The sequence below is a fragment of the Oncorhynchus keta genome, chromosome 28 (assembly GCF_023373465.1).
Source record: "Oncorhynchus keta strain PuntledgeMale-10-30-2019 chromosome 28, Oket_V2, whole genome shotgun sequence".
In the NCBI taxonomy this organism is placed as follows: Eukaryota; Metazoa; Chordata; class Actinopteri; order Salmoniformes; family Salmonidae; genus Oncorhynchus; species Oncorhynchus keta.
In genome coordinates, this window is record NC_068448.1 from 76,721,900 (window position 1) to 76,866,078 (window position 144,179).

At 44.4% G+C, this 144,179-nt stretch overlaps 4 protein-coding genes and 3 long non-coding RNA genes across 57 annotated transcripts in view; 5 read left to right on the forward strand and 2 right to left on the reverse strand.

Annotated features, from left to right (window-relative positions):
- Positions 1 to 8,283: 8,283 nt before the first annotated feature.
- Positions 8,284 to 10,299, forward strand: LOC127912911 (zinc finger CCHC domain-containing protein 2-like). The gene has a single exon (XM_052484004.1). It carries the CDS (start codon positions 9,396 to 9,398, stop codon positions 10,185 to 10,187), a length of 792 nt encoding a protein of 263 aa, XP_052339964.1. The 5' UTR covers positions 8,284 to 9,395; the 3' UTR covers positions 10,188 to 10,299.
- Positions 10,300 to 13,713: 3,414 nt separating this feature from the next.
- LOC127912912 (uncharacterized) lies at positions 13,714 to 17,058 on the forward strand. 50 transcript variants are annotated; one of them, XR_008084036.1, is made up of 8 exons: positions 13,714 to 14,217; positions 14,383 to 14,437; positions 14,603 to 14,822; positions 14,933 to 15,207; positions 15,318 to 15,482; positions 15,648 to 15,757; positions 15,813 to 16,032; positions 16,143 to 17,058. It is a non-coding gene; the product is annotated as an uncharacterized LOC127912912 (long non-coding RNA). The 50 variants fall into 50 exon arrangements; XR_008084006.1 differs by lacking the exon at positions 14,383 to 14,437 and having other exon boundaries at positions 14,548 to 14,822; positions 14,933 to 15,042; positions 15,098 to 15,207; XR_008084024.1 differs by lacking the exon at positions 14,383 to 14,437 and having other exon boundaries at positions 14,548 to 14,822; positions 14,933 to 14,987; positions 15,098 to 15,207.
- Positions 17,059 to 17,169: 111 nt separating this feature from the next.
- LOC127912914 (uncharacterized) lies at positions 17,170 to 19,062 on the reverse strand. The gene is made up of 3 exons (XR_008084045.1): positions 18,683 to 19,062; positions 18,560 to 18,628; positions 17,170 to 18,051 (listed from the first exon to the last, which is right to left on the reverse strand). It is a non-coding gene; the product is annotated as an uncharacterized LOC127912914 (long non-coding RNA).
- Positions 19,063 to 23,108: 4,046 nt separating this feature from the next.
- Positions 23,109 to 24,232, forward strand: LOC127912913 (uncharacterized). The gene is made up of 3 exons (XR_008084044.1): positions 23,109 to 23,449; positions 23,516 to 23,909; positions 23,943 to 24,232. It is a non-coding gene; the product is annotated as an uncharacterized LOC127912913 (long non-coding RNA).
- Positions 24,233 to 26,806: 2,574 nt separating this feature from the next.
- Positions 26,807 to 94,259, forward strand: LOC118361801 (zinc finger CCHC domain-containing protein 2-like). Its single transcript, XM_052484252.1, has 15 exons — positions 26,807 to 26,815; positions 26,988 to 27,117; positions 29,757 to 29,827; positions 58,448 to 58,519; positions 58,916 to 59,016; positions 67,752 to 67,855; positions 73,139 to 73,204; positions 76,298 to 76,358; positions 85,557 to 85,680; positions 86,546 to 86,610; positions 88,548 to 88,633; positions 90,762 to 90,878; positions 91,253 to 92,653; positions 93,088 to 93,807; positions 93,862 to 94,259. Exons 1-14 carry the CDS (start codon positions 26,807 to 26,809, stop codon positions 93,147 to 93,149), a joined length of 2,469 nt encoding a protein of 822 aa, XP_052340212.1. The 3' UTR covers positions 93,150 to 93,807; positions 93,862 to 94,259.
- Positions 94,260 to 97,728: 3,469 nt separating this feature from the next.
- LOC118361802 (leukocyte elastase inhibitor-like) lies at positions 97,729 to 104,772 on the forward strand. The gene is made up of 7 exons (XM_035742040.2): positions 97,729 to 97,883; positions 98,301 to 98,499; positions 102,032 to 102,172; positions 102,435 to 102,552; positions 102,841 to 102,983; positions 103,267 to 103,434; positions 103,614 to 104,772. Exons 2-7 carry the CDS (start codon positions 98,332 to 98,334, stop codon positions 104,013 to 104,015), a joined length of 1,140 nt encoding a protein of 379 aa, XP_035597933.1. The 5' UTR covers positions 97,729 to 97,883; positions 98,301 to 98,331; the 3' UTR covers positions 104,016 to 104,772.
- Positions 104,773 to 129,452: 24,680 nt separating this feature from the next.
- The window catches only part of LOC118383507 (uncharacterized), a 23,767-nt gene continuing 9,040 nt past the window's right edge, over positions 129,453 to 144,179 (reverse strand). The window contains exons 1-5 of one of the 2 annotated variants that reach the window (XM_052484009.1): positions 141,352 to 143,265; positions 141,142 to 141,259; positions 140,605 to 140,738; positions 138,448 to 138,653; positions 129,453 to 130,776 (exon numbers count right to left, since the gene is read on the reverse strand). In XM_052484009.1, the coding sequence (XP_052339969.1) occupies positions 129,633 to 130,776; positions 138,448 to 138,653; positions 140,605 to 140,738; positions 141,142 to 141,250 (1,593 nt within the window). In that variant the 5' untranslated portion in view covers positions 141,251 to 141,259; positions 141,352 to 143,265 and the 3' untranslated portion in view covers positions 129,453 to 129,632. Of the gene's footprint in view, positions 130,777 to 138,447; positions 138,654 to 140,604; positions 140,739 to 141,141; positions 141,260 to 141,351; positions 143,266 to 144,179 lie in introns of those variants that run through there. The other variant, XM_052484008.1, reaches the window with a different exon arrangement.

A 144,179-nucleotide genomic window follows, 5' to 3' on the forward strand; every position in this document is an offset into this window, starting at 1 on the left:
TTGCAAAGACAGTGAACAATGTTTGTTTCTCCCCTCGGTCATTGCCTATCAGCTCTTAATTCAATGGACTAGTACACATGACATACACTCTTCGAATAAAAGGTGCTATGTAGAACAAAACAGGTTATTCGGCTGTCCCCAAAGGAGAACCATTTAAAGAACCCTATTGGGGCCAAGTAGAATACTTTTGGTTCCACCTATTTCTCCACAACCTCGTGCGTCTCTTTGCTTTGCTTGTATTGCTGAACATGTGGTTTCCATGTGTTTGATGTGTTTGATACTGTTCCATTTATGCCATTCCATATAGCTCCTCCCACCAGTGTAGCATTGGAGTATTGGAGTACTGGAGTATTGGACTATTTTAGTATCGGAGTATTGCATTATTGCTGTAATGTAGTATTGGAGTATTGGAGTACTGGAGTATTGGAGTATTGGAGTATTGGAGTACTGCAGTATTGTAGTATTGTAGTATTGGAGTATTGGAGTATTGTAATATTGTAGTATTGGGGTACTGGAGTATTGTAGTATTGTAGTATTGGTGTACTGGAGTATTGGAGTACTGGAGTATTGGAGTACTGGAATATTGTAATATTGTAGTATTGGGGTACTGGAGTATTGTATTATTGCAGTATTGTAGTGTTGTAGTATTGGTGTACTGGAGTATTGGAGTACTGGAGTATTGGAGTACTGGGGTATTGTAGTATTGTAGTATTGGAGTGTTGTAGTATTGGAGTACTGGAGTATTGGAGTACTGGAATATTGGGGTATTGTAGTATTGTAGTATTGGAGTATTGGAGTATTGCAGTATTGTAGTGTTGTGGTATTGTGGTATTGTATAATGAGGCTCTGCAGCTGTTTGCCATCTGTGTGGTTTCCAATGCACCCACACGCTCCCTACCATGGCTTGTGGAAGTTCCTCATCACACATGGAAATGTAAGAATGTGTCCATTGACTTCCTGTTTTCTCTGAGCTTACACATCTTGTGCCGAAGGCCATCAGTAAAAGGAATCTAGATGGGTCAATGAAACGTTCACATCTCAGCCTGCATCTGTTGTAAAACAATATGCATTTTGTTCAGGCTCCATAACATTAGTGGAAAGTGGCAATATGGCCTCAAGATGGTCACAGTTATACATTGGTCCATATTATGGTCTAAGAAATAATATTGTGTTTTAGTAATGTTGTAACCGTATTATACTCAAACAATGGCTAATATAATAATAATAATAATAATAATAATAATATAATAATAATAATAATAATAATAATAATAATAATAATAATAATAATAATAAATGCCATTTAGCAAACACTTTTATCCAAAGCAACATAAAGTCATACATTTTAGTTATGGATTACACTACGGGTTACGAACTAGAGGACCGTGTTCTTCTAACTACAGAGGACCGTGTTCTACTAACTACAGAGGACCGTGTTCTACTAACTACAGAGGACCGTGTTCTACTAACAACAGAGGACCGTGTTCTACTAACTACAGAGGACCGTGTTCTACTAACTACAGAGGACCGTGTTCTACTAACTACAGAGGACCGTGTTCTACTAACTACAGAGGACCGTGTTCTACTAACTACAGAGGACCGTGTTCTACTAACTACAGAGGACCGTGTTCTACTAACTACAGAGGACCGTGTTCTACTAACTACAGAGGACCGTGTTCTACTAACTACAGAGGACCGTGTTCTACTAACTACAGAGGACCGTGTTCTACTAACTACAGAGGACCGTGTTCTACTAACTACAGAGGACCGTGTTCTACTAACTACAGAGGACCGTGTTCTACTAACTACAGAGGACCGTGTTCTACTAACTACAGAGGACCGTGTTCTACTAACTGAACTACAGAGGACCGTGTTCTACTAACTACAGAGGACCGTGTTCTACTAACTACAGAGGACCGTGTTCGACTAACTGAACTACAGAGGACCGTGTTCTACTAACTGAACTACAGAGGACCGTGTTCTACTAACTGAACTACAGAGGACCGTGTTCTACTAACTGAACTACAGAGGACCGTGTTCTACTAACTGAACTACAGAGGACCATGTTCTACTAACTGAACTACAGAGGACCGTGTTCTACTAACTGAACTACAGAGGACCGTGTTCTACTAACTGAACTACAGAGGACCGTGTTCTACTAACTGAACTACAGAGGACCGTGTTCTACTAACTGAACTACAGAGGACCGTGTTCTACTAACTGAACTAAAGAGGACCTTGTCCTAATAACTGAGCTACAGAGGACCGTGTTCTACTAACTGAACTAAAGAGGACCATGTCCTACTAACTGAGCTACAGAGGAATATGTTCTACTAACTGAACTACAGAGGACCATGTTCTACTAACTGAACTACAGAGAACCGTGTTCTACTAACTGAACTACAGAGGACCATGTTCTCCTTGTCTTTCCCTTAATCTTCACTGATCTACTCTCTAAAGGAGATGAAATTCGGAGTAGAAGTCACTTTAGACTGTTGAGATAGTCCCAGATGCTCACTGTTGAACGAACAGAAACCTGTATTATAGATACCTTCTTCGTAATGCATTTTAAGCTCATAAATAATACCTTCTTATGAGCTGTGCATAAGCAACGTCCCTCTGAGACAGGCCTAAGCCCCCTCTCCTTGCTGTGTCCATCCAGGCGGGCTAGACGACATCATAGAGTCCCCCAGGGCCTCTCCTTGTGAAACAGATCAGTTATTACACAGATCATTAACACATGCGTGGCATAGCGGCAGGCCTCGAACCTGAGTTCCTTTGAGTCTTACGGGGACATTTGGGAATCACTGGTGCGGTCAGTGTAACCACTTCCATTACAATCAATCACATCATATTACACATTTAGATATCTTTATTCAGCACGCTAATTTCGCTCCTCTCAATGTGGATGGGTAAACACCATGAAGGTAACTAAACTGCACTGGGCCACGGTTGTGAATAAGTGAATGCTAATTGAGTCTATCAAGGATTTTTTTTTTAAAATGAGCTACGTTAATGATGTGTGTGTGTATGTTGCGTAAAGAGATCTCAGGGAATTGATGCAGAAAAAAACCACACAGTCAATTGAATGGAGACGTTCTAGGGGAGAGCTGGCTTGGAGAGCTGGCTTTTTGTCCTACTAAAATGATTGCAAATTGCTGCAATTCCTCTGGGACTTAGCATGGGACAATGGGAAACATGATGGACCTACTTTAAAAACAGAGACAAACAGAGAATGCAGTGTTTAATTCAAACCATTTCCCCCCAGTAATTTAAATACATATTCTCCTGAGCCACTCTTCATTATTGTAGAGTGAAGTCAATTGGAATTACAATAAACTTGATAAAATCAAGCAGATTCAAATCCAATCAAATCAAATTGTATTTGTCACATGAGCTGAGTACAACAGGTATTTCACCTTACAGTGAAATGCTTACTTACATAACAAACAGTGCAGTTCAAGAAAGAGTTTCAGAAAATATTTATTAAATAAACTAAAGTTTAAAAAATGTATCCAAAAGTAACACAATAAAATTACATAACATTATAAAAAATATAAAAAATGAATAAAGTAACAAATAGTTAAAGAGCAGCAGTAAAATAACAATAGTGAGGCTCCAGTTGAAGTCGGAAGTTTACATATACCTTAGTCAAATACATGTTTTTACAGTTTTCCTGACTTTCTCAGTTTTTGACAATTCCTGAGATTTACTCCTAGTAAAAATTCCCTGTCTTAGGTCAGTTAGGATCACCACTTTATTTTATGAATGTGAAATGTTAGAATAATAGTAGAGAGAATGATTTATTTCAGCTTTTATTTCTTTCATCATCAAAGTTTACACTCACTCAATTAGTATTTGGTAGCATTGCCTTTAAATTGTTTAACTTGGGTCAAATGTTTCGGGTAGCCTTCCACAAGCTTCCCACAATAAGTTGGGTGAATGTTGGCCCATGCCTCCTGACAGAGCTGGTGTAACTGAGTCAGGTTTGTAGGCCTCCTTGCTCACACACGCCTTTTCAGTTCTGCCGACAAAATTTTTATGGGAGTGAGGTCAGGGCTTTGTGATGGCCACTCCAATACCTTGACTTTGTTGACCTTAAGCCATTTTGCCACAACTTTGGAAGTATGCTTGGGGTCATTGTCCATTTGGAAGACCCATTTGCGACCAAGCTTTAACTTCCTGACTGATGTCTTGAGATGTTGCTTCAATATATCCACATGATTTTCCTCCCTCATGATGCCATCTATTTTGTGAAGTGCACCAGTCCCTCCTGCAGCAAAGCACCTCCACAACATGATACTGCCACCCCCGTGCTTCACGTATGGGATGGTGTTCTTCGGCTTGCAAGCCTCCCCCTTTTTCGTCCAAACATAACGATGGTCATCATGGCCAAACAGTTCTATTTTTGTTTCATCGGACCAGAGGACATTTCTCCAAAAAGTACGATCTTTGTCCCCATGTGCAGTTGCAAACCGTAGTCTGGATTTTTATGGTGGTTTTGGTGCAGTGGCTTCTTCCTTGCTGAGCGGCCTTTCAGGTTATGTCGATATAGGACTCGTTTTACTGTGGATATAAATATTTTTCTACCTGTTTCCTCCAGCATCATCACAAGGTTCTTTGCTGTTGTTCTGGGATTGAGTTGCACTTTTCGCACCAAAGTACGTTCATCTCTAGGAGACAGAAGGTGTCTCCTTCCTGAGCGGTATGATGGCTGCATGGTCCCATGGTGTTTATACTTGCGGACTATTGTTTGTACAGATGAACGTGGTACCTTCAGGCGTTTGGAAATTGCTCCCAAACCAGACTTGTGGAGGTCTACAATTTTCTAATTGAGGTCTTGGCTGATTTATTTGTATTTTCCCATGATATCAAGCAAAGAGGCACTGAGTTTGAAGGAAGGCCTTGAAATACATCCCCAGGTACACCTCCAATTGATTCAAGTCAAATCTAAATCAAATCAAATGTATTTATATAGCCCTTCGTACATCAGCTGATATCTCAAAGTGCTGTACAGAAACCCAGCCTAAAACCCCAAACAGCAAGCAATGCAGGTGTAGAAGCACGGTGGCTAGGAAAAACTCCCTAGAAAGACCAAAACCTACCTGTCCTAAAGTGATGTCAATAGCCTATCAGAAGCTTCTAAAGCCATGATTTTCTGGAATTTTCCAAGCTGTTCAAGGCACAGTCAACTTAGTGTATGCAAACTTCTGACCCACTGGAATTGTGATACAGTGAATTATAAGTTAAATCATCTGTCTGTAAACAATTGTTGGAAAAATGACTTGTGTCATGCACAGAGGGGGGTGGAGCTGTTGGCCGAGGTTGGAGTAGCCAGGCGGAAGGCATGGCCAGCCGTTGAGAAATGCTTGTTGAAGTTTTCGATAATCATGGATTTATCGGTGGTGACCGTGTTACCTAGCCTCAGTGCAGTGGGCAGCTGGGAGGAGGTGCTCTTGTTCTCCATGGACTTCACAGTGTCCCAGAACTTTTTGGAGTTGGAGCTACAGGATGCAAACTTCTGCCTGAAGAAGCTGGCCTTAGCTTTCCTGACTGACTGCGTGTATTGGTTCCTGACTTCCCTGAACAGTTGCATATCGCGGGGACTGTTCGATGCTATTGCAGTCCGCCACAGGATGTTTTTGTGCTGGTCGAGGGCAGTCAGGTCTGGAGTGAACCAAGGGCTGTATCTGTTCTTCGTTCTACATTTTTTGAACGGAGCATGCTTATCTAAAATGGTGAGGAAGTTACTTTTAAAGAATGACCAGGCATCTTCAACTGACGGGATGAGGTCAATGTCCTTCCAGGATACCCGGGCCAGGTCGATTAGAAAGGCCTGCTCACAGAAGTGTGTTAGGGAGCGTTTGACAGTGATGAGGGTTGGTCGTTTGACTGCGGCTCCATAGCGGATACAGGCAATGAGGCAGTGATCACTGAGATCCTGGTTGAAGACAGCGGAGGTGTATTTGGAGGGCCAGTTGGTCAGGATGACGTCTATGAGGGTGCCCTTGTTTACAGAGTTAGGGTTGTACCTGGTGAGTTCCTAGTATGATAGGTGCAGTGAAATGTGTTTTACAGGGTCAGTCATAGTAGTATGATAGGTGCAGTGAAATGTATTGTTTTACAGGGTCAGCCATAGTAGTATGATAGGTGTTGTTTTACAGGGTCAGTCATAGTAGTATGATAGGTGTTGTTTTACAGGGTCGGTCATAGTAGTATGATAGGTGCAGTGAAATGTATTGTTTTACAGGGTCAGCCATAGTAGTACGGGGCCCTGGAGCAAATTAGAATTAAGTGTCTTGCTCAAGGGACATCGACAGATTTTTAACCTCTCGGCTATTCAAAACAGTGACCTTTTTGGTTACTGGCCCAACACTCCAACCGTTAGGCCACCTTTAAGTGTCAACCTGATTGCCTAATCCATTTTAGAATAAAAATGTAACGTAACAAAATGTGGAAAAAGTCAAGGGTTGTGAAAACTTTCCGAACGCGCTGTATATCACAGGCAGACGGTGGCACCTTCATTGGGGAGAATGGGCTCATAGTAATGGCTGGAATGGATTGAATGGAATGGCTGGAATGGAATCAATTGAATGTATGGAAGACATGATTTCCATGTGTTTGATACCGTTACATCCAATCCATTCCATTCAATCCATTCCATTCAATCCATTCCATTCAATCCATTCCATCCAATCCATTCCATTCAATCCATTCCATCCAATCCATTCCATCCAATCCATTCCATCCAATCCATTCCATTCAATCCATTCCATTCAATCCATTCCATCCAATCCATTCCATTCAATCCATTCCATCCAATCCAATCCATTCCATTCAATCCATTCCATCCAATCCATTCCATTCAATCCATTCCATTCAATCCATTCCATTCAATCCATTCCATTCAATCCATTCCATCCAATCCATTCCATCCAATCCATTCCATCCATTCAATCCATTCCATCCAATCCATTCCATCCAATCCATTCCATCCATTCCATCCAATCCATTCCATCCAATCCATTCCATTCAATCCATTCCATCCAATCCATTCCATCCAATCCATTCCATTCACTCCATTCCATCCAATCCATTCCATCCAATCCATTCCATTCAATCCATTCCATCCAATCCGTTCCATCCAATCCATTCCATCCAATCCATTCCATCCAATCCATTCCATCCAATCCATTCCATTCAATCCGTTCCATCCAATCCATTCCATCCAATCCATTCCATTCAATCCATTCCATCCAATCCATTCAATCCATTCCATCCAATCCATTCCATCCAATCCATTCCATTCAATCCATTCCATCCAATCCATTCAATCCATTCCATCCAATCCATTCCATCCAATCCATTCCATCCAATCCATTCCATCCAATCCATTCCATCCAATCCATTCCATTCAGTCCGTTCCATCCAATCCATTCCATCTAATCCATTCCATCCAATCCATTCCATTCAATCCATTCCATCCAATCCATTCCATCCAATCCATTCCATTCAATCCATTCCATCCAATCCATTCAATCCATTCCATCCAATCCATTCCATCCAATCCATTCCATCCAATCCATTCCATTCAATCCATTCCATCCAATCCATTCAATCCATTCCATCCAATCCATTCCATCCAATCCATTCCATCCAATCCATTCCATTCAATCCATTCCATCCAATCCATTCAATCCATTCCATCCAATCCATTCCATCCAATCCATTCCATCCAATCCATTCCATCCAATCCATTCCATCCAATCTATTCCATTCAATCCATTCCGGCCATTATTATTAGCCTTCCAGCAGCCTCCTTCAATGTATTTAAAGCAATTAAGCTAGAGGGGCTCTGGTATATTGGCCATATACCACAAACCACAGAGGTGCCTTATTGCTATTATAAACTGGTTACCAACTAAATTAGAGTAGTAAAAATAAATGTTTTGTCATACCCGTGGTATACGGTCTGATGATCAGTGCTCGAAACACCCAGTTAATTTATTTATTTATATATCAAAATACACCGAGTATGAAAAGCCTTTTTGAGTTTTAATGTAATACTGAACAAAAATATAAACACAACATGCAACAATTTGAAAGATTTTACTGAGTTACAGTTGATATAAGGAAATGTGTCAATTGTGATGAATTCATTAGGCATTCATCTATGGATTTCACATGACTGGGAATACAGATATGCATCTGTTGGTCACAGATACCTTAAAAATAATGGGCCTCAGAATGAGCCTCAAGATCTTTTCATGGCATCTCTGTGCATTCAAATTGCCATCGATTAAAATGCAATTGTGTTCTTTGTTCGTAGCTTATGCCTGCCCATACCATAACCTAACCCTACAGCCACCATGGGGCACCCTGTTCACAACGTTGACATCAGCAGAGCGCTCGCCCACATAACGCCGTACACCTGTTCTTCGGTTGTGAGTCTATGACTAGGCTGGCTGGAGTGTTTGACCATTTTTAGGTCCTTCCTCTGACACTGCCTCCAAATGCCATGTTAAATTACCATCAATAGGTTGACAGGGATTAAATCTGACATATTTCACGTACAGTAGGGTACTGTAGTCTTTAGCCAACAGGAGTGAAAATATATCATGGCCTTGGTATTATGCACGTACTACTTATGCAATGTTGTTTGTGAGCCACTAGGGGTCGGTGTTGTCTAAAGGAATCCTCATCTCTCGCTCGGCCCATAGGAACAATAATTAAAACACAGTAATAAGACCAGTATCATATAAAGTGTTAAACAAACACAGTATTTTACACGCATAGATGTCTAAATCAAGAGATCACATATTTTAATAAACACATCATTTTGACTTCTGCATTAAGGCCTAAGCGTTTTGAAGGGATACATGAAACTGAATTACTACTACCGCAATAAACTGAGCAATGAATACTATGAAATCACATAATATAGGCTTGTCATTTTATACATCACATAATATAGGCTTTCCATTTCATACATCACATAATATAGGCTTTCCATTTCAGAAGATCCTACAGATTCGACATTAAACGCATGTTAAAATGTACCACTCTACAAATTGTACTTATACCTACATTGTAGATAAATAAAAGATAAGCTCAAATTGTTATGAAACTTTTATTAATGGACAAACTACCACTCAGCTGAAATTCAGGACCCAGTACGCTTCTACGGAAAGGGGAGGGGTTTATGAATGATTGACAGGTCATCAGAGTGCCGTCTACAGTGAAGGAGAAATGAAAACTAAAGCTTGTCGCCGAGACTATTACTGAAAAATTGATTTGCTTCTGTTGATTCTGCATTACACAGCAGTTAGGCGATCAAAGGATGTAGCTATATTTAACAGTCATTTACGCCTTGAAGCCTTTCCAGTCGAGCCGATAATGCTTAAAACGAAGCTGCCCATGAGAACCGCGGAGGCAGGAGATGATACGGCCGAGGAACAGCCGGATCTCCATATTCCCAGATCGGTCTCTCCCACGATCTCCGATAGGCTCGAAGATTCATCCAGACACCCAGGATATCCATCTCAATTGGACAAAGAGGCCGTTTTCGAGTGGTTTGGTTTGCATCTAAATCCTGCCAAGCGGATCGAGTTCATGTGCGGACTGCTGCATATGTGCCAGCCGCTCGAACTCCGGTTTTTGGGCTCCTGTCTGGAAGACTTGGCACGGAAAGATTACCCAATTCTACGGGATGTCGAGATCAGGGCGAACTGTCCGAATGATTTGGGCATTTTATCTGATGTTATCGACCCGGTGGTGCGCTCCAAACTGCTGGTCTGCTTATCTCTTCTGCGATCTGACAGCAGGGAGTGTGCGGGAATACTATTTCAGATATTGAACCATATGGATCCCTCCTTGTTCTACAAAAACTATCCCGGTTATTCTGTTTCTCCCTTCAGGGACCCGTTCCATCCTTCGCGTGTGGACGGGAAAACGTTCAGGAGAACAGAGCATATTTGCGGGCGTCCAATAGAGGAAGCAGTCGGACCCTTGGAGCAGTTTGCGTTGCTTTTTACTATGGCTTCGTTGCATCCGGCGTTTCCTTTTCATCAAAGAGAAACCCTTCTAGTGCATCTGGACAAAATCAAATTTGCCACAGAGGATAGACAGCAGAATCGGTACAGAATAAACGCCCAGGTAACATTGATTAATAGTTGGTTAGTTTGTTAGCTGACTTAACTTTCAAGAGTTTTGGACCTGTGGTCTGATGCCGATAGCGAGCTATTTATTGAAGTTTGAATATTATATCTAGTTGGCAAAGAGTACTATGAATTAGTCAAGACAGTTAGCTAAATATATATCATTATTTATTAGCTCGCTAACGTTAGGTAGCTAGTTTGGCCATTTAGCCAAAGAATGGTACTGTAGTTAGCCAACATGGGCACAACAGGTTAGCTACACCGAACAAAAATATAAACGCAGCCATTTCAAAAATGTTACAGGTGATAGAAGGAAATCAGTCAATTGAAAATAAATGAATCTGGTCCTAATCTGTGGCTCCCCAGTGGGTGGATCTATGCAGGATTTATTACAGACATAAATACTCCTCACCCCCCCCCACCTCAGAAGATCCTGCAGGTGAAGAAGCCAGATGTGGAGGTCCTGGGCTGGCGTGGTTACAACATGTGGTTGTGAGGCGGTTTGGGTTTATTGCAAAATTTCTCGTAAACGCAGTTGGCAACAGCTCTGTTGGACATTCCTGCAGTCAGCATGCCAATTGTACGCCCCCTCAAAACATGAGACAACTATGGCAATTGTGTTGTGTGACAAAACGGCACCTTTTATTATTCCCAGCACAAGGTGCACCTGTGTAATAATAATAACGCTGTTTAATCAGCTTCTCGGTAATCCATTCACCTGACAGGTGTGGCATATCCTGGCACGGAAGACATTTCTGGGATTTTTTTTATTTCAGTTAAATGAAAAATGGGACCAATACTTTACATGTTGCGTTTTTATTTTTGTTCAGTATAATATATAGCCAACGTAGCTTGGATAATAATAATAATATATGCCATTTAGCTGACGCTTTTATCCAAAGCGACTTACAGTCACGTGTGCATACATTCTACGTATGGGTGGTCCCGGGAATCGAACCCACTACCCTGGCGTTACAAGCGCCATGCTCTACCAACTGAGCCACAGACCTAGTTAACTTGGTGATGAACGCTCGGCGTGAAGCTAGGTACATTTAGCTAGCTAGCGTAGGCAAATTGTGAATCTCTTCGTGCTATGCTAAGTACAGTTTTGTCCATATATTCATCCATCTCTTAATGTTCCTGATGTTTTAAAACCAAAAGTCTCTGCTAGGTTTGCGAGACCAACGTGTATGTAAGAAGTCATGTCATCCTCTGGCGTCTGACAGCCGGGAGAGGCGAGTTAGGGATGGGTTTCGCCCTTTGCCAACACAGCTACAAAAACATATTGACCTTTTCTCAGATTATCTTGCGTTTTGTTACCGCGTATGCTTTAGTAAAAGTTTGCAAACGAGATAAATTGGCATATATTAAATAAGACTGCGGCTCAAATCTAGGCTAAATAAGTGCATCGTGTTTTTCATTCATGAGAGAGTATGAGAGAAATTGTAGTAGGCCTATAATAACAAGCAAACACACGCCGTGTTTATGCTTTCCTCTCAAAGTAGCAGTGTTGCTTTTACAATGTTGGATGAGTTTCAGTTGCTCTATTGCCCTGAATATAAATCCATCTGCCACATAACCTCAGGGAAAGAAAGTTGTTGTAATAAGCAACAACAACAAAAAATAGGTTTTGCATGAGAACTCTGCCCGTGTTTGGCTAAATGGCCAAACTAGCTAGCTAACGTTAGCGAGCTAATAAATAATGATATATATTTAGCTAACTGTCTTGTCTAATTCATAGTACTCTTTGCCAACTATATATAATATACAAACTGGGAAAGTTATTCCCTTGAATCTGTTCACCGATTTTTTTCCCCCCCGAATTGTGAGACTTTCAAAATACCATTGGCTCATTTTGACAATGTAGATTAGGTTATCCCAATCTTTTACAAAAGGCTTTAATAGTAGGACTAGTTCTCAACGGTTGACATTTGACAGATGGGGGAAGATGCAGTATTTGTGCAGATTTAATCTTCTTTTGCACCAAGGATTAACAACAAACACCAAGGATTAACATTCTCCTCTGGCTCATATAGCCTAGTTTATTCAAAACAGTAAGAACATATTTTTTTATTTGTCCTTTATTTAACTAGGCAAATCAGTTAAGAACATATTCTTATTTTCAATGACGGACTAGGAACAGTGGGTTAACTGCCTGTTCAGGGGCAGGACGACAGATTTGTACCTTGTCAGCTTGGGTGTATGAACTTGCAACCGTCCGGTTACTAGTCCAACGCTCTAACCACTAGGCTACCCTGTGCTCATGTGGCAATTAAAAAATGAAATCACTACATGTGAGGACAGAGTCCAGGCTTTATTTACAGCCTACTGTGAGTTTATTAGACAGGCCATTCACTGTGTTGAAATGGACAAACAGCTGGATCCCTCCCCATACCACTGTTTGAAGGAACACCACCTCACATACAGTATTTTTTTGTGATTTTAAAAATGCAATATGTACATTTTTGCAATATGTACCAAATTCACATAGAAATGTGATCTATAGATCTGTCATTCTCCATGAAAGCAAGTCTAAGAAGCGGTAGTTATATACTATGTGTGTTATTTCTATGCTTCCCATTCTTAAATTGCATTTTTTTATTTCTTTGTATTTTTACTTTCTCTCTAGATATGGCAAAACTCCACTAAAGAGGTCTCTAGCTTAGCCATATCAGCCTCTATTAGGGATGTGATTAGCCTCGTTGCAAAACAGGCTTCCCTAAAACGGCCTGGGGAAGTTTATGGCAGAAGAATAGCTAAATAGGGGTGGGAACCTGGTGTAAATCAGTGATGCCTCACAGCACAGTAAATCAATCCAATGCCTTTCTTGGGTGGAGCACCAATAGTGCTCAGTAGATTTAGTTCCGTAGGTGCAACAGTGCATGAGGATTGGCCGGGGCAATCGCATATTTAAACAACAAGAGTTTCTAAACCCGGAGGCACAACATCCCGAGACTTCCGGGAACGCTTGCGAAACAGACCAGGCAGGGGTTTGGGGTTCGAGAAGTCAACATGCACACTAATCATTTGATTATTAAACTGATTATGACAGAAGGTCGAATATGGCATTAGTCATGTAAACACCTCACTCTGTTTATCTTAATCGGCGTAAGGTCCTAATCGAAGTAAGCATATGCCAATTAAAACAGCAGGTTTTCTGAGGAATCTTTTTTAATTATTATGGCCTGTAAATCCTCAGTTAAAGCAGTGTATTAGATCTGCGCAGGTTTCGGGCTTCCTTGTTTTGTGCGAGTTCTGAAAAATGAAAATAAAATATTTTTTTCCCATTTTAAACGCTATATGTCCGAACTCAGAATTAAATAGACATCGCAAAAATAACATGGTTGCTGTGGTAGAATGTTTATTTTGATTGGCAATTTCCTGCATCTATCAAAGTACCATCAGGTAGCCTGATTTCAGATGTGTCCATGTAAACATGATTATTAGATCAATCTTTCTTCTTCTCACATAGCATGTAAACGTTTAAATCAAATTATTACATTATTCACAATAATCGGATTATTGTGTGCATGTAACCGTACTCAATGGGATGTGAACAAAAAGGATTCCTTAGTTGTTCATTTTTTTGAAAATCTAATGGCACAATTTCGATTTGAGCCAATGTCTTAAGTAGCTGAACAGGTTATTACTCCAACCTTGTAAATGTGACAAACTGACACGTTTTTAATTATAAACAAAAAACTTTGTATCGACGAGTGGGTGCCTTTGATTCGATGGCCTGCACATGGGCAGTTCATGACCCCATGACGTGTTTGTAGGCATGAGTTTAGCTAGCCATGACATCGCCTACAAGTGTGATAGGGGATTTCTATTGGATAAGCAGTTTTAGCCTTATCTTCATACCAGTGACAGTCAATGCCGTTTAAGATTAGGGAGGACAATTGTTTTTTATTTTTTTATTATGAACATGGCCTTATTTCTGTTACAGCATATTGGATGACTGTCATTCATATTCCATTCACCCAGCTCAATGTAACAGTGATAGGTTTAGGTTACTGTCATTCATATTCCAGTCACCCAGCTCAATGTAACAGTGACAGGTTTAGGTTACTGTCATTCATATTCCATTCACCCAGTTCAATGTAACAGTGATAGGTTTAGGATACTGTCATTCATATTCCATTCACCCAGTTCAATGTAACAGTGATAGGTTTAGGATACTGTCATTCATATTTCATTCACCCAGTTCAATGTAACAGTGACAGGTTTAGGTTACTGTCATTCATATTCCATTCACCCAGCTCAATGTAACAGTGACAGGTTTAGGTTACTGTCATTCATATTCCATTCACCCAGCTCAATGGAACAGTGATAGGTTTAGGTTACTGTCATTCATATTCCATTCACCCAGTTCAATGTAACAGTGATAGGTTTAGGTTACTGTCATTCATATTCCAGTCACCCAGCTCAATGTAACAGTGACAGGTTTAGGTTACTGCCATTCATATTCCATTCACCCAGCTCAATGTAACAGTGACAGGTTTAGGTTACTGTCATTCATATTCCATTCACCCAGCTCAATGTAACAGTGATAGGTTTAGGTTACTGTCATTCATATTCCAGTCACCCAGCTCAATGTAACAGTGACAGGTTTAGGTTACTGTCATTCATATTCCATTCACCCAGCTCAATGTAACAGTGATAGGTTTAGGTTACTGTCATTCATATTCCATTCACCCAGCTCAATGTAACAGTGACAGGTTTAGGTTACTGTCATTCATATTCCATTCACCCAGCTCAATGTAACAGTGACAGGTTTAGGTTACTGTCATTCATATTCCATTCACCCAGCTCAATGTAACAGTGATAGGTTTAGGTTACTGTCATTCATATTCCATTCACCCAGCTCAATGTAACAGTGACAGGTTTAGGTTACTGTCATTCATATTCCATTCACCCAGTTCAATGTAACAGTGATAGGTTTAGGTTACTGTCATTCATATTCCATTCACCCAGCTCAATGTAACAGTGATAGGTTTAGGTTACTGTCATTCATATTCCATTCACCCAGCTCAATGTAACAGTGATAGGTTTAGGATACTGTCATTCATATTCCATTCACCCAGCTCAATGTAACAGTGACAGGTTTAGGTTACTGTCATTCATATTCCATTCACCCAGTTCAATGTAACAGTGATAGGTTTAGGTTACTGTCATTCATATTCCATTCACCCAGCTCAATGTAACAGTGATAGGTTTAGGATACTGTCATTCATATTCCATTCACCCAGCTCAATGTAACAGTGATAGGTTTAGGATACTGTCATTCATATTCCAGTCACCCAGCTCAATGTAACAGTGATAGGTTTAGGTTACTGTCATTCATATTCCATTCACCCAGCTCAATGTAACAGTGATAGGTTTAGGTTACTGTCATTCATATTCCATTCACCCAGCTCAATGTAACAGTGATAGGTTTAGGATACTGTCATTCATATTCCATTCACCCAGCTCAATGTAACAGTGATAGGTTTAGGATACTGTCATTCATATTCCATTCACCCAGCTCAATGTAACAGTGATAGGTTTAGGATACTGTCATTCATATTCCAGTCACCCAGCTCAATGTAACAGTGATAGGTTTAGGTTACTGTCATTCATATTCCATTCACCCAGCTCAATGTAACAGTGATAGGTTTAGGATACTGTCATTCATATTCCATTCACCCAGCTCAATGTAACAGTGACAGGTTTAGGTTACTGTCATTCATATTCCAGTCACCCAGCTCAATGTAACAGTGATAGGTTTAGGTTACTGTCATTCATATTCCATTCACCCAGCTCAATGTAACAGTGATAGGTTTAGGTTACTGTCATTCATATTCCATTCACCCAGCTCAATGTAACAGTGATAGGTTTAGGATACTGTCATTCATATTCCATTCACCCAGCTCAATGTAACAGTGATAGGTTTAGGATACTGTCATTCATATTCCATTCACCCAGCTCAATGTAACAGTGATAGGTTTAGGTTACTGTCATTCATATTCCATTCACCCAGCTCAATGTAACAGTGACAGGTTTAGGTTACTGTCATTCATATTCCATTCACCCAGTTCAATGTAACAGTGACAGGTTTAGGTTACTGTCATTCATATTCACCCAGTTCAATGTAACAGTGATAGGTTTAGGTTACTGTCATTCATATTCACCCAGTTCAATGTAACAGTGACAGGTTTAGGTTACTGTCATTCATATTCACCCAGTTCAATGTAACAGTGATAGGTTTAGGTTACTGTCATTCATATTCATATTCACCCAGTTCAATGTAACAGTGACAGGTTTAGGTTACTGTCATTCATATTCCAGTCACCCAGCTCAATGTAACAGTGATAGTTTTAGGTTACTGCCATTCATTTCCATTCACCCAGTTCAATGTAACAGTGATAGGTTTAGGATACTACATGATACTCTAATGTTCCCTATACCAATCCAGCATCTATGTAATGACATGATAAATAAATAACAATAAGATCGCATCCAAGTCAACTCGCGCTGGTAGACTATCTCTGTCCCTGCTCCCCCTCGTCACTCACATGACTGCTGCTCTGCGTTGACCCTCTCGCTCTCCCTCATGCCTTAAAGCTCCCTCATGCATTAAAGCTCCCTCATTCATTAAAGCTCCCTCTTGCATTAAAGCTCCCTTATTCCTTAAAGCTCCCTCTTGCATTAAAGCTCCCTCATTCCTTAAAGCTCCCTCATGCATTAAAGCTCCCTCATGCATTAAAGCTCCCTCATGCATTAAAGCTCCCTCATGCATTAAAGCTCCCTCATGCATTAAAGCTCCCTCATTCCTTAAAGCTCCCTCATGCATTAAAGCTCCCTCATGCATTAAAGCTCCCTCATGCATTAAAGCTCCCTCATTCATTAAAGCTCCCTCATGCATTAAAGCTCCCTCATTCATTAAAGCTCCCTCATTCATTAAAGCTCCCTCATGCATTGAAGCTTTCTCCTACTAACATTACTGCATTGTTGAGTTAGGTATTTGTAAAAAAAAAAAAAAATAAAAAAAAAAAATTCCCGGGACCTGTTTGTGGTAGTTTTGTGATGATGATCGGGACCTGTTTGTGGTAGTTTTGTGACAACAGCACTGTGATTTGAAGTTTCATTTTGTGAAGACGAAAAAATAATTGTTTTTCGGTTAGGGATTTCTTATTAACGTTAAGGATCCCAATTTCGTTTACACGTTCACACCCCTATACTCTATTCTAGTCGAGGCATTTAATAATGTCACAGGGGACTGACTGGCTGTGCTATTTCTGACTGTACAAAAGGCCACTGCCAACCCCCCCCTCCTCCCCCAATACACTTTCTAGTTTTTATGGCGCATTTCACAAAGAGTTATGTGCTGTGCTGCGTGTGAGGCATTCGGGTCCTGTGGCCTACTGTAGTGCAAGCCTGGCAATTCTACAGGGAGGAGGAGGTTATGCCAGTGTGAGGGGCCTCAACCATGCTGTGAGCCAATGGCTTGAAACCAACTGAGCACTAAGGTGACTGGACAAGTGGATGCCAGCCAGGATCTTTCAGTTTGTTGATAGGGATGCATTTCTTTATTGGGGAGCTGCATGTTAAAGTAGGAGTTTCTGTTTTTCTACTTACCCAGAGTCAGATTTGTATGTCTCTGTGTGCAGTTAGCAATACCCCACGAAATGACCTTCAACTTCCTTCACACTGCACGCAAATAAGGATCCCAATTGTCAGAATCAAACACTATCCCTTTAACAGGGTGTCATCTCCTCATTTAACAGGGTGTCATCTCCTCATTTAACAGGGTGTCATCTCCTCATTTAACAGGGTGTCATCACCTCATTTAACAGGGTGTCATCTCCTCATTTAACAGGGTGTCATCTCCTCATTTAACAGGGTGTCATCTCCTCATTTAACAGGGTGTCATCACCTCATCTCCTCATTTAACAGGGTGTCATCTCCTCATTTAACAGGGTGTCATCTCCTCATTTAACAGGGTGTCATCACCTCATCTCCTCATTTAACAGGGTGTCATCTCCTCATTTAACAGGGTGTCATCTCCTCATTTAACAGGGTGTCATCACCTCATCTCCTCATTTAACAGGGTGTCATCTCCTCATTTAACAGGGTGTCATCTCCTCATTTAACAGGGTGTCATCTCCTCATTTAACAGGGTGTCATCTCCTCATTTAACAGGGTGTCATCACCTCATCTCCTCATTTAACAGGGTGTCATCTCCTCATTTAACAGGGTGTCATCTCCTCATTTAACAGGGTGTCATCTCCTCATTTAACAGGGTGTCATCTCCTCATTTAACAGGGTGTCATCTCCTCATTTAACAGGGTGTCATCACCTCATCTCCTCATTTAACAGGGTGTCATCTCCTCATTTAACAGGGTGTCATCACCTCATCACCTCATTTAACAGGGTGTCATCTCCTCATTTAACAGGGTGTCATCACCTCATTTAACAGGGTGTCATCACCTCATCTCCTCATTTAACAGGGTGTCATCTCCTCATTTAACAGGGTGTCATCACCTCATCTCCTCATTTAACAGGGTGTCATCACCTCATCTCCTCATTTAACAGGGTGTCATCTACACATTTAACAGGGTGTCATCTCCTCATTTAACAGGGTGTCATCTCCTCATTTAACAGGGTGTCATCTCCTCATGTAACAGGGTGTCATCTCCTCATTTAACAGGGTGTCATCTACACATTTAACAGGGTGTCATCTCCTCATTTAACAGGGTGTCATCTCCTCATTTAACAGGGTGTCATCTTGGCAGGTAGCCTAGTGGTTAGAGTGTTGGGCCAGTAACCAAAAGGTTACTAGATTACTAGATTGAATCCCCGAGCTGACAAGGTAAAAATCTGTCGTTCTGCCCCCTGAACAAGACAGTTAACCCACTGTTCCTAGGCCGTTATTGTAAATAAGAATTTGTTCTTAACTGACTTGCCTAGTTAAATAAAAAAATCTATTCACCTTTACGGATTCCTTTTGGCTTTGTACTTGTAATGCAGGCCTGTCTTTATATTGGAGTGGTGCTTGTCAAAGATGACCACTGTGTAGACGATTGGAAAAGAACAAATAACAGACATCCGTGGTTTTATTTGCTCAATACTTTTAACTTGTCGTCATGGTCACATCCTATATCCACTTTTTTTTTCTTTATTTAGAAAACCAAAAATTACACTTTGTTTTTCTAGTACAGTTTAAATTAGTGATGGGGGAAAAAATTATACATTTACATATCGCAATATTATTTTGGACGATATTATATCGATACTTTGACTCCAAGCATCTATATTAAAAAAAAAACATGTGTTGCTAGATAGCGTTAGCTAGCGCTAGTTGGCAGTACCTGCTCCAAAACACTATTTTTCATCCTATAGATTGTTTTAACTAAATGTTTGGCCTCTCTACAGGGAGATTCCCAGCCCTAGTTTTAATAGAGTACTGTTGTTGTACAGTCATCCATGTTGACTATAGTGTTGACGCTCAACTGAACCACTTAACCCACGTGACCTGTAAAATAGCTGCATCATTGTGTGTCTGCCTAATGTCGTTTAGCCACTTGAAGAGAGTTTGAAGCCAGCAGCACACAACCTGACAACTCACATTAGCTTACGCTCTCATAGCCAGCAATTATGATCAGAAGGTACCGCTGAAGTGACATGGCGTTAGGTTTTAGTGTGTTATATATAATTGTATTATTTAATTTTTATTTATTTATTATTATTTAAAAATATATATATTTTATGAACACAACGAATACAAAAACAGAAATATACAAAATAGAGTACATAAACCTAACAGACAGGGGGGTATTACATATCGAGAAACATTTTCAATTTGTCAACTTTTATGGCGCGTATTCCTTTATCATTTTTACATTTACGGATAATGTCTAAATAATATTTAAATTATATCTTAAATAATGTGAAGAGGGGTTTGTTCTCGGGCCCACACCATTTTATGGATAAGGAATCTTCCATGAAAAATAAAAAAAGTAACAATGAAAGTTAAATCAGGGTCCATATCCATTTGGATCAATTATCAAACATAAATTTCCGAGTCTCTCTGATTAACATTAATAGTTGTTTCTTTTTCTTTTAGTGCGTTGTCATATCGAACACAGTCCCCATCCACCCCACCCCCACCCCCACAGTTTAGCAGCTAAGAAGGGTTCAGTCACCCAGGCTAACTACACAAGGGTCACTTAACCACGCAGTCCATGGTTCACCAAGGACATCTGATCTGAACACAATTGAACCTTCCACTGCATAAAAGTTTACTAATGGCTCAAGTACTGGACACTGTTTAGCCAAGGTTACACAGGTGGTAATTGCTTGGGTTAGATCAGTGATTTTTGACCTGGCACTACACAGCTGTTTGATCAAGTCTTGATGATTAGTATATTATTTTTAATTAGCTGTGTAGTGCAAGGGCAAAAACCAAAACATGCCCCCCCCCCCCTTGGGGTCCAGAGGACTGAGTTTGGGAAACTCTGAGTTAGATGGTCTGGATCTCTAGCCTTTGCTGCTGTGTCCAATCAATGTACAGGATATAGAGGACAGTGTAAACAGAAAAGTTGCAAATTTGATGTCGAATAGATAAAGATCTTGCTTTACATATTCAGACTATTTTGTAAGTGTAAACAGGCTCATAGTGTGAAAAATACCAGCAACAGTGTGTGAAAACCTTGTGAAGACGTACAGAAAACGTTTGACCTCTGTCATTGCCAACAAAGGGTTTATAACAAAGTATTGAGATAAACCTTTGTTATTAAACAAATACTTATTTTCCAACACAATTTGCAAATGAATTCATAAAAAATCCTACAATGTGATTTTCTGAAATTTTTTTCTCCATCATTTTGTCTGTCATAGTTGAAGTGTACCTATGATGAAAATTACAGGCCTCTCTCATCTTTTTAAGTGGGAGAACTTGCACAGTTGGTGGCTGACTAAATACTTTTTTGCCCCACTGTATTTAGACTATGTTGTAAGTGTAAACAGGCTCATAGAGGGACTCCCTCTCCAGTTCAACATGTAGTTCATTTTCCAGTCTGTTGGATGAAAAAGAGTGATGACGTCCACTGACTGACTGACTCGTTCCGGAAATATCCCTTGATGACCTCGTGGTGAATCACCTCTCCACTCAGGAGCAGATGTCGAGTTAATGCGAAATTAAACCAGAGGCCCCAATTTTAGACCAGTTGTTCCTGGACCTTTAAAAAAAAAAAAAAAAAATCTTTACCTTTATTTAACCAGGCAAGTCAGTTAAGAACTAATTCTTATTTTCAATGACGGCCTAGGAACAGTGGGTTAACTGCCTGTTCAGGGGCAGAACAACAGGTTTGTACCTTGTCAGCTCGGGGATTTGAACTTGCAGCCTTCCGGTTACTAGCCCAACACTCTAACCACTAGGCTACCTTGCCGCAACATGTCAAATGAAAAGAGGGCGGAGATGCTGCAGGAAAGCAAAGCCCTTCAAACCACAAGCAGCCGATGTGGTCCCAGTGTCGTTCGGCATCAATCAATATGCCACTGCCACTTAAATCGGACCAAGTCCAGGCCTATATCGTTCTGCATTTGAATGCCAGCAATGATTGTTTTTTTCCCTTGGTATATTTTATTTGAAGTATATAGAACTAGTGCTTTGGGCTGTTGCGGTGACCGTATTACCGCCACATCGGCGGTCACGAGTCATGAAAGTAGTAAAGTTCCACGTGACTGTTTAGTCATGGTAATTAGGCTTCTCCCAGCTCTGATGCTGCTGCTGATCATTAGTAGACTACTGAACTTTCTAACTGCCTGGTACTCAGCACTCTATTGTCCCTCTAATCACTCTGACATCAATGTAAATATGATCTAAAATCTAATCAAACACTTTATGAGAGCTCATGTTGCGCAACATTTACATAGCCTACTAAATCACGCACAGAATGAGCAGTATGGCTGGGGGCATTGTCATGCTGGAGGGTCATGTCAGGATGAGCCTGCAGGAAGGGTACCACATGAGGGAGGAGGATGTCTTCCCTGTAACGCACTGTGTTGAGATTGCCTGCAATGACAACAAGCTCAGTCCGATGATGCTGTGACACAGCGCCCTAGACCATGACGGACCCTCCACCTCCAAGTCGATCCCGCTCCAGAGTACAGGCCTCGGTGTAACGCTCATTCCTTCGACGATAAATGTGAATCCGACCATCACCCCTGGTGAAACAAAACCTTGACTCGTCAGTGAAATGCACGTTGTTGCCGGTAATGTCTGGTTCAGCGACGGTGGGTTTGAGCCCATAGGCGACGTTGTTGCCAGTGATGTCTTACAACAGGCCTACAAGCCCTCAGTCCAGCCTCTCTCAGCCTATTGCGGACAGTCTGAGCACTGATGGAAGGATTGTGCGTTCCTGGTGTAACTCGGGCAGTTGTTGTTGCCATCCTGTACCTGTCCCGCAGGTGTGATGTTCAGATGTACCGATCCTGTGCAGGTGTTGTTACACGTGGTCTGCCACTGCGAGGACAGTCAGCTGTCTGTCCTGTCTCCCTGTAGTGCTGTCATAGGAGTCTCACAGTACGGACATTGCAATTTTTTGCCCTGGCCACATCTGCAGTCCTCATGTCGCCTTGCAGCATGCCTAAGGCTCGTTCACTCAGATGAGCAGGGACCCTGGGCATCTTTCTTTTGGTGTGTTTCAGAGTCAGTAGAAAGGCCTCTTTAGTGTCCTAAGTTTTCATAACTGTGACCTTAATTGCCTACCATCTGTAAGTTGTTAGTGTCTTAACGACCCTTCTACGGGTGCATGTTCATGAATTGTTTATGGTTCATTGAACAATGAAGATCTGTGAAGTGATTTGGATTTTTACGAATTATCTTTGAAAGACAGGGTCCTGAAAAAGGGACGTCTCTTTTTTGCTGAGTTTAGGTGTACCTCTTTCTTTGGTAACTGTTCAACACAGAATAGCTGAATTTGTGCACTCCCTCAAATTGTTTGGAGAAAATATTTATATTATATTCAGCTTTGTTCAATTGTATTCTTCATACTATAAAATTTTGCCACGGAATTCTAAGCAAAATCTTGTCTGCTAATGGAGGGTAGCCCACAGCCAGATCAGGACCGCACATAAAGACAACTCCGAGTATGGTATTATGTTCTTCTGAAATAGAATACATTTTTCTTCATATCATGTTCGTTACACCCGTCTAAAATGAATGATGGATTTATTGTGAAGGTGTAGGCTATATTACATGGATTTATTGTGAAGGTGTAGGCTATATTACATGGATTTATTGTGAAGGTGTAGACTATATTACATGGATTTATTGTGAAGGTGTAGGCTATATTGCATGGATTTATTGTGAAGGTGTAGGCTATATTACATGGATTTATTGTGAAGGTGTAGGCTATATTACATGGATTTATTGTGAAGGTGTAGGCTATATTACATGGATTTATTGTGATGGTGTAGACTATATTACATGGATTTATTGTGATGGTGTAGGCTATATTACATGGATTTATTGTGATGGTGTAGGCTATATTACATGGATTTATTGTGATGGTGTAGACTATATTACATGGATTTATTGTGAAGGTGTAGACTATATTACATGGATTTATTGTGAAGGTGTAGACTATTACATGGATTCATTGTGAAGGTGTAGACTATATTACATGGATTTATTGTGAAGGTGTAGACTATATTACATGGATTTATTGTGATGGTGTAGACTATATTACATGGATTTATTGTGATGGTGTAGACTATATTACATGGATTTATTGTGAAGGTGTAGACTATATTACATGGATTTATTGTGAAGGTGTAGACTATTACATGGATTCATTGTGAAGGTGTAGACTATATTACATGGATTTATTGTGAAGGTGTAGACTATATTACATGGATTTATTGTGAAGGTGTAGACTATATTACATGGATTCATTGTGAAGGTGTAGTAGACTATATTACATGTATTGATTGTGACGGTGTAGACTATATTACATGGATTTATTGTGAAGGTGTAGACTATATTACATGGATTTATTGTGATGGTGTAGACTATATTACATGGATTTATTGTGAAGGTGTAGACTATATTACATGGATTTATTGTGATGGTGTAGGCTATATTACATGGATTTATTGTGAAGGTGTAGACTATATTACATGGATTTATTGTGATGGTGTAGGCTATATTACAGGGATTTATTGTGAAGGTGTAGACTATATTACATGGATTTATTGTGAAGGTGTAGACTATATTACATGGATTTATTGTGAAGGTGTAGACTATATTACATGTATTTATTATACTGTAGATGTTCCAGAGGTCTGCATCAGTGGCTTGTAGGCTGTGTGTGGAAGCCAGGAGATGATAAATGTGTTTATGTTAATTAATGGTCAATTACCATGAGGCCCGACAGGTATTTGTTTGACAATCACCGGCTGACAACGTTTGTCGTGACCGCCACTGCCCTACTAGGACGAGGCTATTGCTATTTTAATACGGGCCTACTGGTACAAGTTGAATCTGAGAGGCTTGTGTTGCACTGATACGCTGGGGGCTGAACAGTGCTCTGTTCTCCTCTGACCTTCAGCGGAGGCTAACTGTCAGTCTGTGTTTGTCAGCTCCTAACTGATAGCAGGGGAGCAAAGCCCTGACTGTGTGGGCGTAAGTGTGTGTGTGTGATGTGCCCGTGCGTCCGCCAGTGTGTGTGTGTGGAGGCTAGCTGCTGTCATCCACCAGACAATTGTTCAAAGACCACCTCATTAACAACACCGTGGGTCCCTGAAGGACGATAGCATCACCACGACGATAGCACATCCATAACGATAGCACCTCCATGATGATAGCACCACCACGACGATAGCACAAGCACGACAATAGCACCTCCATGACGATAGCACCACCATGACGATAGCACCACCACGACGATAGCACCTCCATGACGATAGCACCACCACCACGATAGCACCTCCATTAACGATAGCACCACCATGACGATAGCACCACCACGACGATAGCACCTCCATGACGATAGCACCACCACCACGATAGCACCTCCATTAACGATAGCACCACCACGACGATAGCACCACCACGACGATAGCACCTCCATGACGATAGCACCTCCACCACGATAGCACCTCCATTAACGATAGCACCACCACGACGATAGCACCACCACCACGATAGCACCACCACCACGATAGCACCTCCATTAACGATAGCACCTCCATGACGATAGCACGAATACGACAATAGGACCACCATGACGATAGCACCACCATGACGATAGCACCACCATGACGATAGCACCACCACGACGATAGCACCACCATGACGATAGCACCTCCATGACGATAGCACCTCCATGACGATAGCACCACCATGACGATAGCACCACCATGACGATAGCACCATCATGACGATAGCACATCCATGACGATAGCACCTCCATGACGATAGCACCACCATGACGATAGCACCACCACCACGATAGCACCTCCATTAACGATAGCACCTCCATGACGATAGCACGAATACGACAATAGGACCACCATGACGATAGCACCACCATGACGATAGCACCACCATGACGATAGCACCACCACGACGATAGCACCACCATGACGATAGCACCTCCATGACGATAGCACCTCCATGACGATAGCACCACCATGACGATAGCACCACCATGACGATAGCACCATCATGACGATAGCACATCCATGACGATAGCACCTCCATGACGATAGCACCACCATGACGATAGCACCACCATGGCGATAGCACCACCATGACGATAGCACCACCATGACGATAGCACCACCACGACGATAGCACCACCATGACGATAGCACCTCCATGACGATAGCACCTCCATGACGATAGCACCTCCATGACGATAGCACCACCATGACGATAGCACCACCATGACGATAGCACCTCCATGACGATAGCACCACCATGACGATAGCACCACCATGACGATAGCACCACCATGACGATAGCACCACCATGACGATAGCACCTCCATGACGATAGCACCACCATGACGATAGCACCACCATGACGATAGCACCTCAATGACGATAGCACCTCAATGATGATAGCACCACCATGACGATAGCACCTCCATGACGATAGCACCACCATGACGATAGCACCTCCATGACGATAGCACCACCATGACGATAGCACCTCCATGACGATAGCACCACCATGACGATAGCACCACCATGACGATAGCACCTCCACGACGATAGCACCACCATGACGATAGCACCTCCACGACGATAGCACCACCATGACGATAGCACCTCCATGACGATAGCACCACCATGACGATATCACCTCCACGACGATAGCACCTCCATGACGATAGCACCACCATGACGATAGCACCACCATGACGATAGCACCTCCACGACGATAGCACCACCATGACGATAGCACCTCCACGACGATAGCACCACCATGACGATAGCACCTCCATGACGATAGCACCACCATGACGATATCACCTCCACGACGATAGCACCACCATGACGATAGCACCTCCATGACGATAGCACCACCATGACGATATCACCTCCACGACGATAGCACCTCCATGACGATAGCACCACCATGACGATAGCACCACCATGACGATAGCAACGTTTAATATTAGAACAGATAGCACAACTGACAGATGTTCTGGGAGCTTGATAGTTTGATTCATCTTGGTGTCCTTCCTCTGTGGGATGTCATCGTGTATTTAATTGCCTGAGTGCAGCTGCAGTGTTGAAGGCTTTCTACTCACTAGTTGCTTTGTGTTTTCCCAAGGCCCAGGAAGCAGAGTACCTGGGCCCAGCTGCCGTCACCACTGAAGCCAGTCTGGATGAGAGGACACAGGGGCAGGGGCAGAGACAGTGTGCCAGCCAGACACCCCCCAGCTGCAGGACCCAGAGGGAAGGTACGCCACAGACAGACAGACAGACAGACAGACAGGCAGGCAGGTAGGCAGGCAGGCAGGCAGGCAGGCAGGCAGGCAGGCAGGCAGGCAGACAGACAGGACAGACAGACAGACAGACAGACAGACAGACAGACAGACAGACAGACAGACAGACAGACAGACAGACAGACTTATACAGCACAATCACATCCACGGTCAGCTGGGAAGCGAATGACAACACAGCCACAAACACACTGTAGTCAAACACACACTACTATTACAGTAAACTAGGGTGTAATGGTACATGTATTCGTATGGAATTGTTCCGTACGGGGACCTCGGTTCGGTCCTGAATCCGAGTGAATGCATAAAAAATATATACAAAAAACGTTAAAACCCTCGGCCTATAGGTTATATCTACGCTGCGTTGTATTCCTCGAGTAAATGTGAGCAAAAAAAATGGCAAGGAATGTCAGGCTATTCCATTAATAAACAGCTAATCAAAATTTGAATCTTAACTGTCGCATTTGAAACGGTCCTTTTGTTGAGGCACAGCTGGGAACTAGTTCTCTACGATGGTGTGTAGTGGGATTGACAAAACAGGAGGCTCCATCATCATTTAAATCTCCAGTCTGGGAACATTTTTGCCTTCGGCGAAGGACAGAGAGAGTTTGTTGCCACTGCTCAATAAGAATAGCCAATGGACGGAGAGTTTGGTGGATGCCAGGAAAACGCTACCTGCCCGAATGCATAGTGCCAACTGTAACATTTGGTGGAGGAATAATGGTCTGGGGCTGTTTATCATGGTAAGGGCTACACCCCTTAGCTCCAGTGAAGAGAAATCTTAACGTTACAGCATACAATGACATTCTAGATGATTCCGTGCTTCCAACTTAGTGGCAACAGTTTGGGGAAGGCCCTTTTCTGTTTCAGCATGTCAATGCCCTTGTCCACACAGCAATGTTCCAACATCTAGTGGAAAGCCTTCCCAGAAGAGTGGAGGCTGTTATAGCAGCAATGTTCCAGCATCTAGTGGAAAGCCTTCCCAGAAGTGTGGAGGCTGTTATAGCAGCAATGTTCCAACATCTAGTGGAAAGCCTTCCTAGAAGAGTGGAGGTTGTTATAGCAGCAATGTTCCAACATCTAGTGGAAAGCCTTCCCAGAAGAGTGGAGGCTGTTATAGCAGCAATGTTCCAACATCTAGTGGAAAGCCTTCCTAGAAGAGTGGAGGTTGTTATAGCAGCAATGTTCCAACATCTAGTGGAAAGCCTTCCCAGAAGAGTGGAGGCTGTTATAGCAGCAATGTTCCAACATCTAGTGGAAAGCCTTCCCAGAAGAGTGGAGGCTGTTATAGCAGCAATGTTCCAACATCTAGTGGAAAGCCTTCCCAGAAGAGTGGAGGCTGTTATAGCAGCAATGTTCCAACATCTAGTGGAAAGCCTTCCCAGAAGAGAGGAAGCTGTTATAGCACTGTATTTTTGGCCGCCGATTTAAATAAACAAAATAATAATTATACCTTTTATTTAACGAGGCAAGTCAGTTAAGAACAAATTCTTATTTTCAAAGATGGCCTAGGAACGGTGGGTTAACTGCCTTGTTCAGGGGCAGAATGACAGATTTTCACCTTGTCAGCTCGGGGTATGCAATCTTGCAACCTTACAATTAACTAGTCCAACGCAATAACGACCTGCCTCTCTCTAGTTGTACTCCACAAGGAGACTGCCTGTTACGCGAATGCAGTAAGCCAAGGTAAGTTGCTAGCTAGCATTAAACTTATCTTATAAAAAACAATCAATCATAATCACTAGTTAACTACACATGGTTGATGATATTACTAGATATTATCTAGCGTGTCCTGCGTTGCATATAATCTGACTGAGCATACAAGTATCTAAGTATCTGACTGAGCGGTGGTAGGCAGAAGCAGGCGCGTAAACATTCATTCAAACAGCACTTTTGTGCATTGCGCTGTTTATGACTTCAAGCCTATCAACTCCCGAGATGAGGCTGGTGTAACCTGCTTCGATGGTGGCTGTTGTCGTTGTGTTGCTGGTTCGAGCCCAGGGAGGAGCGAGGAGAGGGACGGAAGCTATACTGTTACACTGGCAATACTGAAGTGCCTATAAGAACATCCAATAGTCAAAGGTTAATGAAATACAAATGGTATAGAGGGAAATAGTCCTATAATTCCTAAAATAACTACAACCTAAAACTTCTTAGCTGGGAATATTGAAGACTCGTGTTTAAACGAACCACAAGCTTTCATATGTTCATGTTTCACCAGCTCATGTTCTGAGCAAGGAACTGAAACGTTAGCTTTCTTACATGGCACATATTGCACTTTTACTTTCTTCTCCAACACTTTGTTTTTGCATTACTTAAACCAAATTGAACAGGTTCCATTATTTATTTGAGGCTAAATTGATTTTATTGATGTATTATATTAAGTTAAAATAAGTGTTCATTCAGTATTGTTGTAATTGTCATTATTACAAATAAATGCCAAAAAAAACAAATTGTCCGATTAATCGGTATCGGCCTTTTTTTTTTTTTGGGGGGGGTCCTCAATAATCGGTATCGGTATCGGCGTTGACAAATCCTAATCGGTCGACCTCTAATAGGAATGTATGTGTTAATCCTCTTCCCTCTACTCCTTACAGCTGTACATATAGAGAAGATTGTACTGAAGGGGATGTCACAGAGCAGGACAGACAGGGAATACAATTTTGAGGTATGTTTTCAGTCTTCACACACTTTCGCTTCTCTTGACATTAAATGAAATGGTGTATAATTGAGCCAGTCATTGCTCGTGGACACACAAGTGATTTTATAAATGAGTCAACAGTTGAAATAAAATAAAATAAAATGTTAAACATGGTAAGTAGATGTTAATGCGAGTGTAGCGAAATGCTTGTGCTTCTAGTTCTGACAGTGCAGTATCATAACCGCTAAAAGACAGTACTGTGCAGCCGTCTTCATCGACCTGGCCAAGGCTTTCGACTCTGTCAATCACCGTATTCTTATCGGTAGACTCAACAGCCTTGGTTTCTCAAATGACTGCCACGCCTGGTTCACCAACTACTTCTCTGATAGAGTTCAGTGTGTCAAATCGGAGGGCCTGTTGTATGGACCTCTGGCAGTCTCTATGGGGGTGGGTTCAATTCTCTTTTGCCGACTCTTTTCTCCGTATATATCAACGATGTCGCTCTTGCTGCGGGTGATTCCCTGATCCACCTCTACGCAGGCACCAACATTCTGTATACAGTGGGGCAAAAAAGTATTTCGTCAGCCACCAATTGTGCAAGTTCTCCCACTTAAAAAGACGAGAGAGGCCTGTAATTTTCATCATAGGTACTTCAACTATGACAGACAAAATGAGCAAAAAAAATCCAGAAAATCACATTGTAGGCTTTTTTATGAATTTATTTGCAAATTATGGTGGAAAATAAGTATTTGGTCAATAACAACAGTTTATCTCAATACTTTGGTATATACATTTTCTTATGTTAAAATGTTATATGCAGCCTCCTATGTAGATACAGTGGTCTTGAACAACCTATTTTCCACCATAAAATAAATTCATTAAAATTCCTATTGGTCCTTCTGTAGCTTGGTAGAGCATGGCGCTTGTAACGCCAGGGTAGTGGGTTCGATTCCGGGACCACCCATACGTAGAATGTATGCACACATGACTGTAAGTCGCTTTGGATAAAAGCGTCTGCTAAATGGCATATATTATTATTATTATTATTATTATATTAATGTGTTGTCATGATCTAAAGTCACACTGTTGCTACTGCCTGTAAACACACAGTCCAGTTCATAGTGAATGATGACAGGTCCTACTGCCTGTAAACACACAGTCCAGTTCATAGTGAATGACGGCAGGCCCTACTGCCTGGAAACACACAGTCCAGTTCATAGTGAATGATGACAGGCCCTACTGCCTGTAAACACACAGTCCAGTTCATAGTGAATGATGACAGGCCCTACTGCCTGTAAACACACAGTCCAGTTCATAGTGAATGATGACAGGCCCTACTGCCTGGAAACACACAGTCCAGTTCATAGTGAATGATGACAGGCCCTACTGCCTGGAAACACACAGTCCAGTTCATAGTGAATGATGACAGGCCCTACTGCCTGTAAACACACAGTCCAGTTCATAGTGAATGATGACAGGCCCTACTGCCTGTAAACACACAGTCCAGTTCATAGTGAATGGTGACAGGCCCTACTGCCTGTAAACACACAGTCCAGTTCATAGTGAATGACGGCAGGCCCTACTGCCTGTAAACACACAGTCCAGTTCATAGTGAATGACGGCAGGCCCTACTGCCTGTAAACACACAGTCCAGTTCAAAGTGAATGATGGCAGGCCCTACTGCCTGTAAACACACAGTCCAGTTCATAGTGAATGGCGGCAGGCCCTACTGCCTGTAAACACACAGTCCAGTTCATAGTGAATGATGACAGGCCCTACTGCCTGTAAACACACAGTCCAGTTCATAGTGAATGATGACAGGCCCTACTGCCTGTAAACACACAGTCCAGTTCATAGTGAATGGTGATAGGCCCTACTGCCTGTAAACACACAGTCCAGTTCATAGTGACTGATGACAGGCCCTACTGCCTGTAAACACACAGTCCAGTTCATAGTGAATGATGACAGGTCCTACTGCCTGTAAACACACAGTCCAGTTCATAGTGAATGATGACAGGCCCTACTGCCTGTAAACACACAGTCCAGTTCATAGTGAATGATGACAGGCCCTACTGCCTGTAAACACACAGTCCAGTTCATAGTGAATGATGACAGGCCCTACTGCCTGTAAACACACAGTCCAGTTCATAGTGAATGATGACAGGCCCTACTGCCTGTAAACACACAGTCCAGTTCATAGTGAATGGTGACAGGCCCTACTGCCTGTAAACACACAGTCCAGTTCATAGTGAATGATGACAGGCCCTACTGCCTGTAAACACACAGTCCAGTTCATAGTGAATGGTGACAGGCCCTACTGCCTGTAAACACACAGTCCAGTTCATAGTGAATGATGACAGGCCCTACTGCCTGTAAACACACAGTCCAGTTCAAAGTGAATGATGACAGGCCCTACTGCCTGTAAACACACAGTCCAGTTCATAGTGAATGATGACAGGTCCTACTGCCTGTTAACACACAGTCCAGTTCAAAGTGAATGATGACAGGCCCTACTGCCTGTAAACACACAGTCCAGTTCATAGTGAATGATGACAGGCCCTACTGCCTGTAAACACACAGTCCAGTTCAAAGTGAATGATGGCAGGCCCTACTGCCTGTAAACACACAGTCCAGTTCATAGTGAATGGTGACAGGCCCTACTGCCTGTAAACACACAGTCCAGTTCATAGTGAATGGTGACAGGCCCTACTGCCTGTAAACACATAGTCCAGTTCACAGTGAATGATGACAGGTCCTACTGCCTGTAAACACACAGTCCAGTTCATAGTGAATGGTGACAGGCCCTACTGCCTGTAAACACACAGTCCAGTTCATAGTGAATGATGACAGGCCCTACTGCCTGTAAACACACAGTCCAGTTCAAAGTGAATGATGACAGGCCCTACTGCCTGTAAACACACAGTCCAGTTCAAAGTGAATGATGACAGGCCCTACTGCCTGTAAACACACAGTCCAGTTCAAAGTGAATGATGGCAGGTCCTACTGCCTGTAAACACACAGTCCAGTTCATAGTGAATGATGACAGGTCCTACTGCCTGTAAACACAGTCCAGTTCATAGTGAATGATGACAGGCCCTACTGCCTGTAAACACACAGTCCAGTTCAAAGAGAATGATGGCAGGCCCTACTGCCTGTAAACACACAGTCCAGTTCATAGTGAATGATGACAGGCCCTACTGTCTGTAAACACACAGTCCAGTTCAAAGTGAATGATGGCAGGCCCTACTGCCTGTAAACACACAGTCCAGTTCATAGTGAATGATGACAGGCCCTACTGCCTGTAAACACACAGTCCAGTTCAAAGAGAATGATGGCAGGCCCGTGTGGCGAATGGCTTATTTGCATATAGGCCTACTGTAGCTCTGATTGGCTATGGCTCACTGGTCTCTATTGGCTCCGTTCCTGGACAAGACAGATGTTGTCACGCCTGCTCCCGCTCCTCCCCCCTGACCCCGTCCCGCTCCTCCCCCCTGACCCCGTCCCGCTCCTCCCCCCCTGACCCCGTCATGTGCATCAGCGATTATTGGACTCACCTCTGTCATTACCTTCCCCATAACTGTCTGGTTCCCCGCTCTGTTCCCTGCTCTGTTCCCTGCTCTGTTCCCCGCTCTGTTCCCTGCTCTGTTCCTGTCCGGTTGCCTGTCTGTTCCTCATTAAATGTACCTGCTTCTCATCTCCAGCATCGGTCCTTACAATATGTTTTTATTAGGATTTAGTTGCTGCAGTGTCTATTAATTGTCCAAACGCACGGCCACTTTCCCTCTCTATATTGCTATAGAATTTATATGTGATTCCCAAACATTCTAAGAATGTATGATCATGTGAAAATAACCATATCTAGTGTTAAGAACAAATTCTTATTTTCAATAACAGCCTACCGGGGAACAGTGTGTTAACTGCCTTGTTCAAGGGCAGAATGACAGATTTTTTTTAACCTTGTCAGCTCGGGGATTCGATCTAGCAACCTTCCGGTTACTGGTCCAACGCTCTAACCACTGCCGCCCCATATCTAAGTGCTCGGTTGTCCGAAAATGAAAAAAATTAAATAAAGTGTCATATTCTTCCTGAACAGATTTTAAAGAGATTGTATGTTGCTAAAACGCTGTGAGTTCCACTTTAAGCTCTCACACCACCACTGGTTTCCCTTTTTAGTCTCTTTACAGCCTGGCTTAGTTAACGCTGGCACGGCCACAACAGTCAGACACTGTAATCCAAAGACCTGTCTGAATGTCACGTCCTGACCGGAGTATTCGTTGTTTTCTTTAAAACTTTTGGTTAGGTCAGGGTGTGACATGGGTGATGTATGTGTTTTTTGTACTGTCTAGGGGTTTTGTAGGTCTATGGGTTTTTTGTCTTCCATCTAGTTGTTTATGTATGTCTATGGTTGCCTGGATTGGTTCTCAATTAGAGGCAGCTGTTTATCGTTGTCTCTGATTGGGAACCATATTTAGGCAGCCATCTTCTTTGGGTATTTCGTGGGTTAATGTCTATGTGATGTTGCATGTTTGCACTCAGTTTTGATTTCTGTCATTCTGTCATTCTGTCGTTCTGTCTGTTTAGTGTACTTTGTGTTTTTTTGTTTTTCATTAAAATATGTATTCACATCACGCTGTGCTTTGGTCTCCTCACGACGACGATCGGGACACAGAAGCTAACACTGTGTAAACCGTACAGCCTAACACATGTAGAGGACACATTTATTGTTTTGTGTGTGGTGTGTGTGTGTGGTGGGTTAAGTTCCATGTCTTAATTTGCCATATGTACGGGATACACGTGGTATACACCGTCCAACGAAATGCTTTTTCGGTGTTTTCCATTAGCGCCTGCCGTCGGCTATTCATTTTCAACAGGCTACGTTTTACACTTCGTCGTAAAGCTGCAATATGTACATTTACGGGCGACCTGACCAAATTCACATAGAAATGTGTGTTATAGATCTGTCATTCGCATTGAAAAAAAGTCTAAGAAGCGGTAGACCTTGTTCTATGTGTGCTATTTCTATGCTTCCCTTTCTAAAGTTCTCTTACTTTCGGTTTTGTACACCATCTTCAAAACAGCTGAAAATACAATATTTTTTGGTTATGAAAGATATATTTCACAGCCGTTTAGATGGTACAATGATTCTCTACACTTTTTGAGTCCTGGGGGGAAACCCGGGGGGGGGGGTACCTGGAGGGCTACTTTTACTATTTGGCTGGCTACTCTATATACATGTGGAAAATACTGCTTTCTTGCAGGTTCCTACTCGACAATGCAACAACAATAAGAAATAATCTAAAATAAGAACGTGATATAATACAGGAAAGTACATTTTATAATCTTCACTCATGTTTAGGGAAGAGGCTATGTTTTTCACAAGCACAATGGCTGGCCAGTCAAAATAGGAAAAAGTTGCCAACCATCTCTATCTATTTTGATGGCTTCCGGTACATTCTAATGCCTTGTTTCTACACCTGCATTGCTTTGCTGTTTGGGGGTTTTAGGTCTGGGTTTCCGTACAGCACTTTGAGATATCAGCTGATGTACGAAGGGCTATATAAATACTTTTGATTTGATTTCCATATCCAAAATACACAGCGAAATTATTTGAATTACCTCCCAGATTAGAAAAATGTTTTGGGGTATTGAAATGACAGAAAATACACTGAATAAATAATAATATAATAATATAATATAATATATGCCATTTAGCTGACGCTTTTATCCAAAGCGACTTACAGTCATGTGTGCATACATTCGACGTATGGGTGGTCCCGGGAATCAAACCCACTACCCTGGTGTTACAAGCGCCATGCTCTACCAACTGAGCCACGCATCATGTAAAGTGTTGGTCCTATGTTTCAAGAGCAGAAATAAAACAGCTGAGAAATTGTTCATACGCACAAAAAAGTATTTCTCTCAGATTTTGTGCACACATTTGTTTACATCCCTTGTTAGTGAGGATTTCTCCTTTGCCAAGATAATCCATCCACCTGACAACTGTGGCATATCAAGAAGCTGATTAAACAGCATGATCATTAAACAGGCACACCTTGTGCTGGGGACAATAAAAGGCCACTCTAAAATGTACACAATGCCACAGATATCTCAGGTTTTGAGGGAGCGTGCAATTGGCATGCTGACTGCAGGAATGTCCACCAGAGCTGTTGCCAGAGAATTCAAGCTACATTTTTTTATAACAAAAGCCGCCTCCAACGTTGTTTTAGAGACTTTGGCAGTACGTCTAACCGGCCTCACAACCACAGACCAGGTGTAACCACACCAGACCAGGACCTCCACATCCGGCTTCTTCACTTGCGGTATCATCTGAGACCTGCCACCTGGACAGCTGATGAAATTGTGGGTTTGCACAACCGAAGAATTTCTGCATAAACTGTCAGAAACCGTCTCAGGGAAGCTCATCTGCGTGCTTGTCGTCCTCACCGGGGTCTTGACCTGACTGGAGTTTGGCATCGTAACCGACTTCAGTGGGCAAATGCCCACGCTCGATGGCCACTGGCACGCTGGAGAAATGTGCTCTTCACAGATGAATCACAGTTTCAACTGTGCCGGGCAGATGGCAGACCGCGTGTAAGGCGTTGTGTGGGCGAGCGGTTTGCTGATGTCAGCGTTGTGAACAGAGTGCCCCATGGTGGGGTTATGATATGGGCAGGCATAAGCTACGGACAACAAACACAATTGCATTATATCGATGACAATTTGAATGCACAGAGAAACCATGACGAGATCCTGAGGCCCATTGTCGTGTCATTCATCCACCGCCATCACCTCATGTTTCAGCATGATAATACAAGGTCCCATGTCGCAAGGATCTGTATACAATTCCCATAAGCTGAAAATTTCCCAGTTCTTCCATGGCCTGCATACTCAACAGATATGTCACCCATTGAGCATGTTTGGGATGCTCTGGATCGACGTGTGCAACAGAGTGTTCCAGTTTCCTCCAATATCCAACAACTTCTCACAGCCGTTGAAGAGGAGTGGGACAACATTCCACAGGCCACAATCAACAGCCTGATCAACTCTATGCATGAGGCAAATGGTGGTCATACCAGATACTGACTGGTTTTCTGATCCAAACTCCTCTACCTTTTGTTTAAGGTATCTGTGACCAACAGATGCATATCTGTATTCCCAGTCATGTGAAATCCATAAATTAGGGCCTAATTAATTTATTTGAATTGACTGATTTCCTTCTATGAAATACAACTCAGTCAAATCTTTGAAATTGTTTCATGTTGTGTTTTATATTTTTGTTCACAGTGTATATAAATTCAGTGTGTTGCTAGTTGTTTTGGGATATCGTTTAGGCCTATGGGATCAGCACTATTTTTCTAAATAAGAGAACATTAACCCTTTTAACATCAGAACTATAAAATAGATACATTTGTGGATTTTTCTTTTGCGGATGCCTTTTTTCCATTGTAGGATAGACACTTGTGGTTTCTAGCTGCACCAATCAAAGCAGTGGAGCATTGGTCAAAACCATTCATCTTGGAGCGACGGGGGGAGCTAGGTTTCAAAATGTATTCATATCACAAGCAATTTACCATTTATAAAATGCTAATATATTTTATAAATACAGACTAGCTAGCTAAAACATAAGTGAAACTTGGCAAATTATCCCATGGATTTATGATCATTTGCTGGTAAAGAAGTGGAGGTGCGTATCTTTGCACCCCCTATTTTGATTTGCACAGACGGCTACAGTAAAAAAGCTGATTGGCTCAGCTCAGTCGCGACTCACGAAGAGGAAGAACTTTGTTTTCTGATGAATCAACATGCTGGTAAGAAGTGACATTCAAATAAAACCCGCGAAAAGAAACGGAGACTGAAAAGTAGAGGAAACCCACGGCATTGACACGGAAAATACTTTGAATAAAAACAAGGATTGATTTATTAAATGTTATTAAAATGTCGTGCAACATCGGGGGTAAACTATGGGAATCGTATTTCAGCAGCAACAAAAAAAGGTCAATTTCCACTCTTGTGGGCGTTGAACGCCAGGTCTTTGTTGCCAGTATTGACTTCATTACCTCAGCAGCTGGTGCCAGGGCAGGCCAGGCCAGGGTTGGTTGCAGTATTGACTTCATTACCTCAGCAGCTGGTGCCAGGGCAGGCCAGGCCAGGCCAGGGTTGGTTGCAGTATTGACTTCACTACCTCAGCAGCTGGTGCCAGCGCAGGCCAGGCCAGGGTTGGTTGCAGTATTGACTTCACTACCTCAGCAGCTGGTGCCAGGCCAGGCCAGGCCAGGGTTGGTTGCAGTAGTGGTCCTTCTGTAGCTCAGTTGGTAGAGCATGGCGCTTGTAACGCCAGGGTAGTGGGTTCGATTCCCGGGACCACCCATACGTAGAATGTATGCACACATGACTGTAAGTCGCTTTGGATAAAAGCGTCTGCTAAATGGCATATATATACACATATATATATATAGTATTGACTTCACTACCTCAGCAGCTGGTGCCAGGGCAGGCCAGGCCAGGCCAGGGTTGGTTGCCAGTATTGACTTCACCACCTCAGCAGCTGGTGCCAGGGCAGGCCAGGCCAGGGTTGGTTGCCAGTATTGACTTCATTACCTCAGCAGCTGGTGCCAGGGCAGGCCAGGCCAGGGTTGGTTGCCAGTATTGACTTCACTACCTCAGCAGCTGGTGCCAGGCCAGGGTTGGTTGCCAGTATTGACTTCATTACCTCAGCAGCTGGTGCCAGGGCAGGCCAGGCCAGGGTTGGTTGCAGTATTGACTTCATTACCTCAGCAGCTGGTGCCAGGGCAGGCCAGGCCAGGGTTGGTTGCAGTATTGACTTCATTACCTCAGCAGCTGGTGCCAGGGCAGGCCAGGCCAGGGTTGGTTGCCAGTATTGACTTCACCACCTCAGCAGCCGGTGCCAGCGCAGGGTTTGCCAGAGGGGGGAGCAGCAGGAAAGAGGTGCTCTGCTGGGAATTTCCTTTGTCTAGCCCGCCTGCCCGAGCCCAGTGTAGAACCCTCCCCCCTTTGCCATGCTCTGATCCTTCATGTGATTCAGCCTCTAATGAGGGATGAGGAAACTGCTGCTGTGCTGTTTCTCGCAGAGCAGGAAGCACACACTCACAGACACGTTATGATTCTGCCCATGGTGTTATAGGGAAATGTTGTTGTTAAAGGGAAATGTTTTTAAAAAAATGTCAGATTCATATTCATCGTCTCCAGCACCACCCCAACATCAACATACAGTATGTGAAAATGGAGAGTTCCTATGTTTTGTGGAGGGAAAAAATAGAGGAAGATACAGTGCCTTAGGAATGTTTTCAGACCTCTTAACTTTTTCCACATTTTGTTAGGTTACAGCCTTATTCTAAAATGTACTAAATTGTTTTTTTCCCTTATAAATCTAGACACAATAACCCATATATATATAAAAAGTAAGATTCTCTTTAGAGGGAGGAACGGATGACGACCCACGTAGACAGAAAAGGCTGACAGTCTATGAGATCCACTCTCCTAAAGAGATATTGACAAAGCAAAAAACATTTTTTTTTACATTTTTGCTAATTTATAAATAACATTAAAAAAATGAAATCACATTTCCATAAGTATTCAGACCCTTTACTCAGTACTTTGTCTGAGGTCCTGAGTGCTCTGGAGCAGGTTTTCATCAAGGATCTCTCTGTACTTTGCTCTTATACAGTCGGAAGTTTACACACACCTTAACCAACTACATTTAAACTCAGTTCTTCACAGCTCCTGACATTTAATCCTAGTAACAATTCCCTGTCTTAGGTCAGTTAGGATCACCACTTGATTTTAAGAATGTGAAATGCCAGAATAATAGTAGAGAGTGATTTATTTCAGCTTTCATTTTTTTCATCATATTCCCAGTGGGTCAGAAGTTTAGATACACTCAATTAGTGTTTGGTAGCATTGCCTTTAAATTGATTAACTTGGGTCAAACGTTTCGGGTAGCCTTCCGCAAGCTTCCCACAATAAGTTAGATGAATTTTGGCCCATTCCTCCTGACAGAGCTGGTGTACCTGAGTCAGGTTTGTAGGCCTCCTTGCTCGCACACACTTTTTCAGTTCTGCCCACAAATGTTCTATAGGATTGAGGTCAGGGCTTTGTGATGGCCACTCCAATACCTTCACTTTGTTGTCCTTAAGCCATTTTGCCACAACTTTGGAAGTACGCTTGGGGTCATTGTCCATTTGGAAGACCCATTTGCGACCAAACTTTAACTTTCTGACTGATGTCTTGAGATGTTGCTTCAATAAATCCACGTAATTTTTCTTCCTCATAATACCATCTATTTTGTGAAGTGCACCAGTCCCTCCTGCAGCAAAGCACCCCCACAACATGATGCTGCCACCCCTGTGCCTCCAAACATAACGATGGTCATTATGGCCAAACAGTTATATATTTTTTCATCAGACCAGAGGACATTTCTCCAAAAAGTACAATCTTTGTCCCCATGTGCAGTTTCAAACCGTAGTCTGGCTTTTATATGGCGGTTTTGGAGCAGTGGCTTCTTCCTTGCTGATCAGCCTTTCAGTTTATGTCGATATAGGACTCGTTTTAATGTGGATATTGATACTTTGTACCTGTTTCCTGTTTGCTGTTGCTGCATGCCTCAACCAAATCAAATCAAATTTATTTATATAGCCCTTCGTACATCAGCTGATATCTCAAAGTGCTGTACAGAAACCCAGCCTAAAACCCCAAACAGCAAGCAATGCAGGTGTAGAAGTACGGTGGCTAGGAAAAACTCCCTAGAAAGGCCAAAACCTAGGAAGAAACCTAGAGAGGAACCAGGCTATGTGGAGTGGCCAGTCCTCTTCTGGCTGTGCCAAGTGGAGATTATAACAGAACATGGTCAAGGTGTTCATTGTATAACCTGTCTCGTATATCCTGTCTCGTATAACCTGTCTCGTATATCCTGTCTCGTATAACCTGTCTCGTATATCCTGTCTCGTATATCCTGTCTCGTATAACCTGTCTCGTATATCCTGTCTCGTATAACCTGTCTCGTATATCCTGTCTCGTATATCCTGTCTCGTATATCCTGTCTCGTATATCCTGTCTCGTATATCCTGTCTCGTATAACCTGTCTCGTATAACCTGTCTCGTATAACCTGTCTCGTATATCCTGTCTCGTATAACCTGTCTCGTATAACCTGTCTCGTATAACCTGTCTCGTATATCCTGTCTCGTATATCCTGCCTCGTATAACCTGTCTCGTATATCCTGTCTCGTATATCCTGTCTCGTATATCCTGCCTCGTATAACCTGTCTCGTATATCCTGTCTCGTATATCCTGTCTCGTATATCCTGTCTCGTATAACCTGTCTCGTATATCCTGTCTCGTATATCCTGTCTCGTATATCCTGTCTCGTATAACCTGCCTCGTATAACCTGCCTCGTATATCCTGTCTCGTATATCCTGTCTCGTATATCCTGCCTCGTATATCCTGTCTCGTATAACCTGCCTCGTATATCCTGTCTCGTATATCCTGTCTCGTATAACCTGTCTCGTATAACCTGTCTCGTATATCCTGTCTCGTATATCCTGTCTCGTATATCCTGCCTCGTATATCCTGTCTCGTATAACCTGCCTCGTATAACCTGCCTCGTATATCCTGTCTCGTATATCCTGTCTCGTATATCCTGTCTCGTATAACCTGTCTCGTATAACCTGTCTCGTATATCCTGTCTCGTATATCCTGTCTCGTATAGCCTGTCTCGTATATCCTGCCTGTATAACCTGCCTCGTATAACCTGCCTCGTATAACCTGTCTCGTATAACCTGCCTCGTATATCCTGTCTCGTATAACCTGTCTCGTATATCCTGTCTCTCGTATATCCTGTCTCGTATAACCTGTCTCGTATAACCTGTCTCGTATAACCTGTCTCGTATATCCTGTCTCGTATATCCTGTCTCGTATATCCTGTCTCGTATAACCTGCCTCGTATATCCTGTCTCGTATAACCTGTCTCGTATAACCTGTCTCGTATATCCTGTCTCGTATAACCTGTCTCGTATATCCTGTCTCGTATAACCTGTCTCGTATAACCTGTCTCGTATATCCTGTCTCGTATGTCCTCTCGTATAACCTGTCTCGTATATCCTGTCTCGTATAACCTGTCCTCGTATAACCTGTCTCGTATAACCTGTCTCGTATATCCTGTCTCGTATAACCTGTCTCGTATATCCTGTCTCGTATATCCTGTCTCGTATAACCTGTCTCGTATAACCTGTCTCGTATAACCTGTCTCGTATATCCTGCCTCGTATATCCTGTCTCGTATATCCTGTCTCGTATAACCTGTCTCGTATATCCTGTCTCGTATAACCTGTCTCGTATATCCTGTCTCGTATAACCTGTCGTATATCCTGTCTCGTATAACCTGTCTCGTATATCCTGTCTCGTATATCCTGTCTCGTATATCCTGTCTCGTATATCCTGTCTCGTATATCCTGTCTCGTATATACCTGTCTCGTATATCCTGTCTCGTATATCCTGTCTCGTATATCCTCCTCGTATATCCTGTCTCGTATATCCTGTCTCGTATATCCTGTCTATATATCCTGTCTCGTATATCCTGTCCTGTATATCCTGTCTCGTATATCCTGTCTCCTGTCTCGTATATCCTGTCTCGTATATCCTGTCTCGTATATCCTGTCTCGTATATCCTGTCTCGTATAACCTGTCTCGTATATCCTGTCTCGTATATCCTGTCTCGTATATCCTGTCTCGTATATCCTGTCTCGTATATCCTGTCTCGTATATCCTGGGGCAGAGAGTTTGCTGGTGCTGACGGCCGGGGGGGCAGAGAGTTTGCTGGTGCTTACGGCTGGGGGGGGGGCAGAGAGTTTGCTGGTGCTGACGGCCGGGGGGGCAGAGAGTTTGCTTGCATCATCAACCCCAGTCGCTCCAATACACACAGTCAGCACCAGGAGTAGAAACAGTTGTGGCATGTCTCATCGTTACGTTGACAATACTTTTATACCACAGCGCTTGGACCGGTCTCGTGTTTTATACGATCTATGGTCCAAGTCCTTTCAGCTGACAAAGGAAGCAAGGAAGCTGTTTGAGACTGTTTGGACGCGACCCGGACATACCGTCTGTTCTGGCCCAGTGGAGAGAGATGGTCATGCCGGTTTTAGTCATCTCCTCATTTTCTAACCCATCCAGCCCCTGGCCAGGCAAGCTCTGCTCTGTCCTGCCCACCCAGCCCCTGGCCAGGCCAGCTCTGATCTATGCTGCCCACCCAAACCCTGGCCAGGCCAGCTCTGATCTATACTGCCCACCCATCCCCTGGCCAGGCCAGCTCTGATCTGTCCTGCTAACCCAGCCCCTGGCCCGGCCAGCTCTTGTCTGTCCTGCTAACCCAGCCCCTGGCCCGGCCAGCTCTTGTTCCTGGACTTGGAGCTGGTCTGGTTCTGGACTTGCTAAGCTTGTCTGGTTCTGGCCAGCTCTTGTCTGAGCTGGTCTGGTTCTGGACGGCCAGCTGGTCTGGTTCTGGCCCCTTGCCCGGCCAGCTCTGGTCTGGTTCTGGATGTGGAGCTCTTGTCTGTCCTGGACTTGGAGCCCTGGCCCGGCCAGCTCTTGTTCTGGTATGCCAAGCTGGTCTGGTCCTGGACTTGGAGCTGGTCTGGTTCTGGACCCAGCCCTGGCCCGGCTGCTCTGGTCCTGGAGCCCTTGGAGGCTGGTCTGGTCCTGCCAACCCAGCACCTGGCCCGGCCAGCTGGTCTGTCCTGGACTTGGAGCTGCTCTTGTCTGTCCTGCCAAGCTGGTCCAGTCCCTGGACTTGGAACCCATCCTCTGCCTGTTCTGGACTTGGCAGCTGGTCTGGTTCTGGACTTGGAGCTGGTCTGGTTCTGGACTTGTAGCTGGTCTGGTTCTGGATGTGTAGCTGGTCTGGTTCTGAACGTGTAGCTGGTCTGGTTCTGGACGTGTAGCTGATCTGGTTCTGGACTTGTAGCTGGTCTGGTTCTGGACTTGGAGCTGGTCTGGTTCTGGACTTGGAGCTTGTCTGGTTCTGGACTTGGAGCTGGTCTGGTTCTGGACTTGTAGCTGGTCTGGTTCTGGACTTGGAGCTGGTCTGGTTCTGGATGTGGAGCTGGTCTGGTTCTGGACTTGGAGCTGGTCTGGTTCTGGATATGTAGCTGGTCTGGTCCTGGACTTGGAGCTGGTCTGGTTCTGGATGTGTAGCTGGTCTGGTCCTGGACTTGGAGCTGGTCTGGTTCTGGACTTGAGCTGGTCTGGTTCTGGACTTGAGCTGGTCTGGTTCTGGACTTGGAGCTGGTCTGGTTCTGGACTTGGAGCTGGTCTGGTTCTGGATTGAGCTGGTCTGGTTCTGGACTTGGAGCTGGTCTGGTTCTGGACTTGGAGCTGGTCTGGTCCTGGACTTGGAGCTGGTCTGGTTCTGGACTTGTAGCTGGTCTGGTTCTGGACTTGGAGCTGGTCTGGTTCTGGACTTGTAGCTGGTCTGGTTCTGGACTTGGAGCTGGTCTGGTTCTGGACTTGTAGCTGGTCTGGTTCTGGACTTGTAGCTGGTCTGGTTCTGGACGTGTAGCTGGTCTGGTTCTGGAAGTGTAGCTGGTCTGGTTCTGGACTTGTAGCTGGTCTGGTTCTGGACTTGGAGCTTGTCTGGTTCTGGACTTGGAGCTGGTCTGGTTCTGGACTTGTAGCTGGTCTGGTTCTGGACTTGGAGCTGGTCTGGTTCTGGATGTGTAGCTGGTCTGGTTCTGGACTTGGAGCTGGTCTGGTTCTGGATGTGTAGCTGGTCTGGTCCTGGACTTGGAGCTGGTCTGGTTCTGGATGTGTAGCTGGTCTTGTCCTGGACTTGGAGCTGGTCTGGTTCTGGACTTGGAGCTGGTCTGGTTCTGGACTTGGAGCTGGTCTGGTTCTGGACTTGGAGCTGGTCTGGTTCTGGACTTGGAGCTGGTCTGGTTCTGGACTTGGAGCTGGTCTGGTTCTGGACTTGGAGCTGGTCTGGTTCTGGACTTGGAGCTGGTCTGGTTCTGGACGTGTAGCTGGTCTGGTTCTGGACGTGTAGCTGGTCTGGTCCTGGACTTGGAGCTGGTCTGGTTCTGGACTTGGAGCTGGTCTGGTTCTGGACTTGGAGCTGGTCTGGTTCTGGACGTGTAGCTGGTCTGGTTCTGGACTTGGAGCTGGTCTGGTTCTGGACTTGGAGCTGGTCTGGTTCTGGACTTGGAGCTGGTCTGGTTCTGGACATGTAGCTGGTCTGGTTCTGGACTTGGAGCTGGTCTGGTTCTGGACTTGGCCCATGGACATGGCTGGTAAACTAAGTCAGAATACCCACTATACAACCTTGTTGAAAGGCAGTTAAACACATGGCTGGCAAGACCTGACACCTTGTAAGCCTGTGTACACACACACTGAGAGAAAGACTAACACTCACACACTGACACACACACACACACACACACACACACACACACACACACACACACACACACACACACACACACACACACACACACACACACACACATGCAGGGAAGGACTCAAACACGCACACACCCTCGCTTTGTACCTCTCCCTCTCACTGTGTCCCTCTCCCTCTGTCCCTCTCACTCTGTCCCTCTCACTGTGTCCCTCTCACTGTGTCCTTCTCACTGTGTCCCTCTCCCTCTGTCCCTCTCCCTCTGTCCCTCTCACTGTGTCCCTCTCCCTCTGTCCCTCTCACTCTGTCCCTCTCACTGTGTCCCTCTCCCTCTGTCCCTCTCACTCTGTCCCTCTCACTGTGTCCCTCTCACTGTGTCCCTCTCACTGTGTCCCTCTCCCTCTGTCCCTCTCACTCTGTCCCTCTCACTGTGTCCCTCTCACTGTGTCCCTCTCACTGTGTCCCTCTCCCTCTGTCCCTCTCACTGTGTCCCTCTCACTGTGTCCCTCTCACTGTGTCCCTCTCACTCTGTCCCTCTCACTGTGTCCCTCTCCCTCTATCCCTCTCACTCTGTCCCTCTCACTCTGTCCCTCTCACTGTGTCCCTCTCACTGTGTCCCTCTCACTCTGTCCCTCTCCCTCTGTCCCTCTCCCTCTGTCCCTCTCACTCTGTCCCTCTCACTGTGTCCCTCTCACTCTGTCCCTCTCACTCTGTCCCTCTCCCTCTGTCCCTCTCCCTCTGTCCCTCTCACTGTGTCCCTCTCCCTCTGTCCCTCTCCCTCTGTCCCTCTCACTCTGTCCCTCTCACTGTGTCCCTCTCACTCTGTCCCTCTCACTCTGTCCCTCTCACTCTGTCCCTCTCACTCTGTCCCTCTCACTCTAACATCCTAGAGGCAGAGTGATGTAACTGTCTATTCCTCTGTGCAAAGAGAGCAGGGCATCCACTCTGCGTTAGCAGCCAGACAGACAAAGAGGGACAACAGGCCTCTGCAAGACTGCACAGCCCAGGGCCCACACAGTGCCACACACACACACACACATATACACGCATTTACATACACACATACATACACAACAGGGATTGAAAGAGAAGGATACAGAGGACTGAAAGCTTCAGTTTGGCCACTCTGTTTTTGAACGAGGCAGTTCTATTCCATGTGTAGTGATTTGCTGCCCTTTCCAGGCATGGCCTCTCAGTGGGGTTTTGGGTAATATATGCCATTGAGCAGATGCTTTTATCCAAAGCGACTTACAGTCATGCGTGCGTACATTTGTACGTTATGGGTGGTCCCAGGAAGGATGTTGGAGCTAGGAACACAAGCATTTAGTTAGATATTACTGCACTGTTGGAGCTAGAAACACAAGCATTTAGTTAGATATTACTGCACTGTTGGAGCTAGGAACACAAGCATTTAGTTAGATATTACTGCACTGTTGGAGCTAGGAAAACAAGCATTTAGTTAGATATTACTGCACTGTTGGAGCTAGAAACACAAGCATTTAGTTAGATATTACTGCACTGTTGGAGCTAGGAAAACAAGCATTTAGTTAGATATTACTGCACTGTTGGAGATAGAAACAGAAGCATTTAGTTAGATATTACTGCACTGTTGGAGCTAGAAACACAAGCATTTAGTTAGATATTACTGCACTGTTGGAGCTAGGAAAACAAGCATTTAGTTAGATATTACTGCACTGTTGGAGCTAGAAACACAAGCATTTAGTTAGATATTACTGCACTGTTGGAGCTAGGAAAACAAGCATTTAGTTAGATATTACTGCACTGTTGGAGCTAGGAAAACAAGCATTTAGTTAGATATTACTGCACTGTTGGAGCTAGGAAAACAAGCATTTAGTTAGATATTACTGCACTGTTGGAGCTAGGAAAACAAGCATTTAGTTAGATATTACTGCACTGTTGGAGCTAGGAAAACAAGCATTTAGTTAGATATTACTGCACTGTTGGAGCTAGAAACACAAGCATTTAGTTAGATATTACTGCACTGTTGGAGCTAGGAAAACAAGCATTTAGTTAGATATTACTGCACTGTTGGAGCTAGGAAAACAAGCATTTAGTTAGATATTACTGCACTGTTGGAGCTAGGAAAACAAACATTTAGTTAGATATTACTGTACTGTTGGAGCTAGGAAAACAAGCATTTAGTTAGATACTACTGCACTGTTGGAGCTAGGACACAAGCATTTAGTTAGATACTACTCCACTGTTGGAGCTAGAAACACAAGCATTTAGTTAGATATTACTGCACTGTTGGAGCTAGAAACACAAGCATTTCGTTAGATATTACTGCACTGTTGGAGCTAGAAACACAAGCATTTAGTTAGATATTACTGCACTGTTGGAGCTAGAAACACAGGCATTTAGTTAGATATTACTGCACTGTTGGAGATAGAAACACAAGCATTTAGTTAGATATTACTGCACTGTTGGAGCTAGGACACAAGCATTTAGTTAGATATTACTGCACTGTTGGAGCTAGGACACAAGCATTTAGTTAGATATTACTGCACTGTTGGAGCTAGAAACACAAGCATTTAGTTAGATATTACTCCACTGTTGGAGCTAGGACACAAGCATTTAGTTAGATATTACTGCACTGTTGGAGCTAGGACACAAGCATTTAGTTAGATATTACTGCACTGTTGGAGCTAGAAACACAAGCATTTAGTTAGATATTACTGCACTGTTGGAGCTAGGAAAACAAGCATTTAGTTAGATATTACTGCACTGTTGGAGCTAGGAAAACAAGCATTTAGTTAGATATTACTGCACTGTTGGAGCTAGGAAAACAAGCATTTAGTTAGATATTACTGCACTGTTGGAGCTAGAAACACAAGCATTTAGTTAGATATTACTGCACTGTTGGAGATAGAAACACAAGCATTTAGTTAGATATTACTGCACTGTTGGAGCTAGAAACACAAGCATTTAGTTAGATATTACTGCACTGTTGGAGCTAGAAACACAAGCATTTAGTTAGATATTACTGCACTGTTGGAGCTAGGAACACAAGCATTTAGTTAGATACTACTGCACTGTTGGAGCTAGGAACACAAGCATTTAGTTAGATACTACTGCACTGTTGGAGCTAGGAACACAAGCATTTAGTTAGATATTACTGCACTGTTGGAGCTAGAAACACAAGCATTTAGTTAGATATTACTGCACTGTTGGAGCTAGAAACACAAGCATTTAGTTAGATATTACTGCACTGTTGGAGCTAGAAACACAAGCATTTAGTTAGATATTACTGCACTGTTGGAGCTAGAAACACAAGCATTTAGTTAGATATTACTGCACTGTTGGAGCTAGGAACACAAGCATTTAGTTAGATATTACTGCACTGTTGGAGCTAGAAACACAAGCATTTAGTTAGATATTACTGCACTGTTGGAGCTAGAAACACAAGCATTTAGTTAGATATTACTGCACTGTTGGAGCTAGAAACACAAGCATTTAGTTAGATATTACTGCACTGTTGGAGCTAGGAACACAAGCATTTAGTTAGATATTACTGCACTGTTGGAGCTAGAAACACAAGCATTTAGTTAGATATTACTGCAATGTTGGAGCTAGAAACACAAGCATTTAGTTAGATATTACTGCACTGTTGGAGCTAGAAACACAAGCATTTAGTTAGATATTACTGCACTGTTAGAGCTAGAAACACACGCATTTAGTTAGATATTACTGCACTGTTGGAGCTAGAAACACAAGCATTTAGTTAGATATTACTGCACTGTTGGAGCTAGAAACACAAGCATTTAGTTAGATATTACTCCACTGTTGGAGCTAGAAACACAAGCATTTAGTTAGATATTACTGCACTGTTGGAGCTAGAAACACAAGCATTTAGTTAGATATTACTGCACTGTTGGAGCTAGAAACACAAGCATTTAGTTAGATATTACTGCACTGTTGGAGCTTGGAACACAAGCATTTAGTTAGATATTACTGCACTGTTGGAGCTAGAAACACAAGCATTTAGTTAGATATTACTGCACTGTTGGAGCTAGAAACACAAGCATTTAGTTAGATATTACTGCACTGTTGGAGCTAGAAACACAAGCATTTAGTTAGATATTACTGTTGGAGCTAGAAACACAAGCATTTAGTTAGATATTACTGCACTGTTGGAACTAGAAACACAAGCATTTAGTTAGATATTACTGCACTGTTGGAGCTATAAACACAAGCATTTAGTTAGATATTACTGCACTGTTGGAACTAGAAACACAAGTATTTAGTTAGATATTACTGTTGGAACTAGAAACACAAGCATTTAGTTAGATATTACTGTACTGTTGGAGCTAGGAACACAAGCATTTAGTTAGATATTACTGCACTGTTGGAGCTAGAAACACAAGCATTTAGTTAGATATTACTGCACTGTTGGAGCTAGAAACACAAGCATTTAGTTAGATATTACTGCACTGTTGGAGCTAGAAACACAAGCATTTAGTTAGATATTACTGCACTGTTGGAGCTAGAAACACAAGCATTTAGTTAGATATTACTGCACTGTTGGAGCTAGAAACACAAGCATTTAGTTAGATATTACTGCACTGTTGGAGCTAGAAACACAAGCATTTAGTTAGATATTACTGCACTGTTGGAGCTAGAAACACACGCATTTAGTTAGATATTACTGCACTGTTGGAGATAGAAACACAAGCATTTAGTTAGATATTACATATAAAACCTTATTTTTTCATCAAACATTGTGAATAACACCACAGGTTAATGAGAAGGGTGTGCTTGAAAGGATGCACATAACTCTACAATGTTGGGTTGTATTGGAGAGAGTCTCAGTCTTAAATCATTTTCCACACAGTCTGTGCCTGTATTTAGTTTTCATGCTAGTGAGGGCCAAGGATCCACTCTCACATAGATACGTGGTTGCGATGGGCATCAGTGTCTTAACAGTGCGATTTGCCAAGGCAGGATACTCGGAGCGCAGCCCAATCCAGAAATTTGGCAGTGGCTTTTGATTAAATAACATTTTCACAGAACCGCTTGTTTCAATTTCGATGAGGCTCTCCTGTTCAGATATCGGTAAGTGGACTGGAGGCAGGACATGAAAGGGATAACGAATCCAGTTGTTTGTGTCGTCCGGAAGGTGCCTGTGTAATTGTGCACCCAACTCACTGAGGTGCTTCACTATATCACATTTGACATTGTCCGTAAGATTGAGTTCATTTGCACACAAAAAATCATTCGATGTTGGAAAGACCTGTGTGTTGTCCTTGTTAATGCAGACAGAGAAGAGCTCCAACTTCTTAATAATAACCTTAATTTTGTCCCGCACATTGAATATAGTTGCGGAGAGTCCCTGTAATCCTAGATTCAGATCATTCAGGCGAGAAAAATCATCACCCAGATAGGCCAGTCGTGTGAGAAACTCGTCATCATGCAAGCGGTCAGACAAGTGAAAATTATGGTCAGTAAAGAACATTGAATTTTTTTTTTAAGTGTCAACACTTTGCCCCTTGATAACCAGCGCACTTCTGTGTGTTGTAAAAGCGTTACATGGTCGCTGCCCATATCATTGTATAGTGCAGAAAATACATGAGAGTTCAGGGGCCTTGCTTTTAACAAAGTTAACCATTTTCACTGTAGTGTACAAAACATGTTTCAAGCTGTCAGGCATTCCTTTGGCAGCAAGAGCCTCTCGGTGGATGCTGCAGTGTACCCAAGTGGCGTCGGGAGGAACTGCTTGCACACGCGTTACCACTCCACTATGTCTCCCTGTCATGGCTTTTGCACCATCAGTACAGATACCAACACATCTTGACCACCAAAGTCCATTTGATGTCACAAAGCTGTCCAGTACTTTAAAAATATCCTCTCCTGTTGTCCTGGTTTCCAGTGGTTTGCAGAAAAGGATGTCTTCCTCAATTGACCCCCCATAATTGTAACGGACATATACCAGGAGCTGTGCCAGACCACCACGACTGTTGACTTATCCAGCTGTAACGTAGAGAATTCACTGGCTTACATGAGAAGCAGTAATTATCTCCTGCCATGTCACTGATGCGTTGTAAAACAGTGTTGTTTGATGAAGGCATTGTCTCTATGTGTTTTTTGGGCCTTTTCCTCCAGCATTGTCCCAGTCATATCCACGGCAGCAGGAAGAATGAAGTCCTCCACTATAGTATGGGGCTTGCCTGTCCTAGCCAGTCCTCCACTATAGTATGGGGCTTGCCTGTCCTAGCCAGTCCTCCACTATAGTATGGGGCTTGCCTGTCCTAGCCACTCCTCCACTATAGTATGGGGCTTGCCTGTCCTAGCCAGTCCTCCACTATAGTATGGGGCCTTGCCAGTCCTCCACTATAGTATGGGGCTTGCCTGTCCTAGCCAGTCCTCCACTATAGTATGGGGCTTCCTGTCCTAGCCAGTCCTCCACTATAGTATGGGGCTTGCCTGTCCTAGCCACTCCTCCACTATAGTATGGGGCTTGCCTGTCCAGCCACTCCTCCACTATAGTATGGGGCTTGCCTGTCCTAGCCACTCCTCCACTATAGTATGGGGCTTGCCTGTCCTAGCCGTTGTCCTCCACTATAGTATGGGGCATTGTCCTATGTCCTAGCCACTCCTCCACTATAGTATGGGGCTTGCCTGTCCAGGAAGCCACTCCTCCACTATAGTATGGGGCTTGCCTGTCCTAGCCACTCCTCCACTATAGTATGGGGCTTGCCTGTCCTAGCCACTCCTCCACTATAGTATGGGGCTTGCCTGTCCTAGCCACTCCTCCACTATAGTATGGGGCTTGCCTGTCCTAGCCACTCCTCCACTATAGTATGGGGCTTGCCTGTCCTAGCCACTCCTCCACTATAGTATGGGGCTTGCCTGTCCTAGCCACTCCTCCACTATAGTATGGGGCTTGCCTGTCCTAGCCACTCCTCCACTATAGTATGGGGCTTGCCTGTCCTAGCCACTCCTCCACTATAGTATGGGGCTTGCCTGTCCTAGCCACTCCTCCACTATAGTATGGGGCTTGCCTGTCCTAGCCACTCCTCCACTATAGTATGGGGCTTGCCTGTCCTAGCCACTCCTCCACTATAGTATGGGGCTTGCCTGTCCTAGCCAGTCCTCCACTATAGTATGGGGCTTGCCTGTCCTAGCCACTCCTCCACTATAGTATGGGGCTTGCCTGTCCTAGCCACTCCTCCACTATAGTATGGGGCTTGCCTGTCCTAGCCACTCCTCCACTATAGTATGGGGCTTGCCTGTCCTAGCCACTCCTCCACTATAGTATGGGGCTTGCCTGTCCTAGCCACTCCTCCACTATAGTATGGGGCTTTGCCTAGCCACTCCTCCCTAGTACTAGCCACTCCTCCACTATAGTATGGGGCTTGCCTGTCCTAGCCACTCCTCCACTATAGTATGGGGCTTGCCTGTCCTAGCCACTCCTCCACTATAGTATGGGCTTGCTTCCTAGCTCCACTATAGTATGGGGCTTGCCTGTCCTAGCCACTCCTCCACTATAGTATGGGGCTTTGCCTAGCCACTCCTCCACTATAGTATGGGGCTTGCCTGTCCTAGCCACTCCTCCACTATAGTATGGGGCTTGCCTGTCCTAGCCACTCCTCCACTATAGTATGGGGCTTGCCTGTCCTAGCCACTCCTCCACTATAGTATGGGGCTTGCCTGTCCTAGCCACTCCTCCACTATAGTATGGGGCTTGCCTGTCCTAGCCACTCCTCCACTATAGTATGGGGCTTGCCTGTCCTAGCCACTCCTCCACTATAGTATGGGGCTTGCCTGTCCTAGCCACTCCTCCACTATAGTATGGGGCTTGCCTGTCCTAGCCACTCCTCCACTATAGTATGGGGCTTGCCTGTCCTAGCCACCTGGTAGCTCACCATATAAGACTCTTCTAGACCCTTCTTATTAATCGTATCTGTTGCTTATATACATGTCTTACTACTCAAAAGTCGTCTTTATTCCTGCTCCAAAAACTCCCATATTATTCAGTGTCCTGTTTCGTTTCTAAATGTCTGAGCAAGAGTGAAGGTTTCCTGTGAGAGAGTAACAGTTAATGTGATTGGATGTTCATTATTTGACTCGCTGAACACTATAGATGGTTTAATTTAAATGTTATTTTTGGCAGTGAAACGAGGCTGAGTAACGGTGAATGTGATTGGATGAGTAACGGTGAATGTGATTGGATGAGTAACGGTGAATGTGATTGGATGAGTAACGGTGAATGTGATTGGATGAGTAACGGTGAATGTGATTGGATGAGTAACGGTGAATGTGATTGGATGAGTAACGGTGAATGTGATTGGATGAGTAACGGTGAATGTGATTGGATGAGTAACGGTGAATGTGATTGGATGAGTAACGGTGAATGTGATTGGATGAGTAACGGTGAATGTGATTGGATGAGTAACGGTGAATGTGATTGGATGAGTAACGGTGAATGTGATTGGATGAGTAAAGGTGAATGTGATTGGATGAGTAACGGTGAATGTGATTGGATGAGTAACGGTGAATGTGATTGGATGAGTAACGGTGAATGTGATTGGATGAGTAACAGTGAATGTGATTTGATGAGTAACGGTGAATGTGATTTGATGAGTAACGGTTAATGTGATTGGATGAGTAACGGTGAATGTGATTGGATGAGTAACGGTGAATGTGATTGGATGAGTAACGGTTAATGTGATTGGATGAGTAATGGTTAATGTGATTGGATGAGTAACGGTTAATGTGATTGGATGAGTAATGGTTAATGTGATTGGATGTTAATTATTTGACTAGGCTTCCTGTATTTGGCATTGTCTTATTTCTCTGAACACTAGATGGTTTCATTTTATTTTTGGCAGTGAAACGAGGCTACTCGGGCGAGAGAGAGAAAACAAAACTCTCCCAAATGTATAGCCCCGTTGGAAAATATAAATGTACTGTTTGAAAATGTGAATCACATTTTTATTTGGTGTACCCCCAACGGCAATGTGCGTATCCCAGTTTGGGAATAGCTGTAACAGGGGCCTTGTCAATAGGTTTAGCCGTCATGCTTTAAAAAGTTAGGACCCTCAGAGCTTTTGATACCGACCACATTCCCAAGGCCACGTCTAGTAGTCGTCTAGCTGACTTTCGTCCCTTGACAACTCCGTATCACGTCCTCCCATTCCCAGAGAACACAGTCCTCTAACACAAGGCTTATGTAAATGTCTCTCTCTGTCTGTCTCTGTCCATCCTGACATTTAGGAGCACACAAAGACATTTAGGAGCGCATAAGGACATTTATGTCTTTCTCTGTCTCTCTCTGTCTCTCTCTCCGTCTCCGTCTCTGTCTCTGTCTCTCTCTGTCCATCCTGACATTTAGGAGCACACAAAGACATTTAGGAGCACACAAAGACATTTAGAAGTGCACAAAGACATTTAGGAGAGCACAAAGACATTTAGGAGTGCACAAAGACATTTAGAGAGCACACAAAGACATTTAGGAGCACACAAAGACATTTAGGAGCACACAAAGACATTTAGGAGCACACAAAGACATATAAGAGCACACAAAGACATTTAGGAGCACACAAAGACATTTAGGAGCACACAAAGACATATAAGAGCACACAAAGACATTTAAGAGCACACAAAGACATTTAGGAGCACACAAAGACATATAAGAGCACACAAAGACATTTAAGAGCACACAAAGACATTTAGGAGCACACAAAGACATTTAGGAGAGCACAAAGACATTTAGAAGGACACAAAGACATTTAGGAGAGCACAAAGACATTTAGAAGTGCACAAAAACATATAAGAGCACACAAAGACATTTAGGAGCACACAAAGACATATAAGAGCACACAAATACATTTAGGAGCACACAAAGACATTTAGGAGCACACAAAGACATATAAGAGCACAATGAAAGTATTTGAGGAAGTGTGTTTTTATGATAAGAAATAACAAAAAGTTAATGAGTAAAAGTTTTTTGGGGGTGGTCCATGCTCAGTACAATGTACCCTCAAATATCTGAGTCACTTGGGTGACCTTACCGTTGGTAACGGTGGGATTGGCATGTCTGTCCGTCCGTCTGTCTCTCGAGACGAGATTGTCTGACATCCCTTTGCTCGTAGCAGTTGAGAAAACTCAAACTAACGTTGAACAACAACCTAGCGTGTGAAGAGAAGATGTAAATAGCCAAGAAACACGAGGACAAAGTCACACTTCAGTAGACTTTTGGGTAAATTCGACCAAACTTCTGTGCCTGTGCGCTTCTAAAACGGTATCTTTCAGCACATCCCTCACAGTGCGCCCCAGGCTTTATGGGACTCTACCTTGTTCTTTGCATAGAAATAAGAAAGCGTACATTTTTCTATGGTTATTTGTGTACTGTAGCTACCAGCAATGAAACAAGACTTGCTATAAATCACAACTCCCGCTTGTGCTTTTTCAGTTCACATATCTATTTTTAGGAGTATATGCAGGTAAAATGGTTGTACTGTAGAGCCCTGAAAATTCACACACAGAGACAATGAAGGAGCGTCAGGCTCACTCATTCCTCCGCAGCGCACATAAATCACACTGATCACAGGTACCGGGAGGTGGGACAGACTGCAGACACTTTGTGACTGACAGGCTTCTGTCCTATCAGTGTTTCCCTGTCATCGCTCGCTTTGTGACTGCCATTGTGAGTCATTCCCCCTTCATCTGTTTATCCTGGATCACTCAGTTAGTCTTAGCTAGTCCTCCTGCTTAGTGCAGCAGCACAAGGAGATTGTCTTGTTATAGGTCTGTCTGTCTGTCTGTCACTCTTCCCTCAGACAGTTAGCCTAGATATGAATTGCTGTCCTTAACCCTTCTGTAGCTTCCTCTAGCCTAAACCCCTGCTGTCAGAAAGGATATCTCTAGCCGGGCCTCTGTGTTTTGGACTGTTTGATCATGTGACCTAATGACCCAGTCAGATCCGGTTGTAGTAGGCCAACAAACTGCTGAAGAAAAGTCCCTGAAACTCTCCCAAGAATACCATCGTAAATCCAAGTCATTAGGTTGGGAAAGCAGAAAACCGCGGGGCAGTGCAAAAACACAAACAAGACTTTTACAACTGCAGGACTAAACACAACCAATATTTTTCTAAAGATCTGATTAAACCAAACCGTTTTCACAGCAGGGCAGACTAAAGAGCTTTTGTAGCATCTTGTTGTAGTGCTTGGCTGATTATAATTCTTTATTATTGTCTTCTAGGGATAATCTTGATAATCTCTATTACCACCGATGGTGTATATGCAGCAAAGCCAGGATGGTAGATTTGTAAATGTTGTTTGTTTGAGGAAAAACATTCCCATGGTGGGATTTTTGTTTCCCCTTCTTACTGTGTCCTTAGCCAATGTGTCTTTGTCTTTACCCAATGCGTCTTTGTCCTTACCCAATGTGTCTTTGTCCTTAGCCAATGTGTCTTTGTCCTTACCCAATGTGTCTTTGTCCTTACCCAATGTGTCTTTGTCCTAAACCCAATGTGTCTTTGTCCTTACCCAATGTGTCTTTGTCCTTACCCAATGTGTCTTTGTCCTTAGCCAATGTTTCTTTGTCCTTACCCAATGTGTCTTTGTCCTTACCCAATGTGTCTTTGTCCTTAGCCAATGTGTCTTTGTCCTTACCCAATGTGTCTTTGTCCTTAACCAATGTGTCTTTGTCCTTAACCAATGTGTCTTTGTCCTTACCCAATGTGTCTTTGTCCTTACCCAATGCGTCTTTGTCCTTACCCAATGTGTCTTTGTCCTTAGCCAATGTGTCTTTGTCCTTACCCAATGTGTCTTTGTCCTTACCCAATGTGTCTTTGTCCTTACCCAATGTGTCTTTGTCCTTACCCAATGTGTCTTTGTCCTTACCCAATGTGTCTTTGTCCTTACCCAATGTGTCTTTGTCCTTACCCAATGTGTCTTTGTCCTTAACCAATGTGTCTTTGTCCTTACCCAATGTGTCTTTGTCCTTACCCAATGTGTCTTTGTCCTTACCCAATGCGTCTTTGTCCTTACCCAATGTGTCTTTGTCCTTAGCCAATGTTTCTTTGTCCTTACCCAATGTCTCTTTGTCCTTACCCAATGTGTCTTTGTCCTTAACCAATGTGTCTTTGTCCTTACCCAATGTGTCTTTGTCCTTACCCAATGTGTCTTTGTCCTTAACCAATGTGTCTTTGTCCTTAACCAATGTGTCTTTGTCCTTACCCAATGTGTCTTTGTCCTTACCCAATGTGTCTTTGTCCTTAACCAATGTGTCTTTGTCCTTACCCAATGTGTCTTTGTCCTTACCCAATGCCTCTTTGTCCTTACCCAATGCCTCTTTGTCCTTACCCAATGTGTCTTTGTCCTTAACCAATGTGTCTTTGTCCTTACCCAATGTGTCTTTGTCCTTAACCAATGTGTCTTTGTCCTTACCCAATGTGTCTTTGTCCTTACCCAATGTGTCTTTGTCCTTACCCAATGTGTCTTTGTCCTTACCCAATGTGTCTTTGTCCTTACCCAATGTGTCTTTGTCCTTACCCAATGTGTCTTTGTCCTTAACCAATGTGTCTTTGTCCTTACCCAATGTGTCTTTGTCCTTACCCAATGCGTCTTTGTCCTTACCCAATGTGTCTTTGTCCTTACCCAATGTGTCTTTGTCCTTACCCAATGTGTCTTTGTCCTTACCCAATGTGTCTTTGTCCTTACCCAATGTGTCTTTGTCCTTACCCAATGTGTCTTTGTCCTTACCCAATGTGTCTTTGTCCTTACCCAATGTGTCTTTGTCCTTACCCAATGTGTCTTTGTCCTCTTACCCAATGTGTCTTTTTCCTTACCCAATGTGTCTTTGTCCTTACCCAATGTGTCTTTGTCCTTACCCAATGTGTCTTTGTCCTTACCCAATGTGTCTTTGTCCTTACCCAATGTGTCTTTGTCCTTACCCAATGTGTCTTTGTCCTTACCCAATGTGTCTTTGTCCTCTTACCCAATGTGTCTTTTTCCTTACCCAATGTGTCTTTGTCCTTACCCAATGTGTCTTTGTCCTTACCCAATGTCTTTGTCCTTAGCCAATGCGGCTTTGTCCTTACCCAATGCGTCTTTGTCCTTACCCAATGTGTCTTTGTCCTTAGCCAATGCGGCTTTGTCCTTACCCAATGTGTCTTTGTCCTTACCCAATGTGTCTTTGTCCTTAGTCAATGTCCCCTTCAATATCTGGTAACGTTAATATACGTCCCTTGGATGACAGTGTAACATTTGATCTTGTCTTTCAGGTGAAGTGGTCTGACTTCTCATCCAGCAACGTCAGGAAAACACAGCTTGAACTGGAGAGCTTCTTGTTGAAGGTATTTTCCCTAACTGCGTTTTATAAATGCTGCAAACTGCCAGCTATCCTTATTAACGTGCCACAATTGACTAAATTTAAATGGAATTGAGCCCAAGTTCCCTGCGTAGTATTGACAGGACGTTCACCCACTGATTATAAGCAGGTATAATGAACTAACTTTATGAGTTAATGAACCTAATGAATTAAATGTTGAACTGTTTAAGGACATCTCCTAGCTCTGGTTTTAAAGGTGTTTGTTTGAATGGTGAACTGTTACGGACATCTCCTAGCTCTGGTTTTAAAGGTGTTTGTTTGAATGGTGAACTGTTAAGGACATCTCCTAGCTCTGGGTTTAAAGGTGTTTGTTTGAATGGTGCTGTACATAACCTGTTAAAACTTGATCCCTGTCTTGCAGCTTCCCAAGGAGCAGTCCACGGAGTCGTTTGAGAAGGGCATCCTCCGGCTGCTCAACCAGGGAGACAAGTACGAGAGCAGGGGGGTGGAGAGGAACCTCAAGTGAGTTCTGCTTAGCTGTCTACCTGTTTGATTAATTGATTGATTGATTAATTGGTGGATTGATTGATTGGGAAAATATATGCACTAAGTCGTACAATCCCGGGGACCCTGGGGATAACATGTTAAAGTGATTCCATTTATTTCCAATGTGGTCCATAAAGGCCTTGACTAGAGCCCATTAGATGATAGACTAGAACCCATTAGGTAACAGACTAGAACCCATTAGATAACAGACTAGAACCCATTAGATAACAAACTAGAATCCGTTAGATTTCAGACTAGAACCCGTTAGATAACAGACTAGAACCCATTAGATAACAAACTAGAATCCGTTAGATTTCAGACTAGAACCCGTTAGATAACAGACTAGAACCCATTAGATTTCAGACTAGAACCCATTAGATAACAGACTAGAACCCGTTAGATAACAGACTAGAACCTGAGTCGGTGTGTGTGTTTGTTTGTTAGAGATGTGTGCGTGTGTCTGTGCGTGTGTCTGTGCGTGTGTCTGTGCATGCATACTTTACTGTACTCTGACCAAGTGTCAGTCCTCTGACCAAGTGTCAGTCCTCTGACCAAGTGACAGTCCTCTGACCAAGTGTCAGTCCTCTGACCAAGTGTCAGTCCTCTGACCAAGTGACAGTCCTCTGACCAAGTGACAGTCCTCTGACCAAGTGACAGTCCTCTGACCAAGTGTCAGTCCTCTGACCAAGTGACAGTCCTCTGACCAAGTGACAGTCCTCTGACCAAGTGACAGTCCTCTGACCAAGTGACAGTCCTCTGACCAATTACATTAAACTAATTTATTCCGTGCTAATAGGGAATGTGATGGCAATGCAGAGTTCAGAAACTATAATGCATATGGTATTCCTGATGTGAGAGAACAAACTATAATGCATATGGTATTCCTGATGTGAGAGAACAAACTATAATGCATATGTTATTCCTGATGTGAGAGAACAAACTATAATGCATATGGTATTCCTGATGTGAGAGAACAAACTATAATGCATATGGTATTCCTGATGTGAGAGAACAAACTATAATGCATATGGTATTCCTGATGTGAGAGAACAAACTATAATGCATATGGTATTCCTGATGTGAGAGAACAAACTATAATGCATATGGTATTCCTGATGTGAGAGAACAAACTATAATGCATATGGTATTCCTGATGTGAGAGAACAAACTATAATGCATATGGTATTCCCGATGTGAGAGAACAAACTATAATGCATATGGTATTCCCGATGTGAGAGAACAAACTATAATGCATATGGTATTCCCGATGTGAGAGAACAAACTATAATGCATATGGTATTCCCGATGTGAGAGAACAAACTATAATGCATATGGTATTCCCGATGTGAGAGAACAAACTATAATGCATATGGTATTCCTGATGTGAGAGAACAAACTATAATGCATATGGTATTCCTGATGTGAGAGAACAAACTATAATGCATATGGTATTCCCGATGTGAGAGAACAAACTATAATGCATAATGTATTCCTGATGTGAGAGAACAAACTATAATGCATATGGTATTCCTGATGTGAGAGAACAAACTATAATGCATATGGTATTCCTGATGTGAGAGAACAAACTATAATGCATATGGTATTCCTGATGTGAGAGAACAAACCACTTTCAAAAAGAACTTGAGTTTTGTGCCTTATGCTAATTTGACTCCATCTGTTCTCACGTACCGTAAGTAGGCTGATAGAAAATTATTTTGCTAAATTGACCCGCAATACCCCTAAACAAGAAGCTAATCTCAGTAATGATGAACAAAATGCTTTGAAGGAACTGAAAGACAATCTCGATATTGTGTTATGAAGCAGGGAACAATATAGGAGTGAGGTCTATGCTCAACTCTCTGGCACCTCTCCGTTACAACCCCACGGACAGAAAAGAAAAGGACATAGATAGCTTCGTTGATAACGCTCTTTCACAGGGTTGGATAACGGAAACGAAGAAGGACTTTTCTCATTACACCATGGCCAGCCTGTCCAGTTTATATTGGCTTACCGAACCTACATGTGTATAAACCTCCTTTCCGTCCCATGACATCCTACACCGGCCAAACCCGGACAACGTCGGGCCTATTGTGTGCCGCCCTATGGGACTCCCAATCACTGCCGGTTGCGATACGACTTGGATTCGAACCAGGGTGTCTGTAGTGACGCCTCTAGCACTGAGATGCAGTGCCTTAGACCACTGCGCCACTCGGGAGCCCCATGGGACCCTGGGAAGAGACCTGCATTTATGAAGTCCAGAAAACCACATATTTCCAGAATGCCACTCTTTGGAAAATATACATAGACGACATCCTACTGGGATTGGAACGGTACTAACTCTCTCATCTGAGTTCATTTCTTTAAATTAACTTATCTGACACCAATCTCAAATTAACAGCAGAGAGAAGTCGGAAAGAAAATAGACTTCTTTGATCTTACGATCCACAAAAAATAAAGAAAACCAAGTTGGAGTCTACGATCTCCAGCAAGACGCAGAGTGGAAACACCACTTTTACGGCAGACAGCAATCACCACGGCACACCTTCAGCGGAACATACCGGTGGGTTCATTTGTAAGACTCTGATGTAACTGAAGTACAGACATAGATTTTGAGCGCAACGCTAATGGCATGCGCACCAGGTTCCTGCAACGCCGGGGTGTGATAAGGGTGTCATTGAACAGGCCTCTACACCCGTGCTACAGAGACTGAATGTCAAAGCCTACTCACTGACACTAATAGAAACCAGGACAAAACGGTCGCCACGTTTGTGGTTGGTTTTTTTTTTCTCCCCCACACGGATTACGGCCCATGTGCCGGTCGAGTCAAATCCATTTTAATGAAACTCTAGAACATCCCTCAAAATGGATCCACATCTACTGAAGTAGCATTTTTTGTTTTCGCCGTGCGCACAATCGAGTTACGCACGTGGTGCAGCTACCCAAGAAGTGTGACATTTTGGCTCCCAGGCCCGCTCTGATGGAAATTACAAGTGTGGCCACTATGTACATTGTGACATCACCAGCAATACTACAGTTTTATACCACAGGTAAAGAATACGAAAATCCAAAGCTTCATTAATTGGAGCACCACGAATGTCACGTATATGCTGAAATGTAATCTGAAGGGCTACTCCCATTGGTCAAAACTAAACTAGCATTGAAACTCATTTGCATTTCAGAACACAAGGCCCCAGATCGGGGCGGCAGCGTAGCCTAGTGGTTAGAGCATTGGACTAGTAACCGGAAGGTTGCGAGTTCAAACCCCCGAGCTGACAAGGTACAAATCTGTCGTTCTGCCCCTGAACAGGCAGTTAACCCACTGTTCCCAGGCCATCATTGAAAATAAGAATATGTTCTTAACTGACTTACCTGGTTAAATAAAGGTAAAATTAAAATATTAGAAATATAAACATGGGCCTATGCTATTGCGTGCCACTGTACCTAATCCAACGTTGACTCACCTTCCTCCATGGGCTTACAAGCTAATAGAACACGTCCAGATTTCACCAATAGGAGATGACATCGTACGTAAAACAAAGAGAGACATTTTGCCTGTACTCTTTTTAAATGTATTTAACTAGGCAAGTCAGTTAAGAACAAATTCTTACTTTCAATGATGGCAGTTAACCCACAACAGTGGGTTAATTGCCTGTTCAGGGGCAGAACGGGGGTTTGAACTTGCAACCTTCCGGTTACTAGTCCAACGCTCTAACCACTAGGCTACCCTGCCACACCTGTGGATCCTAAGGGGCTAAATTATGATTATTATTTTTTTCTCACTGTCCTCGTTTCTATAATTTTGTCGCCTTGATTTTTTTGGGGTTCACAGATCCACAGACACACAAATATCACCTATGTATATGTTGACATGGTCTATTGATTAACCAGACATTAACCCTCATTTGGCCGCCTTTCCTTCCTGTTCTCTGCTGCCAGTGACTGGAACAAATCGCAAAAATCGCTAAAGTTGGAGACTTATATCTCCCTCACTAACTTTAAGCGTCAGCTGTCAGAGCAGCTTACTGATCGCTGCAGCTGTACACAGCCCATCTGTAAATAGCCCACCCAGTCTACCTACCTCATCCCCACATTGTTTTTATTTACTTTTCTGCTCTTTTGCACACCAGTATTTCTACTTCCACATAATCATCTGCTCATCTGTCACTCCAGTGTTAATCTGCTAAATTGTAATTACTTCGCTCCTATGGCCTATTTATTGCCTCACCTCCTCACGCCATTTGCACACACTGTATATAGACTTTTTTTTCCTATTGTGTTATTGACTGTATGTGTGTTTATTCCACGTGTAACTCGGTTGTTGTTTGTGTCGCACTGCTTTGCTTTATCTTGGTCACAGTTGTAAATGAGAACTTGTTCTCACCTAGCCTACCTAGTTAAATAAAAAAGACGCTACCACTTTGTGCTATAATTTGCCATTTACCTTGAAACATATTTAAGATGCTTATCTCAATAAGCATCTAGGGTATTTATTGATTTAACTAGGCAAGTCAGTTAAGATCAAATTCTTATTTGCAATGACGGCTTAGGAACAGGGGCAGAACTACAGGTGGTTACGCTGTCAGCTCGGGGATTCGATCTAGCAACCTTTCAGGTTATTAGCCCAATGCTCTAACCACTAGGCTACCCGCTAGTATAAATAGGAGCTATGTGCAATGGCCAGGTCACTACGGAGGAAGACGGCAGACGTAGAAACCATCCTGTATCCTGGATTAAAATGAGCAATCAGAAATCAATCTCTGACTTGTTGAGTTGTTCCCATCTCCTTTTATTTTTACCTCGAATTAGTCCTTTTGGAAGTTTTTCTTGGTAAGTCATTCTGGTGATTTTTTTTGTCCTTGTCGTTAAGCTCCTTTCCTTTGTTTTGCTGAAGTAAGAAGAAGAAGGTCCACCTGAACTCTGTGCTGTATGTACATGACTTACTCTCTTGGTTACTGTGAGGGGCGGTGTCTTGTTGTGAGGACAACAGTGCCCCCTCCTGGAAACCACTTCTAGTCAGTATCGTTTCCTGGAAAATGAAAGCTTAAAGTCTCTGATTTATTTCCCCTTTATTTGACCAGGTAGACTAGTTGAGAACACCTTTATTTAACCAGGTAGACTAGTTGAGAACACCTTTATTTAACCAGGTAGACTAGTTGAGAACACCTTTATTTAACCAGGTAGACCAGTTGAGAACACCTTTATTTGACCAGGTAGACTAGTTGAGAACACCTTTATTTAACCAGGTAGACTAGTTGAGAACACCTTTATTTAACCAGGTAGACTAGTTGAGAACACCTTTATTTAACCAGGTAGACCAGTTGAGAACAAGTTCTCATTTACAACTGCGACCTGGCCAAGATAAAGCAAAGCAGTGCGACACAAACAACAACACAGAGGTACACATGGAGTAAACAATAAACACACCAATAACACAAACAAGTCAATGACACAGTAGAAAAAAGAAAGTCTATATACAGTGTGTGCAAAAGGCATTTTATTTATCTGTTATTTTACCAGGTAAGAGAACACATTCTCATTTGCAGCAACGACCTGGGGAATAGTTACAGGGGGATTAATGGGCTAATTGTAAACTGGGATTATTAGGTGACCATGATGGTTTGAGGGCCAGATTGGGAATTTAGCCAGGACACCAGGGTTAACACCCCTACGATAAGTGCCATGGGATGTTTAATGATCTCAGAGAGTCAGGACACCCATTTAACGTCCCATCCAAAAGAAGGAAACATACACAGGGCAGTGTCCAATGTGCCCAATCACTGCGCAGGGATATTTTTTCTTAGACCAGAGGAAATAGTGCCTCCTACTGGCCCTCCAACACCACTTCCAGCAGCATCTGGTCTCCCATCTAGGAACTGACCAGGACCAACCCTGCTTAGCTTCAGAAGCAAGCCAGCAGTGGTATGCAGGGTGGTATGCTGCTGGCATAAGGGGGTAGGCAATAAATAGGCCATAGGAGCGAATAATTACAATTTAGCAGATTAACACTGGAATGATAAATGAGCAGATGATGATGTGCAAGTGGAGATACTGGTGTGCAAAATAGCAGAAAAATAAATCAAATAAAAACAGTATGGGGATGAGGTAGGTAGATTGGGTGGGCTATTTACAGATGGACTATGTACAGCTGCAGTGGTCGGTTAGCTGCTCAGATAGTTGATGTTTAAAGTTGGTGAGGGAAATAAAAGTCTCCAACTTCAGCGATTTTTGCGATTCGTTCCAGTCTCTGGCAGCAGAGAACTGGAAGGAAAGGCTGCCAAATAAGGTGTTGGCTTTGGGGATAATCAGTTAGATAAGTGCCAATAACTCTGCTCATAGATAACAAAAACAAACCACACAAGTTTGAAGCATTTATCTATTTGCAATGTAGGCCTATTCAAGAGCAATTCGATGTTTAGGTGATGATTGGATGAAATTAATGTCACAGTGTACCTGGTCAGTGAAACATTCACATTCACACTTTGGTTTCACATCCATAGTACATGGCCACTTCTCGTCAGTCAGCTGGGTAAGGCCATTGTTCCTTCCAGCAGGGCGGTAGGCAGGTGCCAGGCAGGCGCTAGCCGGGCGCTAGGCAGGCGCTAGGCAGGCACGAGCCAGGCGCTAGGCAGGCGCTAGCCAGGCACTAGGCAGGTGCCAGGCAGGCGCTAGCCGGGCGCTAGGCAGGCGCTAGGCAGGCACGAGCCAGGCGCTAGGCAGGCACTAGCCAGGCGCTAGGCAGGCGCTAGCCAGGCACGAGCCAGGCGCTAGGCAGGCACTAGCCAGGCGCTAGGCAGGCGCTAGGCAGCCAGGCGCTAGGCAGCCAGGCACTAGCCAGGCGCTAGCCAGGCACGAGGCAGGGGCTAGGCAGGCTCTAGCCAGGCACTAGGCAGGGGCTAGGCAGGCTCTAGCCAGGCACTAGGCAGGGGCTAGGCAGGCGCTAGCCAGGCACTAGGCAGGGGCTTGCCAGGCACTAGGCAGGCGCTAGCCAGGCACTAGGCAGGCGCTAGCCAGGCACTAGGCAGGGGCTAGGCAGGCACTAGGCAGGTGCTAGCCAGGCACTAGCCAGGCACTAGGCAGGGGCTAACCAGGCGCTAGGCAGGGGATAGCCAGGCACTAGGCAGGGGCTAGGCAGGCGCTAGCCAGGCGCTAGGCAGTCGCTAGGCAGGGGCTAGCCAGGCGCTAGGCAGGGGCTAGCCAGGCGCTAGGCAGGGGCTAGCCAGGCACTAGGCAGCTACTAGGCAGGGGCTAGGCAGGCGCTAGCCAGGCGCTAGGCAGGGGCTAGCCAGGCACTAGGCAGGGGTTAGCCAGGCACTAGGCAGGGGCTAGCCAGGCACTAAGCAGGGGCTAGCCAGGCACTAGGCAGGCACTAGGCAGGGGCTAGGCAGGCGCTAGCCAGGCGCTAGGCAGGGGCTAGCCAGGCACTAGGCAGGGGCTAGCCAGGCGCTAGGCAGGGGCTAGCCAGGCACTAGGCAGGTGCTAGCCAGGCACTAGGCAGGGGCTAGGCAGTTGTGTCCAATATCTGAGCATATTGATGGAACTAGACAACCAGGCTACAGATGAAACACAGCCCTACAGGGACACTTTCATCCGCTAGCTAACATCAATTCAGCAGATGTCCTGGCTAGCCAGGCACTAGGCAGGTACTAGGCAGGGGCTAGCCAGGTGCTAGGCAGGGGCTAGGCAGGCACTAGGCAGCCACTAGGCAGGGGCTAGCCAGGCACTAGGCAGGTGCTAGCCAGGCACTAGGCAGGGGCTAGCCAGGCACTAGACAGGGGCTAGCCAGGCACTAGGCAGGTGCTAGCCAGGCACTAGGCAGGCGCTAGGCAGGGGCTAGGCAGTTGTGTCCAATATCTGAGCATATTGATGGAACTAGACAACCAGGCTACAGATGAAACACAGCCCTACAGGGACACTTTCATCCGCAAGCTAACATCAATTCAGCATTTGTTTGATCAGATGTCCTTATTACACTGATATTGAAAAGTTAACAGAATGTTTACTCTGGTGTGCTTCCCACTTGAAAGCAAATAGAAGAGATGAGATCGTTTCCATTTGACCTTTGGGATTCCGCCGTGTTGCCTCGGCACGTTTTATCTCTCACAATCCGGTTCTAGATCCAGTATTACCTTCAGAGAAGGAAGGTATAAGTCAAACTAAGGAGTGGATCTTCAGAAGTGGAATGGATCCTGGGGAAACAGAGCCGAGCCCCTATTCATAAAGAGTGCAAGGAACATTTCCTCACACATTTTAGTCAGTTAGCAGACGTTCCGATCCACGGCGACTTACAAATCGTGTTTAAGCAGATTATTATTGCGGGTGTAGCGAAAATGTTTGTTGTAATATTTTCTGGGCTAACAATTTAAGAAATAATACATAAAAAAAAAAAAAAATAAATACAGCAAAGTTTCCTAAGAACTAGAAACGAGGCAGCTCTCTCTGTCTGCGCCAACGACATGAGCAATTAGGGCTAAGTGCCTTTGCTCAAGAGCACATCAACAGATATTTCCCCTTAGGGGATTCATACCAGCTAACATCACTCTCATTATGATGTAGAAGACACACTCCTACTTTGAGACTCTCTATGAATACCGGACCAGCCTACATCCCTCTTTACCCCACACAGTGCGTTTAGCTCTGTAGGCCTATTCCCAGACTAACTTTGGCGTTTTAGACTTACACACGCCCCTTTTTTTGTGTTGTTCTGTTGCCAGGGAGAAGTTTCTGTCGGCTCCACAAGCTTTCCGACGGACGAGGAAGGTCTGTGGCTTCTTCCTGTGTGAGTCCTCCTCTTCCTCCTCCTGCAGCTGCAGCAGATGTAAGTGTTGTGTGTGTGTGTGTGTGTGTGTGTGTGTGTGTGTGTGTGTGTGTGTGTGTGTGTGTGTGTGTGTGTGTGTGTGTGTGTGTGTGTGTGTGTGTGTGTGTGTGTGTGTGTGTGTGTGAGCGTGTGTGAGCGTGTGTGAGCGTGTATGTGGGTTTGAGCGTGTGGGTTTGGGTGTGTGTGTGGGTTGGGGTGTGTGTGGGGTTTGTGTGTGTGTGTGATTGAGTGTGTGTGTGTGTGTGTGTGTGTGTGTGTGTGTGTGTGTGTTTGAGCATGTGTGTGTGTGTGTGTGAGTGTTTGAGCGTGTGTGAGTTTGAGCATGTGTGTGTGTGTGTTTGAGCGTGTGTGTGTTTGAGCGTGTGTGTGAGTGTTTGAGCGTGTGTGTGTTTGAGCATGTGTGTGTGTGTGTGTGTCTGTTCTTAATGCATAACCCTCATAATAACATGTCATGTGTGGGGGCAGCAGGTAGCCTAGCGGTTATGGGCCGGTAACCGAAAGATTCAGCAAGGCACTTAACCCTAATTGTTCCTGTTAGTCGCTCTGGATAAGAGTGTCTGATAAATGACTCACGTGTAAAAATGTTCAGGTGGGCTCTAGGCCTAGTGTATGTGTGTCTACGCCCATGACTCATCCACAGCTCCCTACGCCCTCCCTCGGAGCAGAGCTGATGTACGTTGACACCCATTTGAGGTGAGCGGTCCTGAGCGCGGTGCCCTAGCAGGCCCAACAACGGGACATTCAGTCCAGAGGTGGAGCTACGTCACCCTAACTCAGCCTCGTCACAACCCTGCTCAGAATCCACCTCTACTTACCCATTGGCTGTCCATCCACCTCTACTTACCCATTGGCTATCCATCCACCTCTACTTACCCATTGGCTATCCATCTACCTCTACTTACCCATTGGCTATCCATCTACCTCTACTTACCCATTGGCTATCCATCTACCTCTACTTACCCATTGGCTATCAATCTACCTCTACCTACCCATTGGCTATCCATCTACCTCTACCTACCCATTGGCTATCAATCCACCTCTACTTACCCATTGGCTATCAATCTACCTCTACCTACCCATTGGCTATCCATCTACCTCTACCTACCCATTGGCTATCAATCTACCTCTACCTACCCATTGGCTATCAATCTACCTCTACCTACCCATTGGCTATCAATCTACCTCTACCTACCCATTGGCTATCAATCTACCTCTACCTACCCATTGGCTATCCATCTACCTCTACTTACCCATTGGCTATCAATCCACCTCTACTTACCCATTGGCTATCAATCCACCTCTACTTACCCATTGGCTATCCATCTACCTCTACCTACCCATTGGCTATCAATCCACCTCTACTTACCCATTGGCTATCCATCCACCTCTACTTACCCATTGGCTATCCATCTACCTCTACTTACCCATTGGCTATCCATCTACCTCTACTTACCCATTGGCTATCAATCCACCTCTACTTACCCATTGGCTATCAATCCACCTCTACTTACCCATTGGCTGTCCATCCACCTCTACTTACCCATTGGCTATCCATCCACCTCTACTTACCCATTGGCTATCAATCTACCTCTACCTACCCATTGGCTATCCATCTACCTCTACCTACCCATTGGCTATCCATCCACCTCTACTTACCCATTGGCTATCCATCTACCTCTACTTACCTATTGGCTATCCATCCACCCTACTTACCCATCAGCTATCCATCTACCTCTACTTACCCATCCTCTCTTCTTCAGGCCACACTCTATGCAAGCATCCCAAATGGCACCCTATTCCCTATATTGTGCACTACTTTTGACCAGAGTTTGGCTTTATATGGGAATAGGGTGCCATTTGGGCACTATTTTTTGACCAGAGTTTGGCTTTATATAGGGTGCCATTTGGGCACTACTTTTGACCTGAGTTTGGCTTTATATAGGGAATAGGGTGCCATTTGAATATTCTGATGCAATACATTAGATAAATGTGAAATGCATATTGCTTTATTTTTTTACCGCAAGGCCATTTATATATGCCATTTAGCAGACGCTTTTATCCAAAGCGACTTACAGTCATGTGTGCATACATTCTACGTATGTACCTCAGTTTGGTTTCCGGCCATTACTATGGTCCCGGGAATCGAACCCACTACCCTGGCGTTACAAGCACCATGCTCTACCCCTGAGCTACAGAAGGACCACTAATACCGCAAAGGTCGGGGTTCGATACCCATACTGGACAGTCATTTTCTAGGGCTCCTGAGTGGGGCAGCGGTCTAAGGCACTGCATCTCAGTGCTAGAGGCGTCACTACAGACCCTGGTTCAGCGGCTAAGGCACTGCATCTCAGTGCTAGAGGCGTCACTACAGACCCTGGTTCAGCGGTCTAAGGCACTGCATCTCAGTGCTAGAGGCGTCACTACAGACCCTGGTTCAGCGGCATAAGGCACTGCATCTCAGTGCTAGAGGCGTCACTACAGACCCTGGTTCAGCGGTCTAAGGCACTGCATCTCAGTGCTAGAGGCGTCACTACAGACCCTGGTTCAGCGGTCTAAGGCACTGTATCTCAGTGCTAGAGGTGTCACTACAGACCCTGGTTCAGCGGTCTAAGGCATCTCAGTGCTAGAGGCGTCACTACAGACCCTGGTTCAGCTGTCTAAGGCACTGCATCTCAGTGCTAGAGGCGTCACTACAGACCCTGGTTCAGCGGTCTAAGGTATCTCAGTGCTAGAGGCGTCACTACAGACCCTGGTTCAGCGGTCTAAGGCATCTCAGTGCTAGAGGCGTCACTACAAACCCTGGTTCAGCTGTCTAAGGCCCTGCATCTCAGTGCTAGAGGCATCACTACAGACCCTGGTTCAGCGGTCTAAGGCACTGCATCTCAGTGCTAGACACCCTGGCTCGATTCCAGGCTGTATCACAACCGTCTGTGATTGGGAGTCCCATAGGGGCGGCACACAATTGACCCAGCGTCGTTCCGGTTTTGGCTGGTGTAGGGCCGTCATTGTAAATCAGAATTTGTTCTTAACTGACTTGCCTAGTTAAATAAATAAAAAAGATTTAACGTGAAGAAATCATATAGACTACTAGATATGACACTTATAGTGATATCCAGTCAGCATGTTTTTCTTTTCATGCCATACCATTAGCTCACTGGAGGAGGTTGGTGGCATCTTAGTTGGGGAAGACGGGCTTGTGGTAATGGCTGGAGCGGAATCAATGGAATGGTATCAAATACATCCAATCCTTGTTATCCATGTGTTTGATTCCATTCCATGAGTTCTGTTCCGGCCATTACTATGAGCCATCCTCCCCTCAGCAGCCTCCATTGGATCAGAGGACGTGTTCAAGTTTTTAATGTACCTCAGTTTGACGCAAAAAAAATTTGAACGAAGACCGTGAAATATCTCCCCCCTTTTGGTTAATCCTGTAAATGTCAGTCTCTTTTCCCCCTTTGTGTGTTTCCTCTGCTTATAAACCCTGCCATTTCTGGAACATCCTTTGACCTGGTAAATCTTTTATAGTGCTGTAAAAATGGATTAGGAGCAAATGTTCCATGCCCTCAAAAAAATGTATCTCGACCTTCCAGAGCTTGGTCTTGGCATCAGGACTTCTCATAATGCATTTAACAGATTGCTTATAAAAAATCTAAATAAACGTCAAATGTTGCCTACTGTGGTAGATGTCTTACTACGATGAAACCACTGTTTACAAGGGATACAAGATGATGCATCATGGGAAACCACTGTTTATAAGGGATACATCCTGATGCATCATGGGAAACCACTGTTTATAAGGGATACATCCTGATGCATCATGGGAAACCACTGTTTATAAGGGATACATCCTGATGCATCATGGGAAACCACTGTTTATAAGGGATATATCCTGATGCATCATGGGAAACCACTGTTTATAAGGGATATATCCTGATGCATCATGGGAAACCACTGTTTATAAGGGATATATCCTGATGCATCATGGGAAACCACTGTTTATAAGGGATACATCCTGATGCATCATGGGAAACCACTGTTTATAAGGGATACATCCTGATGCATCATGGGAAACCACTGTTTATAAGGGATATATCCTGATGCATCATGGGAAACCACTGTTTATAAGGGATATATCCTGATGCATCATGGGAAACCACTGTTTATAAGGGATACATGATGATGTATCATGAAGCAGCGTGGGACATCAGAGACGTCAAACTGACTTGTCAATGCTGCTTTCTTGCCAATACTCCCTACTGTGTCTCCTACTGAAACCATATGACATCAGAGGCTCCCTCCCAAATGGCACCCTTTTCCCTGTGTAGCTCTGGTTAGAAGTAGTGCACTATATAGTAGTGCACTATACTCAACCTGTTTGCCTAGCCCTACCTGAGAGACAGGTGACAGCCCTACCTGAGAGACAGGTGACAGCCCTACCTGAGAGACAGGTGACAGCCCTACCTGAGAGACAGGTGACGGTGGAGGGTGACAGCCGAGGGCAACACCTTCCACCTGAGCCCTGTCCTCCTCCCTGAGCACGGTCCTCCTCCCTGAGCCCTGTTCTACTCCCTGAACCCTGTCCTCCTCCCTGAGCCCTGTCCTCCTCCCTGAGCCCTGTTCTCCTCCCTGAACCCTGTCCTCCTCCCTGAGCCCTGTCCTCCTCCCTGAGCCCTGTCCTCCTCCCTGAGCCCTGTCCTCCTCCCTGAGCCCTGTCCTCCTCCCTGAGCCCTGTCCTCCTCCCTGAGCCCTGTCCTCCTCCCTGAGCCCTGTCCTCCTCCCTGAGCCCTGTCCTCCTCCCTGAGCCCTGTCCTCCTCCCTGAGCCCTGTCCTCCTCCCTGAGCCCTGTCCTCCTCCCGGTGGGTTCCCTGGGAGGTGCTGAGTGATCCACACACGTCTGAGTGATCAAAGGGCCAGGTGGTGAAGGAGAGGGTCACGCATCTCCCAGAGGGACACAGGTCAGATCAGGTGTGACCCCTGTGGTTAACAGCAGTGTTTCCCCTAACCGTGGCGGCGGCTTGTCTGACTTGGTGCGTCATTTTACTAGTTCACCTGACACCAATATCAGTTTTCCTCTGGGAAGGTCATTATAGGGTATTCTGAGGTGGAATTAGATTGCGAGTTAAGGGCACGTTCGACATAGCAGTCGAAAGTCGAGACTACAAATCACCTTGCGTCATAAATAACTGCTCAATATTATTTGTTGATCAGTCTGTCACAATTTACCCATGATGCATTAATGTTTTGATGCTCTCAAACACAGCCTGTGTCTGTGCCTCTCTCCAGGTAACCCTGCAGCTCTGTCCTTCAAGGAGGACGGTTCTGAGGCATCCAGCCAAGAGGAAGTTGTGTTCCAAGTAACCCCCACCCAATCTGGTTCACCCCCACCCAATCTGGTTCACCCCCACCCAATCCGGTTCACCCCCCACCCAATCCGGTTCACCCCCACCCAATCCGGTTCACCCCCCACCCAATCCGGTTCACCCCCACCCAATCTGGTTCACCCCCCACCCAATCTGGTTCACCCCCCACCCAATCTGGTTCACCCCCACCCAATCCGGTTCACCCCCCACCCAATCCGGTTCACCCCCCACCCAACCGGTTCACCCCCCACCCAATCCGATTCACCCCCCACCCTATCCGGTTCACCCCCCACCAATCCAGTTCACCCCCCACCCAATCCGGTTCACCCCCACCCAACATCCGGTTCACCCCCTACACAGTCCACCCTACTGATCCGCCCTACTGATTCCAACATGGTCACCCCCCCCAACACAGTTCACCCTACTCATTCCAACATGGTCACCCCCAACACAGTCTACCCTACTCATTCCAATATGGTTACCCCCTCCAACACAGTCCACCCTTTCATTCTAACATGGTTACCTCCCCCCAACACAGTCCTCCCTACTCATTCCAACATGGTCACCCCCAACACAGTCCTCCCTACTCATTCTAACATGGTTACCCCCCCCAACACAGTCCACCCTACTCATTCCAACATGGTCACCCCCCAACACAGTCTACCCTACTCATTCCAACATGGTCACCCCCCAACACAGTCCACCCTACTCATTCCAACATGGTTACCACCCCCCAACACAGTCCACCCTACTCATTCCAACATGGTCACCCCCCAACACAGTCCTCCCTACTCATTCTAACATGGTCACCCCAACACAGTCCTCCCTACTCATTCTAACATGGTCCCCCCCAACACAGTCCACCCTACTCATTCCAACATGGTTACCCCCCAACACAGTCTACCCTACTCATTCCAACATGGTCACCCCACAACACAGTCCACCCTACTCATTCCAATATGGTTACCCCTCCAATTTTTAGGGCCTTCCTCTGACACCGCCTGGTGTAGAGGTCCTGGATGGCAGGAAGCTTGACCCCAGTGATGTATTGGGCCGTACGCACTACCTTCTGTAGTGCCTTGTGGTTGGAGGCCGAGCAATTGCCGCACCAGGCAGTGATGCAACCAGTCTGGATGCTCTCAATGTTGCAGCTGTAGAACCTTTTGAGGATCTCAGGACCCATGTCAAATCTTTTTAGTTTCCTGAGGGGGAATAGGTTTGTTGTGCCCTCTTCACGACTGTCTTGGTGTGTTTGGACCAATCTAGTTTGTTGGTGATGTGGACACCAAGGAACTTGAAGCTCTAAACCTGCTCCACGACAGCCCCGTCGATGAGAATGGGGGCATGCTCGGTCCTCCTTTTCCTGTAGTCCACAATCATTTCCGTAGTCTTGGTTACATTGAGGGAGAGGTTGTTATTCTGGCTCCACCCAGCCAGGTCTCTGACCTCCTCCCTATAGGCTGTCCCGTCGTTGTCGGTGATCAGGCCTACCACTGTTGTTTCGTCAGCAAACTTAATGATGGTGTTGGAGTCGTGCCTGGCCATGCTGTTGTGGGTGAACAGGGAGTACAGGGGAGGACTGAGCATGCACCCCTGGGGGGCTCCAGTATTGAGGATCAGCGTGGCAGATGTGTTGCTACCTACCCTCACCACCTGGGGGAGACCCGTCAGGAAGTCCAGGATCCAGTTGCAGAGGGAAGTGTTTAGTCCCAGAGTCCTTAGCTTAGTGATGAGCTTTGAGGGCACTATGGTGTTGAACGCTGAGCTGTAGTCAATGAATAGCATTCTCACATAGGTGTTCCTCTTGTCCAGGTGGGTAAGGGCAGTGTGGAGTGCAATAGATATTGCATCATCTGTGGATCTGTTTGGGCTGTATGCATATTGGAGTGGGTCTAGTGTTTCTGGGATAATGGTGTTGATGTGAGGCATTACCAATCTTTCAAAGCATTTCATGGCTACAGACGTGAGTGCTACGGGTCTGTAGTCATTTAGGAAGGTTGCCTTCGTGTTCTTGGGCACCGGGACTATGGTGGTCTGCTTGAAACATGTTGGTATTACAGACTCAGACAGGGACATGTTGAAAATGTCAGTGAAGACACCTGCCAGTTGGTCAGTACATGCTCAGAGTACACGTCCTGGTAATCCGTCTGGCCCCGCAGCCTTGTGAATGTTGACCTGTTTAAAGGTCTTACTCACATCGGCTACGGAGAGCGTGATCACACAGTAGTCCGGAACAGCTGATGCTCTCATGCATGCCTCATTGTTGCTTGCCTCGAAGCGAACATATAAATTATTTTTCTTGTCTGGTAGGCTCGTGTCACTGGGCAGCTCGCGACTGTGCTTCCCTTTGTAGTCTGTAATAGTTTGCAAGCCGTGCCACATCCGACGAGCGTCGAGCCGGTGTAGTATGATTTCATCTTAGTCCTGTATTGACGCTTTGCCTGTTTGATGGTTCGTCGGAGGTCATAGCAAGATTTCTTATAAGCTTCCGGGTTAGAGTCCCGCACCTTGAAAGCGGCAGCTCTACCGTTTAGCTCAGTGCGGATGTTGCCTGTAATCCATGGTTTCTGGTTGGGGTATGTACGTACAGTCACTGTGGGGACGACGTCATCGATGCACTTATTGATAAAGCCAGTGACTGATGTGGTGTTCTCCTCAATGCCATCGGAAGAATCCCAGAACATTCTCCAGTCTGTGCAAAACAGTCCTGTAGTTTAGCATCTGCTTCAATCTGACCACTTTTTTTATAGACCGAGTCACTGGTGCTTCCTGCTTTCATTTCTTGCTTGTAAGCAGGAATCACATACATTGTAGTGCGTGTGTCCGTATGCATACTGTACTGTAATATTCAGATGTGCAGCATAAACTTCCAGGCTTAGCTAAACCAATACATGTCCTATTAGTATAACAAGTTTGCTATATCATAAAGCATGATGTTTCTCACTGAGAAATGCCTGTTGCTACTCACTGATCTCACTAGGTATAGAAACGAGTGTTGATGTCAAATGTTGATTAAAATGCATTGGTTTCCTGTCAACTATGAATGAATAAACGAATTAATAAATGTCTTCAAACCCTTCAGATTTGGATCCGTACGTTCTGGGACACCGAAAGAAACATATCAGCAATACACCCTGCCATAGGTAGGCACCCTATTGAAACATGTCAGCAATAGACCCTGCCATAGGTAGGCACCCTATTGAAACATGTCAGCAATAGACCCTGTATTAGGTAGGCACCCTATTGAAACATGTCAGCAATAGACCCTGTATTAGGTAGGCACCCTATTGAAACATGTCAGCAATAGACCCTGTATTAGGTAGGTACCCTATTGAAACATGTCAGCAATAGACCCTGTATTAGGTAGGTACTCTATTGAAACATATCAGCAATACACCCTGACCCCATAGGTAGGCACCCCCTATTGAAACATGTCAGCAATAGACCCTGTATTAGGTAAACACCCTATTGAAACATGTCAGCAATAGACCCTGTATTAGGTAGGTACCCTATTGAAACATGTCAGCAATAGACCCTGTATTAGGTAGGTACCCTATTGAAACATGTCAGCAATAGACCCTGTATTAGGTAGGTACTCTATTGAAACATGTCAGCAATAGACCCTGTATTAGGTAGACACCCTATTGAAACATGTCAGCAATAGACCCTGTATTAGGTAGGTACTCTATTGAAACATGTCAGCAATAGACCCTGTATTAGGTAGACACCCTATTGAAACATGTCAGCAATAGACCCTGTATTAGGTAGGTACTCTATTGAAACATGTCAGCAATAGACCCTGTATTAGGTAGACACCCTATTGAAACATGTCAGCAATAGACCCTGTATTAGGTAGGCACCCTATTGAAACATGTCAACAATAGACCCTGTATTAGGTAGGTACTCTATTGAAACATGTCAGCAATAGACCCTGTATTAGGTAGGCACCCTATTGAAACATGTCAGCAATAGACCCTGTATTAGGTAGGTACCCTATTGAAACATGTCAGCAATAGACCCTGTATTAGGTAGGCACCCTATTGAAACATGTCAGCAATAGACCCTGTATAGGTAGGTAGGCACCCTATTGAAACATGTCAACAATAGACCCTGTATTAGGTAGGTACCCTATTGAAACATGTCAGCAATAGACCCTGTATTAGGTAGACACCCTATTGAAACATGTCAGCAATAGACCCTGTATTAGGTAGGCACCCTATTGAAACATGTCAGCAATAGACCCTGTATTAGGTAGGCACCCTATTGAAACATGTCAGCAATAGACCCTGTATTAGGTAGGCACCCTATTGAAACATGTCAGCAATAGACCCTGTATTAGGTAGACACCCTATTGAAACATGTCAGCAATAGACCCTGTATTAGGTAGGCACCCTATTGAAACATGTCAGCAATAGACCCTGTATTAGGTAGGCACCCTATTGAAACATGTCAGCAATAGACCCTGTATTAGGTAGGTACCCTATTGAAACATGTCAGCAATAGACCCTGTATTAGGTAGGTACCCTATTGAAACATGTCAGCAATAGACCCTGTATTAGGTAGGTACTCTATTGAAACATGTCAGCAATAGACCCTGTATTAGGTAGGTACCCTATTGAAACATGTCAGCAATAGACCCTGTATTAGGTAGGCACCCTATTGAAACATGTCAGCAATAGACCCTGTATTAGGTAGGTACCCTATTGAAACATGTCAGCAATAGACCCTGTATTAGGTAGGCACCCTATTGAAACATGTCAGCAATAGACCCTGTATTAGGTAGGTACCCTATTGAAACATGTCAGCAATAGACCCTGTATTAGGTAGGTACCCTATTGAAACATGTCAGACCCTGTAATAGACCCTGACCCTGTATTAGGTAGGTACCCTATTGAAACATGTCAGCAATAGACCCTGTATTAGGTAGGTACCCTATTGAAACATGTCAGCAATAGACCCTGTATTAGGTAGGTACCCTATTGAAACATGTCAGCAATAGACCCTGTATTAGGTAGGTACCCTATTGAAACATGTCAGCAATAGACCCTGTATTAGGTAGGTACTCTATTGAAACATGTCAGCAATAGACCCTGTATTAGGTAGGCACCCTATTGAAACATGTCAGCAATAGACCCTGTATTAGGTAGGTACCCTATTGAAACATGTCAGCAATAGACCCTGTATTAGGTAGGTACCCTATTGAAACATGTCAGCAATAGACCCTGTATTAGGTAGGCACCCTATTGAAACATGTCAGCAATAGACCCTGTATTAGGTAGGTACTCTATTGAAACATGTCAGCAATAGACCCTGTATTAGGTAGGTACCCTATTGAAACATGTCAGCAATAGACCCTGTATTAGGTAGGTACCCTATTGAAACATGTCAGCAATAGACCCTGTATTAGGTAGGTACCCTATTGAAACATGTCAGCAATAGACCCTGTATTAGGTAGGTACTCTATTGAAACATGTCAGCAATAGACCCTGTATTAGGTAGGTACTCTATTGAAACATGTCAGCAATAGACCCTGTATTAGGTAGGCACCCTATTGAAACATGTCAGCAATAGACCCTGTATTAGGTAGGTACCCTATTGAAACATGTCAGCAATAGACCCTGTATTAGGTAGGTACCCTATTGAAACATGTCAGCAATAGACCCTGTATTAGGTAGGTACTCTATTGAAACATGTCAGCAATAGACCCTGTATTAGGTAGGTACCCTATTGAAACATGTCAGCAATAGACCCTGTATTAGGTAGGTACCCTATTGAAACATGTCAGCAATAGACCCTGTATTAGGTAGGTACCCTATTGAAACATGTCAGCAATAGACCCTGTATTAGGTAGGTACTCTATTGAAACATGTCAGCAATAGACCCTGTATTAGGTAGACACCCTATTGAAACATGTCAGCAATAGACCCTGTATTAGGTAGGTACCCTATTGAAACATGTCAGCAATAGACCCTGTATTAGGTAGGTACCCTATTGAAACATGTCAGCAATAGACCCTGTATTAGGTAGGTACCCTATTGAAACATGTCAGCAATAGACCCTGTATTAGGTAGGTACCCTATTGAAACATGTCAGCAATAGACCCTGTATTAGGTAGGTACTCTATTGAAACATGTCAGCAATAGACCCTGTATTAGGTAGGCACCCTATTGAAACATGTCAGCAATAGACCCTGTATTAGGTAGGTACCCTATTGAAACATGTCAGCAATAGACCCTGTATTGAAGGTAGGTACCCTATTGAAACATGTCAGCAATAGACCCTGTATTAGGTAGGCACCCTATTGAAACATGTCAGCAATAGACCCTGTATTAGGTAGACACCCTATTAGGTAGACACCCTATTGAAACATGTCAGCAATAGACCCTGTATTAGGTAGGTACCCTATTGAAACATGTCAGCAATAGACCCTGTATTAGGTAGGTACCCTATTGAAACATGTCAGCAATAGACCCTGTATTAGGTAGGTACCCTATTGAAACATGTCAGCAATAGACCCTGTATTAGGTAGGTACCTATTGAAACATGTCAGCAATAGACCCTGTATTAGGTAGGTACCCTATTGAAACATGTCAGCAATAGACCCTGTATTAGGTAGGTACCTATTGAAACATGTCAGCAATAGACCCTGTATTAGGTAGGTACCCTATTGAAACATGTCAGCAATAGACCCTGTATTAGGTAGGTACCCTATTGAAACATGTCAGCAATAGACCCTGTATTAGGTAGGTACCCTATTGAAACATGTCAGCAATAGACCCTGTATTATGGCAATAGGTAGGTACCCTATTGAAACATGTCAGCAATAGACCCTGTATTAGGTAGGTACTCTATTGAAACATGTCAGCAATAGACCCTGTATTAGGTAGGTACCCTATTGAAACATGTCAGCAATAGACCCTGTATTAGGTAGGTACTCTATTGAAACATGTCAGCAATAGACCCTGTATTAGGTAGGTACCCTATTGAAACATGTCAGCAATAGACCCTGTATTAGGTAGGTACCCTATTGAAACATGTCAGCAATAGACCCTGTATTAGGTAGGCACCCTATTGAAACATGTCAGCAATAGACCCTGTATTAGGTAGACACCCTATTGAAACATGTCAGCAATAGACCCTGTATTAGGTAGGCACCCTATTGAAACATGTCAGCAATAGACCCTGTATTAGGTAGGTACCCTATTGAAACATGTCAGCAATAGACCCTGTATTAGGTAGGTACCCTATTGAAACATGTCAGCAATAGACCCTGTATTAGGTAGGCACCCTATTGAAACATGTCAGCAATAGACCCTGTATTAGGTAGGTACCCTATTGAAACATGTCAGCAATAGACCCTGTATTAGGTAGGTAGGTACCCTATTGAAACATGTCAGCAATAGACCCTGTATTAGGTAGGTACCCTATTGAAACATGTCAGCAATAGACCCTGTATTAGGTAGGTACCCTATTGAAACATGTCAGCAATAGACCCTGTATTAGGTAGGTACCCTATTGAAACATGTCAGCAATAGACCCTGTATTAGGTAGACACCCTATTGAAACATGTCAGCAATAGACCCTGTATTAGGTAGACACCCTATTGAAACATGTCAGCAATAGACCCTGTATTAGGTAGACACCCTATTGAAACATGTCAGCAATAGACCCTGTATTAGGTAGGTACCCTATTGAAACATATCAGCAATAGACCCTGTATTAGGTAGGCACCCTATTGAAACATGTCAGCAATAGACCCTGTATTAGGTAGACACCCTATTGAAACATGTCAGCAATAGACCCTGTATTAGGTAGGTACCCTATTGAAACATGTCAGCAATAGACCCTGTATTAGGTAGACACCCTATTGAAACATGTCAGCAATAGACCCTGTATTAGGTAGGTACCCTATTGAAACATGTCAGCAATAGACCCTGTATAGGTAGGTGAAACATGGCAATAGACCCCTATTGAAACATGTCAGCAATAGACCCTGTATTAGGTAGGTACCCTATTGAAACATGTCAGCAATAGACCCTGTATTAGGTAGGTACCCTATTGAAACATGTCAGCAATAGACCCTGTATTAGGTAGGCACCCTATTGAAACATGTCAGCAATAGACCCTGTATTAGGTAGGTACCCTATTGAAACATGTCAGCAATAGACCCTGTATTAGGTAGGTACCCTATTGAAACATGTCAGCAATAGACCCTGTATTAGGTAGGTACCCTATTGAAACATGTCAGCAATAGACCCTGTATTAGGTAGGCACCCTATTGAAACATGTCAGCAATAGACCCTGTATTAGGTAGACACCCTATTGAAACATGTCAGCAATAGACCCTGTATTAGGTAGGTACTCTATTGAAACATGTCAGCAATAGACCCTGTATTAGGTAGGCACCCTATTGAAACATGTCAGCAATAGACCCTGTATTAGGTAGACACCCTATTGAAACATGTCAGCAATAGACCCTGTATTAGGTAGACACCCTATTGAAACATGTCAGCAATAGACCCTGTATTAGGTAGACACCCTATTGAAACATGTCAGCAATAGACCCTGTATTAGGTAGACACCCTATTGAAACATGTCAGCAATAGACCCTGTATTAGGTAGGCACCCTATTGAAACATGTCAGCAATAGACCCTGTATTAGGTAGACACCCTATTGAAACATGTCAGCAATAGACCCTGTATTAGGTAGGTACTCTATTGAAACATGTCAGCAATAGACCCTGTATTAGGTAGGCACCCTATTGAAACATGTCAGCAATAGACCCTGTATTAGGTAGGCACCCTATTGAAACATGTCAGCAATAGACCCTGTATTAGGTAGGTACTCTATTGAAACATGTCAGCAATAGACCCTGTATTAGGTAGGTAGGTACCCTATTGAAACATGTCAGCAATAGACCCTGTATTAGGTAGGTACCCTATTGAAACATGTCAGCAATAGACCCTGTATTAGGTAGGTACCCTATTGAAACATGTCAGCAATAGACCCTGTATTAGGTAGGTACCCTATTGAAACATGTCAGCAATAGACCCTGTATTAGGTAGGTACCCTATTGAAACATGTCAGCAATAGACCCTGTATTAGGTAGGTACCCTATTGAAACATGTCAGCAATAGACCCTGTATTAGGTAGGTAGGTACCCTATTGAAACATGTCAGCAATAGACCCTGTATTAGGTAGGTACCCTATTGAAACATGTCAGCAATAGACCCTGTATTAGGTAGACACCCTATTGAAACATGTCAGCAATAGACCCTGTATTAGGTAGGCACCCTATTGAAACATGTCAGCAATAGACCCTGTATTAGGTAGGTACTCTATTGAAACATGTCAGCAATAGACCCTGTATTAGGTAGGCACCCTATTGAAACATGTCAGCAATAGACCCTGTATTAGGTAGGTACCCTATTGAAACATGTCAGCAATAGACCCTGTATTAGGTAGGTACTCTATTGAAACATGTCAGCAATAGACCCTGTATTAGACCCTGTTAGGTAGGCACCCTATTGAAACATGTCAGCAATAGACCCTGTATTAGGTAGGTACCCTATTGAAACATGTCAGCAATAGACCCTGTATTAGGTAGGTACCCTATTGAAACATGTCAGCAATAGACCCTGTATTAGGTAGGTACCCTATTGAAACATGTCAGCAATAGACCCTGTATTAGGTAGGTACCCTATTGAAACATGTCAGCAATAGACCCTGTATTAGGTAGGTAGGTACCCTATTGAAACATGTCAGCAATAGACCCTGTATTAGGTAGGTAGGTACCCTATTGAAACATGTCAGCAATAGACCCTGTATTAGGTAGGTACCCTATTGAAACATGTCAGCAATAGACCCTGTATTAGGTAGGTACCCTATTGAAACATGTCAGCAATAGACCCTGTATTAGGTAGGTACTCTATTGAAACATGTCAGCAATAGACCCTGTATTAGGTAGGTACCCTATTGAAACATGTCAGCAATAGACCCTGTATTAGGTAGGTAGGTACCCTATTGAAACATGTCAGCAATAGACCCTGTATTAGGTAGGTACTCTATTGAAACATGTCAGCAATAGACCCTGTATTAGGTAGGTACCCTATTGAAACATGTCAGCAATAGACCCTGTATTAGGTAGGTACCCTATTGAAACATGTCAGCAATAGACCCTGTATTAGGTAGGTACCCTATTGAAACATGTCAGCAATAGACCCTGTATTAGGTAGGTACTCTATTGAAACATGTCAGCAATAGACCCTGTATTAGGTAGGTACTCTATTGAAACATGTCAGCAATAGACCCTGTATTAGGTAGGTACTCTATTGAAACATGTCAGCAATAGACCCTGTATTAGGTAGGTACCCTATTGAAACATGTCAGCAATAGCAATAGACCCTGTATTAGGTAGGTAGGTACTCTATTGAAACATGTCAGCAATAGACCCTGTATTAGGTAGGTACTCTATTGAAACATGTCAGCAATAGACCCTGTATTAGGTAGGTACCCTATTGAAACATGTCAGCAATAGACCCTGTATTAGGTAGGTACTCTATTGAAACATGTCAGCAATAGACCCTGTATTAGGTAGGTACTCTATTGAAACATGTCAGCAATAGACCCTGTATTAGGTAGGTACTCTATTGAAACATGTCAGCAATAGACCCTGTATTAGGTAGGTACTCTATTGAAACATGTCAGCAATAGACCCTGTATTAGGTAGGTACTCTATTGAAACATGTCAGCAATAGACCCTGTATTAGGTAGGTACCCTATTGAAACATGTCAGCAATAGACCCTGTATTAGGTAGGTACCCTATTGAAACATGTCAGCAATAGACCCTGTATTAGGTAGGTACCCTATTGAAACATGTCAGCAATAGACCCTGTATTAGGTAGACACCCTATTGAAACATGTCAGCAATAGACCCTGTATTAGGTAGGTACCCTATTGAAACATGTCAGCAATAGACCCTGTATTAGGTAGGTACCCTATTGAAACATGTCAGCAATAGACCCTGTATTAGGTAGGTACCCTATTGAAACATGTCAGCAATAGACCCTGTATTAGGTAGACACCCTATTGAAACATGTCAGCAATAGACCCTGTATTAGGTAGGTACCCTATTGAAACATGTCAGCAATAGACCCTGTATTAGGTAGACACCCTATTGAAACATGTCAGCAATAGACCCTGTATTAGGTAGGTACCCTATTGAAACATGTCAGCAATAGACCCTGTATTAGGTAGGTACCCTATTGAAACATGTCAGCAATAGACCCTGTATTAGGTAGGTACCCTATTGAAACATGTCAGCAATAGACCCTGTATTAGGTAGGCACTCTATTGAAACATGTCAGCAATAGACCCTGTATTAGGTAGGTACCCTATTGAAACATGTCAGCAATAGACCCTGTATTAGGTAGGTACCCTATTGAAACATGTCAGCAATAGACCCAATAGACCCTGTATTAGGTAGGTACTCTATTGAAACATGTCAGCAATAGACCCTGTATTAGGTAGGTACCCTATTGAAACATGTCAGCAATAGACCCTGTATTAGGTAGGTACCCTATTGAAACATGTCAGCAATAGACCCTGTATTAGGTAGGTACCTATTGAAACATGTCAGCAATAGACCCTGTATTAGGTAGGTACCCTATTGAAACATGTCTGCAATAGACCCTGTATTAGGTAGGTACTCTATTGAAACATGTCTGCAATAGACCCTGTATTAGGTAGGTACTCTATTGAAACATGTCTGCAATAGACCCTGTATTAGGTAGGTACTCTATTGAAACATGTCAGCAATAGACCCTGTATTAGGTAGGTACTCTATTGAAACATGTCTGCAATAGACCCTGTATTAGGTAGGTACTCTATTGAAACATGTCTGCAATAGACCCTGTATTAGGTAAACACCCTATTGTCCCGACACCGTAGTAGGTGGCAGGGTCAATCCCATTTAAATTCCTGTCAATTCAGACTGTAAATAACATTTATGTTCCAAATGTTCCTAATTGAAAAGCATTGAAGAGATTTGAAATTAAAGTTCACATTGTACTTCCTGAATTGAAAAGGAAATGAACCCAACCCTAGAAGGTAGAAGTCGCTCCTAATCACTAGCCCAAAGACCAACTGATGATTATGGTTTGGAATGGGGATAGATTAGCCTGATCCTAGATCTGTGGTTAGGAGTGCCTCCTTCTTCAAGTGAGTAGCCGCCCACCCCCCGCCGCCTCCCCCCCCAGTGCAGATATACACCATATGTTTGTTTCTGATGAAAGACCTGAAGAGGATTCTTATTCCCCCTACCCTTTTTTCCCCCCGCAGCGTTCCCGATGCCAAACGTTCCCAGGGAGAGAACGTTCCAAAGGGGTCACACAGCCTGCCTGACTGGAGGAGGAAGACCTGCACGCATCAACCCGACCAGGAAGCCTCTGGGGGCCCAGAGCAGGTGAGACAGACCGAGAACAAAGCCACATCCAAAATGGCCCCTATTCCCTTTATAGTGCACTACTGTTGACCAGGGCCAAAAGGGGGTTCTGTACAGGAAGTAGGGTGCCATTTGAGATACAGACTAATTCTGACAAATACAAAGAAGTTACAGTTGTTGCTAAGCAATTAAACCATTGTTGTTGTTTTTTTCAGATTGTCATGTATCACGTTCAAATGTATGAACAGGCATTTTGATTGGTTGTTTTTTGTGTTTGTTTGTTTTAACTTTAAAAATGTCCCCATAGCCGTGGGGGGTTACATAGACTGAGAAAGAGTTAATTTAGACCAGGCAGACATGTCCTACTTTAAGATGGGTCCGTCTCTACTTCTCTACTTCTCCCCTGTAGCATGTGTTGTGTCAATGACGACCAAATTAGGGCCGATGCTCTGTAAAAGCAACGTGTGTGTGTGTGTGTGTGTGTGTGTGTGCGTGTGCGTGCGTGCGTGCGTGTGCATGTGTTAGTGCATGTTTGTGTGTGTGTGTTTGTGCTCCAAAGTCAAGTCTAGCTCAGCAGCAATACGAGTGATATCAGCGTTAGCCAGGGTGAGGCGCTCTGCCCTTTGACCCCTCTCCCCACCCGCTATAGCTCTGGGTCAGAGTCCAGCAATGCCTCATTCTTGGGGCCCTTGTCATGTGACAGGGGTTACGTAACAGGCAACAGCTCTATGGCATTCCTGCTCTGGCAAATAGTGTAATGGAGCTACAGTATATGTTTTAAAGCCACACTCGGGTCAAGTAACTTCCTCCTAGAGAGCAAATGGGTGTTCAGGGTTTTGCTCCAGCCCTACTTTAACACAGCTAATTCTATCTATCTGGTCCACAGCATCAGGGCAGTGAGAAGAGGGGCAACCACCCTGCCAGCATGAGGCAGCCACTGGGACCAGACAGGTAATCACCGGCTATATCAATGTTCAACCCACCAGGCAATCAGGAGTTGGAGTGCTGACTTAGGATCAGTTTGGCCTTTTAGATACCAATGCATGAGATTATATGGACATGGGGACCTGATCCTAGATCAGACTCTGGATACATAACGGCCCCTGCTCTACATCTAGGGTCTACTGAGAAAAGCCAGTGAACGAAACAAGAAGACAGTCGATCACTTGACCCAGTGAATACAGGCATTATTACCCTCCTTCTAAAAGGGTCCTCACATTGACTGACAGCGAAGAGACTTCCCTGCACAGACATATTGGCTCAACACTGAGCCAGATGACAGTACAGTTTCTACATTGTGATAGGTGTTGCTTCGTAGACACATTTGTTTGTTGTCTTTGGCTGTAGATGGACTATGAGAGGAATGTCGGATACAGAAAGCTAACAGTGTGACTGTGTTCAGGAAATACCCACCAGCACAGCGGTGCCTGTCAGAGAAGGCCTAACATTATGCTAGCTAGCGTGCTAACAGAAGAGCGTTAGCGTCAATCCCCCCCCACAACAGGGCCTGACAGGGAGGACCTAGCATTACGCTAGCGTAATTACACAACATATACCCAATACACACAAATCTAAGTAGGAATGAATTAAGACTATATACATATGGATGAGCGATGTCAGAGTGGACTAAGATATGTAAACCTTGACTAAAGTGACTAATGTTCCATTCCTTAAAGTGGCCAGTGATTCCTTGGCTATGCCTGTAGGCAGCAGCCTCAAATGTGCTAGTGTTGGCTGTTTAACAGTCTGATGGCCTTGAGATAGAAACTGTTTTTCAGTCTCTCGGTCCCTGCTTTGATGCACTTTTACTGACCTCGCCTTCTGAATGATAGCGGGGTGAACAGGCAGTGGCTCGGGTGGTTGATGTCCTTGATTATCTTTTTGTCCTTCATGTGACATTGGGTGCTGTACGTGTCCTGGAGGGCAGGTAGTTTGCCCCTGGTAATGCGTTAGGCAGACCGCTCCACCCTCTGGAGATCCTTGCGGTTGCGGGCGGTTCAGTTGCCGTACCAGGTGGTGACACAGCCTGACAGGACGCTTTCAATTGTGCATCTGTAAGAATTTGTGAGGGTTTTAGGTGACAAGCATTTAGCCTCCTGAGGTTGAAGAGGCTCTGTTTCACATTCTCCACCACACTGTCTGTGTGGGTGGTCCATTTCAGTTTGTCAGTGATGTGTACGCCAAGGAACTTGGAAGCTTTCCACCTTCTCCACTGCGGTCCCATCGATGTAGATAGGGGGGTGCTCCCTCTGCTGTTTCCTGAAGTCAACGATCATCTCCTTTGTTTTGTTGATGTTTAGTGAGACGTTGTTTTCCAGGCACTCCCAGGGCCCTCACCTCCTCCTTATAGGCTGTCTCATCATTGTTGGTAATCAGGCCTACTACTGTTGTGTCGTCTGCAAACGTGATGATTCAGTTGGAGGCGTGCTTGGTCACGCAGTCATGGGTGAACAAGGAGTACAGGAGGGGGCTGAGCACACAACCTTGTGGGGCCCCAGTGTTGAGGATCACCGGAGTGGAGGTGATGTTTCCTATCTTCATCACCTGGGGGGGCCCGTCAAAAAGTCCAGGAACCAGTTGCACAGGGCAGGTTCAGACCCAGGGCCTCAAGCTTAATGATGAGCTTGGAGGGTTCTATGGTGTTGAATGCTGAGCTATAGTCAATGAACAGCATTCTTACATAGGTATTCCTCTTGTCCAGATGGGATAGGGCAGTGTGCAGAGTGATGGCGATTGCATCGTCTGTGGACCTATTGGGGCGGTAAGAAAATTGAAGTGGGTCTATTACCAACCAGTCTGTCGAGCAACAGGCTTCAATTCTTCTTCACCTCCCTCGTTTATCCTGTATCGTTGACGACGAACCTTCATCTCTGTCTCTCCTCCTTCAGGGAAAAGGGGAAGAAAGCATACTTGGCGGCAAATGGGAGCATGGTGCCACCAGCCTCTCAGCGAGCGCGACAGTCGACAGGGAAAGGTGGGTATCGATGGAGATGATTTTGCCCTGATATTCTAAAGCTCTGAAATGGCTTGATGTTTTTTTGTTGTTGTTGTTGTTTGGAGGAAAAGGCTTAAGCGACAGTCTCACCAGAAGTGGGCGGAGCAAGCAGAGCTAGGCGGGCGGAGCAAGCAGAGCGAGGCGGGGGGAGCAAGCAGAGCGAGGCGGGGGGAGCAAGCAGAGCGAGGCGGGCGGAGCAAGCAGAGAGAGGCGGGCGGAGCAAGCAGAGAGAGGCGGGGGAGCAAGCAGAGAGAGGCGGGGGAGCAAGCAGAGAGAGGCGGGGGAGCAAGCAGAGAGAGGCGGGGGAGCAAGCAGAGAGAGGCGGGGGAGCAAGCAGAGAGAGGCGGGGGGAGCAAGCAGAGCGAGGCGGGGGAGCAAGCAGAGAGAGGCGGGGGAGCAAGCAGAGAGAGGCGGGGGAGCAAGCAGAGAGAGGCGGGGGAGCAAGCAGAGAGAGGTGGTGGGAGCAAGCAGAGAGAGGTGGGGGAGCAAGCAGAGAGAGGCGGGGGAGCAAGCAGAGCGAGGCGGGGGGAGCAAGCAGAGAGAGGCGGGGGAGCAAGCAGAGAGAGGCGGGGGAGCAAGCAGAGAGAGGCGGGGGAGCAAGCAGAGAGAGGAGGGCGGAGCTAGCAGAGAGAGGAGGGCGGAGCTAGCAGAGAGAGGAGGGCGGAGCTAGCAGAGAGAGGCGGGCGGAGCAAGCAGAGAGAGGAGGGCGGAGCTAGCAGAGAGAGGCGGGCGGAGCAAGCAGAGAGGCGGGCGGAGCAAGCAGAGAGAGGCGGGCGGAGCAAGCAGAGCGAGGCGGGCGGAGCAAGCAGAGAGAGGCGGGCGGAGCAAGCAGAGAGAGGCGGGCGGAGCAAGCAGAGAGAGGCGGGCGGAGCAAGCAGAGAGAGGCGGGCGGAGCTAGCAGAGAGAGGCGGGCGGAGCAAGCAGAGAGAGGAGGGCGGAGCAAGCAGAGAGAGGTGGTGGGAGCAAGCAGAGAGAGGCGGGGGAGCAAGCAGAGAGAGGCGGGGGAGCAAGCAGAGAGAGGCGGGGGAGCAAGCAGAGAGAGGCGGGGGAGCAAGCAGAGAGAGGCGGGGGAGCAAGCAGAGAGAGGAGGGCGGAGCAAGCAGAGAGAGGCGGGGGAGCAAGCAGAGTGAGGCGGGGGAGCAAGCAGAGAGGCGGGGGAGCAAGCAGAGAGAGGAGGGCGGAGCTAGCAGAGAGAGGCGGGCGGAGCAAGCAGAGTGAGGCGGGCGGAGCAAGCAGAGCGAGGCGGCTGGAAAGGGACGGGACAGGCAGAGCAGGGACTGTATGCTAGCAGGATAGTCCATATCTCCAATGTTTCCATCAGTGGATGAATTGGTCGAATCGAACCTAGCTAACTCTTCCAATTAAAAGGAGCTAGAAGAAAGTGATTAATAACAAAAAATATATTTTATTTTGTGTGACTACAGCGCCAACGATTTAACCCAAAAATAGAAACACAATTTAATTGATCGGGGCTTCGGTTGGGTCATTATCAGAGGATTCGGTTGGGTCATTATCAGAGGATTCAGTTGGGTCATTATCAGAGGATTCGGTTGGGTCATTATCAGAGGATTCGGTTGGGTCATTATCAGAGGATTTGGTTGGGTCATTATCAGAGGATTTGGTTGGGTCATTATCAGAGGCTTCGGTTGGGTCATTATCAGAGGATTCGGTTGGGTCATTATCAGAGGATTCAGTTGGGTCATTATCAGAGGATTCGGTTGGGTCATTATCAGAGGATTCGGTTGGGTCATTATCAGAGGATTTGGTTGGGTCATTATCAGAGGATTTGGTTGGGTCATTATCAGAGGCTTCGGTTGGGTCATTATAATTCAAAACAATACTTTCTAAAATAAATCATACACACTTTACACGCTCGCCATTGGTGAGTTTAGGCCTTTACTACTTGTAGTAACTACATTCAACCAACAGAGAGCAATGTTGTACAAGTTTATAAGGCATAGCTTTTCAGTCAACATCTGATCTGCTTATCTGTGTGTCTCAGCCATACGCATATGCCTTCAAGTTGATTTGATGTAAATCAAAGGTTTTCAAATCATATTTGAACTAAATCTAATTGAATGAATGTTGGGGTTGTATGTGCGTCTAGACGGAGACTCCGGTCAGGAGGTATACGGCGAAACCTCGTCTGAGAGCTACAGCTCAGCCTCCAGCCCCCAGCACCACGAACCAGAGAGCCTGGACAGCGAGGACGAAGAGGATAAAGGTGAGACAGACACACATATACCATGATTAGATTTTGGGCTTGTCTTATTTTTGGGACATCACTAAGACTTTTGTTCTCCCTCTCACTCTCTCTTTCATTTTCTCCCTCTTTTTCGCATTCTCTCTTTCATTCTCTCTCTCCCTCTCTCTCGCTCTCTCTTTCATTCTCTCCCTCTTTCTCACGCTCTCTCTTTCATTCTCTCCCTCTCTCTCTCTCCCTCTCTCTTTCATTCTCTCCCTCTTTCTCTCTCTCTCTCTTTCATTCTCTCCCTCTCTCTCTCCCTCTCTATCCCTCTCTCTCGCTCGCTCTCTCTTTCATTCTCTCCCTCTCTCTCGCGCTCTCTCACTCTCTCTCTCGCTCTCGCCCTCACCCAGATACGGACAGTACCCAGGGCCCAGCGGACTCCTTCTTCCCCTGGCAGGAGGTCTCAGGTGGGGCCATGCCCACCATCCACCACCTGGTCTCTGCCAAGCCTGTTGGGGAGCCCCCCAGCCTTGACTATCCCCCAAACACCTTCATGCACCCCCTGCCCTGCATATTTCCCAACGGTGCACTACCTGCCGATGCCCCTCTGCCAGTCATGCCCCCCCACCAGGTGGCAGCTGCCCTGGTAGACAACAAGGTGGTCGGAGGGCTGATCATGCAGGTGCCCCTGGTCCTCCGAGAGCCTACGTCCACCACCGTGCCAGTTCCCGTGCCAGGAGATCCAGAGCAGATGCCCATGGTACTCCCAGGGTTTGGCTCCCTAGCCCTGGGCTTACACTCCCCTGGCAGCCCTGCCCTGCAGCCCCCGGTCCAGCACTTCAAGACAGCCCCTCCACAGACCACTGCCAGCTCTGAGGGTGTCACCACCCTCCCTGCCCACCAGCCCCTGGTGGAAGCTATAAGTGTCATCACCCCTGGTCCGCCCTATGCCTCACCCCTGCAGCCTGCCTACTCCAACCCAGACCCTGCCGCCCCCCTAACCCCATCCGTACCCCTGGGGGACCTTAGCATCCCTCACATCAAGCACCCAGATGTGTCTCTTTTCTCGGGCCTGCCCTCCCTGTACCCTATGGCTCCTATCCCCACTTCCGTCATGGCCACAGTAGGGGTAGCGCCTTCCCCTGGACAGGTTCAGGCGGTGGTGCCCCCGTCCGTACCCACCCACACCCCCGGCCCAGCGCCCGGCTCAACCCAGACCGACTCCGCCTCCTACGTCAACAGCACCAGTAACTCCGTCACCCAGCAACAGGCGCAACCACAACAACAGCAGCAGCAGCAGACGACTCACCAGGAACAGGCCATGTGCTGCGGGGCGTGCGGTTGCCGAGGCGGCTGCGGCAACAGCCGTACAGCGCCATCGTTTTTTTTCCCCCACCAGATGGCGCCACGGCAGGTGTTTGGTGCGACGCCCATCTTCCAGCTCACGTCCATGTGCGCCAGCAACTACCTCAGCCAGCCGCCCCCGCAGAGCAACGGCCAGGCCCAGCTGACATTCTTCCCCCACGCTCCTTACGCTGGCCAGACCCTGCTGCACACCCATTCTGACCATGTACTGGGCACCCAGCTAGGCTATAGCCTCCAACAGATGGTGTCGCCCTTCAACCGTTTCTACCCGCACATGTACCCCTCCAGCGTGGGTATGGTGCCCGGTTCGGGAGGCGGCGGAGGGGCCCTGGGGGGAGCGGTCGGCGCCAACAAGAACTTCGGCAACGTCTCCTGCTACAACTGTGGGGTCAGTGGGCACTACGCAAAGGACTGCAAACAGCCCTCTGTTGATTCATCACAGCAAGGTAATAACGCCACGGCCAGGGGCCTCTTCAGATGGACCCATTGGGCCCCTCTGCGGCACCCCCCTTCAGCCCGCTCTTACTCTCTATCACATACCAGTGCTTTATAACCCTACACCCACCCACACAGAGGGTACCCTTGACCAAGTTTGGGAAGGCACACCTTTTCAGTAACCCTCCCCACCTCCATTGGCAGGACTTATTTACAGCCAGGAGCTGCTGTTAAAGTGCTCTCTCTCATCTCAGGAGATCTGTGGACGTTTTTCTCTCAAAACTCTCTCTTAGCAGTTAAAAATGAAAAGAAAAATCCCAACCGCTCAGGTGCATTTTGGGAATTCATCTCAGTGGTTTCTTGTCTTCTCGGAAGGTTATTTTAATCCTCCCATTTTGTGTTGTCTTCTTTGTTCCGCTGACGCCGTCCCCTCTCTGTTTTTCAGGCAGCTTTCGGCTGAAGTACGCTGCCACCCACTCTCCCGAAGGACTAGACAACGTCAGCTGAACACGGCTTTTCGTTCCGTCATCTGGTTCCTTGGTCACGAGCGGTCCAAGAGAACCCTCCATTTCAAGAGGGTTTCACTCTGATGTTTCTCAGTCATTGTCATTGTTGGTTTGACCTTTTTAAAGAGCGTGTGTGAGGAGGGTCCTGAGTACTTGTGGCGGAGACGTCCTCTACGTCCCCGTCACAGCTGAGAGTGAAGCTGTCTTGTTTCCATAGAGACCCCCCCCCCTGATCCTTTAGATGCTTTTGGTATTTTGCACTGTAAACTGGCACAAGACAGCAAGCAGCTCATGTTCACTAACTTATTTTTGATATTAGAGTGTGGGAGCTTGGGAAAATGACACCACGTCTCTTAGAGTACGGGAGCTTGGGAAAATGACACCACGTCTCTTAAAGTACGGTAGCTTGGGAAAATGACACCACGTATCTTAAGAGTGTGGGAGCTTGGGAAAATGACACCACGTATCCTAGAGTGTGGGAGCTTGGGAAAATGACACCACGTCTCTTAGAGTACGGGAGCTTGGGAAATGACACCACGTCTCTTAAGAGTACGGGAGCTTGGGAAATGACACCACGTCTCTTAGAGTACGGGAGCTTGGGAAATGACACCACGTCTCTTAGAGTACGGGAGCTTGGGAAATGACACCACGTCTCTCTGGTAAATGACACCACGAGAGTACGGGAGCTTGGGAAATGACACCACGTCTCTTAGAGTACGGGAGCTTGGGAAATGACACCACGTCTCTTAGAGTACGGGAGCTTGGGAAATGACACCACGTCTCTTAAGAGTGTGGGAGCTTGGGAAAATGACACCACATATCTTAAGAGTGTGGGAGCTTGGGAAAATGACACCACGTATCTTAAGAGTGTGTGAGCTTGGGAAAATGACACCACGTATTTTAGAGTGTGTAAGCTTGGGAAAATGACACCACGTATCTTAGAGTATGGGAGCTTGGGAAAATGACACCACGTATCTTAGAGTGTGGGAGCTTGGTAAATGACACCACGTATCTTAGAGTATGGGAGCTTGGAAAATGACACCACGTCTCTTAGAGTATGGGAGCTTGGAAAATGACACCACGTCTCTTAGAGTATGGGAGCTTGGGAAAATGACACGTATTTTAGAGTGTGGGACGTAAATGACACCACATCTTAGAGTATGGGAGCTTGGGAAAATGACACCACGTGGGAGCTTGGGAAATCTTAGAGTGTGGGAGCTTGGGAAATGACACCATGTATCTTAGAGTGTGGGAGCTTGGGAAATGACACCACGTCTCTTAGAGTATGGGAGCTTGGAAAATGACACCACGTCTCGTGGGAGCTTCATGTATCCTAGAGTATGGGAGCTTGGAAAATGACACCACGTATCTTAGAGTGTGGGAGCTTGGAAAATGACACCACGTATCCTAGAGTGTGGGAGCTTGGTAAATGACACCACATCTCTTAGAGTGTGGGAGCTTGGTAAATGACACCACGTATCTTAGAGTATGGGAGCTTGGAAAATGACACCACGTCTCTTAGAGTATGGGAGCTTGGAAAATGACACCACGTATCTTAGAGTGTGGGAGCTTGGTAAATGACACCACATCTCTTAGAGTATGGGAGCTTGGAAAATGACACCACGTATCTTAGAGTATGGGAGCTTGGTAAATGATTTTGTTCTCTGAATACATGGGGATTCTGCGTGATCTGGATTAAAGAGTTTCCTATACTTCATTTTTACAGCGGTATATTTATGCCTCATTGTTATTGGACGAGGATTTGAATGGTTTAACTGTACAGCTACGAAAGATGAGTACAAACAAAAAAGTTCACGTAAAAAAAAAAAGCTGGGAATACTTTTAAAAATATTTTTTTGCTGCAGTGTTTATAAATGTACAACATATTTAGTTATTCTACGTAAGGAATCTGGCAGTATCAAAACAATGTTTCTTAAAGCATTTGCCACTTGATAATAATGTGAAGCGCAGAGTAAGACGTTTTTAATCATCATGTTTGTCATGAAGTTAAATGCTGCTGGGTGTTTATTTTAGTTATAATCTTTGACAATATGCACTATAACTACCAGGAATTCTGAAGTTTCTCAAGTGCACTGAAACAGTCCCAGAAGAACTAGAGCCAGATGTTATTGCAACAGTGAAGCTCTGACAATATACACTGTTGTCCCTCCATCCAATATTCTCTTGGAAATGCTGTGCTGACCTGCAGAGTCGGGCCACCTTTTGGCTCCTACTATTGATAACACTGTTCTCCTCTGAAAATAACTATTTTCTTTTAGCCATTTCTACAGGACTGTAGTGGCCAAGGCAAATATCATGTAACTTTTCTGGAGATTCATTATATTTATTCCCACTTCTTCATTTAAAATGTAGCTGTGAGATCTCTGTATGGCATATATTTGGTACATTGGTTAATGTACAACAAAGAAATATGCACATACACACTACGAATTGTGTGTGTTTTCATGTGGAGTATGAACACGATTAGTGTGAGCACTAATGGAGGGGTCTGACAGTTGTTTGGGGTATCAGGATTAGTAGCTTTCCAGGGATTGATTTCTTTTTTTTTTTTAAGTGAAAATAACGAAACTGCAAAGCATTCCAGTAGACTAAATCTGATCTTTCTTGGTCCTCCCTATTGTTTAAAGTGAAAGACAGACATTTTATGACAGTCTGGAAACTTTAGCCTGCTCTGATATTTTTTTTTTCACTGATATACAAAAAAATGCAATACATCTGTTTGATTCCTCCCGTATGTGTAGGTGAAAGGCAGGAAATATGGTACTTCTGCCTGTAACTAGTTAATCATACTTTTCATCGGGCAAACCAAATAAAAATGTTCGACTTGCCCCAATGGGCAAGTGCCTTTTCAGACCTTAAAGTCAATCCCTGCCTTCTCAGACATATCACTTGAGAGAATTCTCAATGATTTAGAACTCTTTCATGTCTGTCTTAAGATTTGGGGTCTACAAGTTGTAAAACATGTACAGTGGGGAGAACAAGTAATTTGATACACTGCCGATTTTGCAAGCTTCCTACTTACAAACCTTTGAGGTCTGTAATTGTTATCATAGGTACACTTCAACTGTGAGAGACAGAATCTAAAACAAAAATCCAGAAAATCACATTGTATGATTTTTAAGTAATTAATTTGCATTTTATTTCATGACATAAGTATTTGATTCATCAGAAAAGCAGAACTTAATATTAGGTACAGAAGCCTTTGTTTGCAATTACAGAGATCATACGTTTCCTGTAGTTCTTGACCAGGTTTCCACACACTGCAGCAGGGATTTTGGCCCACTCCTCCATACAGACCTTCTCCAGATCCTTCAGGTTTCGGGGCTGTCGCTGGGCAATACGGACTTTCAGCTCCCTCCAAAGACTTTCTATTGGGTTCAGGTCTGGAGACTGGCTAGGCCACAACAGTTGTTGGCTTCTCACCAAGCTGCTTGCCTATTGTCCTGTAGCCCATCCCAGCCCTGTGCAGGTCTACAATGTAATTCCTGATGTCCTTACACAGCTCTCTGGTCTTGGCCATTGTGGAGAGGGTGGCGCCTGTTTGATTGAGTGTGTGAACAGGTGTCTTTTATACAGGTAACAAGTTCAAACAGGTGCAGTTAATACAGGTAATGAGTGGAGAACAGGAGGACTTCTTAAAGAAAAACTAACAGGTCTGTGAGAGCCGGAATTCTTACTGGTTCTTAGGTGATCAAATACTTATGTCATGCAATAAAATGCTAATTAATTACTTAAAAATCATACAATGTGATTTTCTGGATTTTTGTTTTAGATTCCGTCTCTCACAGTTGAAGTGTACCTATGATTAAAAAAAATGACAGACCTCTACATGCTTTGTCAGTAGGAAAACCTGCAAAATCGACAGTGTATCCAATACTTGTTCTCCCCACTGTATATATTACACTTGTGCATACGGAGTACACACTCATTTGTTGATATGATAAGTTTAGTCAATTTTCATTAATAGCCACACTTAGTACTGTTTTCCTCCAAAAACATGATTAAAAAGCTGCCCCCCAACTGGTGAGGTACTCTAAATCTCTTCGGTTTGATTAGATGGAAACAGATATTTCTCACATTTACCTAAAGTGTTGAGGCAAACTCGGAATTTGATTTTTTTTAAAACGGTGTGGACATGTGTTGAACATAGGGAAAGAAAACTCTTTACAGAATTGTATGGATGATTGAAGAACCATGTGAGCTTGGAGGGCGATTGTACATATGAACATGCCAGTTTAAACTTGTTAAACTTTCCTGGTTTAAAAAGGCTGTACTGTATGGGGTACACTCACTGTTACCTTCGGGTGTATGTTTACTGTACTCTTTATGTAAATGTTATTGTACTGGAAATGTCAAATATATTTCTAATACGAATTGGGTTTTTATGCAAATTGTTGATCTGTTTTCCTGGAATTGACAGCAATAAATACAAAATCATACAGTATTCTTGTTTATTTCACTATTTCACTGTGTATATTTAGACCATACACTGCTTGGATGTAGTTTTTTACTTCAATAGTACTCTACATTCGTTTGTTTGATCCAGTTGGTTTGCCGTAGTAGTCAGCTGAAAATAATTGAAAAGCGCACTTTGACAGGCCACACGGTGTGTGTCTGCAGTTAATTGTTTAATAGATGGTTCCCTGGAACGTGTCTGTAGAAAACCACCTGTCTGGAAAAGGACCACATGACATTCACAAATAACCCGTCTTAGGTGAGTGAGTAGCTGCTATATAATATTTCCCCCGATCAACTGGTGACGAACATATTTTAGGAAGGTTTACTCTGTTGATCTTGACAACTTTCTGTTGAAGTTACGATTAGCTACGACTTTTTGTCTTGTTTAATTGGTGAATTACTTGCCGATTTACTTAACATAACTATTGATGTCTGCTTGGCTACCTGGACGTGATCAAACATTTGGCCACCGCTCCAAAATCAGGAGAATAGCATAAATGTAACATCAGAGAGAACGGGACATTTTATCATTTAGGTGTAACATTAACTAGCTGCTTTGTTTGTGTTGCGTACTTTTTTTCAAAAGTAACATCCGCATTAGATGGATAATTGCGTCCCATTCATTGACGGGTCTGTTTCACTGATACTAACACGTTTTACTCTTCTGTCCAAGTTCTGCCTGCCTTCCTCTCACACAAGTTACAATGTCAGCCGTGTCTGTGGCCAATACTAACTTCACCCTGGCGTTGTTCAAGAAGATCACCGAGAAGAACAAGAAGGGCAATGTTTTGTACTCCCCTCTCAGCATCTCCGCTGCCCTCGCCATGGTTTTTCTGGGGGCCAGGGGCAACACTGCTACTCAGATGTCAGAGGTGAGTCCGTGTGACCCGTTTTATTTTCGAAGTTCCGTCGATACGACACACTGTAAAACCGTAGTTATCCTGTATGACTCGGTGGAGTATGGCCCTTGTAACGCCAGGGCTTTGTTTACCATGACCAACTACACAATGTATACACGCATGTACAACACTTTGGGTTAAAAGCTTCTGCTAAATGGCAACAACAACCAAAGAAACATACAGTACCAGTCAAGTGTGTGCTATCTAATTAGGACAACGTAGACATACAGTACCAGTCAAGTGTGTGCTATCTAATTAGGACAACGTAGACATACAGTACCAGTCAAGTGTGTGTTATCTAATGAGGACAACGTAGACATACAGTACCAGTCAAGTGTGTGCTATCTAATTAGGACAACGTAGACATACAGTACCAGTCAAGTGTGTGCTATCTAATTAGGACAAGGTAGACATACAGTACCAGTCAAGTGTGTGCTATCTAATTAGGACAACGTAGACATACAGTACCAGTCAAGTGTGTGCTATCTAATTAGGACAACGTAGACATACAGTACCAGTCAAGTGTGTGCTATCTAATTAGGACAACGTAGACATACAGTACCAGTCAAGTGTGTGCTATCTAATGAGGACAACGTAGACATACAGTACCAGTCAAGTGTGTGCTATCTAATTAGGACAACGTAGAACATACAGTACCAGTCAAGTGTGTGTGTGTGTGTGTGTGTGCTATCTAATGAGGACAACGTAGCAGTAGTTGAATGAGATGAATATACTACAGTTCAAAGATCTGGGGTCACTTAGGAATGTCCTTGATTTTTGAGAAGCTTTTTATTTTTGTCCCTTAAAATGAAATCTAATTGATTTAGAAATACAGTGTAGACATTGTTAATGACTTGTAGCTGGAAACGTCTTATTTATTAAAATGTACGGCTATGTTGACAGGGTGAGGTCCCTCAGTATGGTGATGGTATGGTGGGGTCCTTGAGGACAAGTAGTAGTTGTGATAATATGGTATCAAAGATCTGGGGTCCTTCAGTATGGCTTTTATTTTTGATAATATTGATTTGGTATGGTGGGGTCCTTCAGTATGGTGATAATATGGTATGGTGAGGTCTCAGTATGGTGATAATATGGTATGGTGATAATATGGTATGGTGAGGCTCCTCAGTATGGTGATAATATGGTATGGTGAGGCTCCTCAGTGTGGTGATAATATGGTAGGGTGAGGTCCCTCAGTATGGTGATAATATGGTATGGTGAGGTCTCTCAGTATGGTGATAATATGGTATGGTGAGGTCTCTCAGTATGGTGATAATATGGTATGGTAAGGTCTCTCAGTATGGTGATAATATGGTTTGGTAAGGTCTCTCAGTATGGTGATAACATGGTATGGTGATAATATGGTATGGTGAGGTCTCTCAGTATGGTGATAATATGGTATGGTGATAATATGGTATGGTGAGGTCTCTCAGTATGGTGATAATATGGTATGGTGAGGTCCCTCAGTATGGTGATAATATGGTATGGTGAGGTCTCTCAGTATGGTGATAATATGGTAGGGTGAGGTCTCTCAGTATGGTGAGGTCTCTAAGTATGGTGAGGTCTCTCAGTATGGTGATAATATGGTGTGTTGATGTTCCTCAGTATGGTGATAATATGGTATGGTGAGGTCTCTCAGTATGGTGATAATATGGTGAGGTCTCTCAGTATGGTGATAATATGGTATGGTGAGATCCCTCAATATGGTGATAATATGGTATGGTGATAATATGGTGTGTTGATGTTCCTCAGTATGGTCCTTGGTAATTCCCAGCTCTAGTAGCCTTTTATACACTTCCTCAAAATAGTCCGAATTAAACTACGATAATTCAAGAAATCGGTCATTAATTTAGTAGTTCAGTTGTAGGGGTCTTAGTCATTACATTTGACATCCAACGTAGATGTTTGGTGCAGTATTTCTCAAGTGAGTGTGCATGAAAACGAGTCTATCATTGAATGGCAACTAACACTTCAGTAGGGATTCAATGTTGACCAATCGGCGAAGGGGCGTGGGCTTCGGCTGCCCCAAGAAAACAATGTGCATGAACAGCCGAAAAAACCCTTACCAAAGACCAACAAGACCGTCACAAAATGTTGTCATTTTAATATATGCACAAACTGTTCGGGATGTGAAGCATTCTGACTTCTTAACCCAGGACTACTCCACATAAAGAGCCCCATTCTGACTTCTTAACCCAGGACTACTCCACATAAAGAGCCCCATTCTGACTTCTTAACCCAGGACTACTCCACATAAAGAGCCCCATTCTGACTTCTTAACCCAGGACTACTCCACATAAAGAGCCCCATTCTGACTTCTTAACCCAGGACTACTCCACATAAAGAGCCCCAGCTGCCGCTGATTCTGGTGGTGTGTATATAGTAAGGAATGAGTAACCTCGGGTGTCTGCTAGATACTGTTGCGCTTTTGGTGAGGTAGTCGCAGTTTGTAGAAACTTTTGGACTGTAAAAAAAAAAAAAAAAAAAAAACGTTTTTCAACGGAATGAAACTGGGATGGACCTACCTACCTGAATTTGTCCAATAGAAACTTGTTTACGTTGCAAAGCGTTTTCAGTTTGTAGTAAACGGTTTCCGTTTCGACGGACAATGTTTTGCTACTGTGTGACTATTGAATACACCCCTGCTGGGAACACGATACTACTGCAGGCGTTTTTCTTCTGTGGTTTCGTTATGGGATATTAGCCCTATACATAAAATACACATGTAGCAGCAACTCCTGTGTGTATAGCCTCGCTATTGTTATTTTACTGCTGCTCTTTATTTATTTGTTACTTTAATTTTATTCTTAACTGCATTTGAAAGATTAGTGGAATCTGTGTGGGTAGCTGGACAGGTAGGATGACTGACAGTGAAGGTGAACAGGTGGTCAGGTGACAGAGGAATGGATGAGACTGAGGCAGGAATTCCTTTAACCATAAAGTGGTATATTTACTGAGTAGTCTGGTGGATTCATGGACGCACAGAACTTCTGGATCAGATGGAGTTAAGGAAGAGACAGCAGCGAGATCAGGCGATGGCAATTTCCTCCTTTTATGGAGTTGAGATCTTTCGGACATTTCCACCTGACCTGATTAAAGCGCCCCTGGCCCAGCTGAGTAAATGGCAATGCATTAAAGGATTATTCCACCAACTCCACGGGCCTTTTCTACAGCGTTGTTGATTTATGGGCTTGTAAGTAAGCGTTTCACAACACCTGTTGTATTTTGCACATGTGACACATACAATTTTATTTGAGGCTGGAGGGAATACTAGCTTATTTTCTCTACTAAGGTTTCAATGTGTTATATTTTGTTTCTTCATAATTGTTGATAAGGAAATATAAACAGGAAGTTCTGGTCACAAACCAATCATTTTGTTAAGCAACATGAATGTAATCTGTGCTTGTATAAGTGAGATGGATGTCACAGGAAGATGCAACCACAATGTCACATTAGGTACATGTACATGTAAATGATTTGACCCTCCCCCTACTTCTGTCACTAGACGATGTGCTTCAACAAAGCTACGGGTGACATCCATGTTAGCTTCGGCAAACTCATTCATGACCTGAACCTGCAGGGAGCCCCATACTCACTGAGCCTGGCCAATCGCCTGTACGGAGAACAGTCTTACCGGTTTGTTGAGGTAACGTCCACAATGTGGAGTAAGTGTTGCATCTCAAATTAGATTTTTTCTTTCTGAATTGACCCCAATGACTGTATTAGAAAGTCATTATGCAAAGAGATACACCACACTAGCGATTTCCAGGATGTCCTATAAGTTCTATGACAAACTGTACATAGTCTAGTCCATTGTAGACTAGACTCTTTATTTTACGTACCAAGGGGTTTATAAAGTTAGGATATTGACTGTCTTAATCCTCTTGCGTCCGTGGTAAATGTGACAGACTTTCCTCGGGGACACCAAGAAGCACTACGATGCCGAGCTGGAGGCTGTGGACTTCAAGTCCAACGCGGAGGCTTCTAGAAAGAACATAAATGCTTGGGTGGAGAAGCAGACCTCTGGTGAATAGAGGCCAAAAGCTGTCTCCATGTGCACAATAGCATGAACTTTTCTTTAATAAAATAATAATTAACGGCCTGTATTGATATTATTCACTGAAATGTTTAATGATAAAGATTTTTTACACTGAATGAGAATAGTTAAGGGACCAGTAGATTGAGAATTAATTGATTTCCTCCATTAGGTGTCATTGATTTCCTCCATTAGGTGTCCTTGATGTATCTGCTGTTTACAACAAAGCTGTAGGAGAAGAAAGTAATTATCACCTCTAGTCTCTGTATTTTTTGTAGAGAAAATAAAGGACCTGTTGCCGGAGGGGGTTGTCGACCACCTGACCAGACTGGTGTTGGTGAACGCCATCTACTTCAAAGGCAACTGGTGTAAGAAGTTCAAGGAGGCCAGCACCAGCGATGCCCAGTTCAAACTGAACAAGGTACCAACCAGCCTGACAAAAATAACCTATTGTTCTAATGTCTGTAGTGGACACGCCTGGTGATCATTCATCATGAGTCTTTAGAGTAGCGCTTCTAAGGCCAAAGAGATTACTTTCACCAAACCGCATTTTAATCTTTATTATATTTTATTACATTTTTATTTATTTACCATGTGTCAAACGTGTAGCTTGATTCACTTTCATGACAATCAATGAGTGACTTTTGCAACCATGGTAATTTGTGACGACACAATAATTTGACACCACCTTTCATTGGATCCAGAATGAGTGCAAGCCAGTGAAAATGATGTGTCAGACGGGCAAGTTCCCCCTAGCCTTCATCCCTGAGGCCAACTGCCAGATCCTGTGTCTGCAATACGAGGGGAACGAACTGAGCATGTTCATCATACTCCCCAACGACATGGAGGACCACGTCACTGGTCTGAAGAAGGTAGGACTTGTCTACTCCGTCAGCAACATGGGGTTTGTGACCTAAAACGATACACGGTTAACTGCACGGCAAATACCTGCATTATGGTAATTAGAGGGTTAGCTCAAACCGAAATCAGTCTGTCATTCTCATATTTTTAGAAGTGTCAGTCATGACTGTCCCCCCCAAAAAAAACACAGCTGGAGAAGCTGCTGACCTATGAGAAAATTGTGGCGTGGACCAGGCCTGACATGATGGACACAGTGGAGGTTCAGGTGGGCCTGCCTAAGTTCAAGCTGGAGGAGACCCTTGACCTGAAGGACTTGCTGATCAGCATGGGCATGACGGACGCCTTCGACCTCTCAAAGGGTGACTTCTCGGGCTTGTCGCCCAGCAACGACTTGGAGCTGTCCGAGGTGGTGCACAGGGCCTTTGTGGAGGTCAACGAGGAGGGCACAGAGGCGGCGAGTGCCACGGTCGCCATTATGGGGATGCGCTGTGCCTTGAGGACCCCCACATTTGTGGCCGACCACCCCTTTCTCTTCTTCATCAGCCACAACACCGAGAGCATTCTGTTCTATGGTCGCTACTGCTCCCCTTAGGAGCTTTAGCAAATGGGACATTCCACTTGGGTATTAAAGATGTGTGTATATATGTATATGTATGTATATATATTACTGAAGCTGCTACATCAATATCGCATCTGTGCTTGGTGATCTTTGTCCAACAAAAATGATGTGTTGAGTATATTTGTGGTGAATTTTCTTACTGGTATGATGTATATTTTTACCTTTATCATGATCAATGTTTGTCTCCTCTGACCACCTAATTCAAATACCATTATCCTCAAACGTGTTTTTGTACTTTTCTTTTTGCTCACGATCTCCTAGTCTTCTGATTTGAATACTGGAGTTCTATTCAATTAAGCAACTATGTTTACAGAATAGTAAAGAATATATATCAACTAGTGTGGGTCATTGTTAGTCACACTTCCAAATCTAAGTTACTATGTAGCACTGATCATTTGTGCATATCTGGGCTTCTTGGGACATCCCTATCCTAACCACTCCCCTTCCCTTTACCATAACCCTTACCGAACCATTGACAATGAGGTAGGGACATCCCAAGGACCCCGGCTAGCACAAATCAAACACTGTTATTGATGTTGGTGTATAATAAGTCACATTCTCATCGATGATAAGCCTACACAACAGCACTTTGAGTGTTTCTAAAATCCTCAATGGGGGGCAAATGAATGGTAGAAAAACAATAGGAACCGTTTCCCTGTTTTAGGTTTTATGGGCATTATGCCTCATACTGTGGTACTCTATCTTATCGCAGCGTTGGCCAACTCCCTGACCAACATGGCTGACCTTCTGAACTCCACCCTCTCCACCAGTACAGTTGGCATCCTGTACTGGTTACTGATTGGTTGGGAAGTTGACACCCTTTAAAAAAATAGAAAAACATCCTGGTTTACAAATAATGATGGCTCTGCAGTAACTTTTATTTCTAGTCAGTGTGAAAAATATTATGTTGATATAATGGCTGAGATATTTAGATGCAGATTCAAAAGTTTGGGGCCACTTAAATGTCCTTGTTTTTGAAAGAATCACTTTGTCCATTAAAATAACAATTGATCAGGTAGACAATGTAAATGACCATTGTAGCTGGAAACAGCTGATTTAGTGTTTTATTTTTAATGGAATTCTACATAGGTGTACAGAGGCCCGTTATCAGCACCATCACTCCTGTGTACCAATGGCACGTTGTCTTAACTAATCCAAGTTTATCATTTTAAAAGGCTAATTGATCATTAGAAAACCCTTTTGCAATTGTTAGTACAGCTGAAAACTTTTGCTGATTGAATAAGCAATACAATTGGCCTTTAGGTTAGTTGAGCATCTGGAGCATCAGTGTTTGTGGGTTCGATTACGCTCTCAAAATGGCCAGAAACAAAACTTTATTTTGAAACTCATTATTCTTGTTCTGAGCAATTACGGCTATTCCATGTGAGAAATTGGCAAGAAACTAAAGATCTCATGCAATGCTGTGTACTACTCCCTTCACAGAACAGCACAAACTGGCTCTAACCAGAATAGAAAGAGTGGGAGGCACCGGTGCACAACTGCGCAAGAGGACAAGTACATTCGTGTCTAGTTTGAGAAACAGACGCCTCGCAAGTCCTCAACTGGCAGCTTCATTAAGTAGTACCTGCGAAACACCAGGCTCAACGTCAACAGTGAAGAGGTGACTCCAGGTTGCTGGCCTTCTAGGTAGAGTTGCAAAGAAAAAGCCATATCTCAGACTGGCCAATTAAAATGGCTGTAGTTATGGGTGGGCCAAGTAGAAAGCCCCTTGGTAATAACCAGGTCCAGAGTATGGCTGTAGTTATGGCTGGGCCCAGTAGAAAGCCCCTTGGTAATAACCAGGTCCAGAGTATGGCTATGGTTATGGGGGGGCCCAGTAGAAAGCCCCTTGGTAATAACCAGGTCCAGAGTACGGCCACAGTTATGGAAGGGCCCAGTAACATGTTGGATAAAGTCCATAGATTTCAAAAGATTCATAAATTCAATGGCCTTGGAGTCAGCGTCTTTAATATTAAAATCACCCAACACAATGATTTTATCATTGTTCTCAAGGACAATAGACAATAGTTCAGATAAATCAGTGAAGAAAGTGGGGCAGTGCTTTGGTGGCCTATACAAGGTGATGGCCAGCACTGGTGGCTGACATTTAAACAGTATATCATGATACTCAAAGGACCCAAAGTCGCCAAACGAACAGCTGAGAGCGTTAGTAAAAATGGAGGCTGTCCCCCCCCCCACCCTTTTTCAATTTTTAGATAGAGAATGGGGGGGGGGGGATTCAATAAAAGCAGTACTACAGTTTGATGATGGCTATGTTTCAATGAGATACATGCAATCAACTTTTAGCTCAGTAATGAGGTAATTCACAATAAATGTTTTACAAGTGATTGCTCTAACACGTAAAAGTGCCATTTTCAATGAAAGGGTAGGAAAGGGATAGGGGGATACCTAGTCAGTTTGTAGTATACATTATGTTAGTGTGGGTATTCGAACACAGCTCTAGTCAGTTGCACAACTGAAATGTGTCTTCCATATTTAACCCAACCCCTTCTGAATCAGAGAGGTGCGGGGGGCTTCCTTAATCGACATCCACGTCTTCGTCACCCAGGGAACGGTGGGTTAACTGCCTTGCTCAGGGGGCAGAATGTCTGCCTTGAGGCAACCAATTGAATATCAAACAAATGATTTACCTTAAAATCTCCAATCTAGCAGAATTGTAGGAGATGACTCACTAAGTTTAAATACTTACTTACCTTTTTGTATTCAGGAAATGTTTTCTTCTTTTGTCTCAGGGTATTTGCCTTATGTAGCCCCGCCCACCTGACTGGTTGCACTACCTGGAGTTTGTATACAACACATGTCTGCTCATTTGGCTGGCTGGACTGCTATTCTCGATAATTTAACTCATTCATTATGGTACAGATCATTACCTATTGCACACTGTGCAGAAACTGATGTCCAGACAAATAATTCATTAACACTCAATTCTACATTTCTTGGATATAAGCAGAGATCTGGATATAAAAGATCAAATAAAAACTACTGACTACTAGTATCTAACTTAGTGTCTGAAAAACTAATCCTGCCATGGATGTCTATTCAATAGATTTATATTGTAAATTGGCTGTTTCAAATTGATTTAAAAAAAAATGTATTTATAAAAAAATAAAAAGCTTCAAAAATAAAAATAAAATATATTCTTTTTGGAAAAATTCGGTACACACAATGCAATCTTGTGTAATTTACACATGTCAAGAAAAAATAGTCTTTTCAAGGCACTACTCAGTAGTAAACTAAAGTGAATGTACATAGTAATTGAACAGGGTGTTTTTTTTTTTTTTAGTTAAGTCGGAAGGTGGCAGCATTTATCTGATGACTGAGCTGAGACAGGCTCTGTCCTCAAACACCCCCAGTATCATTGAGGTGTTCATCCATGAACAAACACAACCGAAAACAAACAGTAATACTGCATTTGTAACTTTAATATCATGGCGATTTTAACTTTATAATTCTGCTCTATTTTTAGTATCTACATATTAGTTGAGTCTTAAAGAAGTATATTCCTGACTGACTTTGAAGAGGTCATGAAAGAGGCACTAGGGTGTTTAAAGCTACCAAGAGAATTCTCTTCGATTATAATCACAGCCGTATATATTCCCCCCCAAGCAGACACATCGATGGCTCTGAACTAACTTTATTTGACTCTTTGCAAACTGGAATCCATTTATCCGGAGGCTGCATTCATTGTAGCTGGGGATTTCAACAAGGCTAATCTGAAAACAAGACTCCCTAAATTGTATCAGCATATCGATTGCGCAACCAGGGCTGGAAAAAACTTGGATCATTGCTATTCTAACTTCCGCGACGCATATAAGGCCCTGCCCCGCGCCCCTTTCGGAAAAGCTGACCATGACTCCATTTTGTTGATCCCTGCCTACAGACAAAAACTAAAACAAGAGGCTCCCACGCTGAGGTCTGTTCAACGCTGGTCCGACCAATCTGATTCCACACTCCAAGACTGCTTCCATCACGTGGACTGGGATATGTTTCGTATTGCGTCAGACAACAACATTGACGAATACGCTGATTCGGTGAGCGAGTTCATTAGAACGTGCGTTGAAGATGTCGTTCCCATAGCAACGATTAAAACATTCCCAAACCAGAAACCGTGGATTGATGGCAGCATTCGTGTGAACTGAAAGCCCGAACCACTGCTTTTAATCAGGGCAAGGTGACCGGAAACATGACCGAATACAAACAGTGTAACTATTCCCTCCGCAAAGGCAGTCAAACAAGCTAAGCGTCAGTATAGAGACAAAGTAGAATCTCAATTCAACGGCTCAGACACAAGAGGTATGTGGCAGGGTCTACAGTCAATCACGGATTACAAAAAGAAAACCAGCCCAGTCACTGACCAGGATGTCTTGCTCCCAGGCAGACTAACTAACTTTTTTGCCCGCTTTGAGGACAATACAGTGCCACTGACACGGCCCGCAACTAAAACATGCGGACTCTCCTTCACTGCAGCCGACGTGAGGAAAACATTTAAACGTGTCAACCCTCGCAAGGCTGCAGGCCCAGACGGCATCCGCAGCCGCGCCCTCAGAGCATGCGCAGACCAGCTGGCTGGTGTGTTTACGGACATATTCAATCAATCCCTATCCCAGTCTGTTGTTCCCACATGCTTCAAGAGGGCCACCATTGTTCCTGTTCCCAAGAAAGCTAAGGTAAGTGAGCTAAAGGACTACCGCCCCGTAGCACTCACTTCCGTCATCATGAAGTGCTTTGAGAGACTAGTCAAGGACCATATCACCTCCACCCTACCTGACACCCTAGACCCACTCCAATTTGCTTACAGCCCAAATAGGTCCACAGACGATGCAATCTCAACCAGACTGCACACTGCCCTAACCCATCTGGACAAGAGGAATACCTATGTGAGAATGCTGTTCATCGACTACAGCTCGACATTTAACACCATAGTGCCCTTCAAGCTCGAGACCCTGGGTCTCGGCCCCGCCCTGTGCAACTGGGTACTGGACTTCCTGACGGGCCGCCCCCCAGGTGGTGAGGGTAGGCAACAACATTTCCACCCCGCTGATCCTCAACACTGGGGCCCCACAAGGGTGCGTTCTGAGCCCTCTCCTGTACTCTCTGTTCACCCACGACTGCGTGGCCACGCACGCCTCCAACTCAATCATCAAGTTTGCGAACGACACAACAGTGGTAGGCTTGATTACCAACAACGACGAGTCGGCCTACAGGGAGGAGGTGAGGGCCCTCGGAGTGTGGTGTCAGGAAAATAACCTCACACTCAACGTCAACAAAACTAAGGAGATGATTGTGGACTTCAGGAAACAGCAGAGGGAACACCCCCCTATCCACATTGATGGAACAGTAGTGGAGAGGGTAGTAAGTTTTAAGTTCCTCGGCGTACACATCACAGACAGACTGAATTGGTCCACCCACACAGACAGCATCGTGAAGAAGGCACAGCAGCGCCTCTTCAACCTCAGGAGGCTGAAGAAATTCGGCTTGTCACCAAAAGCACTCACAAACTTCTACAGATGCACAATCGAGAGCATCCTGTCGGGCTGTATCACCGCCTGGTACGGCAACTGCTCCGCCCACAACCGTAAGGCTCTCCAGAGGGTAGTGAGGTCTGCACAACGCATCACCGGGGGCAAACTACCTGCCCTCCAGGACACCTACACCACCCGATGTCACAGGAAGGCCATAAAGATCATCAAGGACAATAACCACCTGAGCCACTGCCTGTTCACCCCGCTATCATCCAGAAGGCGAAGTCAGTACAGGTGCATCGAAGCTGGGACCGAGAGACTGTTAAACAGCCACCACTAACATTGAGTGGCTGCTGCCAACACACTGACTCAACTCCAGCCACTTTAATAATGGGAATTGATGGGAAATTATGTAAAATATATCACTAGCCACTTTAAACAATGCTACCTAATATAATGTTTACATACCCTACATTATTAATCTCATATGTATATACTGTACTCTATATCATCATCTACTGCATCTTTATGTAATACATGTATCACTAGCCACATTAACTATGCCACTTTGTTTACATACTCATCTCATATGTATATACTGGACTCAATACCATCTACTGTATCTTGCCTATGCCGCTCTGTACCATCACTCACTCATATATCTTTATGTACATATTCTTATCCCCTTACACTTGTGTCTATAAGGTAGTAGTTTTGGAATTGTTAGCTAGATTACTTGTTGGTTATTACTGCATTGTCGGAACTAGAAGCACAAGCATTTCGCTACACTCTCATTAACATCTGCTAACCATGTGTATGTGACAAATAAAATTTAATTTTATTTTATTTATTGCATGCGGTGCCCTCTCTAACTGAAACCACCCAGAACATACCTAATATGTATACTGCACACACACGACTGTATGTCTCTTCAAGGTCTGCTAAATGAAATGTATCATTATTAGATGATGATTACAGCGTTCTTGTAACGGGATTCTTCCGTCGAAGGAGAGGCGGACCAATACGCAGCGTGGTTGAAGTTCATGTTTTTTTTATAAGAAAAACTATACATGAACAAACTACAAACCAATAAATGTGAAAACCCAAAACCAGTCCTGTGTGGTACAAACACTGACACAGGAGACAATCACCCACAAAACCCAACACCAAACAGGCTACCTAAATATGGTTCCCAATCAGAGACAATGACAAACACCTGCCTCTGATTGAGAACCATATCAGGCCAAACACAGAAACAGACAAACTAGACACACAACATAGAATGCCCACTCAGATCACACCCTGACTAAACAAAACATAGAAACATACAAAGCAAACTATGGTCAGGGTGTGACAGTTCCACACCTCCACATCCACAAGAGCAGCCACCCCATCTAACATTACAGACCAATAGGCATAACAGTACAGACCAATAGCCTATCCCACTCCATCTAACATTACAAACCAATAGCCTATCCCACCCCATCTAACAGTACAGACCAATAGCCTATCCCACCCCATCTAACATTACAGACCAATAGCCTATCCCACCCCATCTAACATTACAGACCAATAGCCTATCCCACCACATCTAACAGTACAGACCAATAGCCTATCCCATCTAACAGTACAGACCAATAGCCTATCCCACCCCATCTAACAGTACAGACCAATATCCTATCCCATCTAACAGTACAGACCAATATCCTATCCCACCCCATCTAACATTACAGACCAACAGCCTATCCCATCTAACAGTACAGACCAATATCCTATCCCATCTAACATTATAGACCAATATCCTATCTCACCCCATCTAACATTACAGACCAACAGCCTATCCCACCCCATCTAACATTATAGACCAATATCCTATCCCATCTAACAGTACAGACCAATATCCCACCCCATCTAACGTTGCAGACACATTGTGTTTACCTGGTAATGAGGGCTCAATTTAAGCACGGACAGAATGTACACCGTACAGGCCCTGGTTCGCTAGTCTCCATCTGCAGGAGTCTGAGGGTTGTGACATAATCTCCAAGGTGTCTGCTCATCAAGACCAATATCAACGAAGGGGCAGGGAGGGGTAGTGGCGGTTGATGTGACCAATTAGAGAGCAATGGTGTGTAGGGAGTAATGACTAGTGGGTGTGAACGAGTCACGCAAACCCTCACTGCAAAAAAAAACTTTTTTCTGTTCATTTGTCTCCATGGATCAACCCCTCCTCTATACAGCTGTCAGGGCGCATCACAGGTACCACTTTACACCATGCTTCTTGCTCTGGTACCGAACTGCACAGCCCCCCTCTGTCAGATGCCGTGCTGCAAGTTCGCCTGCGTGCCGACAGCGATTAAACATTTAAACTTTACTTCTCTATACAGTGCATTTTACGGTCATATCACCACAAATAATGGGAAGTGTGTGTGTGTGTGTGTGTGTGTGTGTGTGTGTGTGTGTGTGTGTGTGTGTGTGTGTGTTCTTGAATGCTAAGTGACTCAGATGCTACTATCCCAGAGAGTGATGTATTTTTGCCTGATGGCCGTGCTGTTCCTCAGTGACAGATGGCTAATGATGCTCCTACAATACTGTAGGTGCTGTTCCTCAGTGACAGATGGCTAATGATGCTCCTACAATACTGTAGGTGCTGTTCCTCAGTGACAGATAGCTAATGATGCTCCTACAATACTGTAGGTGCTGTTCCTCAGTGACAGATAGCTAATGATGCTCCTACAATACTGTAGGTGCTGTTCCTCAGTGACAGATGGCTAATGATGCTCCAACAATACTGTAGGTGCTGTTCCTCAGTGACAGATGGCTAATGTTGCTCCTACAATACTGTAGGTGCTGTTCCTCAGTGACAGATGGCTAATGATGCTCCTACAATACTGTAGGTGCTGTTCCTCAGTGACAGATGGCTAATGATGCTCCTACAATACTGTAGGTGTTGTTCCTTAGTGACAGATGGCTAATGATGCTCCTACAATACTGTAGGTGTTGTTTCTCAGTGACAGTTCCTACACTACGGTAGCTGCCACCATTACAAGCTAATTAATGTCATGGTGGCCCATAGAGATAGTTAATTTTGGCACTCGAGTCCTCTATGTATGTGGTGGCCCTCACAGCTGCTAAAAAGAACACTGTTTCTCATGTAGGCATACGCAGTAAGGTGAAGTTTCCCCTAGACCAGGGATCATCAACTAGATTCAGTCACTGTCAGATCTTTTCTTGAGCGGATGGTCAGGGGGCCGGAACATAATTACAAATCATTTGTAGACTGCAAATTGACCGCAAGAAACCCAAACAGGTATAATATTTGACTAAAACATAATCATTTCAAACCTTGCTTACATACGATATATTATCTGTGAAAATAGGGAACAGATTTATTGAATTTAAACCGCTTGGAACTGATTTCCTGTTTTTACAGTCTTTTATGTCCAACATTTAAAAAAATATATACATCATTTCTATGCTCAGAAAGCTTATGGGGCCAAATAAAACCACCTGTGGGCCAAATTTGGCCCGTGGGCCACCAGTTGGGCAACCCTGCCCTAGACGCTAGTCTTGGGTCAGTTTGGCAATTCCCCCACTAAATGGTTTAGGCTAGGATTGGGGGACGGGAAGCTGATCATAGGAGAACTTCACAGAAGGGTCTACATGGAACCCAAAAGAGTTCTACCTGGAACCAAAAAGGATCATTCTATAGGGACAGTGTAGAGGTCATAACCTTTTCACTATCCCAGACTGTAGCATTAACTTGGGTCAAAGGGATTTAGGCTAAATTATTTCATTATCAGCTGAGCTGGCAGCACACCACCCTGCATCCCACTGCTGGCTTACCTCTGAAGTTAAGCAGGGTTGGTTGTTGTCAGTCACTGAATGGGAGACCAGATACTGCTTGAAGTGGTTTTGGCGGGCCAGTAGGAGGCACCATTTCCTTTGGTCTAAAAAATAAATATCCAAATGACCCAGGGCAGCGGTTGGTGACATTGCTCTGTGTAGGGTGCTGTCTTTTGGCTGGGACATTCAACTGGTGTCCTGACTCTGTGGTCACTTAAGATCCCATGGCGTTTATTAGAAGAGTAGGGGTGTTAACCCTGGTCACTGGTGTTCTGGCCTTCATGGCCACCTAATCATCCCCAACTTACAATTGGCTCATGTTTCCTGTGTAACTATTCCCCAGGTTGTTGCTGTAAATGAGAATGTGTTCCCAGTCAACTTACCTGGTAAAACAACGGTTAAAACCAAGTTACATTAGGTAGAGTTAAAGAGGCAAGCCAGAATGTCCCAGCGGCATCAGTTGAAGAGGCAAGCCAGAATGTCCCAGCAGCATCAGTTGAAGGGGCAAGCCAGAATGTCCCAGCAGCATCAGTTGAAGAGGCAAGCCAGAATGTCCCAGCGGCATCAGTTGAAGAGGCAAGCCAGAATGTCCCAGCAGCATCAGTTGAAGAGGCAAGCCAGAATGTCCCAGCAGCATCAGTTGAAGGGGCAAGCCAGAATGTCCCAGCAGCATCAGTTGAAGAGGCAAGCCAGAATGTCCCAGCGGCATCAGTTGAAGAGGCAAGCCAGAATGTCCCAGCAGCATCAGTTGAAGGGGCAAGCCAGAATGTCCCAGCAGCATCAGTTGAAGGGGCAAGCCAGAATGTCCCAGCGGCATCAGTTGAAGAGGCAAGCCAGAATGTCCCAGCAGCATCAGTTGAAGAGGCAAGCCAGAATGTCCCAGCAGCATCAGTTGAAGAGGCAAGCCAGAATGTCCCAGCGGCATCAGTTGAAGAGGCAAGCCAGAATGTCCCAGCGGCATCAGTTGAAGAGGCAAGCCAGAATGTCCCAGCAGCATCAGTTGAAGAGGCAAGCCAGAATGTCCCAGTGGTGCTGATCTTTCCATCCCTATATTTGACCTGGAATTTTGTGGATCTGTTAGCACACACAAGGTTGTTATGGGGGCAGATGTTGCAAGACGGAAGAGGGGAATCCCTTTCAGAGGCTTGGTTTAACCTCCTAAACCAATGAGGAGGATATCCCTCCATTCGAAAGGTCAGTTTAGGGCCAATGATAGTGGCATGATCATTGTGTAAAGAACTCAGCCTGCTGTCATGTCCAGCTTTTCATTTATCTTAAATTCCAGTCTTCGTCCTGTATGGAAATTCACAAGTAAAATATGTGTTATATTGCACAGTTCCAAAGTAAGTAAATTAGTTGAATACATGTGATGAGACCAAGTTTCATATCAGGCTCATCACTATCCTATCCAAGCTCATTATATTTACCACATGACACAGCCAGCACTTTATTTCCTCTTTGTTTTCAGCATTGATCTGAGGCTTGACAGAACAGAAGGTGCGAAGCACTGACCTGTCCTGACCTTTGTGCAACACGTGTTGGTGACCTTAGTGATCTCGTCAGACACGGAACTCACTGGTGAGATGGCTACTGGTTAGTGAGGACGATAAAGCTAATAGTTTTTAATTGATAACACTAATTGACAATACTGATTAGGATTCTGCACAAACAAAAGTTACAGATTGCTAGCTTGTTTTGGAACAATGTTTTTGAGGGTCAACATATTTTATCGTCGGGGTTGAGGAGTAACCGATGACATGTAATCTTATTACAACCCAAAAAAATGGGAAACAATTACGTTATCTGCAAAAAAAATACTATTATCAGATTACAGATACTTTTGAAAAACTAGATGATTACTTCTTGTATTGCTTTTAAATTCAGAAAGTATGTTTGTGCAACAACAACAAAAATAAATCTAATCAAATCAAATGTTATTGGTCACATACACATGGTTAGCAGATGTTATTGGTCCCATACACATGGTTAGCAGATGTTATTGGTCACATACACTTGGTTAGCAGATGTTATTGGTCACATACACATGGTTAGCAGATGTTATTGGTCACATGGTTAGCAGATGTTATTGGTCACATGGTTAGCAGATGTTATTGGTCACATGGTTAGCAGATGTTATTGGTCACATGGTTTGCAGATGTTATTGGTCACATACACATGGTTAGCAGATGTTATTGGAACCATCAGATCCTCCTCTCCACCCTCTCACATACACATGGTTAGCAGATGTTATTGGTCACATACACATGGTTAGCAGATGTTATTGGTCACATACACATGGTTAGCAGATGTTATTGGTCACATACACTTGGTTAGCAGATGTTATTGGTCACATACACATGGTTAGCAGATGTTATTGGTCACATGGTTAGCAGATGTTATTGGTCACATGGTTAGCAGATGTTATTGGTCACATGGTTAGCAGATGTTATTGGTCACATGGTTAGCAGATGTTATTGGTCACATACACATGGTTAGCAGATGTTATTGGTCACATACACATGGTTAGCAGATGTTATTGGTCACATACACATGGTTAGCAGATGTTATTGGTCACATACACATGGTTAGCAGATGTTATTGGTCACATACACATGGTTAGCAGATGTTATTGGTCACATGGTTAGCAGATGTTATTGGTCACATGGTTAGCAGATGTTATTGGTCACATACACATGGTTAGCAGATGTTATTGGTCACATACACATGGTGAGCAGATGTTATTGGTCACATACACATGGTTAGCAGATGTTATTGGTCACATGGTTAGCAGATGTTATTGGTCACATGGTTAGCAGATGTTATTGGTCACATGGTTAGCAGATGTTATTGGTCACATACACATGGTTAGCAGATGTTATTGGTCACATACACATGGTTAGCAGATGTTATTGGTCACATACACATGGTTAGCAGATGTTATTGGTCACATACACATGGTTAGCAGATGTTATTGGTCACATACACATGGTTAGCAGATGTTATTGGTCACATACACATGGTTAGCAGATGTTATTAGTCACATACACATGGTTAGCAGATGTTATTGGTCACATACACATGGTTAGCAGATGTTATTGGTTACATACACATGGTTAGCAGATGTTAGTTGTTACATACACATGGTTAGCAGATGTTATTGGTCACATACACATGGTTTGCAGATGTTATTGGTCACATGGTTAGCAGATGTTATTGGTCACAAACACATGGTTAGCAGATGTTAATGGTCACATACACATGGTTAGCAGATGTTATTGGTTACATACACATGGTTAGCAGATGTTATTGGTCACATACACATGGTGAGCAGATGTTATTGGTCACATACACATGGTTTGCAGATGTTATTGGTCACATGGTTAGCAGATGTTATTGGTCACAAACACATGGTTAGCAGATGTTAATGGTCACCTACACATGGTTAGCAGATGTTATTGGTTACATACACATGGTTAGCAGATGTTATTGGTCACATACACATGGTGAGCAGATGTTATTGGTCACATACACATGGTTTGCAGATGTTATTGGTCACATGGTTAGCAGATGTTATTGGTCACAAACACATGGTTAGCAGATGTTATTGGTTACATACACATGGTTAGCAGATGTTATTGGTTACATACACATGGTTAGCAGATGTTATTGGTTACATACACATGATTAGCAGATGTTATTGGTTACATACACATGGTGAGCAGATGTTATTGGTTACATACACATGGTTAGCAGATGTTATTGGTTACATACACATGGTTAGCAGATGTTATTGGTGACATACACATGGTTTGCAGATGTTATTGGTCACATGGTTTGCAGATGTTATTGGTTACATACACATGGTTAGCAGATGTTATTTGTCACATACACATGGTTAGCAGATGTTAATGCGAGAGTAGCGAAATGCTTGTGCTTCTAGTTCCGCAAATGCAGTATTAACCAACAAGTAATCTAACTAACAATTCCAAAACTACTACCTTAAACACAGTGTAAGGGGATAAAGAATATGTACATAAAGATATATGAGTGAGTGATGGTACAGAGCAGCATAGGCAAGATACAGTAGATGGTATTGAGTGCAGTATATACATATGAGATGAGTATGTAAACAAAGTGGCATAGTTAAAGTGGCTAGTGATACATGTATTACATAAGGATGCAGTAGATGATATAGAGTACAGAATATATACGTATACATATGAGATGAGTATGTAAACAAAGTGGCATAGTTAAAGTGGCTAGTGATATATTTGACATCATTTCCCATTATTACATCATGACACCTTTTTGTGTTTTCTCAATGATATTAAATTCAGCATTGAAAAAAAAGGGCATGTTTTAAGTTTGTTCCACCTGAGCGAGTCTGACCACAAATCAGAGACACAAAATGTGTTTCATGGATCCCCTTTTGTCTTCTTCTTCTTTTACAATTGGAATCCTTTATGGTGAAACTGTCCATTTGGGATTTTTACAACAACAAAGAAGTTACTGCAAACAACCAACAATTGTTTCCCCCTAAGACATACACTACTGGTCCAAAATTTGGACACACCTACTCATTCAAGGGTTTTTCTTTATTTTTGCTATTTTCTACATTGTGCAATAATAGTGAAGACATCAACACTATGAAATAACACATACAGAAAGAATCATGTAGTAACCAAAAAAGTGTTCAACAAATTAAAACTATTGAAACATGAAATATTTCAAATTTTAAATTCTTCAAAGTAGTCACCCTTTGCCTTGATGGCAGCTTTGCATGCTCTCAACCAGCTTCATGAGGTAGTCACCTCGAATGCTTTTCAAACAGTCTTGAAGGAGTTCCCACATATGCTTAGCAATTGTCGGCATCTTTTCCTTCAAACGGCGGGACCAACTGATCCCAAACCATCTCATTTGGGTTGAGATTGGGTGATTGTGGAGGCCATGTCATCTGATGCAGCACTCCATCACTCTCCAACTTGATCAAATAGCCCTTACCTTGCCTGGAGGTGTGTTTTGGGTCATTGTATTGTTGAAAAACAAATGATAGTACCACTAAGTGCAGACCAGATGGGATGGCGTATTGCGGCAAAATGCTGTGGTAGCCATGCTGGTTAAGTGTGCCTTCTAAATAAATCACTGATTGTGTCACCAGCAAAGCACCCCCACACCATCACACCTCCTCCTCCATGCTTCACATGGGAACCACACATGCGGAGATCATCCGTTCACCTACTCTGCGTCTCACAAAGACACGGCGGTTGGAACCAAAAATTGCACATTTGGACTCATCAGACCAAAGGACAGATTTCCACCAGTCTAATGTCCGTTGCTCGTGTTTCTTGGCCCAAGCAAGTCTCTTCTCCTTATTGGTGTCCTTTAGTAGCAGTTTCTTTGCAGCAGTACGACTATGAAGGCCTGATTCACGCAGTCTCCTCTCAACAGTTGATGTTGAGAAGTGTCTGTTTCTTGAACTCTGTGAGGTGAAATCTGAGGGGCAGTTAATTGCTGACACAGGAGTAAATAAAATACAGCCAAATGATTGGCCTAATCTGCTGGTTCTGTTCTTGTTCTCCCGTCGAGCTCCACACTAGATGGGTATGATGAGATAGATGTTACACGTACGCCCTTCACTGTATCCCATACCCTTTTACAATCAATTTTGCAGTCAATAAAAGCATTTTTTTGTAAAATATATATTTTTTCTTACTATTTAATTGAACTGCATACAGTAATTACATAGTGTTCTATAATTATTATTATTAATTATCAATTTCTAGTTCTGATTTGTCTGCTAAGACAAACTAAGACTGCATTATTTCTTTGAGAAAATACCTCACCCAGTTCATCATCAATCCATGGAGACGGACCCCAACTGTATTCCCTCTTACTGGTGCATGATGGTCCATGACCTCAGTGAGCAAATCAATAAAACATTGTGTAGCGTGACTTAAATCATCCTCTAGATAAATCAGCTCCCAGGGTACAGCAGTCAAATAATTTAGAAATAGCTCATGACTAAATGTAAAACAAAGAAACAAAAAATGTCTCTTGACCACAATCCTTTGGGGTTTCTTTGGAACCTTGGTGTTCGTGGTTATGGTCACAATATTATGGTCTGTCCATCCCACTGGCATTGGTCTGGCTTTTAAGCATTGCAATGGAATATTACAGAAGATCAGGTCAATGCACATGTCCGAACGGTGACCTAACTAATGATCTAGTTGTACGGTGGTGTTTTAAAGATAGGATTCAAAAGACCAAAAACAAAAGAATCCTAAGGTTAGTCAAGGTTATAGCTTTATTCCAAGCAATAATAACACTCCTCCACTTGCCATGTGTCACGACAATTCACTGTATTTAATGAATTGAAGAAGGTGTCTCCTGTTTCAGCTCGGACCCAGACTGTGGAAGGAAACCCGTGTTCCATTTCCCTAATCATGCGAAGGAACTGTCGCGCAGCGTTCATCACAAAATGGGTAGTGCTCCTGCATATCTTCTTTTTTTTTCTCTCATCCATTTCTAATTGAGAAAGACAATAAGACCGCCGTTTTTGATATAGGGCACTATAAAGAGCTACTAATAAAGTAAAACAATAGCATGATAATAAACTGGAAAGTGGTTATATTCTCATTTGACAGTTAAAAAGACAGCCATGTCATCTAATGAGAGCCTTTTGCATACCTTTCTTAAAACATCTCTGTATGATTTGATTTAGTTCATTCATTGTGCACTATCTATTGATATAATACTCAATATGTTGTGGTCCGACAACAGGACAAGAGAAGCAGGTACTACGTCGTAATAACAGTCATGTTTTATTATTCTTATCATTGAAAAACACAGAAAAAAAGAACAAGATGGAAATACATAAGTGTTTAGGTGAGAGTGAGAGATAAGATAGACAGAGGGCTAAGATAGACAGAGAGATAAGATAGACAGAGGGATAAGATAGACAGAGGGATAAGATAGACAGAGAGATAAGATAGACAGAGGGATAAGATAGACAGAGGGATAAGATAGACAGAGGGATAAGATAGACAGAGGGATAAGATAGACAGAGAGATAAGATAGACAGAGGGATAAGATAGACAGAGGGATAAGATAGACAGAGGGATAAGATAGACAGAGGGATAAGATAGACAGAGGGATAAGATAGACAGAGGGATAAGATAGACAGAGGGATAAGATAGACAGAGGGATAAGATAGACAGAGGGATAAGATAGACAGAGGGATAAGATAGACAGAGGGATAAGATAGACAGAGGGATAAGATAGACAGAGGGATAAGATAGACAGAGGGATAAGATAGACAGAGGGCTAAGATAGACAGAGATAGGGCTAAGATAGACAGGGATAAGGGCTAAGATAGACAGAGGGCTAAGATAGACATAGGGATAAGATAGACAGAGGGATAAGATAGACAGAGGGATAAGATAGACAGAGGGATAAGATAGACAGAGGGATAAGATAGACAGAGGGGAGATAGATAAGATAAGACAGAGGGATAAGATAGACAGAGGGATAAGATAGACAGAGGGATAAGATAGACAGAGGGATAAGATAGTCAGAGGGATAATATAGACAGAGGGATAAGATAGACAGAGGGATAAGATAGACAGAGGGATAAGATAGTCAGAGGGATAAGATAGTCAGAGGGATAAGATAGTCAGAGGGATAAGATAGTCAGAGGGATAAGATAGACAGAGGGATAAGATAGACAGAGGGATAAGATAGACAGAGGGATAAGATAGACAGAGGGATAAGATAGACAGAGGGATAAGATAGACAGAGGGATAAGATAGACAGAGGGATAAGATAGACAGGGGGATAAGATAGACAGAGGGATAAGATAGATAGAGAGATAAGATAGACAGAGGGATAAGATAGACAGAGGGATAAGATAGACAGAGGGATAAGATAGACAGAGGGATAAGATAGACAGAGGGATAAGATAGATAGAGGGATAAGATAGACAGAGGGATAAGATAGTCAGAGGGATAAGATAGTCAGAGGGATAAGATAGTCAGAGGGATAAGATAGTCAGAGGGATAAGATAGACAGAGGGATAAGATAGATAGAGAGCTGAGATAGATAGAGAGATAAGATAGATAGAGGGATAAGATAGACAGAGGGATAAGATTGAGAGATAAGATAGTCAGAGCTAAGACAGTCAGAGAGCTAAGATAGACAGAGAGCTAAGATAGACAGAGAGCTAAGATAGTCAGAGAGCTAAGATAGACAGAGAGCTAAGATAGACAGAGAGCTAAGATAGTCAGAGAGCTATGATAGACAGAGAGCTATGATAGACATATAAGATAGTCAGAGAGCTATGATAGACATATAAGATAGACAGAGAGCGATGATAGACAGAGAGCTATGATAGACATATAAGATAGACAGAGAGCTATGATAGACATATAAGATAGTCAGAGAGCTAAGATAGTCAGAGAGCTAAGATAGACAGAGAGCTAAGATAGACAGAGAGCTAAGATAGACAGAGAGCTATGATAGACAGAGAGCTATGATAGACATATAAGATAGTCAGAGAGCTAAGATAGTCAGAGAGCTAAGATAGTCAGAGAGCTAAGATAGACAGAGAGCTAAGATAGACAGAGAGCTATGATAGACAGAGAGCTATGATAGACATATAAGATAGTCAGAGAGCTAAGATAGACAGAGAGCTAAGATAGACAGAGAGCTAAGATAGTCAGAGAGCTATGATAGACAGAGAGCTATGATAGACATATAAGATAGTCAGAGAGCTATGATAGACATATAAGATAGACAGAGAGCTATGATAGACATATAAGATAGACAGAGAGCTATGATAGACAGAGAGCTATGATAGACATATAAGATAGTCAGAGAGCTATGATAGACATATAAGATAGTCAGAGAGCTATGATAGACATATAAGATAGACAGAGAGCTATGATAGACAGAGAGCTAAGATAGTCAGAGAGCTATGATAGACAGAGAGCTATGATAGACATATAAGATAGTCAGAGAGCTATGATAGACATATAAGATAGACAGAGAGCGATGATAGACAGAGAGCTATGATAGACATATAAGATAGACAGAGAGCTATGATAGACATATAAGATAGACAGAGAGCTATGATAGACAGAGAGCTAAGATAGACAGAGAGCTAAGATAGACAGAGAGCTAAGATAGACAGAGAGCTATGATAGACATATAAGATAGTCAGAGAGCTAAGATAGACAGAGAGCTAAGATAGACAGAGAGCTAAGATAGACAGAGAGCTATGATAGACAGAGAGCTAAGATAGTCAGAGAGCTATGATAGACATATAAGATAGTCAGAGAGCTAAGATAGACAGAGAGCTAAGATAGACAGAGAGCTAAGATAGACAGAGAGCTATGATAGACAGAGAGCTATGATAGACATATAAGATAGTCAGAGAGCTAAGATAGTCAGAGAGCTTAATCGTGTATTTACTTGTTTATATTTTAGCAAAAGAAAAGTGCAAAGCCACCAGATATCTGGATTTAAGTATACATCTCTGCCTAGACAATAAATATGAATCATTGGACATTTACTGAATTGAACACACAAAAATAAAAGTAATTTTAAATCTCAAAGGTGAAGCCATTTTACAATGTGCATGTCAACTCGACATCATGTCTCGTTAGTTATTGGATGGATAATCAGTCCCCCGTAGTGCAACGATACGTAAACAGTAACTCCATGTGTGAAATACTGAAAGAAACGAAAATTGGTATTGTGAAGACTGAAATTTACATGTTTATTTTATGTAGAGCAGAAGAACATACTTTCGTTCATAAGAGCACGCATGTAAAGCAACTGAAACCATTTTGAACACAGACAGTTCCTTCTAGAATTACTTTACAGGAGTTGGACCGCGTTTAACTTTATTCAGCAGTTTCAATGATACGACAGTGAACTGCCAATTTACCCAACGTTTAGTAATGTGTGTGTGTTGTCAGGGTGGGACTGTGTTGTCAGGGTGGGACTGTGTTGTCAGGGTGGGACTGTCTTGTCAGGGTGGGACTGTCTTGTCAGGGTGGGACTGTGTTGTCAGGGTGGGACTGTCTTGTCAGGGTGGGACTGTCTTGTCAGGGTGGGACTGTGTTGTCAGGGTGGGACTGTGTTGTCAGGGTGGGACTGTCTTGTCAGGGTGGGACTGTGTTGTCAGGGTGGGACTGTCTTGTCAGGGTGGGACTGTCTTGTCAGGGTGGGACTGTGTTGTCAGGGTGGGACTGTCTTGTCAGGGTGGGACTGTCTTGTCAGGGTGGGACTGTCTTGTCAGGGTGGGACTGTGTTGTCAGGGTGGGACTGTGTTGTCAGGGTGGGACTGTGTTGTCAGGGTTTAGTTAGCGACAGTTTTAGGGGTGGCAGGTAGCCTAGCAGTTAAGAGGTTGGTTAACAGAAAGGTCGCTGGTTCGAATCCCCGAGCTGACTAAGTGACAAATGTGCCGATGTGCTCTTGAACAAGGCATTTAACACAAATCTCTCCAGGGTCGCCGTCAATAACGGCTGATATGAACCGTCCCCACTGTCCCCACCGTCCCCACTGTCCCAGTGTGTCTGTCTCAGGGAGAGTGGGATATGAACCGTCCCCACTTGTCCCAGTGTGTCTCAGGGAGAGTGGGATATGAACTGTCCCAGTGTGTCTCAGGGAGAGTGGGATATGAACTGTCCCAGTGTGTCTCAGGGAGAGTGGGATATGAACTGTCCCAGTGTGTCTCAGGGAGAGTGGGATATGAACTGTCCCAGTGTGTCTCAGGGAGAGTGGGATATGAACTGTCCCAGTGTGTCTCAGGGAGAGTGGGATATGAACTGTCCCAGTGTGTCTCAGGGAGAGTGGGATATGAACTGTCCCAGTGTGTCTCAGGGAGAGTGGGATATGAACTGTCCCAGTGTGTCTCAGGGAGAGTGGGATATGAACTGTCCCAGTGTGTCTCAGGGAGAGTGGGATATGAACTGTCCCAGTGTGTCTCAGGGAGAGTGGGATATGAACTGTCCCAGTGTGTCTCAGGGAGAGTGGGATATGAACTGTCCCAGTGTGTCTCAGGGAGAGTGGGATATGAACTGTCCTCACTGTCCCAGTGTGTCTCAGGGAGAGTGGGATATGAACTGTCCCAGTGTGTCTCAGGGAGAGTGGGATATGAACTGTCCCAGTGTGTCTCAGGGAGAGTGGGATATGAACTGTCCCAGTGTGTCTCAGGGAGAGTGGGATATGAACTGTCCCAGTGTGTCTCAGGGAGAGTGGGATATGAACTGTCCCAGTGTGTCTCAGGGAGAGTGGGATATGAACCGTCCCCACTGTCCCAGTGTGTCTCAGGGAGAGTGGGATATGAACTGTCCCAGTGTGTCTCAGGGAGAGTGGGATATGAACTGTCCCCACTGTCCCAGTGTGTCTCAGGGAGAGTGGGATATGAACTGTCCCCACTGTCCCAGTGTGTCTCAGGGAGAGTGGGATATGAACTGTCCCAGTGTGTCTCAGGGAGAGTGGGATATGAACTGTCCCAGTGTGTCTCAGGGAGAGTGGGATATGAACTGTCCCAGTGTGTCTCAGGGAGAGTGGGATATGAACTGTCCCAGTGTGTCTCAGGGAGAGTGGGATATGAACTGTCCCAGTGTGTCTCAGGGAGAGTGGGATATGAACTGTCCCAGTGTGTCTCAGGGAGATTGGGATATGAACTGTCCCAGTGTGTCTCAGGGAGAGTGGGATATGAACTGTCCCAGTGTGTCTCAGGGAGAGTGGGATATGAACTGTCCCAGTGTGTCTCAGGGAGAGTGGGATATGAACTGTCCCAGTGTGTCCCAGTGTGTCTCAGGGAGAGTGGGATATGAACTGTCCCAGTGTGTCTCAGGGAGAGTGGGATATGAACTGTCCCAGTGTGTCTCAGGGAGAGTGGGATATGAACTGTCCCAGTGTGTCTCAGGGAGAGTGGGATATGAACTGTCCCAGTGTGTCTCAGGGAGAGTGGGATATGAACTGTCCCAGTGTGTCTCAGGGAGAGTGGGATATGAACTGTCCCAGTGTGTCCCAGTGTGTCTCAGGGAGAGTGGGATATGAACTGTCCCAGTGTGTCTCAGGGAGAGTGGGATATGAACTGTCCCAGTGTGTCTCAGGGAGAGTGGGATATGAACTGTCCCAGTGTGTCTCAGGGAGAGTGGGATATGAACTGTCCCAGTGTGTCTCAGGGAGAGTGGGATATGAACTGTCCCAGTGTGTCTCAGGGAGAGTGGGATATGAACTGTCCCAGTGGGTGAACTGTCTCAGGGAGAGTGGGATATGAACTGTCCCAGTGTGTCTCAGGGAGAGTGGGATATGAACTGTCCCAGTGTGTCTCAGGGAGAGTGGGAGGGTCCCAGTCTCAGTGGGATATGAACTGTCCCAGTGTGTCTCAGGGAGAGTGGGATATGAACTGTCCCAGTGTGTCCCAGTGTGTCTCAGGGAGAGTAGGATATGAACTGTCCCAGTGTGTCTCAGGGAGAGTGGGATATGAACTGTCCCAGTGTGTCCCAGTGTGTCTCAGGGAGAGTGGGATATGAACTGTCCCAGTGTGTCTCAGGGAGAGTGGGATATGAACTGTCCCAGTGTGTCTCAGGGAGAGTGGGATATGAACTGTCCCAGTGTGTCTCAGGGAGAGTGGGATATGAACTGTCCCAGTGTGTCTCAGGGAGAGTGGGATATGAACTGTCCCAGTGTGTCTCAGGGAGAGTGGGATATGAACCGTCCCCACTGTCCCAGTGTGTCTCAGGGAGAGTGGGATATGAACTGTCCCAGTGTGTCCCAGTGTGTCTCAGGGAGAGTGGGATATGAACTGTCCCAGTGTGTCTCAGGGAGAGTGGGATATGAACTGTCCCAGTGTGTCTCAGGGAGAGTGGGATATGAACTGTCCCAGTGTGTCTCAGGGAGAGTGGGATATGAACTGTCCCAGTGTGTCTCAGGGAGAGTGGGATATGAACTGTCCCAGTGTGTCTCAGGGAGAGTGGGATATGAACTGTCCCAGTGTGTCTCAGGGAGAGTGGGATATGAACCGTCCCAGTGTGTCTCAGGGAGAGTGGGATATGAACTATCCCAGTGTGTCTCAGGGAGAGTGGGATATGAACTGTCCCAGTGTGTCTCAGGGAGAGTGGGATATGAACTGTCCCAGTGTGTCTCAGGGAGAGTGGGATATGAACTGTCCCAGTGTGTCTCAGGGAGAGTGGGATATGAACTGTCCCAGTGTGTCTCAGGGAGAGTGGGATATGAACTGTCCCAGTGTGTCTCAGGGAGAGTGGGATATGAACTGTCCCAGTGTGTCTCAGGGAGAGTGGGATATGAACTGTCCCAGTGTGTCTCAGGGAGAGTGGGATATGAACTGTCCCAGTGTGTCCCAGTGTGTCTCAGGGAGAGTGGGATATGAACTGTCCCAGTGTGTCTCAGGGAGAGTGGGATATGAACTGTCCCAGTATGTCTCAGGGAGAGTGGGATATGAACTGTTCCAGTGTGTCTCAGGGAGAGTGGGATATCCAACAACAAAAAACGTTCCCAATTCCCTCTAACTCGCTCTAACCACTAGGCTACCCTGGGGCGGCAGGGACTAGTTGGACTAGTAACCGAAAGGTTGCGAGTTCAAATCCCCGAGCTGACAAGGTACAAATCTGTCGTTCTGCCCCTGAACAGGCAGTTAACCCACTGTTTCTAGGCCGTCATCGAAAATAAGAATTTGTTCTTAACTGACTTGCCTAGTTAAATAAAGGTTAAATAAATGCACACAGTCATTCACACACTTGTTCATGTGTGAAGTAGGACACATGTGATACGGTATCTTTCTCTGTGATAGTAACTAAGTGGATTGTGAAAGATACAGACTTTACAAGATTTTACAACCATGAAACAACGTTCTTTCTCGCATAAACTGAAGCTGAACACATACACTCCCTCAAATAGACACGACACATACACTCCCTCACATAGACACGACACACACACTCCCTCACATAGACACGACACACACACTCCCTCACATAGACACATACACTCCCTCACATAGACACATACACTCCCTCACATAGACACATACACTCCCTCACATAGACACGACACACACATACACTCCCTCACATAGACACATACACTCCCTCACATAGACACGACACACACACTCCCTCACATAGACACGACACACACACTCCCTCACATAGACACATACACTCCCTCACATAGACACGACACACACACTCCCTCACATACAGACACATACACTCCCTCACATAGACACATACACTCTCTCACATAGACACATACACTCCCTCACATAGACACATACACTCCCTCACATAGACACATACACTCCCTCACATAGACACATACACTCCCTCACATAGACACATACACTCCCTCACATAGACACGACACACACACTCCCTCACATAGACACATACACTCTCTCACATAGACACATACACTCCCTCACATAGACACATACACTCTCTCACATAGACACATACACTCCCTCAAATAGACACATACACTCTCTCACATAGACACATACACTCCCTCACATAGACACATACACTCTCTCACATAGACACATACACTCCCTCACATAGACACATACACTCTCTCACATAGACACATACACTCCCTCACATAGACACACACTCCCTCACACACATACACTCCCTCACATAGACACATACACTCCCTCACATAGACACATACACTCCCTCACATAGACACATACACTCTCTCACATAGACACATACACTCTCTCACATAGACACATACACTCTCTACATAGACACTCTCTCACATAGACACAAACACTCCCTCACATAGACACATACACTCCCTCACAGACACATACACTCTCTCACATAGACACATACACTCCCTCACATAGACACACACACTCCCTCACATAGACACATACACTCTCTCACATAGACACGACACATACTCCCTCACATAGACACACTCCCTCACATAGACACATACACTCTCTCACATAGACACATACACTCCCTCACATAGACACATACACTCCCTCACATAGACACAAACACTCTCTCACATAGACACATACACTCCCTCACATAGACACATACAGTCCCTCACATAGACACAAACACTCCCTCACATAGACACATACACTCTCTCACATAGACACACTCTCTCACACACACACTCCCTCACATAGACACATACACTCTCTCACATAGACACATACACTCCCTCACATAGACACATACACTCCCTCACATAGACACAAACACTCTCTCACATAGACACATACACTCTCTCACATAGACACATACACTCCCTCACATAGACACATACACTCCCTCACATAGACACATACACTCTCTCACATAGACACATACACTCCCTCACATAGACACATACACTCCCTCACATAGACTCCCTCACATAGACTCGACACACATCACATACACTCCCTCACATAGACACACACACTCCCTCACATAGACACATACACTCCCTCACATAGACACATACACTCTCTCACATAGACACATACACTCCCTCAAATAGACACGTCACACACAGACTGGAACGTAATTCAAATGATCCTTCAATTGATTTACAAATCCTGACTGAAAAGAGCACGTCACAGACCTCTTTGGGTAACCCGACCTTGACAGAAAATAATTTATTGAGGTTAAATATTAACAGAAAAATCTCTCTCTCTCTCCTCTCTCTCTCTCTCCTTCCCTCTATCTCTCTCTCCCTCACTCTCTCCTTCTATCTCTCTCTCTCTCTCTCTCTCTCTCCTTCTCTCTCCCTCTCCTTCTCTCTCTCTCTCCCTCTCTCTCTCTCTCTCTCTCTCTCTCTCTCTCTCTCTCTCTCTGTCTCTCTCTCTCTCTCTCTCTCTCTCTCTCTCTCTCTCTCTCTCTCTCCTCTCTCTCTCTCTCTCTCCCTCTCTCTCTCACTCTATAAACTCTCTCTCTCTCTCTCTCTCTCTCTCTCTCCCGCTCTCTCTCTCCCTCTCTTACACGTGTAAAATTCAGGCATAAACACACAACACAAACAGAAATGTGGCTCTAGAAAATATTTGAATCACTATATCAAAAGTGCTTTGGATAAATAACTACAATTTATTCCATTCATCAAAACAAATCGAGATAGAATCCCCCCCCATTCCTGTCTTTGATTGTCTCCACCACACTAGTCTTTAAACCTGAGCCGTACCCTGCATGTCTTCTGCCAATGTGTTATGCTGGTGAATGAGGAAGTTATGGGGCGCGTCAGCGTCTATTGCATATAAACACACGGGTTGGCTTTGTGCTGCCCAGCATTCATCACACGGTGAGGCATAACGCTCCTCTGAGAGTGTCCCGCGGCGCGGTTCATGTCGTGGCCGCTGCCGTCCGACCACTGGGGTGAGTCCGCGGGCTCCTGCTTGATGGTCTGGCGCGGTCCGTGACCTTTGAACTCGTAGCTCAACTTGTCCTGCTGCTGCTGCTGCTGCTGCACGTAGCCCTTGTTGCTGTGCTCCATGGAGCCGCTTGCGTACACGTCGATGCAGTTGATGCTCTGGCTGCTACACAGGGGGTCTGGGTGGGACAACCTCTGGGGACTGAACTGGGACAGGTCCTTATTGACCTTCAAGGGCCTGCTGCCACTGCCCGCCGTGTCATTATAGTTCTGGAAGTGGCCGTTGTTGTAGGGCGGGCTGATGGGGCTGATGCCCGCCTTGCCCCTCTGGCACGACGAGTACTGTTCGTAGTAGTCCGCCTCCGACTTCATACGGAGGCCGTTGTTGTCGACGTAGCTGTTGCCGTCGTCGTAGCGATGGTCCAAGGGCTCCCGGCAGGGCCACGGACGGCCATACGTGTCGCAGCCGTTCTCCGAATCCGAGTCCTGCTCCACCTTGATGGGCATCTCAGGCAACAGGAGGTTGCCATAGCACTCGCTCTTCACCTCCTCTCCCACGCAGTACAGGTCCAAGCCGCCAGGGCTCTGGAGGCTCTCGTACATCCTGGGCACGTAGATTTCACCACCTCGCCCTCCTCCGTGGCACATGCTGGGGGACATGCGGTAGGGCTTGCCATAGTGCCCACCCTTCCCGAGTCGATTTGAGGGGGTGTAGCCCCCACTTTGCCCCCCCCGGATGGGCCCCGAGGCAGGCCGCATGGGCCACGGGGAGTCCAGGCCTGGGCCTTTGTGGTGGGGGACGCCGCCCATGGAGGTTTTGCAGTAGTTGAGGGGCTCGTCCTGTCCACAATAGCCCTCCTCTGTCTTGTACTTGAGGCTGTCTTTGGAGAGGGGCGTCCAGGGGGCGTGGCGGCGATGTTGGAGACCACCAAGTTTGGAGCAGTTGAGGAGGAGCGGTTCCCCGCCATCGACTACCCCCCCCGCACTGCCAGCCTGCCTCCTCAACTGCTCCTCTCTCTCACTGCAACATGGAGGAAGAGACAGAGAGGAGATTAGTGTGATACATTTGATACAGGGAAAATGACAGAGATGATACAGGGAGAATGACAGAGATGATACAGGGAAAATGACAGAGATGATACAGGGAGAATGACAGAGATGATACAGGGAGAATGACAGAGATGATACAGGGAGAATGACAGAGATGATACAGGGAAAATGACAGAGATGATACAGGGAGAATGACAGAGATGATACAGGGAAAATGACAGAGATGATACAGGGAGAATGACAGAGATGATACAGGGAGAATGACAGAGATGATACAGAGAGAATGACAGAGATGATACAGGGAAAATGACAGAGATTATACAGGGAGAATGACAGAGATGATACAGGGAGAATGACAGAGATGATACAGGGAGAATGACAGAGATGATACAGGGAGAATGACAGAGATGATACAGGGAGAATGACAGAGATGATACAGGGAAAATGACAGAGATGATACAGTGAGAATGACAGAGATGATACAGGGAAAATGACAGAGATGATACAGAGAGAATGACAGAGATGATACAGGGAAAATGACAGAGATGATACAGGGAGAATGACAGAGATGATACAGGAGAATGAAAATGACAGAGATGATACAGGGAGAATGACAGAGATGATACAGGGAGAATGACAGAGATGATACAGGGAAAATGACAGAGATGATACAGGGAGAATGACAGAGATGATACAGGGAGAATGACAGAGATGATACAGAATGAGAGATGACAGAGATGATACAGGGAATGACAGAATGACAGAAGATGATACAGGGAGAATGACAGAGATGATACAGGGAGAATGACAGATGATGAAAATGACAGAGATGAGGGAAAATGACAGAGATGATACAGGGAGAATGACAGAGATGATACAGGGAGAATGACAGAGATGATACAGGGGGAGAATGACAGAGATGATACAGGAGAATGACAGAGATGATACAGGGGGACAGAATGACAGAGATGATACAGGGGAGAAATGACAGAGATGATACAGGGAGAATGACAGAGATGATACAGGGAGAATGACAGAGATGATACAGGGAGAATGACAGAGATGATGAATGACAGAGATGATACAGGGAGAATGACAGAGATGATACAGGAGAATGACAGAGATGATACAGGGAGAATGACAGAGATGATACAGGGAGAATGACAGAGATGATACAGGGAGAATGACAGAGATGATACAGGGGGAGAATGACATGAGATGATACAGGGAAAATGACAGAGATGATACAGGGAGAATGACAGAGATGATACAGGGAAAATGACAGAGATGATACAGGGAGAATGACAGAGATGATACAGGGAAAATGACAGAGATGATACAGGGAGAATGACAGAGATGATACAGGGAAAATGACAGAGATGATACAGGGAGAATGACAGAGATGATACAGGGAAAATGACAGAGATGATACAGGGAGAATGACAGAGATGATACAGGGAAAATGATACAGGGAGAATGACAGAGATGATACAGGGAAAATGACAGAGATGATACAGGGAGAATGACAGAGATGATACAGGGAGAATGACAGAGATGATACAGGGAGAATGACAGAGATGATACAGGGAGAATGACAGAGATGATACAGGGAGAATGACAGAGATGATACAGGAATGACAGAGATGATACAGGGAGAATGACAGAGATGATACAGGGAGAATGACAGAGATGATACAGGGAGAATGACAGAGATGATACAGGAAAATGACAGAGATGATACAGGGAGAATGACAGAGATGATACAGGGAAAATGACAGAGATGATACAGGAGAATGACAGAGATGATACAGGGAGAATGACAGAGATGATACAGGGAGAATGACAGAGATGATACAGGGAGAATGACAGAGATGATACAGGGAGAATGACAGAGATGATACAGGGAGAATGACAGAGATGATACAGGGAGAATGACAGAGATGATACAGGGAGAATGACAGAGATGATACAGGAGAATGACAGGAGAATGACAGAATGATACAGGGAGAATGAGATGATACAGGGAGAATGACAGAGATGATACAGGGAGAATGACAGAGATGATACAGGGAGAATGACAGAGATGATACAGGGAGAATGACAGAGATGATACAGGGAGAATGACAGAGATGATACAGGGAGAATGACAGAGATGATACAGGGAGAATGACAGAGATGATACAGGGAGAATGACAGAGATGATACAGGGAGAATGACAGAGATGATACAGGGAGAATGACAGAGATGATACAGGGAGAATGACAGAGATGATACAGGGAGAATGACAGAGATGATACAGGGAGAATGACAGAGATGATACAGGGAGAATGACAGAGATGATACAGGGAGAATGACAGAGATGATACAGGGAGAATGACAGAGATGATACAGGGAGAATGACAGAGATGATACAGGGAGAATGACAGAGATGATACAGGTAGAATGACAGAGATGATACAGGGAGAATGACAGAGATGATACAGAATGACAGAGATGATACAGGGAGAATGACAGAGATGATACAGGGAGAATGACAGAGATGATACAGGGAGAATGACAGAGATGATACAGGGAGAATGACAGAGATGATACAGGGAGAATGACAGAGATGATACAGGGAGAATGACAGAGATGATACAGGGAGAATGACAGAGATGATACAGGGAGAATGACAGAGATGATACAGGGAGAATGACAGAGATGATACAGGTAGAATGACAGAGATGATACAGGGAGAATGACAGAGATGATACAGGGAGAATGACAGAGATGATACAGGGAGAATGACAGAGATGATACAGGGAGAATGACAGAGATGATACAGGGAGAATGACAGAGATGATACAGGGAGAATGACAGAGATGATACAGGGAGAATGACAGAGATGATACAGGGAGAATGACAGAGATGATACAGGGAGAATGACAGAGATGATACAGGGAGAATGACAGAGATGATACAGGGAGGGAGAATGACAGAGAATGATACAGGGAGAATGACAGAGATGATACAGGGAGAATGACAGAGATGATACAGGGAGAATGACAGAGATGATACAGGGAGAATGACAGAGATGATACAGGGAGAATGACAGAGATGATACAGGGAAAATGACAGAGATGATACAGGGAGAATGACAGAGATGATACAGGGAGAATGACAGAGATGATACAGGGAGAATGACAGAGATGATACAGGGAGAATGACAGAGATGATACAGGGAGAATGACAGAGATGATACAGGGAGAATGACAGAGATGATACAGGGAGAATGACAGAGATGATACAGGGAGAATGACAGAGATGATACAGGGAGAATGACAGAGATGATACAGGGAGAATGACAGAGATGATACAGGGAGAATGACAGAGATGATACAGGGAAAATGACAGAGATGATACAGGGAGAATGACAGAGATGATACAGGGAGAATGACAGATGATACAGGGAGATGACAGAGAGGGAGAATGACAGAGATGATACAGGGAGAATGACAGAGATGATACAGGGAGAATGACAGATGAGGGAGAATGACAGAGATGATACAGGAGAATGACAGAGATGATACAGGAGAATGACAGAGATGATACAGGGAGAATGACAGAGATGATACAGAATGGAGATGATACAGGAGAATGACAGAGATGATACAGGGAGAATGACAGAGATGATACAGGGAGAATGACAGAGATGATACAGGGAGAATGACAGAGATGATACAGGAGAATGACAGAGATGATACAGGGAGAATGACAGAGATGATACAGGGAGAATGACAGAGATGATACAGGGGGACAGAATGACAGAGATGATACAGGGAGAATGACAGAGATGGGAGAATGACAGAGATGATACAGGGAGAATGACAGATGATACAGGGAGAATGACAGAGATGATACAGGAGAATGACAGAGATGATACAGGGAGAATGACAGAGAATGACAGAGAAGATGATACAGGGAGAATGACAGAGATGATACAGGGAGAATGACAGATGATACAGGGAGAATGACAGAGATGATACAGGGAGAATGACAGAGATGATACAGGGAGAATGACAGAGATGATACAGATGATACAGGGAGAATGACAGAGATGATACAGGGAGAATGACAGAGATGATACAGGGAGAATGACAGAGATGATACAGGGAGAATGACAGAGATGATACAGGGAGAATGACAGAGATGATACAGGGAGAATGACAGAGATGATACAGGGAGAATGGAGAATGACAGAGATGATACAGGGAGAATGACAGAGATGATACAGGGAGAATGACAGAGATGATACAGGGAGAATGACAGAGATGATACAGGGAGAATGACAGAGATGATACAGGGAGAATGACAGAGATGACAGATGACAGAGATGATACAGGGAGAATGACAGAGATGATACAGGGAGAATGACAGAGATGATACAGGGAGAATGACAGAGATGATACAGGGAGAATGACAGAGATGATACAGGGAGAATGACAGAGATGATACAGGGAGAATGACAGAGATGGAGAATGACAGAGATGATACAGGGAGAATGACAGAGATGATACAGGGAGAATGACAGAGATGATACAGGGAGAATGACAGAGATGATACAGGGAGAATGACAGAGATGATACAGGGAGAATGACAGAGATGATACAGGGAGAATGACAGAGATGATACAGGGAGAAGAATGACAGAGATGATACAGGGAGAATGACAGAGATGATACAGGGAGAATGACAGAGATGATACAGGGAGAATGACAGAGATGATACAGGGAGAATGACAGAGATGATACAGGGAGAATGAGAGATGATACAGGGAGAATGACAGAGATGATACAGGGGAATGACAGAGAATGACAGAGATGATACAGGGAGAATGACAGAGATGATACAGGGAGAATGACAGAGATGATACAGGGAGAATGACAGAGATGCTACAGGTAGAATGACAGAGATGATACAGGGAGAATGACAGAGATGATACAGGGAGAATGACAGAGATGATACAGGTAGAATGACAGAGATGATACAGGGAGAATGACAGAGATGACAGGGAGAATGACAGAGATGATACAGGGAGAATGACAGAGATGATACAGGGAGAATGACAGAGATGATACAGGGAGAATGACAGAGATGATACAGGGAGAATGACAGAGATGATACAGGGAAAATGACAGAGATGATACAGGGAGAATGACAGAGATGATACAGGGAGAATGACAGAGATGATACAGGGAGAATGACAGAGATGATACAGGGAAAATGACAGAGATGATACAGGGAGAATGACAGTGGCATTATTAGGCTTGGGCTTTGATCCAGGTTGGGACCTTTTGAGATGAGTTTCCATAACCACACATAACTATGATCGGCTATGAAAAGCCAACTTACTCCTGAGGTGCCGACCTGATGCACTCTCTACAAATCAAATTTCAAATAAAATCAAATGCATTTATAAAGCCCTTCGTACATCAGCTGATATCTCAAAGTGCTGTACAGAAACCCAGCCTAAAACCCCAAACGGCAAGCAATGCAGGTGTAGAAGCACGGTGGCTAGGAAAAACTCCCTAGTAAGGCCAAAACCTAGGAAGAAACCTAGAGAGGAACCAGGCTATGTGGGGTGGCCAGTCCTCTTCTGGCTGTGCCGGGTGGAGATTATAACAGAACATGGCCAAGATGTTCAAATGTTCATAAATGACCAGCATGGTCCAATAATAACAACCACTGTGATTATTATTATTTGACCCTGCTGGTCATCTATGAACATGAAGCGTAGAAATAGCGCAGATCTTCCGCTTCTACGACTTGCTTTCTTTAAGGAATACCTAGGATAGGATAAGTAATCCTTCTCACTCCCCCCTAAAAGATTTAGATGCACTATTGTAAAGTGGCTGTTCCACTGGATGTCATAAGGTAATGCACCAATTTGTAAGTCGCTCTGGATAAGAGCGTCTGCTAAATGACTTAAATGTAATGTAAAAATGTAATGAGAATTACAGAGCTATAATTCGCATTTGGTCGAGTTGACAAAACAGTTACATATCACAGCAGTATATTTAGTGAGCTAAAGATGTTGATCTATCTAAGTCATGATATTAGGAAAAAATAAATAATAATAATTTGAAATTATTCTACTGTCAAAATTGCTTACAAAGTGCAAATAAGATCATTTTGGTCATAAAGTCAGTGTCTCCCAAAACAAGAGTTTTGTACCAGAGTATGTAACAACGTAAATGAAGGTTGGGTTTGTTTCAATCCTGCCCACAGCAATAATCATCCATTTGGAGTTCAGCTGGACGAGACCTGATAGCAAAGAATCTGGTAAATTTGGGTTGTATTTGGATATCGTTATCGGGGCGAGATAGGGACCATTCAGTAAATTACACATTGTATGAGGGACAATATGTTAAAATAAAAAAAAAACTGCTAATTTCAATGACTTAAAAACCTCAAACTTACTATAAGTTGTAGCAATTCATATACAAATATCGAAAGCATTTAATGAGAAAAATAAAAGGCGTGCAACATAAGAATATCGTCTCACTGACATTATGCAATTCATTGACGGTCCCTAACTCGCCCCGGAGGTAGTCTATCCAAAGTCAAAGTCAGGTGATGGTGCCTCCTTCTGTTCTAGTGTAGTGATGATGTCTCCTTACCTATATTCTAGTGTAGTGATGATGTCTCCTTACCTATATTCTAGTGTAGTGATGATGTCTCCTTACCTATATTCTAGTGTAGTGATGATGTCTCCTTACCTATATTCTAGTGTAGTGATGATGTCTCCTTACCTATATTCTAGTGTAGTGATGATGTCTCCTTACCTATATTCTAGTGTAGTGATGATGTCTCCTTACCTATATTCTGTCTCCTTACCTATATTCTAGTGTAGTGATGATGTCTCCTTACCTATAGTGATGATGTCTCCTTACCTATATTCTAGTGTAGTGATGATGTCTCCTTACCTATATTCTAGTGTAGTGATGATGTCTCCTTACCTATATTCTAGTGTAGTGATGATGTCTCCTTACCTATATTCTAGTGTAGTGATGATGTCTCCTTACCTATATTCTAGTGTAGTGATGATGTCTCCTTACCTATATTCTAGTGTAGTGATGATGTCTCCTTACCTATATTCTAGTGTAGTGATGATGTCTCCTTACCTATATTCTAGTGTAGTGATGATGTCTCTATATTCTTACCTATATTCTAGTGTAGTGATGATGTCTCCTTACCTATATTCTAGTGTAGTGATGATGCCCCTTCCTTACCTATATTCTAGTGTAGTGATGATGTCTCCTTACCTATATTCTAGTGTAGTGATGATGTCTCCTTACCTATATTCTAGTGTAGTGATGATGCCCCTTCTATATTCTTACCTATATTCTAGTGTAGTGATGATGTCTCCTTACCTATATTCTAGTGTAGTGATGATGTCTCCTTACCTATATTCTAGTGTAGTGATGATGCCCCTTCCTTACCTATATTCTAGTGTAGTGATGATGTCTCCTTACCTATATTCTAGTGTAGTGATGATGTCTCCTTACCTATATTCTAGTGTAGTGATGTCTCCTTACCTATATTCTAGTGTAGTGATGATGTCTCCTTACCTATATTCTAGTGTAGTGATGATGTCTCCTTACCTATATTCTAGTGTAGTGATGATGTCCCCTCCACTCTTGTGCTTGCCCCTCATCATCATGTTGTTCATCTTCATCTCAGTGATGGAGGGCAGCAGAAGGGGCACGGCCACACAGAACAGGGCCAGCTGGGGGGGTAGTGGGGCCCCCGAGCCCCACTTCCCCTTCTGTCCTTGGAGGAACTTGAGTCGGCCCTGGATCTGCATGGTCTGTCAGAGGGAGACGAGGTCAGAGGTTACAAAGTGGAGTGTTTTAGGGCACACTAAAGAACATGTCAAGAAGTTGTTTTTTTGCCAGATGCCATTTAGAAGCCTATACTTTGAAACAAAATAATAATTTTAAATTATTTTTTTTGTGATATGTGTGCGGCTGCTAGGAATGATGGTGGAGATATGGACAGGCGCTAGAGGGCTGTCTGTCTGTATGTCTGTTTCTCTTACTGTCTGGGGAGGAAGGGCTTGATTGAGTGACGTTAGTTTGCTCAGCTGATTTTGCATTGCCGATTTGATGTGCAATGCAACATTTTACAATTTTTTGTAAAGTTTCAAGTTTTTATAAATGAAATTTTAGAAAGCAAACCCTCTCTGAATGACTTTGGAGTTTCATATCAACGGCAGAAGAGGAAAGGAAATAAGAAATCATTATTATGTCACTAATTCACTTATGAGGTTCAGAACCTCCATCAGTTTCCTATATAGACCCTCCATCAGTTTCCTATGTAGACCCTCCATCAGTTTCCTATGTAGAACCTCCATCAGTTTCCTATGTAGACCCTCCTTCAGTTTCCTATGTAGACCCTCCTTCAGTTTCCTATGTAGACCCTCCTTCAGTTTCCTATGTAGACCCTCCATCAGTTTCCTATGTAGACCCTCCATCAGTTTCCTATGTAGACCCTCCATCAGTTTCCTATGTAGAACCTCCATCAGTTTCCTATGTAGACCCTCCATCAGTTTCCTATGTAGACCCTCCTTCAGTTTCCTATGTAGACCCTCCATCAGTTTCCTATGTAGAACCTCCATCAGTTTCCTATGTAGACCCTCCATCAGTTTCCTATGTAGACCCTCCTTCAGTTTCCTATGTAGACCCTCCATCAGTTTCCTATGTAGACCCTCCATCAGTTTCCTATGTAGACCCTCCTTCAGTTTCCTATGTAGACCCTCCATCAGTTTCCTATGTAGACCCTCCATCAGTTTCCTATGTAGACCCTCCATCAGTTTCCTATGTAGAACCTCCATCAGTTTCCTATGTAGACCCTCCATCAGTTTCCTATGTAGACCCTCCATCAGTTTCCTATGTAGACCCTCCTTCAGTTTCCTATGTAGACCCTCCTTCAGTTTCCTATGTAGACCCTCCATCAGTTTCCTATGTAGACCCTCCTTCAGTTTCCTATGTAGACCCTCCTTCAGTTTCCTATGTAGACCCTCCATCAGTTTCCTATGTAGACCCTCCATCAGTTTCCTATGTAGACCCTCCTTCAGTTTCCTATGTAGACCCTCCTTCAGTTTCCTATGTAGACCCTCCTTCAGTTTCCTATGTAGACCCTCCTTCAGTTTCCTATGGCATACAACTTGTCGATCTCAGCACTTTCAATTAATGAAGAAAAATAACGTATTTGATTGAGACAAAGCCAAGTTTTCATTCAGTCACAACAGCCTAGAGAATTAACAGCACGACCATAGTTGTGACACCGGGACACTGAATTCTGTTTTCTTTTTCTTTTTTATCTCTCTCTCCTCCCACATCCTATTTTAAATAACTTGCAGACTAAACACTTCATGACCCTGTCAGGAAGCATTATGACCATCCTGTGTCACTTTACATGGATTAAGAAAATGCACTTTTTGACACCGTTTGACAGGAGGAACTCTGCTGACCTTTCCAACTTCAAGCCGCATCAATTTCCACTGTTATATCCAAACCTCCAAACTGCTCGTCAGACCTATGGGAGGTGGACCAACGGCTCTAAATAGCAAATCCATCTGTGTCCAAGCACCAAATCCCTTGGCCTGTTATGTCCGGGATAGGGGCACATTCTATTTATACCTACACTCAAGCTACAATTTCAGCACATATTTTTCATCTGGGTTAGTTAATCCCAGTCAGCTCTCATTAGAAGCATCGTGGCTGGCTGGGGTCTCTGGCAGGGTTCATATGACTCACCAGGAAGCCAGAGGTGCTGTCCAGCAGGCAGCGCACGCGGGACATGAAACAGCGGTTGAGAAAGGAGGAGAACTCAGGAGCGACTCCCCCCGTCTCCTGAGAATGAATCAGGCTGCTCACCACCAAGTCTACATCTGTATAGAAAAAGACAAATATTCACTACAATGCAGATTTCCAGTTTTGTACAGTAGACAAGACCTAAAAAATATGTACAAGTGAACATTGCAGAGTAAATTGTGTTCTCTCACACACACACCATCTCTGGCGTGGAGAGGCATCATAGTTTTAGTGGGAACTTTCCACTCATACTTTGGCCATTAATCACAGAGTCTGCTTGGTTGTTGTGAATAGAGAATAACATTTGATAACAGTGACTCTTTCTTTTTTGTTCTTCAAAACGAATAAACAGTTGCAGTCTAGTCTGTTTAATGAATCAGTACTCATTACTCACTCACTCCCTCTGTTACTAGGCAGAGGGCCTCCCTCTACTAAACCCCCGTAACCCCCCCGTACTGTTGCTGGTATTTATATACACACCAGTTCCTGAGACTAAGTGGAGCTGGCTGGGGTTCATGGCCCAGTGGAGCTGTCTTCTGAACTCTTGTCGGTCGTCCACATGGACATAATCAAAGACGTTTTGGTGCATCACATCCGTCTGCATGAGGAGAGAGAGAGAGACAGAGACAATAACGCAACGAGCCCCCCCCCCCCCAGAACCTATAACCTATAACCCCATGAGCCCATTACCAGATCGCCCTCTGCTTGAAGTATTGATGGGATTCAGGGTCGTGGCCTATTGTGTTGGCAAAACAGTGGTGCCCTCGCCACTTAATCTCTGCCGCGGGTTCACTGGGTCGGCCCGACGGCGGTCTCACACGCAGACCCCAAAAAGATCTGCAATGGGTCTGGTTAACAGGCTGCTAATGGTGTGGTTTTGTATGAGTTTCAAAGCTGGATGAAATCTTGTTTAGGTCATTTTGTAGCTGGAATAACTTTGAAAGAAATACATTTCACTTTTTTTTTTTTAAGAATTGTAACTGTTTGAATGACTGCAGTGTAACATATTGCAGTGAAGGACTTCACACAACTTGACTTAAATTGGGTATTCAGAGCAATATCCTCAAAACAGCTCTTAAAAAAAGAAAGAAGTGACATATTTACTGAAAGATTCAGTAAAGAGCAGCTGGTTGTTGTTGCCCATAATGTTTTTTTTATTTGTATTTGTGTTGCTGCTGAATTCCTCAAGGCCACAGAACGGACCCCACTGATTCCCCTACAGTACACTACGGTGGCTCTTGGCTCTCCAATGTCACCGAATCACAGGGAGGAGGAGGGAGGAGGGGGGCAAAGAGTGCAAGCCTTGTTTGTTCAAACATTGCGTGACACCAGCTCCCTAAAAGCAGAGCAGCCGAGCCCTCCTGACAAGGCCCTTTTTTTACAACCCAGCCCAAATGTGTAATGCCTCTCTCTTAACCAGCAATAGCTGTGCTTTCTGTCAGGGAAATTACAGATTCCAACTGAAATATTCAACCTCCCCCCCCCATTTTTTTTTTTTTACAAGATTTTTTGCACATGGCAAGCGCCAACACAGCTCCCAGCGGCAGACAGATCGGATGTCTATTGTGTGAGGTTCTCTCTAAAACAGAATAGTTTTCCCTGGATCCTCGAGTTTAAATTTTCAAAAGGGTAATTACAAATGGAACAAATAGGATCAAAGCAAATAACACTGTCTCTGCACCGTTTCAGCGGTTTTCTTGCGGAGTCGTCCCTAGAAACGCTCCTACATTTTAGTCTCCCGTGTTGCATATTAGTGTCTGTGTCTGTCTGCCTGTCTTCACTATGGCTTCTTAATTATGATGAGAAAAGATTAACAATGTGTTTTGACTCCACCACATATAAACTTCAATCGGGAGCTGGATCCTACTTTATAACCCAACAGAAATAGAACATATTGTTTTTATTGCCGCGTGAACGGTTTTTTATTAGTTTTTTTATTTTAGGGGGTTGATTATCTTTAATATTGCAGATAGATTGTGGCTTCCATCAATCCTCCATTTGCAGCAATTACAGCCTTTTAGACCTTTGGTATTCTAGTTGTCAATTTGTTGATGTAATCTGAAGAGATTTCACCCCATGCTTTCTAAAGCATCTCCCACCAGTTGGATTGGCTTGATGGGCACTTCTTACGTACCATACGGTCAAGCTGCTCCCACAACAGCTCAATAGGTTGGGGCGGCAGCGTAGCCTAGTGGTTAGAGCGTTGGACTAGTAACCGGAAGGTTGCGAGTTCAAACCCCCGAGCTGACAAGGTACAAATCTGTCGTTCTGCCCCTGAACAGGCAGTTAACCCACTGTTCCTAGGCCGTCATTGAAAATAAGAATATGTTCTTAACTGACTTGCCTGGTTAAATAAAGGTTAAAAAAAAAAAAAATAGGGTTGAGATCCGGTGACTGTGCTGGCCACTCCATTATAGACAGAATACCAGCTGACTGCTTCTTCCCTAAATAGTTATTGCATAGTTTGGAGCTGTGCTTTGGGTCATTGTCCTGTTGTAGGAGGAAATTGGCTCCAATTAAGCGCCGTCCACAGGGTATGGCATTGCAAAATGGAGTGATAGCCTTCCTTCTTCAAGATACCTTTTACCCTGTACAAATCTCCCACTTTACTGCCCCCAAAGCCCCCAAATCCCCACAGCCACCAAAGCCCCCCCAGCCCCCAAAGCCCTGCAAAGCCCCCCAGCCCCCACAGCCCCAAAGCCCCCAAAGCCCTCAAAGCCCCCCAGCCCCCAAAGCCCCCAAAGCCCCCCAGCCCCCACAGCCCCCCAGCCCCCAAAGCCCCCAAAGCCCCCAAAGCCCCCAAAGCCCCCCAAATCCCCCACAGCCCCCAAAGCCCCCCAGCCCCCAAAGCCCCCAAAGCCCTCCCCCCCAGCCCCCAAAGCCCCCCAGCCCCCAAAGCCCCCCAGCCCCCAAAGCCCCCAAAGCCCCCAAAGCCCCCAACGCCCCCACAGCCCCCAAGCCCCCAAAGCCCCCAAAGCCCCCCAGCCCCCACAGCCCCCAAAGCCCCCCAGCCCCCACAGCCCCCAAAGCCCCCAAAGCCCCCCCCCAGCCCCCAAAGCCCCCAAAGCCCCCACAGCCCCCCCAAAGCCCCCACAGCCCCCAAAGCCCCCAACGCCCCCAAAGCCCCCACAGCCCCCAAAGCCCCCCAGCCCCCAAAGCCCCCACAGCCCCCAAAGCCCCCAAAGCCCCCAAAGCCCCCCAAAGCCCCCCACAGCCCCCAAAGCCCCCCAAAGCCCCCAAAGCCCCCCCAGCCCCCACAGCCCCAAAGCCCCCAAAGCCCCCACAGCCCCAAAGCCCCCCCCCCAAAGCCCCCACAGCCCCCAAAGCCCCCCAGCCCCCACAGCCCCCAAAGCCCCCCCCCCAGCCCCCAAAGCCCCCAAAGCCCCCAGCCCCCAAAGCCCCAAAGCCCCCAAAGCCCCCAACGCCCCCAAAGCCCCCAAAGCCCCCAGCCCCCAAAGCCCCCAAAGCCCCCAAGCCCCCAAAGCCCCCAAACGCCCCCAAAGTCCCCAAAGTCCCCA

Coding starts and splice junctions, on each gene's coding strand:
- LOC118361802 (XM_035742040.2), top strand. CDS start 98,332: ATGTCAGCCGTGTCTGTGGCCAATACTAACTTCACCCTGGCGTTGTTC. Junction 102,553..102,840: donor GGTGGAGAAGCAGACCTCTG/GTGAATAGAGGC, acceptor TATTTTTTGTAG/AGAAAATAAAGGACCTGTTG. Junction 103,435..103,613: donor ACGTCACTGGTCTGAAGAAG/GTAGGACTTGTC, acceptor AAAAAAACACAG/CTGGAGAAGCTGCTGACCTA.
- LOC127912911 (XM_052484004.1), top strand. CDS start 9,396: ATGCTTAAAACGAAGCTGCCCATGAGAACCGCGGAGGCAGGAGATGAT.
- LOC118361801 (XM_052484252.1), top strand. Junction 73,205..76,297: donor CAGCCAAGAGGAAGTTGTGT/TCCAAGTAACCC, acceptor CAAACCCTTCAG/ATTTGGATCCGTACGTTCTG. Junction 90,879..91,252: donor CGAGGACGAAGAGGATAAAG/GTGAGACAGACA, acceptor GCCCTCACCCAG/ATACGGACAGTACCCAGGGC.